Source organism: Taudactylus pleione, unplaced genomic scaffold, assembly GCF_031769625.1.
Source record: "Taudactylus pleione unplaced genomic scaffold, aTauple2 ptg000085l, whole genome shotgun sequence".
NCBI classification, from domain to species: Eukaryota; Metazoa; Chordata; class Amphibia; order Anura; family Myobatrachidae; genus Taudactylus; species Taudactylus pleione.
The window spans coordinates 11589512-11733690 of NW_028284487.1; the positions used below are offsets into that span (position 1 = coordinate 11589512).

Sequence of the window (144179 nt, forward strand, 5' to 3'; positions counted from 1 at the left end):
ATGTGTTCGATCCCCATACGGGCCATGTGCTTTTTCTTGTTGTCCTACAAGAAATGCCAAGAAGGGATTTTATCCAGCGGCAAAGTGAATGAAGTGTGGGATGAATGCATTGGCTACAGTTAGCAGCCCTTGAAACTTGCTAGAGAACATCATAGACACATACAAAACAGAGAATTTTTACATCCATGTTAGGAATAAACAAAAATGTCATCCTTTGGCTGATGCAGCATTTCTCTATATGGCATACATAGAAAACTTTTTCTCAAATATAGCAATATGGCAAATCTAAGAAATGCTAAGGCTAATTAATCAATCAGGACATTTATTTGGTGATTGAATCTACTATGGGGGACTAAGTTTTAAGAAGAGAAGAAGAACAGACCTTTACTCTCATTAGTGCACACTGAAGAAGAAAATTCTTAAAACCAGAATATCTTAAAACCATAGCACAAGTGATGGATCACTGCATTCTTATTGCAACTTTTCCTATTTCCAAATGTTTGACAAACATCTCTCCAGTTGAAAACTGATTTGAAACAGCTTCAAAATAAGTTTGGAGTAAAAAAACCACTGAAGATGATGGGATTTATACAAAGTTTAAATATAGATAAGCTATCCTAAAATTCAACTTTAAGCAAATTGAACAAAGTTAGGTCCCACCAAGATTTGAAATCAGATTACTGGATTCAAAGTCCAAAGTGCTCACCATTACACCATGGAACCCATTATTAGAGAGTCTTCCTCTACTCAATATTGCTGATCTTTGAAATACTGAATGTTCTCCTGTTTTAGGTACATTTGGCATTTTTGTGTTTGCTGATGTTTTTATGTTTGGCCGGTTAGCTCAGTTGGTTAGAGCGTTGTGCTAATAACGCCAAGTTCATGTGTTCAATCCCCATACGGGCCATGTGCTTTTGCTTGTTGTCCTACAAGAAATGCCAAGAAGGGATTTTATCCAGCGGCAAAGTGCATGAAGTGTGGGATGAATGCATTGGCTACAGTTAGCAGCCCTTGAAACTTGCTAGAGAACATCATAGACACATACAAAACAGAGAATTTTTAAATCCATGTTAGGAATAAACAAAAATGTCATCCTTTGGCTGATGCAGCATTTCTCTATATGGCATACATAGAAAACTTTTTCTCAAATATAGCAATATGGCAAATCTAAGAAATGCTAAGGCAAATTAATCAATCAGGACATTTATTTGGTGATTGAATCTACTATGGGGGACTGAGTTTTAAGACGAGAAGAAGAACAGACCTTTACTCTCATTAGTGCACACTGAAGAAGAAAATTCTTAAAACCAGAATATCTTAAAACCATAGCACAAGTGATGGATCACTGCATTCTTATTGCAACTTTTCCTATTTCCAAATGTTTGACAAACATCTCTCCAGTTGAAAACTGATTTGAAACAGTTTCAAAATTAGTTTGGAGTAAAGAAACCACTGAAGATGATGGGATTTATACAAAGTTTAAATATAGATAAGCTATCCTAAAATTCAACTTTAAGGAAATTGAACAAAGTTAGGTCCCACCAAGATTTGAAATCAGATTACTGGATTCAAAGTCCAAAGTGCTCACCATTACACCATGGAACCCATTATTAGAGAGTCTTCCTCTACTCAATATTGCTGATCTTTGAAATACTGAATGTTCTCCTGTTTTAGGTACATTTGGCATTTTTGTGTTTGCTGATGTTTTTATGTTTGGCCGGTTAGCTCAGTTGGTTAGAGCATTGTGCTAATAACGCCAAGGTCATGTGTTCGATCCCCATACGGGCAATGTGCTTTTTCTTGTTGTCCTACAAGAAATGCCAAGAAGGGATTTTATCCAGCGGCAAAGTGCATGAAGTGTGTGATGAATGCATTGGCTACAGTTAGCAGCCCTTGAAACTTGCAAGAGAACATCATAGACACATACAAAACAGAGAATTTTTAAATCCATGTTAGGGATAAACAAAAATGTCATCCTTTGGCTGATGCAGCATTTCTCTATATGGCATACATAGAAAACTTATTCTCAAATATAGCAATATGGCAAATCTAAGAAATGCTAAGGCTAATTAATCAATCAGGACATTTATTTGGTGATTGAATCTACTATGGGGGACTAAGTTTTAAGAAGAGAAGATGAACAGACCTTTACTCTCATTAGTGCACACTGAAGAAGAAAATTCTTAAAACCAGAATATCTTAAAACCATAGCACAAGTGATGGATCACTGCATTCTTATTGCAACTTTTCCTATTTCCAAATGTTTGACAAACATCTCTCCAGTTGAAAACAGATTTGAAACAGCTTCAAAATTAGTTTGGAGTAAAAAAACCACTGAAGATGATGGGATTTATACAAAGTTTAAATATAGATAAGCTATCCTAAAATTCAACTTTAAGCAAATTGAACAAAGTTAGGTCCCACCAAGATTTGAAATCAGATTACTGGATTCAAAGTCCAAAGTGCTCACCATTACACCATGGAACCCATTATTAGAGAGTCTTCCTCTACTCAATATTGCTGATCTTTGAAATACTGAATGTTCTCCTGTTTTAGGTACATTTGGCATTTATGAGTTTGCTGATGTTTTTATGTTTGGCCGGTTAGCTCAGTTGGTTAGAGCGTGGTGCTAATTATGCCAAGGTCATGGTTCGATCCCCATACGGGCCATGTGCTTTTTCTTGTTGTCCTACAAGAAATGCCAAGAAGGGATTTTATCCAGCGGCAAAGTGCATGAAGTGTGGGATGAATGCATTGGCTACAGTTAGCAGCCCTTGAAACTTGCTAGAGAACATCATAGACACATACAAAACAGAGAATTTTTAAATCCATGTTAGGAATAAACAAAAATGTCATCCTTTGGCTGATGCAGCATTTCTCTATATGGCATACATAGAAAACTTTTTCTCAAATATAGCAATATGGCAAATCTAAGAAATGCTAAGGCTAATTAATCAATCAGGACTTTAATTGGTGATTGAATCTACTATGGGGGACTAAGTTTTAAGAAGAGAAGATGAACAGACCTTTACTCTCATTAGTGCACACTGAAGAAGAAAATTCTTAAAACCAGAATATCTTAAAACCATAGCACAAGTGATGGATCACTGCATTCTTATTGCAACTTTTCCTATTTCCAAATGTTTGACAAACATCTCTCCAGTTGAAAACAGATTTGAAACAGCTTCAAAATTAGTTTGGAGTAAAAAAACCACTGAAGATGATGGGATTTATACAAAGTTTAAATATAGATAAGCTATCCTAAAATTCAACTTTAAGCAAATTGAACAAAGTTAGGTCCCACCAAGATTTGAAATCAGATTACTGGATTCAAAGTCCAAAGTGCTCACCATTACACCATGGAACCCATTATTAGAGAGTCTTCCTCTACTCAATATTGCTGATCTTTGAAATACTGAATGTTCTCCTGTTTTAGGTACATTTGGCATTTATGAGTTTGCTGATGTTTTTATGTTTGGCCGGTTAGCTCAGTTGGTTAGAGCGTGGTGCTAATTATGCCAAGGTCATGGTTCGATCCCCATACGGGCCATGTGCTTTTTCTTGTTGTCCTACAAGAAATGCCAAGAAGGGATTTTATCCAGCGGCAAAGTGCATGAAGTGTGGGATGAATGCATTGGCTACAGTTAGCAGCCCTTGAAACTTGCTAGAGAACATCATAGACACATACAAAACAGAGAATTTTTAAATCCATGTTAGGAATAAACAAAAATGTCATCCTTTGGCTGATGCAGCATTTCTCTATATGGCATACATAGAAAACTTTTTCTCAAATATAGCAATATGGCAAATCTAAGAAATGCTAAGGCTAATTAATCAATCAGGACATTTAATTGGTGATTGAATCTACTATGGGGGACTAAGTTTTAAGAAGAGAAGAAGAACAGACCTTTACTCTCATTAGTGCACACTGAAGAAGAAAATTCTTAAAACCAGAATATCTTAAAACCATAGCACAAGTGATGGATCACTGCATTCTTATTGCAACTTTTCCTATTTCCAAATGTTTGACAAACATCTCTCCAGTTGAAAACAGATTTGAAACAGCTTCAAAATTAGTTTGGAGTAAAAAAACCACTGAAGATGATGGGATTTATACAAAGTTTAAACATAGATAAGCTATCCTAAAATTCAACTTTAAGGAAATTGAACAAAGTTAGGTCCCACCAAGATTTGAAATCAGATTACTGGATTCAAAGTCCAAAGTGCTCACCATTACACCATGGAACCCATTATTAGAGAGTCTTCCTCTACTCAATATTGCTGATCTTTGAAATACTGAATGTTCTCCTGTTTTAGGTACATTTGGCATTTTTGTGTTTGCTGATGTTTTTATGTTTGGCCGGTTAGCTCAGTTGGTTAGAGCATGGTGCTAATAACGCCAATGTCATGTGTTTGATCCCCATACGGGCCATGTGCTTTTTCTTGTTGTCCTACAAGAAATGCCAAGAAGGGATTTTATCCAGCGGCAAAGTGCATGAAGTGTGGGATGAATGCATTGGCTACAGTTAGCAGCCCTTGAAACTTGCTAGAGAACATCATAGACACATACAAAACAGAGAATTTTTAAATCCATGTTAGGAATAAACAAAAATGTCATCCTTTGGCTGATGCAGCATTTCTCTATATGGCATACATAGAAAACTTTTTCTCAAATATAGCAATATGGCAAATCTAAGAAATGCTAAGGCTAATTAATCAATCAGGACATTTAATTGGTGATTGAATCTACTATGGGGGACTAAGTTTTAAGAAGAGAAGAAGAACAGACCTTTACTCTCATTAGTGCACACTGAAGAAGAAAATTCTTAAAACCAGAATATCTTAAAACCATAGCACAAGTGATGGATCACTGCATTCTTATTGCAACTTTTCCTATTTCCAAATGTTTGACAAACATCTCTCCAGTTGAAAACTGATTTGAAACAGTTTCAAAATTAGTTTGGAGTAAAGAAACCACTGAAGATGATGGGATTTATACAAAGTTTAAATATAGATAAGCTATCCTAAAATTCAACTTTAAGGAAATTGAACAAAGTTAGGTCCCACCAAGATTTGAAATCAGATTACTGGATTCAAAGTCCAAAGTGCTCACCATTACACCATGGAACCCATTATTAGAGAGTCTTCCTCTACTCAATATTGCTGATCTTTGAAATACTGAATGTTCTCCTGTTTTAGGTACATTTGGCATTTTTGTGTTTGCTGATGTTTTTATGTTTGGCCGGTTAGCTCAGTTGGTTAGAGCATGGTGCTAATAACGCCAATGTCATGTGTTTGATCCCCATACGGGCCATGTGCTTTTTCTTGTTGTCCTACAAGAAATGCCAAGAAGGGATTTTATCCAGCGGCAAAGTGCATGAAGTGTGGGATGAATGCATTGGCTACAGTTAGCAGCCCTTGAAACTTGCTAGAGAACATCATAGACACATACAAAACAGAGAATTTTTAAATCCATGTTAGGAATAAACAAAAATGTCATCCTTTGGCTGATGCAGCATTTCTCTATATGGCATACATAGAAAACTTTTTCTCAAATATAGCAATATGGCAAATCTAAGAAATGCTAAGGCTAATTAATCAATCAGGACATTTAATTGGTGATTGAATCTACTATGGGGGACTAAGTTTTAAGAAGAGAAGAAGAACAGACCTTTACTCTCATTAGTGCACACTGAAGAAGAAAATTCTTAAAACCAGAATATCTTAAAACCATAGCACAAGTGATGGATCACTGCATTCTTATTGCAACTTTTCCTATTTCCAAATGTTTGACAAACATCTCTCCAGTTGAAAACTGATTTGAAACAGTTTCAAAATTAGTTTGGAGTAAAGAAACCACTGAAGATGATGGGATTTATACAAAGTTTAAATATAGATAAGCTATCCTAAAATTCAACTTTAAGGAAATTGAACAAAGTTAGGTCCCACCAAGATTTGAAATCAGATTACTGGATTCAAAGTCCAAAGTGCTCACCATTACACCATGGAACCCATTATTAGAGAGTCTTCCTCTACTCAATATTGCTGATCTTTGAAATACTGAATGTTCTCCTGTTTTAGGTACATTTGGCATTTTTGTGTTTGCTGATGCTTTTATGTTTGGCCGGTTAGCTCAGTTGGTTAGAGCGTGGTGCTAATAACGCCAAGGTCATGTGTTCGATCCCCATACGGGCCATGTGCTGTTTCTTGTTGTCCTACAAGAAATGCCAAGAAGAGATTTTATCCAGCGGCAAAGTGCATGAAGTGTGGGATGAATGCATTGGCTACAGTTAGCAGCCCTTGAAACTTGCTAGAGAACATCATAGACACATACAAAACAGAGAATTTTTAAATCGATGTTAGGAATAAACAAAAATGTCATCCTTTGGCTGATGCAGCATTTCTCTATATGGCATACATAGAAAACTTTTTCTCAAATATAGCAATATGGCATTTAAGAAATGCTATGGCAAATTAATCAATCAGGACATTTATTTGGTGATTGAATCTACTATGGGGGACTAAGTTTTAAGAAGAGAAGAAGAACAGACCTTTACTCTCATTAGTGCACACTGAAGAAGAAAATTCTTAAAACCAGAATATCTTAAAACCATAGCACAAGTGATGGATCACTGCATTCTTATTGCAACTTTTCCTATTTCCAAATGTTTGACAAACATCTCTCCAGTTGAAAACTGATTTGAAACAGCTTCAAAATTAGTTTGGAGTAAAAAAACCACTGAAGATGATGGGATTTATACAAAGTTTAAACATAGATAAGCTATCCTAAAATTCAACTTTAAGGAAATTGAACAAAGTTAGGTCCCACCAAGATTTGAAATCAGATTACTGGATTCAAAGTCCAAAGTGCTCACCATTACACCATGGAACCCATTATTAGAGAGTCTTCCTCTACTCAATATTGCTGATCTTTGAAATACTGAATGTTCTCCTGTTTTAGGTACATTTGGCATTTATGAGTTTGCTGATGTTTTTATGTTTGGCCGGTTAGCTCAGTTGGTTAGAGCGTTGTGCTAATAACGCCAAGGTCATGTGTTCGATCCCCATACGGGCCGTGTGCTTTTTCTTGTTGTCCTACAAGAAATGCCAAGAAGGGATTATATCCAGCGGCAAAGTGCATGAAGTGTGGGATGAATGCATTGGCTACAGTTAGCAGCCCTTGAAACTTGCTAGAGAACATCATAGACACATACAAAACAGAGAATTTTTTAATCCATGTTAGGAATAAACAAAAATGTCATCCTTTGGCTGATGCAGCATTTCTCTATATGGCATACATAGAAAACTTTTTCTCAAATATAGCAATATGGCAAATCTAAGAAATGCTATGGCAAATTAATCAATCAGGACATTTATTTGGTGATTGAATCTACTATGGGGGACTAAGTTTTAAGAAGAGAAGAAGAACAGACCTTTACTCTCATTAGTGCACACTGAAGAAGAAAATTCTTAAAACCAGAATATCTTAAAACCATAGCACAAGTGATGGATCACTGCATTCTTATTGCAACTTTTCCTATTTCCAAATGTTTGACAAACATCTCTCCAGTTGAAAACAGATTTGAAACAGCTTCAAAATTAGTTTGGAGTAAAAAAACCACTGAAGATGATGGGATTTATACAAAGTTTAAACATAGATAAGCTATCCTAAAATTCAACTTTAAGGAAATTGAACAAAGTTAGGTCCCACCAAGATTTGAAATCAGATTACTGGATTCAAAGTCCAAAGTGCTCACCATTACACCATGGAACCCATTATTAGAGAGTCTTCCTCTACTCAATATTGCTGATCTTTGAAATACTGAATGTTCTCCTGTTTTAGGTACATTTGGCATTTTTGTGTTTGCTGATGTTTTTATGTTTGGCCGGTTAGCTCAGTTGGTTAGAGCATGGTGCTAATAACGCCAATGTCATGTGTTTGATCCCCATACGGGCCATGTGCTTTTTCTTGTTGTCCTACAAGAAATGCCAAGAAGGGATTTTATCCAGCGGCAAAGTGCATGAAGTGTGGGATGAATGCATTGGCTACAGTTAGCAGCCCTTGAAACTTGCTAGAGAACATCATAGACACATACAAAACAGAGAATTTTTAAATCCATGTTAGGAATAAACAAAAATGTCATCCTTTGGCTGATGCAGCATTTCTCTATATGGCATACATAGAAAACTTTTTCTCAAATATAGCAATATGGCAAATCTAAGAAATGCTAAGGCTAATTAATCAATCAGGACATTTAATTGGTGATTGAATCTACTATGGGGGACTAAGTTTTAAGAAGAGAAGAAGAACAGACCTTTACTCTCATTAGTGCACACTGAAGAAGAAAATTCTTAAAACCAGAATATCTTAAAACCATAGCACAAGTGATGGATCACTGCATTCTTATTGCAACTTTTCCTATTTCCAAATGTTTGACAAACATCTCTCCAGTTGAAAACTGATTTGAAACAGTTTCAAAATTAGTTTGGAGTAAAGAAACCACTGAAGATGATGGGATTTATACAAAGTTTAAATATAGATAAGCTATCCTAAAATTCAACTTTAAGGAAATTGAACAAAGTTAGGTCCCACCAAGATTTGAAATCAGATTACTGGATTCAAAGTCCAAAGTGCTCACCATTACACCATGGAACCCATTATTAGAGAGTCTTCCTCTACTCAATATTGCTGATCTTTGAAATACTGAATGTTCTCCTGTTTTAGGTACATTTGGCATTTTTGTGTTTGCTGATGTTTTTATGTTTGGCCGGTTAGCTCAGTTGGTTAGAGCATGGTGCTAATAACGCCAATGTCATGTGTTTGATCCCCATACGGGCCATGTGCTTTTTCTTGTTGTCCTACAAGAAATGCCAAGAAGGGATTTTATCCAGCGGCAAAGTGCATGAAGTGTGGGATGAATGCATTGGCTACAGTTAGCAGCCCTTGAAACTTGCTAGAGAACATCATAGACACATACAAAACAGAGAATTTTTAAATCCATGTTAGGAATAAACAAAAATGTCATCCTTTGGCTGATGCAGCATTTCTCTATATGGCATACATAGAAAACTTTTTCTCAAATATAGCAATATGGCAAATCTAAGAAATGCTAAGGCTAATTAATCAATCAGGACATTTAATTGGTGATTGAATCTACTATGGGGGACTAAGTTTTAAGAAGAGAAGAAGAACAGACCTTTACTCTCATTAGTGCACACTGAAGAAGAAAATTCTTAAAACCAGAATATCTTAAAACCATAGCACAAGTGATGGATCACTGCATTCTTATTGCAACTTTTCCTATTTCCAAATGTTTGACAAACATCTCTCCAGTTGAAAACTGATTTGAAACAGTTTCAAAATTAGTTTGGAGTAAAGAAACCACTGAAGATGATGGGATTTATACAAAGTTTAAATATAGATAAGCTATCCTAAAATTCAACTTTAAGGAAATTGAACAAAGTTAGGTCCCACCAAGATTTGAAATCAGATTACTGGATTCAAAGTCCAAAGTGCTCACCATTACACCATGGAACCCATTATTAGAGAGTCTTCCTCTACTCAATATTGCTGATCTTTGAAATACTGAATGTTCTCCTGTTTTAGGTACATTTGGCATTTTTGTGTTTGCTGATGCTTTTATGTTTGGCCGGTTAGCTCAGTTGGTTAGAGCGTGGTGCTAATAACGCCAAGGTCATGTGTTCGATCCCCATACGGGCCATGTGCTGTTTCTTGTTGTCCTACAAGAAATGCCAAGAAGAGATTTTATCCAGCGGCAAAGTGCATGAAGTGTGGGATGAATGCATTGGCTACAGTTAGCAGCCCTTGAAACTTGCTAGAGAACATCATAGACACATACAAAACAGAGAATTTTTAAATCGATGTTAGGAATAAACAAAAATGTCATCCTTTGGCTGATGCAGCATTTCTCTATATGGCATACATAGAAAACTTTTTCTCAAATATAGCAATATGGCATTTAAGAAATGCTATGGCAAATTAATCAATCAGGACATTTATTTGGTGATTGAATCTACTATGGGGGACTAAGTTTTAAGAAGAGAAGAAGAACAGACCTTTACTCTCATTAGTGCACACTGAAGAAGAAAATTCTTAAAACCAGAATATCTTAAAACCATAGCACAAGTGATGGATCACTGCATTCTTATTGCAACTTTTCCTATTTCCAAATGTTTGACAAACATCTCTCCAGTTGAAAACTGATTTGAAACAGCTTCAAAATTAGTTTGGAGTAAAAAAACCACTGAAGATGATGGGATTTATACAAAGTTTAAACATAGATAAGCTATCCTAAAATTCAACTTTAAGGAAATTGAACAAAGTTAGGTCCCACCAAGATTTGAAATCAGATTACTGGATTCAAAGTCCAAAGTGCTCACCATTACACCATGGAACCCATTATTAGAGAGTCTTCCTCTACTCAATATTGCTGATCTTTGAAATACTGAATGTTCTCCTGTTTTAGGTACATTTGGCATTTATGAGTTTGCTGATGTTTTTATGTTTGGCCGGTTAGCTCAGTTGGTTAGAGCGTTGTGCTAATAACGCCAAGGTCATGTGTTCGATCCCCATACGGGCCGTGTGCTTTTTCTTGTTGTCCTACAAGAAATGCCAAGAAGGGATTATATCCAGCGGCAAAGTGCATGAAGTGTGGGATGAATGCATTGGCTACAGTTAGCAGCCCTTGAAACTTGCTAGAGAACATCATAGACACATACAAAACAGAGAATTTTTTAATCCATGTTAGGAATAAACAAAAATGTCATCCTTTGGCTGATGCAGCATTTCTCTATATGGCATACATAGAAAACTTTTTCTCAAATATAGCAATATGGCAAATCTAAGAAATGCTATGGCAAATTAATCAATCAGGACATTTATTTGGTGATTGAATCTACTATGGGGGACTAAGTTTTAAGAAGAGAAGAAGAACAGACATTTTCTCTCATTAGTGCACACTGAAGAAGAAAATTCTTAAAACCAGAATATCTTAAAACCATAGCACAAGTGATGGATCACTGCATTCTTATTGCAACTTTTCCTATTTCCAAATGTTTGACAAACATCTCTCCAGTTGAAAACTGATTTGAAACAGTTTCAAAATTAGTTTGGAGTAAAGAAACCACTGAAGATGATGGGATTTATACAAAGTTTAAATATAGATAAGCTATCCTAAAATTCAACTTTAAGGAAATTGAACAAAGTTAGGTCCCACCAAGATTTGAAATCAGATTACTGGATTCAAAGTCTAAAGTGCTCACCATTACACCATGGAACCCATTATTAGAGAGTCTTCCTCTACTCAATATTGCTGATCTTTGAAATACTGAATGTTCTCCTGTTTTAGGTACATTTGGCATTTTTGTGTTTGCTGATGTTTTTATGTTTGGCCGGTTAGCTCAGTTGGTTAGAGCGTTGTGCTAATAATGCCAAGGTCATGTGTTCGATCCCCATACGGGCCATGTGCTTTTTCTTGTTGTCCTACAAGAAATGCCAAGAAGGGATTTTATCCAGCGGCAAAGTGCATGAAGTGTGGGATGAATGCATTGGCTACAGTTAGCAGCCCTTGAAACTTGCTAGAGAACATCATAGACACATACAAAACAGAGAATTTTTAAATCCATGTTAGGAATAAACAAAAATGTCATCCTTTGGCTGATGCAGCATTTCTCTATATGGCATACATAGAAAACTTTTTCTCAAATATAGCAATATGGCAAATCTAAGAAATGCTAAGGCTAATTAATCAATCAGGACATTTATTTGGTGATTGAATCTACTATGGGGGACTAAGTTTTAAGAAGAGAAGAAAAACAGACATTTACTCTCATTAGTGCACACTGAAGAAGAAAATTCTTAAAACCAGAATATCTTAAAACCATAGCACAAGTGATGGATCACTGCATTCTTATTGCAACTTTTCCTATTTCCAAATGTTTGACAAACATCTCTCCAGTTGAAAACAGATTTGAAACAGCTTCAAAATTAGTTTGGAGTAAAAGAACCACTGAAGATGATGGGATTTATACAAAGTTTAAACATAGATAAGCTATCCTAAAATTCAACTTTAAGGAAATTGAACAAAGTTAGGTCCCACCAAGATTTGAAATCAGATTACTGGATTCAAAGTCCAAAGTGCTCACCATTACACCATGGAACCCATTATTAGAGAGTCTTCCTCTACTCAATATTGCTGATCTTTGAAATACTGAATGTTCTCCTGTTTTAGGTACATTTGGCATTTTTGTGTTTGCTGATGTTTTTATGTTTGGCCGGTTAGCTCAGTTGGTTAGAGCATGGTGCTAATAACGCCAATGTCATGTGTTTGATCCCCATACGGGCCATGTGCTTTTTCTTGTTGTCCTACAAGAAGGGATTTTATCCAGCGGCAAAGTGCATGAAGTGTGGGATGAATGCATTGGCTACAGTTAGCAGCCCTTGAAACTTGCTAGAGAACATCATAGACACATACAAAACAGATAATTTTTAAATCCATGTTAGGAATAAACAAAAATGTCATCCTTTGGCTGATGCAGCATTTCTCTATATGGCATACATAGAAAACTTTTTCTCAAATATAGCAATATGGCAAATCTAAGAAATGCTAAGGCTAATTAATCAATCAGGACATTTAATTGGTGATTGAATCTACTATGGGGGACTAAGTTTTAAGAAGAGAAGAAGAACAGACCTTTACTCTCATTAGTGCACACTGAAGAAGAAAATTCTTAAAACCAGAATATCTTAAAACCATAGCACAAGTGATGGATCACTGCATTCTTATTGCAACTTTTCCTATTTCCAAATGTTTGACAAACATCTCTCCAGTTGAAAACTGATTTGAAACAGTTTCAAAATTAGTTTGGAGTAAAGAAACCACTGAAGATGATGGGATTTATACAAAGTTTAAATATAGATAAGCTATCCTAAAATTCAACTTTAAGGAAATTGAACAAAGTTAGGTCCCACCAAGATTTGAAATCAGATTACTGGATTCAAAGTCCAAAGTGCTCACCATTACACCATGGAACCCATTATTAGAGAGTCTTCCTCTACTCAATATTGCTGATCTTTGAAATACTGAATGTTCTCCTGTTTTAGGTACATTTGGCATTTTTGTGTTTGCTGATGCTTTCATGTTTGGCCGGTTAGCTCAGTTGTTTAGAGTGTGGTGCTAATAACGCCAAGGTCATGTGATCGATCCCCATACGGGCCATGTGCTTTTTCTTGTTGTCCTACAAGAAAATTCTTAAAACCAGAATATCTTAAAACCATAGCACAAGTGATGGATCACTGCATTCTTATTGCAACTTTTCCTATTTCCAAATGTTTGACAAACATCTCTCCAGTTGAAAACTGATTTGAAACAGCTTCAAAATTAGTTTGGAGTAAAAAAACCACTGAAGATGATGGGATTTATACAAAGTTTAAATATAGATAAGCTATCCTAAAATTCAACTTTAAGGAAATTGAACAAAGTTAGGTCCCACCAAGATTTGAAATCAGATTACTGGATTCAAAGTCCAAAGTGCTCACCATTACACCATGGAACCCATTATTAGAGAGTCTTCCTCTACTCAATATTGCTGATCTTTGAAATACTGAATGTTCTCCTGTTTTAGGTACATTTGGCATTTTTGTGTTTGCTGATGTTTTTATGTTTGGCCGGTTAGCTCAGTTGGTTAGAGCATGGTGCTAATAACGCCAATGTCATGTGTTTGATCCCCATACGGGCCATGTGCTTTTTCTTGTTGTCCTACAAGAAATGCCAAGAAGGGATTTTATCCAGCGGCAAAGTGCATGAAGTGTGGGATGAATGCATTGGCTACAGTTAGCAGCCCTTGAAACTTGCTAGAGAACATCATAGACACATACAAAACAGAGAATTTTTAAATCCATGTTAGGAATAAACAAAAATGTCATCCTTTGGCTGATGCAGCATTTCTCTATATGGCATACATAGAAAACTTTTTCTCAAATATAGCAATATGGCAAATCTAAGAAATGCTAAGGCTAATTAATCAATCAGGACATTTAATTGGTGATTGAATCTACTATGGGGGACTAAGTTTTAAGAAGAGAAGAAGAACAGACCTTTACTCTCATTAGTGCACACTGAAGAAGAAAATTCTTAAAACCAGAATATCTTAAAACCATAGCACAAGTGATGGATCACTGCATTCTTATTGCAACTTTTCCTATTTCCAAATGTTTGACAAACATCTCTCCAGTTGAAAACTGATTTGAAACAGTTTCAAAATTAGTTTGGAGTAAAGAAACCACTGAAGATGATGGGATTTATACAAAGTTTAAATATAGATAAGCTATCCTAAAATTCAACTTTAAGGAAATTGAACAAAGTTAGGTCCCACCAAGATTTGAAATCAGATTACTGGATTCAAAGTCCAAAGTGCTCACCATTACACCATGGAACCCATTATTAGAGAGTCTTCCTCTACTCAATATTGCTGATCTTTGAAATACTGAATGTTCTCCTGTTTTAGGTACATTTGGCATTTTTTGTGTTTGCTGATGTTTTTATGTTTGGCCGGTTAGCTCAGATGGTTAGAGCATTGTGCTAATAACGCCAAGGTCATGTGATCGATCCCCATACGGGCCATGTGCTTTTTCTTGTTGTCCTACAAGAAATGCCAAGAAGGGATTTTATCCAGCGGCAAAGTGCATGAAGTGTGGGATGAATGCATTGGCTACAGTTAGCAGCCCTTGAAACTTGCTAGAGAACATCATAGACACATACAAAACAGAGAATTTTTAAATCCATGTTAGGAATAAACAAAAATGTCATCCTTTGGCTGATGCAGCATTTCTCTATATGGCATACATAGAAAACTTTTTCTCAAATATAGCAATATGGCAAATCTAAGAAATGCTAAGGCTAATTAATCAATCAGGACATTTATTTGGTGATTGAATCTACTATGGGGGACTAAGTTTTAAGAAGAGAAGAAGAACAGACATTTACTCTCATTAGTGCACACTGAAGAAGAAAATTCTTAAAACCAGAATATCTTAAAACCATAGCACAAGTGATGGATCACTGCATTCTTATTGCAACTTTTCCTATTTCCAAATGTTTGACAAACATCTCTCCAGTTGAAAACTGATTTGAAACAGCTTCAAAATTAGTTTGGAGTAAAAAAACCACTGAAGATGATGGGATTTATACAAAGTTTAAACATAGATAAGCTATCCTAAAATTCAACTTTAAGCAAATTGAACAAAGTTAGGTCCCACCAAGATTTGAAATCAGATTACTGGATTCAAAGTCCAAAGTGCTCACCATTACACCATGGAACCCATTATTAGAGAGTCTTCCTCTACTCAATATTGCTGATCTTTGAAATACTGAATGTTCTCCTGTTTTAGGTACATTTGGCATTTTTGTGTTTGCTGATGCTTTCATGTTTGGCCGGTTAGCTCAGTTGTTTAGAGTGTGGTGCTAATAACGCCAAGGTCATGTGTTCGATCCCCATACGGGCCGTGTGCTTTTTCTTGTTGTCCTACAAGAAATGCCAAGAAGGGATTTTATCCAGCGGCAAAGTGCATGAAGTGTGGGATGAATGCATTGGCTACAGTTAGCAGCCCTTGAAACTTGCAAGAGAACATCATAGACACATACAAAACAGAGAATTTTTTAATCCATGTTAGGAATAAACAAAAATGTCATCCTTTGGCTGATGCAGCATTTCTCTATATGGCATACATAGAAAACTTTTTCTCAAATATAGCAATATGGCAAATCTAAGAAATGCTAAGGCTAATTAATCAATCAGGACATTTAATTGGTGATTGAATCTACTATGGGGGACTAAGTTTTAAGAAGAGAAGAAGAACAGACCTTTACTCTCATTAGTGCACACTGAAGAAGAAAATTCTTAAAACCAGAATATCTTAAAACCATAGCACAAGTGATGGATCACTGCATTCTTATTGCAACTTTTCCTATTTCCAAATGTTTGACAAACATCTCTCCAGTTGAAAACTGATTTGAAACAGCTTCAAAATTAGTTTGGAGTAAAAAAACCACTGAAGATGATGGGATTTATACAAAGTTTAAATATAGATAAGCTATCCTAAAATTCAACTTTAAGGAAATTGAACAAAGTTAGGTCCCACCAAGATTTGAAATCAGATTACTGGATTCAAAGTCCAAAGTGCTCACCATTACACCATGGAACCCATTATTAGAGAGTCTTCCTCTACTCAATATTGCTGATCTTTGAAATACTGAATGTTCTCCTGTTTTAGGTACATTTGGCATTTTTGTGTTTGCTGATGCTTTTATGTTTGGCCGGTTAGCTCAGTTGGTTAGAGCATGGTGCTAATAACGCCAATGTCATGTGTTTGATCCCCATACGGGCCATGTGCTTTTTCTTGTTGTCCTACAAGAAGGGATTTTATCCAGCGGCAAAGTGCATGAAGTGTGGGATGAATGCATTGGCTACAGTTAGCAGCCCTTGAAACTTGCTAGAGAACATCATAGACACATACAAAACAGAGAATTTTTAAATCCATGTTAGGAATAAACAAAAATGTCATCCTTTGGCTGATGCAGCATTTCTCTATATGGCATACATAGAAAACTTTTTCTCAAATATAGCAATATGGCAAATCAAAGAAATGCTAAGGCAAATTAATCAATCAGGACATTTATTTGGTGATTGAATCTACTATGGGGGACTAAGTTTTAAGACGAGAAGAAGAACAGACCTTTACTCTCATTAGTGCACACTGAAGAAGAAAATTCTTAAAACCAGAATATCTTAAAACCATAGCACAAGTGATGGATCACTGCATTCTTATTGCAACTTTTCCTATTTCCAAATGTTTGACAAACATCTCTCCAGTTGAAAACTGATTTGAAACAGTTTCAAAATTAGTTTGGAGTAAAGAAACCACTGAAGATGATGGGATTTATACAAAGTTTAAATATAGATAAGCTATCCTAAAATTCAACTTTAAGCAAATTGAACAAAGTTAGGTCCCACCAAGATTTGAAATCAGATTACTGGATTCAAAGTCCAAAGTGCTCACCATTACACCATGGAACCCATTATTAGAGAGTCTTCCTCTACTCAATATTGCTGATCTTTGAAATACTGAATGTTCTCCTGTTTTAGGTACATTTGGCATTTTTGTGTTTGCTGATGCTTTCATGTTTGGCCGGTTAGCTCAGTTGTTTAGAGTGTGGTGCTAATAACGCCAAGGTCATGTGATCGATCCCCATACGGGCCATGTGCTTTTTCTTGTTGTCCTACAAGAAATGCCAAGAAGGGATTTTATCCAGCGGCAAAGTGCATGAAGTGTGGGATGAATGCATTGGCTTCAGTTAGCAGCCCTTGAAACTTGCTAGAGAACATCATAGACACATACAAAACAGAGAATTTTTAAATCCATGTTAGGAATAAACAAAAATGTCATCCTTTGGCTGATGCAGCATTTCTCTATATGGCATACATAGAAAACTTTTTCTCAAATATAGCAATATGGCAAATCTAAGAAATGCTAAGGCTAATTAATCAATCAGGACATTTATTTGGTGATTGAATCTACTATGGGGGACTAAGTTTTAAGAAGAGAAGAAGAACAGACATTTACTCTCATTAGTGCACACTGAAGAAGAAAATTCTTAAAACCAGAATATCTTAAAACCATAGCACAAGTGATGGATCACTGCATTCTTATTGCAACTTTTCCTATTTCCAAATGTTTGACAAACATCTCTCCAGTTGAAAACTGATTTGAAACAGCTTCAAAATTAGTTTGGAGTAAAAAAACCACTGAAGATGATGGGATTTATACAAAGTTTAAACATAGATAAGCTATCCTAAAATTCAACTTTAAGGAAATTGAACAAAGTTAGGTCCCACCAAGATTTGAAATCAGATTACTGGATTCAAAGTCCAAAGTGCTCACCATTACACCATGGAACCCATTATTAGAGAGTCTTCCTCTACTCAATATTGCTGATCTTTGAAATACTGAATGTTCTCCTGTTTTAGGTACATTTGGCATTTATGAGTTTGCTGATGTTTTTATGTTTGGCCGGTTAGCTCAGTTGGTTAGAGCGTTGTGCTAATAACGCCAAGGTCATGTGTTCGATCTCCATACGGGCCGTGTGCTTTTTCTTGTTGTCCTACAAGAAATGCCAAGAAGGGATTTTATCCAGCGGCAAAGTGCATGAAGTGTGGGATGAATGCATTGGCTACAGTTAGCAGCCCTTGAAACTTGCAAGAGAACATCATAGACACATACAAAACAGAGAATTTTTTAATCCATGTTAGGAATAAACAAAAATGTCATCCTTTGGCTGATGCAGCATTTCTCTATATGGCATACATAGAAAACTTTTTCTCAAATATAGCAATATGGCAAATCTAAGAAATGCTATGGCAAATTAATCAATCAGGACATTTATTTGGTGATTGAATCTACTATGGGGGACTAAGTTTTAAGAAGAGAAGAAGAACAGACCTTTACTCTCATTAGTGCACACTGAAGAAGAAAATTCTTAAAACCAGAATATCTTAAAACCATAGCACAAGTGATGGATCACTGCATTCTTATTGCAACTTTTCCTATTTCCAAATGTTTGACAAACATCTCTCCAGTTGAAAACTGATTTGAAACAGCTTCAAAATTAGTTTGGAGTAAAAAAACCACTGAAGATGATGGGATTTATACAAAGTTTAAATATAGATAAGCTATCCTAAAATTCAACTTTAAGGAAATTGAACAAAGTTAGGTCCCACCAAGATTTGAAATCAGATTACTGGATTCAAAGTCCAAAGTGCTCACCATTACACCATGGAACCCATTATTAGAGAGTCTTCCTCTACTCAATATTGCTGATCTTTGAAATACTGAATGTTCTCCTGTTTTAGGTACATTTGGCATTTTTGTGTTTGCTGATGCTTTTATGTTTGGCCGGTTAGCTCAGTTGGTTAGAGCGTTGTGCTAATAACGCCAAGGTCATGTGTTCGATCCCCATACGGGCCATGTGCTGTTTCTTGTTGTCCTACAAGAAATGCCAAGAAGAGATTTTATCCAGCGGCAAAGTGCATGAAGTGTGGGATGAATGCATTGGCTACAGTTAGCAGCCCTTGAAACTTGCTAGAGAACATCATAGACACATACAAAACAGAGAATTTTTAAATCGATGTTAGGAATAAACAAAAATGTCATCCTTTGGCTGATGCAGCATTTCTCTATATGGCATACATAGAAACTTTTTCTCAAATATAGCAATATGGCAAATCTAAGAAATGCTATGGCAAATTAATCAATCAGGACATTTATTTGGTGATTGAATCTACTATGGGGGACTAAGTTTTAAGAAGAGAAGAAGAACAGACCTTTACTCTCATTAGTGCACACTGAAGAAGAAAATTCTTAAAACCAGAATATCTTAAAACCATAGCACAAGTGATGGATCACTGCATTCTTATTGCAACTTTTCCTATTTCCAAATGTTTGACAAACATCTCTCCAGTTGAAAACTGATTTGAAACAGCTTCAAAATTAGTTTGGAGTAAAAAAACCACTGAAGATGATGGGATTTATACAAAGTTTAAATATAGATAAGCTATCCTAAAATTCAACTTTAAGGAAATTGAACAAAGTTAGGTCCCACCAAGATTTGAAATCAGATTACTGGATTCAAAGTCCAAAGTGCTCACCATTACACCATGGAACCCATTATTAGAGAGTCTTCCTCTACTCAATATTGCTGATCTTTGAAATACTGAATGTTCTCCTGTTTTAGGTACATTTGGCATTTTTGTGTTTGCTGATGCTTTTATGTTTGGCCGGTTAGCTCAGTTGGTTAGAGCGTGGTGCTAATAACGCCAAGGTCATGTGTTCGATCCCCATACAGGCCATGTGATTTTTATTGTTGTCCTACAAGAAATGCCAAGAAGGGATTTTATCCAGCGGCAAAGTGCATGAAGTGTGGGATGAATGCATTGGCTACAGTTAGCAGCCCTTGAAACTTGCTAGAGAACATCATAGACACATACAAAACAGAGAATTTTTACATCCATGTTAGGAATAAACAAAAATGTCATCCTTTGGCTGATGCAGCATTTCTCTATATGGCATACATAGAAAACTTTTTCTCAAATATAGCAATATGGCAAATCTAAGAAAAGCTAAGGCAAATTAATCAATCAGGACATTTATTTGGTTATTGAATCTACTATGGGGGACAAAGTTTTAAGACGAGAAGAAGAACAGACCTTTACTCTCATTAGTGCACACTGAAGAAGAAAATTCTTAAAACCAGAATATCTTAAAACCATAGCACAAGTGATGGATCACTGCATTCTTATTGCAACTTTTCCTATTTCCAAATGTTTGACAAACATCTCTCCAGTTGAAAACTGATTTGAAACAGTTTCAAAATTAGTTTGGAGTAAAGAAACCACTGAAGATGATGGGATTTATACAAAGTTTAAATATAGATAAGCTATCCTAAAATTCAACTTTAAGCAAATTGAACAAAGTTAGGTCCCACCAAGATTTGAAATCAGATTACTGGATTCAAAGTCCAAAGTGCTCACCATTACACCATGGAACCCATTATTAGAGAGTCTTCCTCTACTCAATATTGCTGATCTTTGAAATACTGAATGTTCTCCTGTTTTAGGTACATTTGGCATTTTTGTGTTTGCTGATGCTTTTATGTTTGGCCGGTTAGCTCAGTTGGTTAGAGTGTGGTGCTAATAACGCCAAGGTCATGTGTTCGATCCCCATACGGGTCATGTGCTTTTTCTTGTTGTCCTACAAGAAATGCCAAGAAGGGATTTTATCCAGCGGCAAAGTGCATGAAGTGTGGGATGAATGCATTGGCTACAGTTAGCAGCCCTTGAAACTTGCTAGAGAACATCATAGACACATACAAAACAGAGAATTTTTAAATCCATGTTAGGAATAAACAAAAATGTCATCCTTTGGCTGATGCAGCATTTCTCTATATGGCATACATAGAAAACTTTTTCTCAAATATAGCAATATGGCAAATCTAAGAAATGCTAAGGCTAATTAATCAATCAGGACATTTAATTGGTGATTGAATCTACTATGGGGGACTAAGTTTTAAGAAGAGAAGAAGAACAGACCTTTACTCTCATTAGTGCACACTGAAGAAGAAAATTCTTAAAACCAGAATATCTTAAAACCATAGCACAAGTGATGGATCACTGCATTCTTATTGCAACTTTTCCTATTTCCAAATGTTTGACAAACATCTCTCCAGTTGAAAACTGATTTGAAACAGCTTCAAAATTAGTTTGGAGTAAAAAAACCACTGAAGATGATGGGATTTATACAAAGTTTAAATATAGATAAGCTATCCTAAAATTCAACTTTAAGCAAATTGAACAAAGTTAGGTCCCACCAAGATTTGAAATCAGATTACTGGATTCAAAGTCCAAAGTGCTCACCATCACACCATGGAACCCATTATTAGAGAGTCTTCCTCTACTCAATATTGCTGATCTTTGAAATACTGAATGTTCTCCTGTTTTAGGTACATTTGGCATTTTTGTGTTTGCTGATACTTTTATGTTTGGCCGGTTAGCTCAGTTGGTTAGAGTGTGGTGCTAATAACGCCAAGGTCATGTGTTCGATCCCCATACGGGCCCTGTGCTTTTTCTTGTTGTCCTACAAGAAATGCCAAGAAGGGATTTTATCCAGCGGCAAAGTGCATGAAGTGTGGGATGAATGCATTGGCTACAGTTAGCAGCCCTTGAAACTTGCTAGAGAACATCATAGACACATACAAAACAGAGAATTTTTACATCCATGTTAGGAATAAACAAAAATGTCATCCTTTGGCTGATGCAGCATTTCTCTATATGGCATACATAGAAAACTTTTTCTCAAATATAGCAATATGGCAAATCTAAGAAATGCTAAGGCTAATTAATCAATCAGGACATTTATTTGGTGATTGAATCTACTATGGGGGACTAAGTTTTAAGAAGAGAAGAAGAACAGACCTTTACTCTCATTAGTGCACACTGAAGAAGAAAATTCTTAAAACCAGAATATCTTAAAACCATAGCACAAGTGATGGATCACTGCATTCTTATTGCAACTTTTCCTATTTCCAAATGTTTGACAAACATCTCTCCAGTTGAAAACTGATTTGAAACAGCTTCAAAATTAGTTTGGAGTAAAAAAACCACTGAAGATGATGGGATTTATACAAAGTTTAAATATAGATAAGCTATCCTAAAATTCAACTTTAAGGAAATTGAACAAAGTTAGGTCCCACCAAGATTTGAAATCAGATTACTGGATTCAAAGTCCAAAGTGCTCACCATTACACCATGGAACCCATTATTAGAGAGTCTTCCTCTACTCAATATTGCTGATCTTTGAAATACTGAATGTTCTCCTGTTTTAGGTACATTTGGCATTTATGAGTTTGCCGATGTTTTTATGTTTGGCCGGTTAGCTCATTTGCTAAGAGCGTTGTGCTAATAACGCCAAGGTCATGTGTTCGATCCCCATACGGGCCATGTGCTTTTTCTTGTTGTCCTACAAGAAATGCCAAGAAGGGATTTTATCCAGCGGCAAAGTGCATGAAGTGTGGGATGAATGCATTGGCTACAGTTAGCAGCCCTTGAAACTTGCTAGAGAACATCATAGACACATACAAAACAGAGAATTTTTACATCCATGTTAGGAATAAACAAAAATGTCATCCTTTGGCTGATGCAGCATTTCTCTATATGGCATACATAGAAAACTTTTTCTCAAATATAGCAATATGGCAAATCTAAGAAATGCTAAGGCTAATTAATCAATCAGGACATTTATTTGGTGATTGAATCTACTATGGGGGACTAAGTTTTAAGAAGAGAAGAAGAACAGACCTTTACTCTCATTAGTGCACACTGAAGAAGAAAATTCTTAAAACCAGAATATCTTAAAACCATAGCACAAGTGATGGATCACTGCATTCTTATTGCAACTTTTCCTATTTCCAAATGTTTGACAAACATCTCTCCAGTTGAAAACTGATTTGAAACAGCTTCAAAATTAGTTTGGAGTAAAAAAACCACTGAAGATGATGGGATTTATACAAAGTTTAAATATAGATAAGCTATCCTAAAATTCAACTTTAAGGAAATTGAACAAAGTTAGGTCCCACCAAGATTTCAAATCAGATTACTGGATTCAAAGTCCAAAGTGCTCACCATTACACCATGGAACCCATTATTAGAGAATCTTCCTCTACTCAATATTGCTGATCTTTGAAATACTGAATGTTCTCCTGTTTTAGGTACATTTGGCATTTTTGTGTTTGCTGATGCTTTTATGTTTGGCCGGTTAGCTCAGTTGGTTAGAGCATGGTGCTAATAACGCCAAGGTCATGTGTTCGATCCCCATACGGGCCGTGTGCTTTTTCTTGTTGTCCTACAAGAAATGCCAAGAAGGGATTTTATCCAGCGGCAAAGTGCATGAAGTGTGGGATGAATGCATTGGCTACAGTTAGCAGCCCTTGAAACTTGCTAGAGAACATCATAGACACATACAAAACAGAGAATTTTTAAATCCATGTTAGGAATAAACAAAAATGTCATCCTTTGGCTGATGCAGCATTTCTCTATATGGCATACATAGAAAACTTTTTCTCAAATATAGCAATATGGCAAATCTAAGAAATGCTAAGGCTAATTAATCAATCAGGACATTTAATTGGTGATTGAATCTACTATGGGGGACTAAGTTTTAAGAAGAGAAGAAGAACAGACCTTTACTCTCATTAGTGCACACTGAAGAAGAAAATTCTTAAAACCAGAATATCTTAAAACCATAGCACAAGTGATGGATCACTGCATTCTTATTGCAACTTTTCCTATTTCCAAATGTTTGACAAACATCTCTCCAGTTGAAAACTGATTTGAAACAGCTTCAAAATTAGTTTGGAGTAAAAAAACCACTGAAGATGATGGGATTTATACAAAGTTTAAATATAGATAAGCTATCCTAAAATTCAACTTTAAGGGAATTGAACAAAGTTAGGTCCCACCAAGATTTGAAATCAGATTACTGGATTCAAAGTCCAAAGTGCTCACCATTACACCATGGAACCCATTATTAGAGAGTCTTCCTCTACTCAATATTGCTGATCTTTGAAATACTGAATGTTCTCCTGTTTTAGGTACATTTGGCATTTTTGTGTTTGCTGATGCTTTTATGTTTGGCCGGTTAGCTCAGTTGATTAGAGCGTGGTGCTAATAATGCCAAGGTCATGTGTTCGATCCCCATACGGGCCATGTGATTTTTATTGTTGTCCTACAAGAAATGCCAAGAAGGGATTTTATCCAGCGGCAAAGTGCATGAAGTGTGGGATGAATGCATTGGCTACAGTTAGCAGCCCTTGAATCTTGCTAGAGAACATCATAGACACATACAAAACAGAGAATTTTTAAATCCATGTTAGGAATAAACAAAAATGTCATCCTTTGGCTGATGCAGCATTTCTCTATATGGCATACATAGAAAACTTATTCTCAAATATAGCAATATGGCAAATCTAAGAAATGCTAAGGCAAATTAATCAATCAGGACATTTATTTGGTGATTGATTCTACTATGGGGGACTAAGTTTTAAGACAAGAAGAAGAACAGACCTTTACTCTCATTAGTGCACACTGAAGAAGAAAATTCTTAAAACCAGAATATCTTAAAACCATAGCACAAGTGATGGATCACTGCATTCTTATTGCAACTTTTCCTATTTCCAAATGTTTGACAAACATCTCTCCAGTTGAAAACTGATTTGAAACAGCTTCAAAATTAGTTTGGAGTAAAAAAACCACTGAAGATGATGGGATTTATACAAAGTTTAAATATAGATAAGCTATCCTAAAATTCAACTTTAAGGAAATTGAACAAAGTTAGGTCCCACCAAGATTTGAAATCAGATTACTGGATTCAAAGTCCAAAGTGCTCACCATTACACCATGGAACCCATTATTAGAGAGTCTTCCTCTACTCAATATTGCTGATCTTTGAAATACTGAATGTTCTCCTGTTTTAGGTACATTTGGCATTTTTGTGTTTGCTGATGCTTTTATGTTTGGCCGGTTAGCTCAGTTGGTTAGAGTGTGGTGCTAATAATGCCAAGGTCATGTGTTCGATCCCCATACGGGCCATGTGCTTTTTCTTGTTGTCCTACAAGAAATGCCAGGAAGGGATTTTATCCAGCGGCAAAGTGCATGAAGTGTGGGATGAATGCATTGGCTACAGTTAGCAGCCCTTTAAACTTGCTAGAGAACATCATAGACACATACAAAACAGAGAATTTTTTAATCCATGTTAGGAATAAACAAAAATGTCATCCTTTGGCTGATGCAGCATTTCTCTATATGGCATACATAGAAAACTTTTTCTCAAATATAGCAATATGGCAAATCTAAGAAATGCTAAGGCTAATTAATCAATCAGGACATTTATTTGGTGATTGAATCTACTATGGGGGACAAAGTTTTAAGAAGAGAAGAAGAACAGACCTTTACTCTCATTAGTGCACACTGAAGAAGAAAATTCTTAAAACCAGAATATCTTAAAACCATAGCACAAGTGATGGATCACTGCATTCTTATTGCAACTTTTCCTATTTCCAAATGTTTGACAAACATCTCTCCAGTTGAAAACTGATTTGAAACAGCTTCAAAATTAGTTTGGAGTAAAAAAACCACTGAAGATGATGGGATTTATACAAAGTTTAAATATAGATAAGCTATCCTAAAATTCAACTTTAAGGAAATTGAACAAAGTTAGGTCCCACCAAGATTTGAAATCCGATTACTGGATTCAAAGTCCAAAGTGCTCACCATTACGCCATGGAACCCATTATTAGTGAGTCTTCCTCTACTCAATATTGCTGATCTTTGAAATACTGAATGTTCTCCTGTTTTAGGTACATTTGTCATTTTTGTGTTTGCTGATGCTTTTATGTTTGGCCGGTTAGCTCAGTTGGTTAGAGCGTGGTGCTAATAACGCCAAGGTCATGTGTTCGATCCCCATACGGGCCATGTGCTTTTTCTTGTTGTCCTACAAGAAATGCCAAGAAGGGATTTTATCCAGCGGCAAAGTGCATGAAGTGTGGGATGAATGCATTGGCTACAGTTAGCAGCCCTTGAAACTTGCAAGAGAACATCATAGACACATACAAAACAGAGAATTTTTAAATCCATGTTAGGAATAAACAAAAATGTCATCCTTTGGCTGATGCAGCATTTCTCTATATGGCATACATAGAAAACTTTTTCTCAAGAATAGCAATATGGCAAATCTAAGAAATGCTAAGGCTAATTAATCAATCAGGACATTTATTTGGTGATTGAATCTACTATGGGGGACTAAGTTTTAAGACGAGAAGAAGAACAGACCTTTACTCTCATTAGTGCACACTGAAGAAGAAAATTCTTAAAACCAGAATATCTTAAAACCATAGCACAAGTGATGGATCACTGCATTCTTATTGCAACTTTTCCTATTTCCAAATGTTTGACAAACATCTCTCCAGTTGAAAACTGATTTGAAACAGTTTCAAAATTAGTTTGGAGTAAAGAAACCACTGAAGATGAAGGGATTTATACAAAGTTTAAATATAGATAAGCTATCCTAAAATTCAACTTTAAGGAAATTGAACAAAGTTAGGTCTCACCAAGATTTCAAATCAGATTACTGGATTCAAAGTCCAAAGTGCTCACCATTACACCATGGAACCCATTATTAGAGAATCTTCCTCTACTCAATATTGCTGATCTTTGAAATACTGAATGTTCTCCTGTTTTAGGTACATTTGGCATTTTTGTGTTTGCTGATGCTTTTATGTTTGGCCGGTTAGCTCAGTTGGTTAGAGCGTGGTGCTAATAACACCAAGGTCATGTGTTCGATCCCCATACGGGCCATGTGATTTTTATTGTTGTCCTACAAGAAATGCCAAGAAGGGATTTTATCCAGCGGCAAAGTGCATGAAGTGTGAGATGAATGCATTGGCTACAGTTAGCAGCCCTTGAAACTTGCAAGAGAACATCATAGACACATACAAAACAGAGAATTTTTAAATCCATGTTAGGAATAAACAAAAATGTCATCCTTTGGCTGATGCAGCATTTCTCTATATGGCATACATAGAAAACTTTTTCTCAAATATAGCAATATGGCAAATCTAAGAAATGCTAAGGCAAATTAATCAATCAGGACATTTATTTGGTGATTGAATCTACTATGGGGGACTAAGTTTTAAGAAGAGAAGAAGAACAGACCTTTACTCTCATTAGTGCACACTGAAGAAGAAAATTCTTAAAACCAGAATATCTTAAAACCATAGCACAAGTGATGGATCACTGCATTCTTATTGCAACTTTTCCTATTTCCAAATGTTTGACAAACATCTCTCCAGTTGAAAACTGATTTGAAACAGCTTCAAAATTAGTTTGGAGTAAAAAAACCACTGAAGATGATGGGATTTATACAAAGTTTAAATATAGATAAGCTATCCTAAAATTCAACTTTAAGCAAATTGAACAAAGTTAGGTCCCACCAAGATTTGAAATCAGATTACTGGATTCAAAGTCCAAAGTGCTCACCATCACACCATGGAACCCATTATTAGAGAGTCTTCCTCTACTCAATATTGCTGATCTTTGAAATACTGAATGTTCTCCTGTTTTAGGTACATTTGGCATTTTTGTGTTTGCTGATACTTTTATGTTTGGCCGGTTAGCTCAGTTGGTTAGAGTGTGGTGCTAATAACGCCAAGGTCATGTGTTCGATCCCCATATGGGCCATGTGCTTTTTCTTGTTGTCCTACAAGAAATGCCAAGAAGGGATTTTATCCAGCGGCAAAGTGCATGAAGTGTGGGATGAATGCATTGGCTACAGTTAGCAGCCCTTGAAACTTGCTAGAGAACATCATAGACACATACAAAACAGAGAATTTTTAAATCGATGTTAGGAATAAACAAAAATGTCATCCTTTGGCTGATGCAGCATTTCTCTATATGGCATACATAGAAAACTTTTTCTCAAATATAGCAATATGGCAAATCTAAGAAATGCTATGGCAAATTAATCAATCAGGACATTTATTTGGTGATTGAATCTACTATGGGGGACTAAGTTTTAAGAAGAGAAGAAGAACAGACCTTTACTCTCATTAGTGCACACTGAAGAAGAAAATTCTTAAAACCAGAATATCTTAAAACCATAGCACAAGTGATGGATCACTGCATTCTTATTGCAACTTTTCCTATTTCCAAATGTTTGACAAACATCTCTCCAGTTGAAAACTGATTTGAAACAGCTTCAAAATTAGTTTGGAGTAAAAAAACCACTGAAGATGATGGGATTTATACAAAGTTTAAATATAGATAAGCTATCCTAAAATTCAACTTTAAGGAAATTGAACAAAGTTAGGTCCCACCAAGATTTGAAATCAGATTACTGGATTCAAAGTCCAAAGTGCTCACCATTACACCATGGAACCCATTATTAGAGAGTCTTCCTCTACTCAATATTGCTGATCTTTGAAATACTGAATGTTCTCCTGTTTTAGGTACATTTGGCATTTATGAGTTTGCTGATGTTTTTATGTTTGGCCGGTTAGCTCATTTGCTAAGAGCGTTGTGCTAATAACGCCAAGGTCATGTGTTCGATCCCCATACGGGCCATGTGCTTTTTCTTGTTGTCCTACAAGAAATGCCAAGAAGGGATTTTATCCAGCGGCAAAGTGCATGAAGTGTGGGATGAATGCATTGGCTACAGTTAGCAGCCCTTGAAACTTGCTAGAGAACATCATAGACACATACAAAACAGAGAATTTTTACATCCATGTTAGGAATAAACAAAAATGTCATCCTTTGGCTGATGCAGCATTTCTCTATATGGCATACATAGAAAACTTTTTCTCAAATATAGCAATATGGCAAATCTAAGAAATGCTAAGGCTAATTAATCAATCAGGACATTTATTTGGTGATTGAATCTACTATGGGGGACTAAGTTTTAAGAAGAGAAGAAGAACAGACCTTTACTCTCATTAGTGCACACTGAAGAAGAAAATTCTTAAAACCAGAATATCTTAAAACCATAGCACAAGTGATGGATCACTGCATTCTTATTGCAACTTTTCCTATTTCCAAATGTTTGACAAACATCTCTCCAGTTGAAAACTGATTTGAAACAGCTTCAAAATTAGTTTGGAGTAAAAAAACCACTGAAGATGATGGGATTTATACAAAGTTTAAATATAGATAAGCTATCCTAAAATTCAACTTTAAGGAAATTGAACAAAGTTAGGTCCCACCAAGATTTGAAATCAGATTACTGGATTCAAAGTCCAAAGTGCTCACCATTACACCATGGAACCCATTATTAGAGAGTCTTCCTCTACTCAATATTGCTGATCTTTGAAATACTGAATGTTCTCCTGTTTTAGGTACATTTGGCATTTATGAGTTTGCTGATGTTTTTATGTTTGGCCGGTTAGCTCATTTGCTAAGAGCGTTGTGCTAATAACGCCAAGGTCATGTGTTCGATCCCCATACGGGCCATGTGCTTTTTCTTGTTGTCCTACAAGAAATGCCAAGAAGGGATTTTATCCAGCGGCAAAGTGCATGAAGTGTGGGATGAATGCATTGGCTACAGTTAGCAGCCCTTGAAACTTGCTAGAGAACATCATAGACACATACAAAACAGAGAATTTTTACATCCATGTTAGGAATAAACAAAAATGTCATCCTTTGGCTGATGCAGCATTTCTCTATATGGCATACATAGAAAACTTTTTCTCAAATATAGCAATATGGCAAATCTAAGAAATGCTAAGGCTAATTAATCAATCAGGACATTTATTTGGTGATTGAATCTACTATGGGGGACTAAGTTTTAAGAAGAGAAGAAGAACAGACCTTTACTCTCATTAGTGCACACTGAAGAAGAAAATTCTTAAAACCAGAATATCTTAAAACCATAGCACAAGTGATGGATCACTGCATTCTTATTGCAACTTTTCCTATTTCCAAATGTTTGACAAACATCTCTCCAGTTGAAAACTGATTTGAAACAGCTTCAAAATTAGTTTGGAGTAAAAAAACCACTGAAGATGATGGGATTTATACAAAGTTTAAATATAGATAAGCTATCCTAAAATTCAACTTTAAGCAAATTGAACAAAGTTAGGTCCCACCAAGATTTCAAATCAGATTACTGGATTCAAAGTCCAAAGTGCTCACCATTACACCATGGAACCCATTATTAGAGAATCAACCTCTACTCAATATTGCTGATCTTTGAAATACTGAATGTTCTCCTGTTTTAGGTACATTTGGCATTTTTGTGTTTGCTGATGCTTTTATGTTTGGCCGGTTAGCTCAGTTGGTTAGAGCGTGGTGCTAATAACGCCAAGGTCATGTGTTCGATCCCCATACGGGCCGTGTGCTTTTTCTTGTTGTCCTACAAGAAATGCCAAGAAGGGATTTTATCCAGCGGCAAAGTGCATGAAGTGTGGGATGAATGCATTGGCTACAGTTAGCAGCCCTTGAAACTTGCTAGAGAACATCATAGACACATACAAAACAGAGAATTTTTAAATCCATGTTAGGAATAAACAAAAATGTCATCCTTTGGCTGATGCAGCATTTCTCTATATGGCATACATAGAAAACTTTTTCTCAAATATAGCAATATGGCAAATCTAAGAAATGCTAAGGCTAATTAATCAATCAGGACATTTAATTGGTGATTGAATCTACTATGGGGGACTAAGTTTTAAGAAGAGAAGAAGAACAGACCTTTACTCTCATTAGTGCACACTGAAGAAGAAAATTCTTAAAACCAGAATATCTTAAAACCATAGCACAAGTGATGGATCACTGCATTCTTATTGCAACTTTTCCTATTTCCAAATGTTTGACAAACATCTCTCCAGTTGAAAACTGATTTGAAACAGCTTCAAAATTAGTTTGGAGTAAAAAAACCACTGAAGATGATGGGATTTATACAAAGTTTAAATATAGATAAACTATCCTAAAATTCAACTTTAAGGGAATTGAACAAAGTTAGGTCCCACCAAGATTTGAAATCAGATTACTGGATTCAAAGTCCAAAGTGCTCACCATTACACCATGGAACCCATTATTAGAGAGTCTTCCTCTACTCAATATTGCTGATCTTTGAAATACTGAATGTTCTCCTGTTTTAGGTACATTTGGCATTTTTGTGTTTGCTGATGCTTTTATGTTTGGCCGGTTAGCTCAGTTGATTAGAGCGTGGTGCTAATAATGCCAAGGTCATGTGTTCGATCCCCATACGGGCCATGTGATTTTTATTGTTGTCCTACAAGAAATGCCAAGAAGGGATTTTATCCAGCGGCAAAGTGCATGAAGTGTGGGATGAATGCATTGGCTACAGTTAGCAGCCCTTGAATCTTGCTAGAGAACATCATAGACACATACAAAACAGAGAATTTTTAAATCCATGTTAGGAATAAACAAAAATGTCATCCTTTGGCTGATGCAGCATTTCTCTATATGGCATACATAGAAAACTTATTCTCAAATATAGCAATATGGCAAATCTAAGAAATGCTAAGGCAAATTAATCAATCAGGACATTTATTTGGTGATTGATTCTACTATGGGGGACTAAGTTTTAAGACAAGAAGAAGAACAGACCTTTACTCTCATTAGTGCACACTGAAGAAGAAAATTCTTAAAACCAGAATATCTTAAAACCATAGCACAAGTGATGGATCACTGCATTCTTATTGCAACTTTTCCTATTTCCAAATGTTTGACAAACATCTCTCCAGTTGAAAACTGATTTGAAACAGCTTCAAAATTAGTTTGGAGTAAAAAAACCACTGAAGATGATGGGATTTATACAAAGTTTAAATATAGATAAGCTATCCTAAAATTCAACTTTAAGGAAATTGAACAAAGTTAGGTCCCACCAAGATTTGAAATCAGATTACTGGATTCAAAGTCCAAAGTGCTCACCATTACACCATGGAACCCATTATTAGAGAGTCTTCCTCTACTCAATATTGCTGATCTTTGAAATACTGAATGTTCTCCTGTTTTAGGTACATTTGGCATTTTTGTGTTTGCTGATGCTTTTATGTTTGGCCGGTTAGCTCAGTTGGTTAGAGTGTGGTGCTAATAATGCCAAGGTCATGTGTTCGATCCCCATACGGGCCATGTGCTTTTTCTTGTTGTCCTACAAGAAATGCCAGGAAGGGATTTTATCCAGCGGCAAAGTGCATGAAGTGTGGTATGAATGCATTGGCTACAGTTAGCAGCCCTTTAAACTTGCTAGAGAACATCATAGACACATACAAAACAGAGAATTTTTTAATCCATGTTAGGAATAAACAAAAATGTCATCCTTTGGCTGATGCAGCATTTCTCTATATGGCATACATAGAAAACTTTTTCTCAAATATAGCAATATGGCAAATCTAAGAAATGCTAAGGCTAATTAATCAATCAGGACATTTATTTGGTGATTGAATCTACTATGGGGGACAAAGTTTTAAGAAGAGAAGAAGAACAGACCTTTACTCTCATTAGTGCACACTGAAGAAGAAAATTCTTAAAACCAGAATATCTTAAAACCATAGCACAAGTGATGGATCACTGCATTCTTATTGCAACTTTTCCTATTTCCAAATGTTTGACAAACATCTCTCCAGTTGAAAACTGATTTGAAACAGCTTCAAAATTAGTTTGGAGTAAAAAAACCACTGAAGATGATGGGATTTATACAAAGTTTAAATATAGATAAGCTATCCTAAAATTCAACTTTAAGGAAATTGAACAAAGTTAGGTCCCACCAAGATTTGAAATCCGATTACTGGATTCAAAGTCCAAAGTGCTCACCATTACGCCATGGAACCCATTATTAGAGAGTCTTCCTCTACTCAATATTGCTGATCTTTGAAATACTGAATGTTCTCCTGTTTTAGGTACATTTGTCATTTTTGTGTTTGCTGATGCTTTTATGTTTGGCCGGTTAGCTCAGTTGGTTAGAGCGTGGTGCTAATAACGCCAAGGTCATGTGTTCGATCCCCATACGGGCCATGTGCTTTTTCTTGTTGTCCTACAAGAAATGCCAAGAAGGGATTTTATCCAGCGGCAAAGTGCATGAAGTGTGGGATGAATGCATTGGCTACAGTTAGCAGCCCTTGAAACTTGCAAGAGAACATCATAGACACATACAAAACAGAGAATTTTTAAATCCATGTTAGGAATAAACAAAAATGTCATCCTTTGGCTGATGCAGCATTTCTCTATATGGCATACATAGAAAACTTTTTCTCAAGAATAGCAATATGGCAAATCTAAGAAATGCTAAGGCTAATTAATCAATCAGGACATTTATTTGGTGATTGAATCTACTATGGGGGACTAAGTTTTAAGACGAGAAGAAGAACAGACCTTTACTCTCATTAGTGCACACTGAAGAAGAAAATTCTTAAAACCAGAATATCTTAAAACCATAGCACAAGTGATGGATCACTGCATTCTTATTGCAACTTTTCCTATTTCCAAATGTTTGACAAACATCTCTCCAGTTGAAAACTGATTTGAAACAGTTTCAAAATTAGTTTGGAGTAAAGAAACCACTGAAGATGAAGGGATTTATACAAAGTTTAAATATAGATAAGCTATCCTAAAATTCAACTTTAAGGAAATTGAACAAAGTTAGGTCCCACCAAGATTTCAAATCAGATTACTGGATTCAAAGTCCAAAGTGCTCACCATTACACCATGGAACCCATTATTAGAGAATCTTCCTCTACTCAATATTGCTGATCTTTGAAATACTGAATGTTCTCCTGTTTTAGGTACATTTGGCATTTTTGTGTTTGCTGATGCTTTTATGTTTGGCCGGTTAGCTCAGTTGGTTAGAGCGTGGTGCTAATAACACCAAGGTCATGTGTTCGATCCCCATACGGGCCATGTGATTTTTCTTGTTGTCCTACAAGAAATGCCAAGAAGGGATTTTATCCAGCGGCAAAGTGCATGAAGTGTGAGATGAATGCATTGGCTACAGTTAGCAGCCCTTGAAACTTGCAAGAGAACATCATAGACACATACAAAACAGAGAATTTTTAAATCCATGTTAGGAATAAACAAAAATGTCATCCTTTGGCTGATGCAGCATTTCTCTATATGGCATACATAGAAAACTTTTTCTCAAATATAGCAATATGGCAAATCTAAGAAATGCTAAGGCAAATTAATCAATCAGGACATTTATTTGGTGATTGAATCTACTATGGGGGACTAAGTTTTAAGAAGAGAAGAAGAACAGACCTTTACTCTCATTAGTGCACACTGAAGAAGAAAATTCTTAAAACCAGAATATCTTAAAACCATAGCACAAGTGATGGATCACTGCATTCTTATTGCAACTTTTCCTATTTCCAAATGTTTGACAAACATCTCTCCAGTTGAAAACTGATTTGAAACAGCTTCAAAATTAGTTTGGAGTAAAAAAACCACTGAAGATGATGGGATTTATACAAAGTTTAAATATAGATAAGCTATCCTAAAATTCAACTTTAAGGAAATTGAACAAAGTTAGGTCCCACCAAGATTTGACATCAGATTACTGGATTCAAAGTCCAAAGTGCTCACCATTACACCATGGAACCCATTATTAGAGAATCTTCCTCTACTCAATATTGCTGATCTTTGAAATACTGAATGTTCTCCTGTTTTAGGTACATTTGGCATTTTTGTGTTTGCTGAAGCTTTTATGTTTGGCCGGTTAGCTCAGTTGGTTAGAGCGTGGTGCTAATAACACCAAGGTCATGTGTTCGATCCCCATACGGGCCATGTGCTTTTTCTTGTTGTCCTACAAGAAATGCCAAGAAGGGATTTTATCCAGCGGCAAAGTGCATGAAGTGTGGGATGAATGCATTGGCTACAGTTAGCAGCCCTTGAAACTTGCAAGAGAACATCATAGACACATACAAAACAGAGAATTTTTAAATCCATGTTAGGAATAAACAAAAATGTCATCCTTTGGCTGATGCAGCATTTCTCTATATGGCATACATAGAAAACTTTTTCTCAAGAATAGCAATATGGCAAATCTAAGAAATGCTAAGGCTAATTAATCAATCAGGACATTTATTTGGTGATTGAATCTACTATGGGGGACTAAATTTTAAGACGAGAAGAAGAACAGACCTTTACTCTCATTAGTGCACACTGAAGAAGAAAATTCTTAAAACCAGAATATCTTAAAACCATAGCACAAGTGATGGATCACTGCATTCTTATTGCAACTTTTCCTATTTCCAAATGTTTGACAAACATCTCTCCAGTTGAAAACTGATTTGAAACAGTTTCAAAATTAGTTTGGAGTAAAGAAACCACTGAAGATGAAGGGATTTATACAAAGTTTAAATATAGATAAGCTATCCTAAAATTCAACTTTAAGGAAATTGAACAAAGTTAGGTCCCACCAAGATTTCAAATCAGATTACTGGATTCAAAGTCCAAAGTGCTCACCATTACACCATGGAACCCATTATTAGAGAATCTTCCTCTACTCAATATTGCTGATCTTTGAAATACTGAATGTTCTCCTGTTTTAGGTACATTTGGCATTTTTGTGTTTGCTGATGCTTTTATGTTTGGCCGGTTAGCTCAGTTGGTTAGAGCGTGGTGCTAATAACACCAAGGTCATGTGTTCGATCCCCATACGGGCCATGTGATTTTTATTGTTGTCCTACAAGAAATGCCAAGAAGGGATTTTATCCAGCGGCAAAGTGCATGAAGTGTGAGATGAATGCATTGGCTACAGTTAGCAGCCCTTGAAACTTGCAAGAGAACATCATAGACACATACAAAACAGAGAATTTTTAAATCCATGTTAGGAATAAACAAAAATGTCATCCTTTGGCTGATGCAGCATTTCTCTATATGGCATACATAGAAAACTTTTTCTCAAATATAGCAATATGGCAAATCTAAGAAATGCTAAGGCAAATTAATCAATCAGGACATTTATTTGGTGATTGAATCTACTATGGGGGACTAAGTTTTAAGAAGAGAAGAAGAACAGACCTTTACTCTCATTAGTGCACACTGAAGAAGAAAATTCTTAAAACCAGAATATCTTAAAACCATAGCACAAGTGATGGATCACTGCATTCTTATTGCAACTTTTCCTATTTCCAAATGTTTGACAAACATCTCTCCAGTTGAAAACTGATTTGAAACAGCTTCAAAATTAGTTTGGAGTAAAAAAACCACTGAAGATGATGGGATTTATACAAAGTTTAAATATAGATAAGCTATCCTAAAATTCAACTTTAAGGAAATTGAACAAAGTTAGGTCCCACCAAGATTTGACATCAGATTACTGGATTCAAAGTCCAAAGTGCTCACCATTACACCATGGAACCCATTATTAGAGAATCTTCCTCTACTCAATATTGCTGATCTTTGAAATACTGAATGTTCTCCTGTTTTAGGTACATTTGGCATTTTTGTGTTTGCTGATGCTTTTATGTTTGGCCGGTTAGCTCAGTTGGTTAGAGCGTGGTGCTAATAACACCAAGGTCATGTGTTCGATCCCCATACGGGCCATGTGATTTTTATTTTTGTCCTACAAGAAATGCCAAGAAGGGATTTTATCCAGCGGCAAAGTGCATGAAGTGTGGGATGAATGCATTGGCTACAGTTAGCAGCCCTTGAAACTTGCAAGAGAACATCATAGACACATACAAAACAGAGAATTTTTAAATCCGTTAGGAATAAACAAAAATGTCATCCTTTGGCTGATGCAGCATTTCTCTAAATGGCATACATAGAAAACTTTTTCTCAAATATAGCAATATGGCAAATCTAAGAAATGCTAAGGCAAATTAATCAATCAGGACATTTATTTGGTGATTGAATCTACTATGGGGGACTAAGTTTTAAGACTAGAAGAAGAACAGACCTTCACTCTCATTAGTGCACACTGAAGAAGAAAATTCTTAAAACCAGAATATCTTAAAACCATAGCACAAGTGATGGATCACTGCATTCTTATTGCAACTTTTCCTATTTCCAAATGTTTGACAAACATCTCTCCAGTTGAAAACTGATTTGAAACAGTTTCAAAATTAGTTTGGAGTGAAGAAACCACTGAAGATGATGGGATTTATACAAAGTTTAAATATAGATAAGCTATCCTAAAATTCAACTTTAAGGAAATTGAACAAAGTTAGGTCCCACCAAGATTTGAAATCAGATTACTGGATTCAAAGTCCAAAGTGCTCACCATTACACCATGGAACCCATTATTAGAGAGTCTTCCTCGACTCAATATTGCTGATCTTTGAAATACTGAATGTTCTCCTGTTTTAGGTACATTTGGCATTTTTGTGTTTGCTGATGCTTTTATGTTTGGCTGGTTAGCTCAGTTGGTTAGAGCGTGGTGCTAATAACACCAAGGTCATGTGTTCGATCCCCATACGGGCCATGTGCTTTTTCTTGTTGTCCTACAAGAAATGCCAAGAAGGGATTTTATCCAGCGGCAAAGTGCATGAAGTGTGGGATGAATGCATTGGCTACAGTTAGCAGCCCTTGAAACTTGCAAGAGAACATCATAGACACATACAAAACAGAGAATTGTTAAATCCATGTTAGGAATAAACAAAAATGTCATCCTTTGGCTGATGCAGCATTTCTCTATATGGCATACATAGAAAACTTTTTCTCAAATATAGCAATATGGCAAATCTAAGAAATGCTAAGGCAAATTAATCAATCAGGACATTTATTTGGTGATTGAATCTACTATGGGGGACTAAGTTTTAAGACGAGAAGAAGAACAGACCTTTACTCTCATTAGTGCACACTGAAGAAGAAAATTCTTAAAACCAGAATATCTTAAAACCATAGCACAAGTGATGGATCACTGCATTCTTATTGCAACTTTTCCTAATTCCAAATGTTTGACAAACATCTCTCCAGTTGAAAACTGATTTGAAACAGCTTCAAAATTAGTTTGGAGTAAAAAAACCACTGAAGATGATGGGATTTATACAAAGTTTAAATATAGATAAGCTATCCTAAAATTCAACTTTAAGGAAATTGAACAAAGTTAGGTCTCACCAAGATTTGAAATCAGAATACTGGATTCAAAGTCCAAAGTGCTCACCATTACACCATGGAACCCATTATTAGAGAGTCTTCCTCTACTCAATATTGCTGATCTTTGAAATACTGAATGTTCTCCTGTTTTAGGTACATTTGTCATTTTTGTGTTTGCTGATGCTTTTATGTTTGGCCGGTTAGCTCAGTTGGTTAGAGCGTGGTGCTAATAACGCCAAGGTCATGTGTTCGATCCCCATACGGGCCATGTGCTTTTTCTTGTTGTCCTACAAGAAATGCCAAGAAGGGATTTTATCCAGCGGCAAAGTGCATGAAGTGTGGGATGAATGCATTGGCTACAGTTAGCAGCCCTTGAAACTTGCAAGAGAACATCATAGACACATACAAAACAGAGAATTTTTAAATCCATGTTAGGAATAAACAAAAATGTCATCCTTTGGCTGATGCAGCATTTCTCTATATGGCATACATAGAAAACTTTTTCTCAAATATAGCAATATGGCAAATCTAAGAAATGCTAAGGCAAATTAATCAATCAGGACATTTATTTGGTGATTGAATCTACTATGGGGGACTAAGTTTTAAGACGAGAAGAAGAACAGACCTTTACTCTCATTAGTGCACACTGAAGAAGAAAATTCTTAAAACCAGAATATCTTAAAACCATAGCACAAGTGATGGATCACTGCATTCTTATTGCAACTTTTCCTAATTCCAAATGTTTGACAAACATCTCTCCAGTTGAAAACTGATTTGAAACAGCTTCAAAATTAGTTTGGAGTAAAAAAACCACTGAAGATGATGGGATTTATACAAAGTTTAAATATAGATAAGCTATCCTAAAATTCAACTTTAAGGAAATTGAACAAAGTTAGGTCTCACCAAGATTTGAAATCAGAATACTGGATTCAAAGTCCAAAGTGCTCACCATAACACCATGGAACCCATTATTAGAGAGTCTTCCTCTACTCAATATTGCTGATCTTTGAAATACTGAATGTTCTCCTGTTTTAGGTACATTTGTCATTTTTGTGTTTGCTGATGCTTTTATGTTTGGCCGGTTAGCTCAGTTGGTTAGAGCGTGGTGCTAATAACGCCAAGGTCATGTGTTCGATCCCCATACGGGCCATGTGCTTTTTCTTGTTGTCCTACAAGAAATGCCAAGAAGGGATTTTATCCAGCGGCAAAGTGCATGAAGTGTGGGATGAATGCATTGGCTACAGTTAGCAGCCCTTGAAACTTGCAAGAGAACATCATAGACACATACAAAACAGAGAATTTTTAAATCCATGTTAGGAATAAACAAAAATGTCATCCTTTGGCTGATGCAGCATTTCTCTATATGGCATACATAGAAAACTTTTTCTCAAGAATAGCAATATGGCAAATCTAAGAAATGCTAAGGCTAATTAATCAATCAGGACATTTATTTGGTGATTGAATCTACTATGGGGGACTAAGTTTTAAGACGAGAAGAAGAACAGACCTTTACTCTCATTAGTGCACACTGAAGAAGAAAATTCTTAAAACCAGAATATCTTAAAACCATAGCACAAGTGATGGATCACTGCATTCTTATTGCAACTTTTCCTATTTCCAAATGTTTGACAAACATCTCTCCAGTTGAAAACTGATTTGAAACAGTTTCAAAATTAGTTTGGAGTAAAGAAACCACTGAAGATGAAGGGATTTATACAAAGTTTAAATATAGATAAGCTATCCTAAAATTCAACTTTAAGGAAATTGAACAAAGTTAGGTCCCACCAAGATTTCAAATCAGATTACTGGATTCAAAGTCCAAAGTGCTCACCATTACACCATGGAACCCATTATTAGAGAATCTTCCTCTACTCAATATTGCTGATCTTTGAAATACTGAATGTTCTCCTGTTTTAGGTACATTTGGCATTTTTGTGTTTGCTGATGCTTTTATGTTTGGCCGGTTAGCTCAGTTGGTTAGAGCGTGGTGCTAATAACACCAAGGTCATGTGTTCGATCCCCATACGGGCCATGTGATTTTTCTTGTTGTCCTACAAGAAATGCCAAGAAGGGATTTTATCCAGCGGCAAAGTGCATGAAGTGTGAGATGAATGCATTGGCTACAGTTAGCAGCCCTTGAAACTTGCAAGAGAACATCATAGACACATACAAAACAGAGAATTTTTAAATCCATGTTAGGAATAAACAAAAATGTCATCCTTTGGCTGATGCAGCATTTCTCTATATGGCATACATAGAAAACTTTTTCTCAAATATAGCAATATGGCAAATCTAAGAAATGCTAAGGCAAATTAATCAATCAGGACATTTATTTGGTGATTGAATCTACTATGGGGGACTAAGTTTTAAGAAGAGAAGAAGAACAGACCTTTACTCTCATTAGTGCACACTGAAGAAGAAAATTCTTAAAACCAGAATATCTTAAAACCATAGCACAAGTGATGGATCACTGCATTCTTATTGCAACTTTTCCTATTTCCAAATGTTTGACAAACATCTCTCCAGTTGAAAACTGATTTGAAACAGCTTCAAAATTAGTTTGGAGTAAAAAAACCACTGAAGATGATGGGATTTATACAAAGTTTAAATATAGATAAGCTATCCTAAAATTCAACTTTAAGGAAATTGAACAAAGTTAGGTCCCACCAAGATTTGACATCAGATTACTGGATTCAAAGTCCAAAGTGCTCACCATTACACCATGGAACCCATTATTAGAGAATCTTCCTCTACTCAATATTGCTGATCTTTGAAATACTGAATGTTCTCCTGTTTTAGGTACATTTGGCATTTTTGTGTTTGCTGAAGCTTTTATGTTTGGCCGGTTAGCTCAGTTGGTTAGAGCGTGGTGCTAATAACACCAAGGTCATGTGTTCGATCCCCATACGGGCCATGTGCTTTTTCTTGTTGTCCTACAAGAAATGCCAAGAAGGGATTTTATCCAGCGGCAAAGTGCATGAAGTGTGGGATGAATGCATTGGCTACAGTTAGCAGCCCTTGAAACTTGCAAGAGAACATCATAGACACATACAAAACAGAGAATTTTTAAATCCATGTTAGGAATAAACAAAAATGTCATCCTTTGGCTGATGCAGCATTTCTCTATATGGCATACATAGAAAACTTTTTCTCAAGAATAGCAATATGGCAAATCTAAGAAATGCTAAGGCTAATTAATCAATCAGGACATTTATTTGGTGATTGAATCTACTATGGGGGACTAAATTTTAAGACGAGAAGAAGAACAGACCTTTACTCTCATTAGTGCACACTGAAGAAGAAAATTCTTAAAACCAGAATATCTTAAAACCATAGCACAAGTGATGGATCACTGCATTCTTATTGCAACTTTTCCTATTTCCAAATGTTTGACAAACATCTCTCCAGTTGAAAACTGATTTGAAACAGTTTCAAAATTAGTTTGGAGTAAAGAAACCACTGAAGATGAAGGGATTTATACAAAGTTTAAATATAGATAAGCTATCCTAAAATTCAACTTTAAGGAAATTGAACAAAGTTAGGTCCCACCAAGATTTCAAATCAGATTACTGGATTCAAAGTCCAAAGTGCTCACCATTACACCATGGAACCCATTATTAGAGAATCTTCCTCTACTCAATATTGCTGATCTTTGAAATACTGAATGTTCTCCTGTTTTAGGTACATTTGGCATTTTTGTGTTTGCTGATGCTTTTATGTTTGGCCGGTTAGCTCAGTTGGTTAGAGCGTGGTGCTAATAACACCAAGGTCATGTGTTCGATCCCCATACGGGCCATGTGATTTTTATTGTTGTCCTACAAGAAATGCCAAGAAGGGATTTTATCCAGCGGCAAAGTGCATGAAGTGTGAGATGAATGCATTGGCTACAGTTAGCAGCCCTTGAAACTTGCAAGAGAACATCATAGACACATACAAAACAGAGAATTTTTAAATCCATGTTAGGAATAAACAAAAATGTCATCCTTTGGCTGATGCAGCATTTCTCTATATGGCATACATAGAAAACTTTTTCTCAAATATAGCAATATGGCAAATCTAAGAAATGCTAAGGCAAATTAATCAATCAGGACATTTATTTGGTGATTGAATCTACTATGGGGGACTAAGTTTTAAGAAGAGAAGAAGAACAGACCTTTACTCTCATTAGTGCACACTGAAGAAGAAAATTCTTAAAACCAGAATATCTTAAAACCATAGCACAAGTGATGGATCACTGCATTCTTATTGCAACTTTTCCTATTTCCAAATGTTTGACAAACATCTCTCCAGTTGAAAACTGATTTGAAACAGCTTCAAAATTAGTTTGGAGTAAAAAAACCACTGAAGATGATGGGATTTATACAAAGTTTAAATATAGATAAGCTATCCTAAAATTCAACTTTAAGGAAATTGAACAAAGTTAGGTCCCACCAAGATTTGACATCAGATTACTGGATTCAAAGTCCAAAGTGCTCACCATTACACCATGGAACCCATTATTAGAGAATCTTCCTCTACTCAATATTGCTGATCTTTGAAATACTGAATGTTCTCCTGTTTTAGGTACATTTGGCATTTTTGTGTTTGCTGATGCTTTTATGTTTGGCCGGTTAGCTCAGTTGGTTAGAGCGTGGTGCTAATAACACCAAGGTCATGTGTTCGATCCCCATACGGGCCATGTGATTTTTATTTTTGTCCTACAAGAAATGCCAAGAAGGGATTTTATCCAGCGGCAAAGTGCATGAAGTGTGGGATGAATGCATTGGCTACAGTTAGCAGCCCTTGAAACTTGCAAGAGAACATCATAGACACATACAAAACAGAGAATTTTTAAATCCGTTAGGAATAAACAAAAATGTCATCCTTTGGCTGATGCAGCATTTCTCTAAATGGCATACATAGAAAACTTTTTCTCAAATATAGCAATATGGCAAATCTAAGAAATGCTAAGGCAAATTAATCAATCAGGACATTTATTTGGTGATTGAATCTACTATGGGGGACTAAGTTTTAAGACTAGAAGAAGAACAGACCTTCACTCTCATTAGTGCACACTGAAGAAGAAAATTCTTAAAACCAGAATATCTTAAAACCATAGCACAAGTGATGGATCACTGCATTCTTATTGCAACTTTTCCTATTTCCAAATGTTTGACAAACATCTCTCCAGTTGAAAACTGATTTGAAACAGTTTCAAAATTAGTTTGGAGTGAAGAAACCACTGAAGATGATGGGATTTATACAAAGTTTAAATATAGATAAGCTATCCTAAAATTCAACTTTAAGGAAATTGAACAAAGTTAGGTCCCACCAAGATTTGAAATCAGATTACTGGATTCAAAGTCCAAAGTGCTCACCATTACACCATGGAACCCATTATTAGAGAGTCTTCCTCGACTCAATATTGCTGATCTTTGAAATACTGAATGTTCTCCTGTTTTAGGTACATTTGGCATTTTTGTGTTTGCTGATGCTTTTATGTTTGGCTGGTTAGCTCAGTTGGTTAGAGCGTGGTGCTAATAACACCAAGGTCATGTGTTCGATCCCCATACGGGCCATGTGCTTTTTCTTGTTGTCCTACAAGAAATGCCAAGAAGGGATTTTATCCAGCGGCAAAGTGCATGAAGTGTGGGATGAATGCATTGGCTACAGTTAGCAGCCCTTGAAACTTGCAAGAGAACATCATAGACACATACAAAACAGAGAATTGTTAAATCCATGTTAGGAATAAACAAAAATGTCATCCTTTGGCTGATGCAGCATTTCTCTATATGGCATACATAGAAAACTTTTTCTCAAATATAGCAATATGGCAAATCTAAGAAATGCTAAGGCAAATTAATCAATCAGGACATTTATTTGGTGATTGAATCTACTATGGGGGACTAAGTTTTAAGACGAGAAGAAGAACAGACCTTTACTCTCATTAGTGCACACTGAAGAAGAAAATTCTTAAAACCAGAATATCTTAAAACCATAGCACAAGTGATGGATCACTGCATTCTTATTGCAACTTTTCCTAATTCCAAATGTTTGACAAACATCTCTCCAGTTGAAAACTGATTTGAAACAGCTTCAAAATTAGTTTGGAGTAAAAAAACCACTGAAGATGATGGGATTTATACAAAGTTTAAATATAGATAAGCTATCCTAAAATTCAACTTTAAGGAAATTGAACAAAGTTAGGTCTCACCAAGATTTGAAATCAGAATACTGGATTCAAAGTCCAAAGTGCTCACCATTACACCATGGAACCCATTATTAGAGAGTCTTCCTCTACTCAATATTGCTGATCTTTGAAATACTGAATGTTCTCCTGTTTTAGGTACATTTGTCATTTTTGTGTTTGCTGATGCTTTTATGTTTGGCCGGTTAGCTCAGTTGGTTAGAGCGTGGTGCTAATAACGCCAAGGTCATGTGTTCGATCCCCATACGGGCCATGTGCTTTTTCTTGTTGTCCTACAAGAAATGCCAAGAAGGGATTTTATCCAGCGGCAAAGTGCATGAAGTGTGGGATGAATGCATTGGCTACAGTTAGCAGCCCTTGAAACTTGCAAGAGAACATCATAGACACATACAAAACAGAGAATTTTTAAATCCATGTTAGGAATAAACAAAAATGTCATCCTTTGGCTGATGCAGCATTTCTCTATATGGCATACATAGAAAACTTTTTCTCAAATATAGCAATATGGCAAATCTAAGAAATGCTAAGGCAAATTAATCAATCAGGACATTTATTTGGTGATTGAATCTACTATGGGGGACTAAGTTTTAAGACGAGAAGAAGAACAGACCTTTACTCTCATTAGTGCACACTGAAGAAGAAAATTCTTAAAACCAGAATATCTTAAAACCATAGCACAAGTGATGGATCACTGCATTCTTATTGCAACTTTTCCTAATTCCAAATGTTTGACAAACATCTCTCCAGTTGAAAACTGATTTGAAACAGCTTCAAAATTAGTTTGGAGTAAAAAAACCACTGAAGATGATGGGATTTATACAAAGTTTAAATATAGATAAGCTATCCTAAAATTCAACTTTAAGGAAATTGAACAAAGTTAGGTCTCACCAAGATTTGAAATCAGAATACTGGATTCAAAGTCCAAAGTGCTCACCATTACACCATGGAACCCATTATTAGAGAGTCTTCCTCTACTCAATATTGCTGATCTTTGAAATACTGAATGTTCTCCTGTTTTAGGTACATTTGTCATTTTTGTGTTTGCTGATGCTTTTATGTTTGGCCGGTTAGCTCAGTTGGTTAGAGCGTGGTGCTAATAACGCCAAGGTCATGTGTTCGATCCCCATACGGGCCATGTGCTTTTTCTTGTTGTCCTACAAGAAATGCCAAGAAGGGATTTTATCCAGCGGCAAAGTGCATGAAGTGTGGGATGAATGCATTGGCTACAGTTAGCAGCCCTTGAAACTTGCAAGAGAACATCATAGACACATACAAAACAGAGAATTTTTAAATCCATGTTAGGAATAAACAAAAATGTCATCCTTTGGCTGATGCAGCATTTCTCTATATGGCATACATAGAAAACTTTTTCTCAAGAATAGCAATATGGCAAATCTAAGAAATGCTAAGGCTAATTAATCAATCAGGACATTTATTTGGTGATTGAATCTACTATGGGGGACTAAGTTTTAAGACGAGAAGAAGAACAGACCTTTACTCTCATTAGTGCACACTGAAGAAGAAAATTCTTAAAACCAGAATATCTTAAAACCATAGCACAAGTGATGGATCACTGCATTCTTATTGCAACTTTTCCTATTTCCAAATGTTTGACAAACATCTCTCCAGTTGAAAACTGATTTGAAACAGTTTCAAAATTAGTTTGGAGTAAAGAAACCACTGAAGATGAAGGGATTTATACAAAGTTTAAATATAGATAAGCTATCCTAAAATTCAACTTTAAGGAAATTGAACAAAGTTAGGTCTCACCAAGATTTCAAATCAGATTACTGGATTCAAAGTCCAAAGTGCTCACCATTACACCATGGAACCCATTATTAGAGAATCTTCCTCTACTCAATATTGCTGATCTTTGAAATACTGAATGTTCTCCTGTTTTAGGTACATTTGGCATTTTTGTGTTTGCTGATGCTTTTATGTTTGGCCGGTTAGCTCAGTTGGTTAGAGCGTGGTGCTAATAACACCAAGGTCATGTGTTCGATCCCCATACGGGCCATGTGATTTTTATTGTTGTCCTACAAGAAATGCCAAGAAGGGATTTTATCCAGCGGCAAAGTGCATGAAGTGTGAGATGAATGCATTGGCTACAGTTAGCAGCCCTTGAAACTTGCAAGAGAACATCATAGACACATACAAAACAGAGAATTTTTAAATCCATGTTAGGAATAAACAAAAATGTCATCCTTTGGCTGATGCAGCATTTCTCTATATGGCATACATAGAAAACTTTTTCTCAAATATAGCAATATGGCAAATCTAAGAAATGCTAAGGCAAATTAATCAATCAGGACATTTATTTGGTGATTGAATCTACTATGGGGGACTAAGTTTTAAGAAGAGAAGAAGAACAGACCTTTACTCTCATTAGTGCACACTGAAGAAGAAAATTCTTAAAACCAGAATATCTTAAAACCATAGCACAAGTGATGGATCACTGCATTCTTATTGCAACTTTTCCTATTTCCAAATGTTTGACAAACATCTCTCCAGTTGAAAACTGATTTGAAACAGCTTCAAAATTAGTTTGGAGTAAAAAAACCACTGAAGATGATGGGATTTATACAAAGTTTAAATATAGATAAGCTATCCTAAAATTCAACTTTAAGCAAATTGAACAAAGTTAGGTCCCACCAAGATTTGAAATCAGATTACTGGATTCAAAGTCCAAAGTGCTCACCATCACACCATGGAACCCATTATTAGAGAGTCTTCCTCTACTCAATATTGCTGATCTTTGAAATACTGAATGTTCTCCTGTTTTAGGTACATTTGGCATTTTTGTGTTTGCTGATACTTTTATGTTTGGCCGGTTAGCTCAGTTGGTTAGAGTGTGGTGCTAATAACGCCAAGGTCATGTGTTCGATCCCCATACGGGCCATGTGCTTTTTCTTGTTGTCCTACAAGAAATGCCAAGAAGGGATTTTATCCAGCGGCAAAGTGCATGAAGTGTGGGATGAATGCATTGGCTACAGTTAGCAGCCCTTGAAACTTGCTAGAGAACATCATAGACACATACAAAACAGAGAATTTTTAAATCGATGTTAGGAATAAACAAAAATGTCATCCTTTGGCTGATGCAGCATTTCTCTATATGGCATACATAGAAAACTTTTTCTCAAATATAGCAATATGGCAAATCTAAGAAATGCTATGGCAAATTAATCAATCAGGACATTTATTTGGTGATTGAATCTACTATGGGGGACTAAGTTTTAAGAAGAGAAGAAGAACAGACCTTTACTCTCATTAGTGCACACTGAAGAAGAAAATTCTTAAAACCAGAATATCTTAAAACCATAGCACAAGTGATGGATCACTGCATTCTTATTGCAACTTTTCCTATTTCCAAATGTTTGACAAACATCTCTCCAGTTGAAAACTGATTTGAAACAGCTTCAAAATTAGTTTGGAGTAAAAAAACCACTGAAGATGATGGGATTTATACAAAGTTTAAATATAGATAAGCTATCCTAAAATTCAACTTTAAGGAAATTGAACAAAGTTAGGTCCCACCAAGATTTGAAATCAGATTACTGGATTCAAAGTCCAAAGTGCTCACCATTACACCATGGAACCCATTATTAGAGAGTCTTCCTCTACTCAATATTGCTGATCTTTGAAATACTGAATGTTCTCCTGTTTTAGGTACATTTGGCATTTATGAGTTTGCTGATGTTTTTATGTTTGGCCGGTTAGCTCATTTGCTAAGAGCGTTGTGCTAATAACGCCAAGGTCATGTGTTCGATCCCCATACGGGCCATGTGCTTTTTCTTGTTGTCCTACAAGAAATGCCAAGAAGGGATTTTATCCAGCGGCAAAGTGCATGAAGTGTGGGATGAATGCATTGGCTACAGTTAGCAGCCCTTGAAACTTGCTAGAGAACATCATAGACACATACAAAACAGAGAATTTTTACATCCATGTTAGGAATAAACAAAAATGTCATCCTTTGGCTGATGCAGCATTTCTCTATATGGCATACATAGAAAACTTTTTCTCAAATATAGCAATATGGCAAATCTAAGAAATGCTAAGGCTAATTAATCAATCAGGACATTTATTTGGTGATTGAATCTACTATGGGGGACTAAGTTTTAAGAAGAGAAGAAGAACAGACCTTTACTCTCATTAGTGCACACTGAAGAAGAAAATTCTTAAAACCAGAATATCTTAAAACCATAGCACAAGTGATGGATCACTGCATTCTTATTGCAACTTTTCCTATTTCCAAATGTTTGACAAACATCTCTCCAGTTGAAAACTGATTTGAAACAGCTTCAAAATTAGTTTGGAGTAAAAAAACCACTGAAGATGATGGGATTTATACAAAGTTTAAATATAGATAAGCTATCCTAAAATTCAACTTTAAGGAAATTGAACAAAGTTAGGTCCCACCAAGATTTGAAATCAGATTACTGGATTCAAAGTCCAAAGTGCTCACCATTACACCATGGAACCCATTATTAGAGAGTCTTCCTCTACTCAATATTGCTGATCTTTGAAATACTGAATGTTCTCCTGTTTTAAGTACATTTGGCATTTATGAGTTTGCTGATGTTTTTATGTTTGGCCGGTTAGCTCATTTGCTAAGAGCGTTGTGCTAATAACGCCAAGGTCATGTGTTCGATCCCCATACGGGCCATGTGCTTTTTCTTGTTGTCCTACAAGAAATGCCAAGAAGGGATTTTATCCAGCGGCAAAGTGCATGAAGTGTGGGATGAATGCATTGGCTACAGTTAGCAGCCCTTGAAACTTGCTAGAGAACATCATAGACACATACAAAACAGAGAATTTTTACATCCATGTTAGGAATAAACAAAAATGTCATCCTTTGGCTGATGCAGCATTTCTCTATATGGCATACATAGAAAACTTTTTCTCAAATATAGCAATATGGCAAATCTAAGAAATGCTAAGGCTAATTAATCAATCAGGACATTTATTTGGTGATTGAATCTACTATGGGGGACTAAGTTTTAAGAAGAGAAGAAGAACAGACCTTTACTCTCATTAGTGCACACTGAAGAAGAAAATTCTTAAAACCAGAATATCTTAAAACCATAGCACAAGTGATGGATCACTGCATTCTTATTGCAACTTTTCCTATTTCCAAATGTTTGACAAACATCTCTCCAGTTGAAAACTGATTTGAAACAGCTTCAAAATTAGTTTGGAGTAAAAAAACCACTGAAGATGATGGGATTTATACAAAGTTTAAATATAGATAAGCTATCCTAAAATTCAACTTTAAGCAAATTGAACAAAGTTAGGTCCCACCAAGATTTCAAATCAGATTACTGGATTCAAAGTCCAAAGTGCTCACCATTACACCATGGAACCCATTATTAGAGAATCTTCCTCTACTCAATATTGCTGATCTTTGAAATACTGAATGTTCTCCTGTTTTAGGTACATTTGGCATTTTTGTGTTTGCTGATGCTTTTATGTTTGGCCGGTTAGCTCAGTTGGTTAGAGCGTGGTGCTAATAACGCCAAGGTCATGTGTTCGATCCCCATACGGGCTGTGTGCTTTTTCTTGTTGTCCTACAAGAAATGCCAAGAAGGGATTTTATCCAGCGGCAAAGTGCATGAAGTGTGGGATGAATGCATTGGCTACAGTTAGCAGCCCTTGAAACTTGCTAGAGAACATCATAGACACATACAAAACAGAGAATTTTTAAATCCATGTTAGGAATAAACAAAAATGTCATCCTTTGGCTGATGCAGCATTTCTCTATATGGCATACATAGAAAACTTTTTCTCAAATATAGCAATATGGCAAATCTAAGAAATGCTAAGGCTAATTAATCAATCAGGACATTTAATTGGTGATTGAATCTACTATGGGGGACTAAGTTTTAAGAAGAGAAGAAGAACAGACCTTTACTCTCATTAGTGCACACTGAAGAAGAAAATTCTTAAAACCAGAATATCTTAAAACCATAGCACAAGTGATGGATCACTGCATTCTTATTGCAACTTTTCCTATTTCCAAATGTTTGACAAACATCTCTCCAGTTGAAAACTGATTTGAAACAGCTTCAAAATTAGTTTGGAGTAAAAAAACCACTGAAGATGATGGGATTTATACAAAGTTTAAATATAGATAAACTATCCTAAAATTCAACTTTAAGGGAATTGAACAAAGTTAGGTCCCACCAAGATTTGGAATCAGATTACTGGATTCAAAGTCCGAAGTGCTCACCATTACACCATGGAACCCATTATTAGAGAGTCTTCCTCTACTCAATATTGCTGATCTTTGAAATACTGAATGTTCTCCTGTTTTAGGTACATTTGGCATTTTTGTGTTTGCTGATGCTTTTATGTTTGGCCGGTTAGCTCAGTTGATTAGAGCGTGGTGCTAATAATGCCAAGGTCATGTGTTCGATCCCCATACGGGCCATGTGATTTTTATTGTTGTCCTACAAGAAATGCCAAGAAGGGATTTTATCCAGCGGCAAAGTGCATGAAGTGTGGGATGAATGCATTGGCTACAGTTAGCAGCCCTTGAATCTTGCTAGAGAACATCATAGACACATACAAAACAGAGAATTTTTAAATCCATGTTAGGAATAAACAAAAATGTCATCCTTTGGCTGATGCAGCATTTCTCTATATGGCATACATAGAAAACTTATTCTCAAATATAGCAATATGGCAAATCTAAGAAATGCTAAGGCAAATTAATCAATCAGGACATTTATTTGGTGATTGATTCTACTATGGGGGACTAAGTTTTAAGACAAGAAGAAGAACAGACCTTTACTCTCATTAGTGCACACTGAAGAAGAAAATTCTTAAAACCAGAATATCTTAAAACCATAGCACAAGTGATGGATCACTGCATTCTTATTGCAACTTTTCCTATTTCCAAATGTTTGACAAACATCTCTCCAGTTGAAAACTGATTTGAAACAGCTTCAAAATTAGTTTGGAGTAAAAAAACCACTGAAGATGATGGGATTTATACAAAGTTTAAATATAGATAAGCTATCCTAAAATTCAACTTTAAGGAAATTGAACAAAGTTAGGTCCCACCAAGATTTGAAATCAGATTACTGGATTCAAAGTCCAAAGTGCTCACCATTACACCATGGAACCCATTATTAGAGAGTCTTCCTCTACTCAATATTGCTGATCTTTGAAATACTGAATGTTCTCCTGTTTTAGGTACATTTGGCATTTTTGTGTTTGCTGATGCTTTTATGTTTGGCCGGTTAGCTCAGTTGGTTAGAGTGTGGTGCTAATAATGCCAAGGTCATGTGTTCGATCCCCATACGGGCCATGTGCTTTTTCTTGTTGTCCTACAAGAAATGCCAGGAAGGGATTTTATCCAGCGGCAAAGTGCATGAAGTGTGGTATGAATGCATTGGCTACAGTTAGCAGCCCTTTAAACTTGCTAGAGAACATCATAGACACATACAAAACAGAGAATTTTTTAATCCATGTTAGGAATAAACAAAAATGTCATCCTTTGGCTGATGCAGCATTTCTCTATATGGCATACATAGAAAACTTTTTCTCAAATATAGCAATATGGCAAATCTAAGAAATGCTAAGGCTAATTAATCAATCAGGACATTTATTTGGTGATTGAATCTACTATGGGGGACAAAGTTTTAAGAAGAGAAGAAGAACAGACCTTTACTCTCATTAGTGCACACTGAAGAAGAAAATTCTTAAAACCAGAATATCTTAAAACCATAGCACAAGTGATGGATCACTGCATTCTTATTGCAACTTTTCCTATTTCCAAATGTTTGACAAACATCTCTCCAGTTGAAAACTGATTTGAAACAGCTTCAAAATTAGTTTGGAGTAAAAAAACCACTGAAGATGATGGGATTTATACAAAGTTTAAATATAGATAAGCTATCCTAAAATTCAACTTTAAGGAAATTGAACAAAGTTAGGTCCCACCAAGATTTGAAATCCGATTACTGGATTCAAAGTCCAAAGTGCTCACCATTACGCCATGGAACCCATTATTAGAGAGTCTTCCTCTACTCAATATTGCTGATCTTTGAAATACTGAATGTTCTCCTGTTTTAGGTACATTTGTCATTTTTGTGTTTGCTGATGCTTTTATGTTTGGCCGGTTAGCTCAGTTGGTTAGAGCGTGGTGCTAATAACGCCAAGGTCATGTGTTCGATCCCCATACGGGCCATGTGCTTTTTCTTGTTGTCCTACAAGAAATGCCAAGAAGGGATTTTATCCAGCGGCAAAGTGCATGAAGTGTGGGATGAATGCATTGGCTACAGTTAGCAGCCCTTGAAACTTGCAAGAGAACATCATAGACACATACAAAACAGAGAATTTTTAAATCCATGTTAGGAATAAACAAAAATGTCATCCTTTGGCTGATGCAGCATTTCTCTATATGGCATACATAGAAAACTTTTTCTCAAGAATAGCAATATGGCAAATCTAAGAAATGCTAAGGCTAATTAATCAATCAGGACATTTATTTGGTGATTGAATCTACTATGGGGGACTAAGTTTTAAGACGAGAAGAAGAACAGACCTTTACTCTCATTAGTGCACACTGAAGAAGAAAATTCTTAAAACCAGAATATCTTAAAACCATAGCACAAGTGATGGATCACTGCATTCTTATTGCAACTTTTCCTATTTCCAAATGTTTGACAAACATCTCTCCAGTTGAAAACTGATTTGAAACAGTTTCAAAATTAGTTTGGAGTAAAGAAACCACTGAAGATGAAGGGATTTATACAAAGTTTAAATATAGATAAGCTATCCTAAAATTCAACTTTAAGGAAATTGAACAAAGTTAGGTCCCACCAAGATTTCAAATCAGATTACTGGATTCAAAGTCCAAAGTGCTCACCATTACACCATGGAACCCATTATTAGAGAATCTTCCTCTACTCAATATTGCTGATCTTTGAAATACTGAATGTTCTCCTGTTTTAGGTACATTTGGCATTTTTGTGTTTGCTGATGCTTTTATGTTTGGCCGGTTAGCTCAGTTGGTTAGAGCGTGGTGCTAATAACACCAAGGTCATGTGTTCGATCCCCATACGGGCCATGTGATTTTTCTTGTTGTCCTACAAGAAATGCCAAGAAGGGATTTTATCCAGCGGCAAAGTGCATGAAGTGTGAGATGAATGCATTGGCTACAGTTAGCAGCCCTTGAAACTTGCAAGAGAACATCATAGACACATACAAAACAGAGAATTTTTAAATCCATGTTAGGAATAAACAAAAATGTCATCCTTTGGCTGATGCAGCATTTCTCTATATGGCATACATAGAAAACTTTTTCTCAAATATAGCAATATGGCAAATCTAAGAAATGCTAAGGCAAATTAATCAATCAGGACATTTATTTGGTGATTGAATCTACTATGGGGGACTAAGTTTTAAGAAGAGAAGAAGAACAGACCTTTACTCTCATTAGTGCACACTGAAGAAGAAAATTCTTAAAACCAGAATATCTTAAAACCATAGCACAAGTGATGGATCACTGCATTCTTATTGCAACTTTTCCTATTTCCAAATGTTTGACAAACATCTCTCCAGTTGAAAACTGATTTGAAACAGCTTCAAAATTAGTTTGGAGTAAAAAAACCACTGAAGATGATGGGATTTATACAAAGTTTAAATATAGATAAGCTATCCTAAAATTCAACTTTAAGGAAATTGAACAAAGTTAGGTCCCACCAAGATTTGACATCAGATTACTGGATTCAAAGTCCAAAGTGCTCACCATTACACCATGGAACCCATTATTAGAGAATCTTCCTCTACTCAATATTGCTGATCTTTGAAATACTGAATGTTCTCCTGTTTTAGGTACATTTGGCATTTTTGTGTTTGCTGAAGCTTTTATGTTTGGCCGGTTAGCTCAGTTGGTTAGAGCGTGGTGCTAATAACACCAAGGTCATGTGTTCGATCCCCATACGGGCCATGTGCTTTTTCTTGTTGTCCTACAAGAAATGCCAAGAAGGGATTTTATCCAGCGGCAAAGTGCATGAAGTGTGGGATGAATGCATTGGCTACAGTTAGCAGCCCTTGAAACTTGCAAGAGAACATCATAGACACATACAAAACAGAGAATTTTTAAATCCATGTTAGGAATAAACAAAAATGTCATCCTTTGGCTGATGCAGCATTTCTCTATATGGCATACATAGAAAACTTTTTCTCAAGAATAGCAATATGGCAAATCTAAGAAATGCTAAGGCTAATTAATCAATCAGGACATTTATTTGGTGATTGAATCTACTATGGGGGACTAAGTTTTAAGACGAGAAGAAGAACAGACCTTTACTCTCATTAGTGCACACTGAAGAAGAAAATTCTTAAAACCAGAATATCTTAAAACCATAGCACAAGTGATGGATCACTGCATTCTTATTGCAACTTTTCCTATTTCCAAATGTTTGACAAACATCTCTCCAGTTGAAAACTGATTTGAAACAGTTTCAAAATTAGTTTGGAGTAAAGAAACCACTGAAGATGAAGGGATTTATACAAAGTTTAAATATAGATAAGCTATCCTAAAATTCAACTTTAAGGAAATTGAACAAAGTTAGGTCCCACCAAGATTTCAAATCAGATTACTGGATTCAAAGTCCAAAGTGCTCACCATTACACCATGGAACCCATTATTAGAGAATCTTCCTCTACTCAATATTGCTGATCTTTGAAATACTGAATGTTCTCCTGTTTTAGGTACATTTGGCATTTTTGTGTTTGCTGATGCTTTTATGTTTGGCCGGTTAGCTCAGTTGGTTAGAGCGTGGTGCTAATAACACCAAGGTCATGTGTTCGATCCCCATACGGGCCATGTGATTTTTATTGTTGTCCTACAAGAAATGCCAAGAAGGGATTTTATCCAGCGGCAAAGTGCATGAAGTGTGAGATGAATGCATTGGCTACAGTTAGCAGCCCTTGAAACTTGCAAGAGAACATCATAGACACATACAAAACAGAGAATTTTTAAATCCATGTTAGGAATAAACAAAAATGTCATCCTTTGGCTGATGCAGCATTTCTCTATATGGCATACATAGAAAACTTTTTCTCAAATATAGCAATATGGCAAATCTAAGAAATGCTAAGGCAAATTAATCAATCAGGACATTTATTTGGTGATTGAATCTACTATGGGGGACTAAGTTTTAAGAAGAGAAGAAGAACAGACCTTTACTCTCATTAGTGCACACTGAAGAAGAAAATTCTTAAAACCAGAATATCTTAAAACCATAGCACAAGTGATGGATCACTGCATTCTTATTGCAACTTTTCCTATTTCCAAATGTTTGACAAACATCTCTCCAGTTGAAAACTGATTTGAAACAGCTTCAAAATTAGTTTGGAGTAAAAAAACCACTGAAGATGATGGGATTTATACAAAGTTTAAATATAGATAAGCTATCCTAAAATTCAACTTTAAGGAAATTGAACAAAGTTAGGTCCCACCAAGATTTGACATCAGATTACTGGATTCAAAGTCCAAAGTGCTCACCATTACACCATGGAACCCATTATTAGAGAATCTTCCTCTACTCAATATTGCTGATCTTTGAAATACTGAATGTTCTCCTGTTTTAGGTACATTTGCCATTTTTGTGTTTGCTGATGCTTTTATGTTTGGCCGGTTAGCTCAGTTGGTTAGAGCGTGGTGCTAATAACACCAAGGTCATGTGTTCGATCCCCATACGGGCCATGTGATTTTTATTGTTGTCCTACAAGAAATGCCAAGAAGGGATTTTATCCAGCGGCAAAGTGCATGAAGTGTGGGATGAATGCATTGGCTACAGTTAGCAGCCCTTGAAACTTGCAAGAGAACATCATAGACACATACAAAACAGAGAATTTTTAAATCCGTTAGGAATAAACAAAAATGTCATCCTTTGGCTGATGCAGCATTTCTCTAAATGGCATACATAGAAAACTTTTTCTCAAATATAGCAATATGGCAAATCTAAGAAATGCTAAGGCAAATTAATCAATCAGGACATTTATTTGGTGATTGAATCTACTATGGGGGACTAAGTTTTAAGACTAGAAGAAGAACAGACCTTTACTCTCATTAGTGCACACTGAAGAAGAAAATTCTTAAAACCAGAATATCTTAAAACCATAGCACAAGTGATGGATCACTGCATTCTTATTGCAACTTTTCCTATTTCCAAATGTTTGACAAACATCTCTCCAGTTGAAAACTGATTTGAAACAGTTTCAAAATTAGTTTGGAGTGAAGAAACCACTGAAGATGATGGGATTTATACAAAGTTTAAATATAGATAAGCTATCCTAAAATTCAACTTTAAGGAAATTGAACAAAGTTAGGTCCCACCAAGATTTGAAATCAGATTACTGGATTCAAAGTCCAAAGTGCTCACCATTACACCATGGAACCCATTATTAGAGAGTCTTCCTCGACTCAATATTGCTGATCTTTGAAATACTGAATGTTCTCCTGTTTTAGGTACATTTGGCATTTTTGTGTTTGCTGATGCTTTTATGTTTGGCTGGTTAGCTCAGTTGGTTAGAGCGTGGTGCTAATAACACCAAGGTCATGTGTTCGATCCCCATACGGGCCATGTGCTTTTTCTTGTTGTCCTACAAGAAATGCCAAGAAGGGATTTTATCCAGCGGCAAAGTGCATGAAGTGTGGGATGAATGCATTGGCTACAGTTAGCAGCCCTTGAAACTTGCAAGAGAACATCATAGACACATACAAAACAGAGAATTGTTAAATCCATGTTAGGAATAAACAAAAATGTCATCCTTTGGCTGATGCAGCATTTCTCTATATGGCATACATAGAAAACTTTTTCTCAAATATAGCAATATGGCAAATCTAAGAAATGCTAAGGCAAATTAATCAATCAGGACATTTATTTGGTGATTGAATCTACTATGGGGGACTAAGTTTTAAGACGAGAAGAAGAACAGACCTTTACTCTCATTAGTGCACACTGAAGAAGAAAATTCTTAAAACCAGAATATCTTAAAACCATAGCACAAGTGATGGATCACTGCATTCTTATTGCAACTTTTCCTAATTCCAAATGTTTGACAAACATCTCTCCAGTTGAAAACTGATTTGAAACAGCTTCAAAATTAGTTTGGAGTAAAAAAACCACTGAAGATGATGGGATTTATACAAGGTTTAAATATAGATAAGCTATCCTAAAATTCAACTTTAAGGAAATTGAACAAAGTTAGGTCTCACCAAGATTTGAAATCAGAATACTGGATTCAAAGTCCAAAGTGCTCACCATTACACCATGGAACCCATTATTAGAGAGTCTTCCTCTACTCAATATTGCTGATCTTTGAAATACTGAATGTTCTCCTGTTTTAGGTACATTTGGCATTTTTGTGTTTGCTGATGCTTTTATGTTTGGCCGGTTAGCTCAGTTGGTTAGAGTGTGGTGCTAATAATGCCAAGGTCATGTGTTCGATCCCCATACGGGCCATGTGCTTTTTCTTGTTGTCCTACAAGAAATGCCAGGAAGGGATTTTATCCAGCGGCAAAGTGCATGAAGTGTGGGATGAATGCATTGGCTACAGTTAGCAGCCCTTGAAACTTGCTAGAGAACATCATAGACACATACATAACAGAGAATTTTTAAATCCATGTTAGGAATAAACAAAAATGTCATCCTTTGGCTGATGCAGCATTTCTCTATATGGCATACATAGAAAACTTTTTCTCAAATATAGCAATATGGCAAATCTAAGAAATGCTATTAGTTTGGAGTGAAGAAACCACTGAAGATGATGGGATTTATACAAAGTTTAAATATAGATAAGCTATCCTAAAATTCAACTTTAAGGAAATTGAACAAAGTTAGGTCCCACCAAGATTTGAAATCAGATTACTGGATTCAAAGTCCAAAGTGCTCACCATTACACCATGGAACCCATTATTAGAGAATCTTCCTCTACTCAATATTGCTGATCTTTGAAATACCGGTTAGCTCAGTTGGTTAGAGCATGGTGCTAATAACGCCAAGGTCATGTGTTCGATCCCCATACGGGCCATGTGCTTTTTCTTGTTGTCCTACAAGAAATGCCAAGAAGCGATTTTATCCAGCGGCAAAGTGCATGAAGTGTGGGATGAATGCATTGGCTACAGTTAGCAGCCCTTGAAACTTGCTAGAGAACATCATAGACACATACAAAACAGAGAATTTTTAAATCCATGTTAGGAATAAACAAAAATGTCATCCTTTGGCTGATGCAGCATTTCTCTATATGGCATACATTGAAAACTTTTTCTCAAATATAGCAATATGGCAAATCTAAGAAATGCTAAGGCAAATTAATCAATCAGGACATTTATTTGGTGATTGAATCTACTATGGGGAACTAAGTTTTAAGAAGAGAAGAAGAACAGACCTTTACTCTCATTAGTGCACACTGAAGAAGAAAATTCTTAAAACCAGAATATCTTAAAACCATAGCACAAGTGATGGATCACTGCATTCTTATTGCAACTTTTCCTATTTCCAAATGTTTGACAAACATCTCTCCAGTTGAAAACTGATTTGAAACAGCTTCAAAATTAGTTTGGAGTAAAAAAACCACTGAAGATGATGGGATTTATACAAAGTTTAAATATAGATAAGCTATCCTAAAATTCAACTTTAAGGAAATTGAACAAAGTTAGGTCCCACCAAGATTTGAAATCAGATTACTGGATTCAAAGTCCAAAGTGCTCACCATTACACCATGGAACCCATTATTAGAGAGTCTTCCTCTACTCAATATTGCTGATCTTTGAAAAACTGAATGTTCTCCTGTTTTAGGTACATTTGGCATTTTTGTGTTTGCTGATGCTTTTATGTTTGGCCGGTTAGCTCAGTTGGTTAGAGCGTGGTGCTAATAACGCCAAGGTCATGTGTTTGATCCCCATACGGGCCATGTGCTTTTTCTTGTTGTCTTACAAGAAATGCCAAGAAGGGATTTTATCCAGCGGCAAAGTGCATGAAGTGTGGGATGAATGCATTGGCTACAGTTAGCAGCCCTTGAAACTTGCTAGAGAACATCATAGACACATACAAAACAGAGAATTTTTAAATCCATGTTAGGACTAAACAAAAATGTCATCCTTTGGCTGATGCAGCATTTCTCTATATGGCATACATAGAAAACTTTTTCTCAAATATAGCAATATGGCAAATCTAAGAAATGCTAAGGCAAATTAATCAATCAGGACATTTATTTGGTGATTGAATCTACTATGGGGGACTAAGTTTTAAGACGAGAAGAAGAACAGACCTTTACTCTCATTGGTGCACACTGAAGAAGAAAATTCTTAAAACCAGAATATCTTAAAACCATAGCACAAGTGATGGATCACTGCATTCTTATTGCAACTTTTCCTATTTCCAAATGTTTGACAAACATCTCTCCAGTTGAAAACTGATTTGAAACAGTTTCAAAATTAGTTTGGAGTAAAGAAACCACTGAAGATGATGGGATTTATACAAAGTTTAAATATAGATAAGCTATCCTAAAATTCAACTTTAAGGAAATTGAACAAAGTTAGGTCCCACCAAGATTTGAAATCAGATTACTGGATTCAAAGTCCAAAGTGCTCACCATTACACCATGGAACCCATTATTAGAGAGTCTTCCTCTACTCAATATTGCTGATCTTTGAAATACTGAATGTTCTCCTGTTTTAGGTACATTTGGCATTTTTGTGTTTGCTGATGCTTTTATGTTTGGCTGGTTAGCTCAGTTGGTTAGAGCGTGGTGCTAATAACACCAAGGTCATGTGTTCGATCCCCATACGGGCCATGTGCTTTTTCTTGTTGTCCTACAAGAAATGCCAAGAAGGGATTTTATCCAGCGGCAAAGTGCATGAAGTGTGGGATGAATGCATTGGCTACAGTTAGCAGCCCTTGAAACTTGCAAGAGAACATCATAGACACATACAAAACAGAGAATTGTTAAATCCATGTTAGGAATAAACAAAAATGTCATCCTTTGGCTGATGCAGCATTTCTCTATATGGCATACATAGAAAACTTTTTCTCAAATATAGCAATATGGCAAATCTAAGAAATGCTAAGGCAAATTAATCAATCAGGACATTTATTTGGTGATTGAATCAACTATGGGGGACTAAGTTTTAAGACGAGAAGAAGAACAGACCTTTACTCTCATTAGTGCACACTGAAGAAGAAAATTCTTAAAACCAGAATATCTTAAAACCATAGCACAAGTGATGGATCACTGCATTCTTATTGCAACTTTTCCTAATTCCAAATGTTTGACAAACATCTCTCCAGTTGAAAACTGATTTGAAACAGCTTCAAAATTAGTTTGGCGTAAAAAAACCACTGAAGATGATGGGATTTATACAAAGTTTAAATATAGATAAGCTATCCTAAAATTCAACTTTAAGGAAATTGAACAAAGTTAGGTCTCACCAAGATTTGAAATCAGAATACTGGATTCAAAGTCCAAAGTGCTCACCATTACACCATGGAACCCATTATTAGAGAGTCTTCCTCTACTCAATATTGCTGATCTTTGAAATACTGAATGTTCTCCTGTTTTAGGTACATTTGGCATTTTTGTGTTTGCTGATGCTTTTATGTTTGGCCGGTTAGCTCAGTTGGTTAGAGTGTGGTGCTAATAATGCCAAGGTCATGTGTTCGATCCCCATACGGGCCATGTGCTTTTTCTTGTTGTCCTACAAGAAATGCCAGGAAGGGATTTTATCCAGCGGCAAAGTGCATGAAGTGTGGGATGAATGCATTGGCTACAGTTAGCAGCCCTTGAAACTTGCTAGAGAACATCATAGACACATACATAACAGAGAATTTTTAAATCCATGTTAGGAATAAACAAAAATGTCATCCTTTGGCTGATGCAGCATTTCTCTATATGGCATACATAGAAAACTTTTTCTCAAATATAGCAATATGGCAAATCTAAGAAATGCTATTAGTTTGGAGTGAAGAAACCACTGAAGATGATGGGATTTATACAAAGTTTAAATATAGATAAGCTATCCTAAAATTCAACTTTAAGGAAATTGAACAAAGTTAGGTCCCACCAAGATTTGAAATCAGATTACTGGATTCAAAGTCCAAAGTGCTCACCATTACACCATGGAACCCATTATTAGAGAATCTTCCTCTACTCAATATTGCTGATCTTTGAAATACCGGTTAGCTCAGTTGGTTAGAGCATGGTGCTAATAACGCCAAGGTCATGTGATCGATCCCCATACGGGCCATGTGCTTTTTCTTGTTGTCCTACAAGAAATGCCAAGAAGCGATTTTATCCAGCGGCAAAGTGCATGAAGTGTGGGATGAATGCATTGGCTACAGTTAGCAGCCCTTGAAACTTGCTAGAGAACATCATAGACACATACAAAACAGAGAATTTTTAAATCCATGTTAGGAATAAACAAAAATGTCATCCTTTGGCTGATGCAGCATTTCTCTATATGGCATACATTGAAAACTTTTTCTCAAATATAGCAATATGGCAAATCTAAGAAATGCTAAGGCAAATTAATCAATCAGGACATTTATTTGGTGATTGAATCTACTATGGGGAACTAAGTTTTAAGAAGAGAAGAAGAACAGACCTTTACTCTCATTAGTGCACACTGAAGAAGAAAATTCTTAAAACCAGAATATCTTAAAACCATAGCACAAGTGATGGATCACTGCATTCTTATTGCAACTTTTCCTATTTCCAAATGTTTGACAAACATCTCTCCAGTTGAAAACTGATTTGAAACAGCTTCAAAATTAGTTTGGAGTAAAAAAACCACAGAAGATGATGGGATTTATACAACGTTTAAATATAGATAAGCTATCCTAAAATTCAACTTTAAGGAAATTGAACAAAGTTAGGTCCCACCAAGATTTGAAATCAGATTACTGGATTCAAAGTCCAAAGTGCTCACCATTACACCATGGAACCCATTGTTAGAGAGTCTTCCTCTACTCAATATTGCTGATCTTTGAAAAACTGAATGTTCTCCTGTTTTAGGTACATTTGGCATTTTTGTGTTTGCTGATGCTTTTATGTTTGGCCGGTTAGCTCAGTTGGTTAGAGCGTGGTGCTAATAACGCCAAGGTCATGTGTTTGATCCCCATACGGGCCATGTGCTTTTTCTTGTTGTCTTACAAGAAATGCCAAGAAGGGATTTTATCCAGCGGCAAAGTGCATTAAGTGTGGGATGAATGCATTGGCTACAGTTAGCAGCCCTTGAAACTTGCTAGAGAACATCATAGACACATACAAAACAGAGAATTTTTAAATCCATGTTAGGAATAAACAAAAATGTCATCCTTTGGCTGATGCAGCATTTCGCTATATGGCATACATAGAAAACTTTTCTCAAATATAGCAATATGGCAAATCTAAGAAATGCTAAGGCTAATTAATCAATCAGGACATTTATTTGGTGATTGAATCTACTATGGGGGACTAAGTTTTAAGAAGAGAAGAAGAACAGACCTTTACTCTCATTAGTGCACACTGAAGAAGAAAATTCTTAAAACCAGATTATCTTAAAACCACAGCACAAGTGATGGATCACTGCATTCTTATTGCAACTTTTCCTATTTCCAAATGTTTGACAAACATCTCTCCAGTTGAAAACTGATTTGAAACAGCTTCAAAATTAGTTTGGAGTGAAGAAACCACTGAAGATGATGGGATTTATACAAAGTTTAAATATAGATAAGCTATCCTAAAATTCAACTTTAAGGAAATTGAACAAAGTTATGTCCCACCAAGATTTGAAATCAGATTACTGGATTCAAAGTCCAAAGTGCTCACCATTACACCATGGAACCCATTATTAGAGAGTCTTCCTCTACTCAATATTGCTGATCTTTGAAATACTGAATGTTCTCCTGTTTTAGGTACATTTGGCATTTTTGTGTTTGCTGATGCTTTTATGTTTGGCCGGTTAGCTCAGACGGTTAGAGCATGGTGCTAATAATGCCAAGGTCATGTGTTCGAACCCCATACAGGCCATGTGCTTTTTCTTGTTGTCCTATAAGAAATGCCAAGAAGAGATTTTATCCGGCGGCAAAGTGCATGAAGTGTGGGATGAATGCATTGGCTACAGTTAGCAGCCCTTGAAACTTGCTAGAGAACATCATAGACACATACAAAACAGAGAATTTTTAAATCGATGTTAGGAATAAACAAAAATGTCATCCTTTGGCTGATGCAGCATTTCTCTATATGGCATACATAGAAAACTTTTTCTCAAATATAGCAATATGGCAAATCTAAGAAATGCTATGGCAAATTAATCAATCAGGACATTTATTTGGTGATTGAATCTACTATGGGGGACTAAGTTTTAAGAAGAGAAGAAGAACAGACCTTTACTCTCATTAGTGCACACTGAAGAAGAAAATTCTTAAAACCAGAATATCTTAAAACCATAGCACAAGTGATGGATCACTGCATTCTTATTGCAACTTTTCCTATTTCCAAATGTTTGACAAACATCTCTCCAGTTGAAAACTGATTTGAAACAGTTTCAAAATTAGTGTGGCGTAAAGAAACCACTGAAGATGATGGGATTTATACAAAGTTTAAATATAGATAAGCTATCCTAAAATTCAACTTTAAGGAAATTGAACAAAGTTAGGTCCCACCAAGATTTGAAATCAGATTACTGGATTCAAAGTCCAAAGTGCTCACCATTACACCATGGAACCCATTATTAGAGAGTCTTCCTCTACTCAATATTGCTGATCTTTGAAATACTGAATGTTCTCCTGTTTTAGGTACATTTGGCATTTTTGTGTTTGCTGATGTTTTTATGTTTGGCCGGTTAGCTCAGTTGGTTAGAGCATGGTGCTAATAACGCCAATGTCATGTGTTTGATCCCCATACGGGCCATGTGCTTTTTCTTGTTGTCCTACAAGAAATGCCAAGAAGGGATTTTATCCAGCGGCAAAGTGCATGAAATGTGGGATGAATGCATTGGCTACAGTTAGCAGCCCTTGAAACTTGCTAGAGAACATCATAGACACATACAAAACAGAGAATTTTTAAATCGATGTTAGGAATAAACAAAAATGTCATCCTTTGGCTGATGCAGCATTTCTCTATATGGCATACATAGAAAACTTTTTCTCAAATATAGCAATATGGCAAATCTAAGAAATGCTATGGCAAATTAATCAATCAGGACATTTATTTGGTGATTGAATCTACTATGGGGGACTAAGTTTTAAGAAGAGAAGAAGAACAGACCTTTACTCTCATTAGTGCACACTGAAGAAGAAAATTCTTAAAACCAGAATATCTTAAAACCATAGCACAAGTGATGGATCACTGCATTCTTATTGCAACTTTTCCTATTTCCAAATGTTTGACAAACATCTCTCCAGTTGAAAACTGATTTGAAACAGTTTCAAAATTAGTTTGGCGTAAAGAAACCACTGAAGATGATGGGATTTATACAAAGTTTAAATATAGATAAGCTATCCTAAAATTCAACTTTAAGGAAATTGAACAAAGTTAGGTCCCACCAAGATTTGAAATCAGATTACTGGATTCAAAGTCCAAAGTGCTCACCATTACACCATGGAACCCATTATTAGAGAGTCTTCCTCTACTCAATATTGCTGATCTTTGAAATACTGAATGTTCTCCTGTTTTAGGTACATTTGGCATTTTTGTGTTTGCTGATGTTTTTATGTTTGGCCGGTTAGCTCAGACGGTTAGAGCATGGTGCTAATAACGCCAAGGTCATGTGTTCGAACCCCATACAGGCCATGTGCTTTTTCTTGTTGTCCTATAAGAAATGCCAAGAAGAGATTTTATCCGGCGGCAAAGTGCATGAAGTGTGGGATGAATGCATTGGCTACAGTTAGCAGCCCTTGAAACTTGCTAGAGAACATCATAGACACATACAAAACAGAGAATTTTTAAATCGATGTTAGGAATAAACAAAAATGTCATCCTTTGGCTGATGCAGCATTTCTCTATATGGCATACATAGAAAACTTTTTCTCAAATATAGCAATATGGCAAATCTAAGAAATGCTATGGCAAATTAATCAATCAGGACATTTATTTGGTGATTGAATCTACTATGGGGGACTAAGTTTTAAGAAGAGAAGAAGAACAGACCTTTACTCTCATTAGTGCACACTGAAGAAGAAAATTCTTAAAACCAGAATATCTTAAAACCATAGCACAAGTGATGGATCACTGCATTCTTATTGCAACTTTTCCTATTTCCAAATGTTTGACAAACATCTCTCCAGTTGAAAACTGATTTGAAACAGTTTCAAAATTAGTTTGGCGTAAAGAAACCACTGAAGATGATGGGATTTATACAAAGTTTAAATATAGATAAGCTATCCTAAAATTCAACTTTAAGGAAATTGAACAAAGTTAGGTCCCACCAAGATTTGAAATCAGATTACTGGATTCAAAGTCCAAAGTGCTCACCATTACACCATGGAACCCATTATTAGAGAGTCTTCCTCTACTCAATATTGCTGATTTTTGAAATACTGAATGTTCTCCTGTTTTAGGTACATTTGGCATTTTTGTGTTTGGCTACAGTTAGCAGCCCTTGAAACTTGCTAGAGAACATCATAGACACATACAAAACAGAGAATTTTTAAATCGATGTTAGGAATAAACAAAAATGTCATCCTTTGGCTGATGCAGCATTTCTCTATATGGCATACATAGAAAACTTTTTCTCAAATATAGCAATATGGCAAATCTAAGAAATGCTATGGCAAATTAATCAATCAGGACATTTATTTGGTGATTGAATCTACTATGGGGGACTAAGTTTTAAGAAGAGAAGAAGAACAGACCTTTACTCTCATTAGTGCACACTGAAGAAGAAAATTCTTAAAACCAGAATATCTTAAAACCATAGCACAAGTGATGGATCACTGCATTCTTATTGCAACTTTTCCTATTTCCAAATGTTTGACAAACATCTTTCCAGTTGAAAACTGATTTGAAACAGCTTCAAAATTAGTTTGGAGTAAAAAAACCACTGAAGATGATGGGATTTATACAAAGTTTAAATATAGATAAGCTATCCTAAAATTCAACTTTAAGGAAATTGAACAAAGTTAGGTCCCACCAAGATTTGAAATCAGATTACTGGATTCAAAGTCCAAAGTGCTCACCATTACACCATGGAACCCATTATTAGAGAGTCTTCCTCTACTCAATATTGCTGATCTTTGAAATACTGAATGTTCTCCTGTTTTAGGTACATTTGGCATTTTTGTGTTTGCTGATGCTTTTATGTTTGGCCGGGTAGCTCAGTTGGTTAGAGCGTGGTGCTAATAACGCCAAGGTCACGTGTTCGATCCCCATATGGGCCATGTGCTGTTTCTTGTTGTTCTACAAGAAATGCCAAGAAGAGATTTTATCCGGCGGCAAAGTGCATGAAGTGTGGGATGAATGCATTGGCTACAGTTAGCAGCCCTTGAAACTTGCTAGAGAACATCATAGACACATACAAAACAGAGAATTTTTAAATCGATGTTAGGAATAAACAAAAATGTCATCCTTTGGCTGATGCAGCATTTCTCTATATGGCATACATAGAAAACTTTTTCTCAAATATAGCAATATGGCAAATCTAAGAAATGCTATGGCAAATTAATCAATCAGGACATTTGTTTGGTGATTGAATCTACTATGGGGGACTAAGTTTTAAGAAGAGAAGAAGAACAGACCTTTACTCTCATTAGTGCACACTGAAGAAGAAAATTCTTAAAACCAGAATATCTTAAAACCATAGCACAAGTGATGGATCACTGCATTCTTATTGCAACTTTTCCTATTTCCAAATGTTTGACAAACATCTCTCCAGTTGAAAACTGATTTGAAACAGTTTCAAAATTAGTTTGGCGTAAAGAAACCACTGAAGATGATGGGATTTATACAAAGTTTAAATATAGATAAGCTATCCTAAAATTCAACTTTAAGGAAATTGAACAAAGTTAGGTCCCACCAAGATTTGAAATCAGATTACTGGATTCAAAGTCCAAAGTGCTCACCATTACACCATGGAACCCATTATTAGAGAGTCTTCCTCTACTCAATATTGCTGATCTTTGAAATACTGAATGTTCTCCTGTTTTAGGTACATTTGGCATTTTTGTGTTTGCTGATGTTTTTATGTTTGGCCGGTTAGCTCAGTTGGTTAGAGCGTGGTGCTAATATCGCCAAGGTCATGTGTTCGATCCCCATACGGGCCATGTGCTGTTTCTTGTTGTCCTACAAGAAATGCCAAGAAGAGATTTTATCCGGCGGCAAAGTGCATGAAGTGTGGGATGAATGCATTGGCTACAGTTAGCAGCCCTTGAAACTTGCTAGAGAACATCATAGACACATACAAAACAGAGAATTTTTAAATCGATGTTAGGAATAAACAAAAATGTCATCCTTTGGCTGATGCAGCATTTCTCTATATGGCATACATAGAAAACTTTTTCTCAAATATAGCAATATGGCAAATCTAAGAAATGCTATGGCAAATTAATCAATCAGGACATTTATTTGGTGATTGAATCTACTATGGGGGACTAAGTTTTAAGAAGAGAAGAAGAACAGACCTTTACTCTCATTAGTGCACACTGAAGAAGAAAATTCTTAAAACCAGAATATCTTAAAACCATAGCACAAGTGATGGATCACTGCATTCTTATTGCAACTTTTCCTATTTCCAAATGTTTGACAAACATCTTTCCAGTTGAAAACTGATTTGAAACAGCTTCAAAATTAGTTTGGAGTAAAAAAACCACTGAAGATGATGGGATTTATACAAAGTTTAAATATAGATAAGCTATCCTAAAATTCAACTTTAAGGAAATTGAACAAAGTTAGGTCCCACCAAGATTTGAAATCAGATTACTGGATTCAAAGTCCAAAGTGCTCACCATTACACCATGGAACCCATTATTAGAGAGTCTTCCTCTACTCAATATTGCTGATCTTTGAAATACTGAATGTTCTCCTGTTTTAGGTACATTTGGCATTTTTGTGTTTGCTGATGCTTTTATGTTTGGCCGGGTAGCTCAGTTGGTTAGAGTGTGGTGCTAATAACGCCAAGGTCACGTGTTCGATCCCCATACGGGCCATGTGCTGTTTCTTGTTGTTCTACAAGAAATGCCAAGAAGAGATTTTATCCAGCGGCAAAGTGCATGAAGTGTGGGATGAATGCATTGGCTACAGTTAGCAGCCCTTGAAACTTGCTAGGGAACATCATAGACACATACAAAACAGAGAATTTTTAAATCGATGTTAGGAATAAACAAAAATGTCATCCTTTGGCTGATGCAGCATTTCTCTATATGGCATACATAGAAAACTTTTTCTCAAATATAGCAATATGGCAAATCTAAGAAATGCTATGGCAAATTAATCAATCAGGACATTTATTTGGTGATTGAATCTACTATGGGGGACTAAGTTTTAAGAAGAGAAGAAGAACAGACCTTTACTCTCATTAGTGCACACTGAAGAAGAAAATTCTTAAAACCAGAATATCTTAAAACCATAGCACAAGTGATGGATCACTGCATTCTTATTGCAACTTTTCCTATTTCCAAATGTTTGACAAACATCTCTCCAGTTGAAAACTGATTTGAAACAGCTTCAAAATTAGTTTGGAGTAAAAAAACCACTGAAGATGATGGGATTTATACAAAGTTTAAATATAGATAAGCTATCCTAAAATTCAACTTTAAGGAAATTGAACAAAGTTAGGTCCCACCAAGATTTGAAATCAGATTACTGGATTCAAAGTCCAAAGTGCTCACCATTACACCATGGAACCCATTATTAGAGAGTCTTCCTCTACTCAATATTGCTGATCTTTGAAATACTGAATGTTCTCCTGTTTTAGGTACATTTGGCATTTTTGTGTTTGCTGATGTTTTTATGTTTGGCCGGTTAGCTCAGTTGGTTAGAGCATGGTGCTAATAACGCCAAGGTCATGTGTTTGATCCCCATACGGGCCATGTGCTTTTTCTTGTTGTCCTACAAGAAATGCCAAGAAGGGATTTTATCCTGCGGCAAAGTGCATGAAGTGTGGGATGAATGCATTGGCTACAGTTAGCAGCCCTTGAAACTTGCTAGAGAACATCATAGACACATACAAAACAGAGAATTTATAAATCCATGTTAGGAATAAACAAAAATGTCATCCTTTGGCTGATGCAGCATTTCTCTATATGGCATACATAGAAAACTTTTTCTCAAATATAGCAATATGGCAAATCTAAGAAATGCTAAGGCTAATTACTGGATTCAAAGTCCAAAGTGCTCACCATTACACCATGGAACCCATTATTAGAGAGTCTTCCTCTACTCAATATTGCTGATCTTTGAAATACTGAATGTTCTCCTGTTTTAGGTACATTTGGCATTTTTGTGTTTGCTGATGTTTTTATGTTTGGCCGGTTAGCTCAGTTGGTTAGAGCGTTGTGCTAATAACGCCAAGGTCATGTGTTCGATCCCCATACGGGCCATGTGCTGTTTCTTGTTGTCCTACAAGAAATGCCAAGAAGAGATTTTATCCGGCGGCAAAGTGCATGAAGTGTGGGATGAATGCATTGGCTACAGTTAGCAGCCCTTGAAACTTGCTAGAGAACATCATAGACACATACAAAACAGAGAATTTTTAAATCGATGTTAGGAATAAACAAAAATGTCATCCTTTGGCTGATGCAGCATTTCTCTATATGGCATACATAGAAAACTTTTTCTCAAATATAGCAATATGGCAAATCTAAGAAATGCTATGGCAAATTAATCAATCAGGACATTTATTTGGTGATTGAATCTACTATGGGGGACTAAGTTTTAAGAAGAGAAGAAGAACAGACCTTTACTCTCATTAGTGCACACTGAAGAAGAAAATTCTTAAAACCAGAATATCTTAAAACCATAGCACAAGTGATGGATCACTGCATTCTTATTGCAACTTTTCCTATTTCCAAATGTTTGACAAACATCTCTCCAGTTGAAAACTGATTTGAAACAGCTTCAAAATTAGTTTGGAGTAAAAAAACCACTGAAGATGATGGGATTTATACAAAGTTTAAATATAGATAAGCTATCCTAAAATTCAACTTTAAGGAAATTGAACAAAGTTAGGTCCCACCAAGATTTGAAATCAGATTACTGGATTCAAAGTCCAAAGTGCTCACCATTACACCATGGAACCCATTATTAGAGAGTCTTCCTCTACTCAATATTGCTGATCTTTGAAATACTGAATGTTCTCCTGTTTTAGGTACATTTTGCATTTTTGTGTTTGCTGATGCTTTTATGTTTGGCCGGTTAGCTCAGTTGGTTAGAGCGTGGTGCTAATAACGCCAAGGTCACGTGTTCGATCCCCATACGGGCCATGTGCTGTTTCTTGTTGTTCTACAAGAAATGCCAAGAAGAGATTTTATCCGGCGGCAAAGTGCATGAAGTGTGGGATGAATGCATTGGCTACAGTTAGCAGCCCTTGAAACTTGCTAGAGAACATCATAGACACATACAAAACAGAGAATTTTTAAATCGATGTTAGGAATAAACAAAAATGTCATCCTTTGGCTGATGCAGCATTTCTCTATATGGCATACATAGAAAACTTTTTCTCAAATATAGCAATATGGCAAATCTAAGAAATGCTATGGCAAATTAATCAATCAGGACATTTATTTGGTGATTGAATCTACTATGGGGGACTAAGTTTTAAGAAGAGAAGAAGAACAGACCTTTACTCTCATTAGTGCACACTGAAGAAGAAAATTCTTAAAACCAGAATATCTTAAAACCATAGCACAAGTGATGGATCACTGCATTCTTATTGCAACTTTTCCTATTTCCAAATGTTTGACAAACATCTCTCCAGTTGAAAACTGATTTGAAACAGTTTCAAAATTAGTTTGGCGTAAAGAAACCACTGAAGATGATGGGATTTATACAAAGTTTAAATATAGATAAGCTATCCTAAAATTCAACTTTAAGGAAATTGAACAAAGTTAGGTCCCACCAAGATTTGAAATCAGATTACTGGATTCAAAGTCCAAAGTGCTCACCATTACACCATGGAACCCATTATTAGAGAGTCTTCCTCTACTCAATATTGCTGATCTTTGAAATACTGAATGTTCTCCTGTTTTAGGTACATTTGGCATTTTTGTGTTTGCTGATGTTTTTATGTTTGGCCGGTTAGCTCAGACGGTTAGAGCATGGTGCTAATAACGCCAAGGTCATGTGTTCGAACCCCATACAGGCCATGTGCTTTTTCTTGTTGTCCTATAAGAAATGCCAAGAAGAGATTTTATCCGGCGGCAAAGTGCATGAAGTGTGGGATGAATGCATTGGCTACAGTTAGCAGCCCTTGAAACTTGCTAGAGAACATCATAGACACATACAAAACAGAGAATTTTTAAATCGATGTTAGGAATAAACAAAAATGTCATCCTTTGGCTGATGCAGCATTTCTCTATATGGCATACATAGAAAACTTTTTCTCAAATATAGCAATATGGCAAATCTAAGAAATGCTATGGCAAATTAATCAATCAGGACATTTATTTGGTGATTGAATCTACTATGGGGGACTAAGTTTTAAGAAGAGAAGAAGAACAGACCTTTACTCTCATTAGTGCACACTGAAGAAGAAAATTCTTAAAACCAGAATATCTTAAAACCATAGCACAAGTGATGGATCACTGCATTCTTATTGCAACTTTTCCTATTTCCAAATGTTTGACAAACATCTTTCCAGTTGAAAACTGATTTGAAACAGCTTCAAAATTAGTTTGGAGTAAAAAAACCACTGAAGATGATGGGATTTATACAAAGTTTAAATATAGATAAGCTATCCTAAAATTCAACTTTAAGGAAATTGAACAAAGTTAGGTCCCACCAAGATTTGAAATCAGATTACTGGATTCAAAGTCCAAAGTGCTCACCATTACACCATGGAACCCATTATTAGAGAGTCTTCCTCTACTCAATATTGCTGATCTTTGAAATACTGAATGTTCTCCTGTTTTAGGTACATTTGGCATTTTTGTGTTTGCTGATGCTTTTATGTTTGGCCGGGTAGCTCAGTTGGTTAGAGCGTGGTGCTAATAACGCCAAGGTCACGTGTTCGATCCCCATATGGGCCATGTGCTGTTTCTTGTTGTTCTACAAGAAATGCCAAGAAGAGATTTTATCCGGCGGCAAAGTGCATGAAGTGTGGGATGAATGCATTGGCTACAGTTAGCAGCCCTTGAAACTTGCTAGAGAACATCATAGACACATACAAAACAGAGAATTTTTAAATCGATGTTAGGAATAAACAAAAATGTCATCCTTTGGCTGATGCAGCATTTCTCTATATGGCATACATAGAAAACTTTTTCTCAAATATAGCAATATGGCAAATCTAAGAAATGCTATGGCAAATTAATCAATCAGGACATTTGTTTGGTGATTGAATCTACTATGGGGGACTAAGTTTTAAGAAGAGAAGAAGAACAGACCTTTACTCTCATTAGTGCACACTGAAGAAGAAAATTCTTAAAACCAGAATATCTTAAAACCATAGCACAAGTGATGGATCACTGCATTCTTATTGCAACTTTTCCTATTTCCAAATGTTTGACAAACATCTCTCCAGTTGAAAACTGATTTGAAACAGTTTCAAAATTAGTTTGGCGTAAAGAAACCACTGAAGATGATGGGATTTATACAAAGTTTAAATATAGATAAGCTATCCTAAAATTCAACTTTAAGGAAATTGAACAAAGTTAGGTCCCACCAAGATTTGAAATCAGATTACTGGATTCAAAGTCCAAAGTGCTCACCATTACACCATGGAACCCATTATTAGAGAGTCTTCCTCTACTCAATATTGCTGATCTTTGAAATACTGAATGTTCTCCTGTTTTAGGTACATTTGGCATTTTTGTGTTTGCTGATGTTTTTATGTTTGGCCGGTTAGCTCAGTTGGTTAGAGCATGGTGCTAATATCGCCAAGGTCATGTGTTCGATCCCCATACGGGCCATGTGCTGTTTCTTGTTGTCCTACAAGAAATGCCAAGAAGAGATTTTATCCGGCGGCAAAGTGCATGAAGTGTGGGATGAATGCATTGGCTACAGTTAGCAGCCCTTGAAACTTGCTAGAGAACATCATAGACACATACAAAACAGAGAATTTTTAAATCGATGTTAGGAATAAACAAAAATGTCATCCTTTGGCTGATGCAGCATTTCTCTATATGGCATACATAGAAAACTTTTTCTCAAATATAGCAATATGGCAAATCTAAGAAATGCTATGGCAAATTAATCAATCAGGACATTTATTTGGTGATTGAATCTACTATGGGGGACTAAGTTTTAAGAAGAGAAGAAGAACAGACCTTTACTCTCATTAGTGCACACTGAAGAAGAAAATTCTTAAAACCAGAATATCTTAAAACCATAGCACAAGTGATGGATCACTGCATTCTTATTGCAACTTTTCCTATTTCCAAATGTTTGACAAACATCTTTCCAGTTGAAAACTGATTTGAAACAGCTTCAAAATTAGTTTGGAGTAAAAAAACCACTGAAGATGATGGGATTTATACAAAGTTTAAATATAGATAAGCTATCCTAAAATTCAACTTTAAGGAAATTGAACAAAGTTAGGTCCCACCAAGATTTGAAATCAGATTACTGGATTCAAAGTCCAAAGTGCTCACCATTACACCATGGAACCCATTATTAGAGAGTCTTCCTCTACTCAATATTGCTGATCTTTGAAATACTGAATGTTCTCCTGTTTTAGGTACATTTGGCATTTTTGTGTTTGCTGATGCTTTTATGTTTGGCCGGGTAGCTCAGTTGGTTAGAGTGTGGTGCTAATAACGCCAAGGTCACGTGTTCGATCCCCATACGGGCCATGTGCTGTTTCTTGTTGTTCTACAAGAAATGCCAAGAAGAGATTTTATACAGCGGCAAAGTGCATGAAGTGTGGGATGAATGCATTGGCTACAGTTAGCAGCCCTTGAAACTTGCTAGGGAACATCATAGACACATACAAAACAGAGAATTTTTAAATCGATGTTAGGAATAAACAAAAATGTCATCCTTTGGCTGATGCAGCATTTCTCTATATGGCATACATAGAAAACTTTTTCTCAAATATAGCAATATGGCAAATCTAAGAAATGCTATGGCAAATTAATCAATCAGGACATTTATTTGGTGATTGAATCTACTATGGGGGACTAAGTTTTAAGAAGAGAAGAAGAACAGACCTTTACTCTCATTAGTGCACACTGAAGAAGAAAATTCTTAAAACCAGAATATCTTAAAACCATAGCACAAGTGATGGATCACTGCATTCTTATTGCAACTTTTCCTATTTCCAAATGTTTGACAAACATCTCTCCAGTTGAAAACTGATTTGAAACAGCTTCAAAATTAGTTTGGAGTAAAAAAACCACTGAAGATGATGGGATTTATACAAAGTTTAAATATAGATAAGCTATCCTAAAATTCAACTTTAAGGAAATTGAACAAAGTTAGGTCCCACCAAGATTTGAAATCAGATTACTGGATTCAAAGTCCAAAGTGCTCACCATTACACCATGGAACCCATTATTAGAGAGTCTTCCTCTACTCAATATTGCTGATCTTTGAAATACTGAATGTTCTCCTGTTTTAGGTACATTTGGCATTTTTGTGTTTGCTGATGTTTTTATGTTTGGCCGGTTAGCTCAGTTGGTTAGAGCATGGTGCTAATAACGCCAAGGTCATGTGTTTGATCCCCATACGGGCCATGTGCTTTTTCTTGTTGTCCTACAAGAAATGCCAAGAAGGGATTTTATCCTGCGGCAAAGTGCATGAAGTGTGGGATGAATGCATTGGCTACAGTTAGCAGCCCTTGAAACTTGCTAGAGAACATCATAGACACATACAAAACAGAGAATTTATAAATCCATGTTAGGAATAAACAAAAATGTCATCCTTTGGCTGATGCAGCATTTCTCTATATGGCATACATAGAAAACTTTTTCTCAAATATAGCAATATGGCAAATCTAAGAAATGCTAAGGCTAATTACTGGATTCAAAGTCCAAAGTGCTCACCATTACACCATGGAACCCATTATTAGAGAGTCTTCCTCGACTCAATATTGCTGATCTTTGAAATACTGAATGTTCTCCTGTTTTAGGTACATTTGGCATTTTTGTGTTTGCTGATGCTTTTATGTTTGGCTGGTTAGCTCAGTTGGTTAGAGCGTGGTGCTAATAACGCCAAGGTCATGTGTTCGATCCCCATACGGGCCATGTGCTGTTTCTTGTTGTCCTACAAGAAATGCCAAGAAGAGATTTTATCCGGCGGCAAAGTGCATGAAGTGTGGGATGAATGCATTGGCTACAGTTAGCAGCCCTTGAAACTTGCTAGAGAACATCATAGACACATACAAAACAGAGAATTTTTAAATCGATGTTAGGAATAAACAAAAATGTCATCCTTTGGCTGATGCAGCATTTCTCTATATGGCATACATAGAAAACTTTTTCTCAAATATAGCAATATGGCAAATCTAAGAAATGCTATGGCAAATTAATCAATCAGGACATTTATTTGGTGATTGAATCTACTATGGGGGACTAAGTTTTAAGAAGAGAAGAAGAACAGACCTTTACTCTCATTAGTGCACACTGAAGAAGAAAATTCTTAAAACCAGAATATCTTAAAACCATAGCACAAGTGATGGATCACTGCATTCTTATTGCAACTTTTCCTATTTCCAAATGTTTGACAAACATCTCTCCAGTTGAAAACTGATTTGAAACAGCTTCAAAATTAGTTTGGAGTAAAAAAACCACTGAAGATGATGGGATTTATACAAAGTTTAAATATAGATAAGCTATCCTAAAATTCAACTTTAAGGAAATTGAACAAAGTTAGGTCCCACCAAGATTTGAAATCAGATTACTGGATTCAAAGTCCAAAGTGCTCACCATTACACCATGGAACCCATTATTAGAGAGTCTTCCTCTACTCAATATTGCTGATCTTTGAAATACTGAATGTTCTCCTGTTTTAGGTACATTTTGCATTTTTGTGTTTGCTGATGCTTTTATGTTTGGCCGGTTAGCTCAGTTGGTTAGAGCGTGGTGCTAATAACGCCAAGGTCACGTGTTCGATCCCCATACGGGCCATGTGCTGTTTCTTGTTGTTCTACAAGAAATGCCAAGAAGAGATTTTATCCGGCGGCAAAGTGCATGAAGTGTGGGATGAATGCATTGGCTACAGTTAGCAGCCCTTGAAACTTGCTAGAGAACATCATAGACACATACAAAACAGAGAATTTTTAAATCGATGTTAGGAATAAACAAAAATGTCATCCTTTGGCTGATGCAGCATTTCTCTATATGGCATACATAGAAAACTTTTTCTCAAATATAGCAATATGGCAAATCTAAGAAATGCTATGGCAAATTAATCAATCAGGACATTTATTTGGTGATTGAATCTACTATGGGGGACTAAGTTTTAAGAAGAGAAGAAGAACAGACCTTTACTCTCATTAGTGCACACTGAAGAAGAAAATTCTTAAAACCAGAATATCTTAAAACCATAGCACAAGTGATGGATCACTGCATTCTTATTGCAACTTTTCCTATTTCCAAATGTTTGACAAACATCTCTCCAGTTGAAAACTGATTTGAAACAGTTTCAAAATTAGTTTGGCGTAAAGAAACCACTGAAGATGATGGGATTTATACAAAGTTTAAATATAGATAAGCTATCCTAAAATTCAACTTTAAGGAAATTGAACAAAGTTAGGTCCCACCAAGATTTGAAATCAGATTACTGGATTCAAAGTCCAAAGTGCTCACCATTACACCATGGAACCCATTATTAGAGAGTCTTCCTCTACTCAATATTGCTGATCTTTGAAATACTGAATGTTCTCCTGTTTTAGGTACATTTGGCATTTTTGTGTTTGGCTACAGTTAGCAGCCCTTGAAACTTGCTAGAGAACATCATAGACACATACAAAACAGAGAATTTTTAAATCGATGTTAGGAATAAACAAAAATGTCATCCTTTGGCTGATGCAGCATTTCTCTATATGGCATACATAGAAAACTTTTTCTCAAATATAGCAATATGGCAAATCTAAGAAATGCTATGGCAAATTAATCAATCAGGACATTTATTTGGTGATTGAATCTACTATGGGGGACTAAGTTTTAAGAAGAGAAGAAGAACAGACCTTTACTCTCATTAGTGCACACTGAAGAAGAAAATTCTTAAAACCAGAATATCTTAAAACCATAGCACAAGTGATGGATCACTGCATTCTTATTGCAACTTTTCCTATTTCCAAATGTTTGACAAACATCTTTCCAGTTGAAAACTGATTTGAAACAGCTTCAAAATTAGTTTGGAGTAAAAAAACCACTGAAGATGATGGGATTTATACAAAGTTTAAATATAGATAAGATATCCTAAAATTCAACTTTAAGGAAATTGAACAAAGTTAGGTCCCACCAAGATTTGAAATCAGATTACTGGATTCAAAGTCCAAAGTGCTCACCATTACACCATGGAACCCATTATTAGAGAGTCTTCCTCTACTCAATATTGCTGATCTTTGAAATACTGAATGTTCTCCTGTTTTAGGTACATTTGGCATTTTTGTGTTTGCTGATGCTTTTATGTTTGGCCGGGTAGCTCAGTTGGTTAGAGCGTGGTGCTAATAACGCCAAGGTCACGTGTTCGATCCCCATATGGGCCATGTGCTGTTTCTTGTTGTTCTACAAGAAATGCCAAGAAGAGATTTTATCCGGCGGCAAAGTGCATGAAGTGTGGGATGAATGCATTGGCTACAGTTAGCAGCCCTTGAAACTTGCTAGAGAACATCATAGACACATACAAAACAGAGAATTTTTAAATCGATGTTAGGAATAAACAAAAATGTCATCCTTTGGCTGATGCAGCATTTCTCTATATGGCATACATAGAAAACTTTTTCTCAAATATAGCAATATGGCAAATCTAAGAAATGCTATGGCAAATTAATCAATCAGGACATTTGTTTGGTGATTGAATCTACTATGGGGGACTAAGTTTTAAGAAGAGAAGAAGAACAGACCTTTACTCTCATTAGTGCACCCTGAAGAAAAAAATTCTTAAAACCAGAATATCTTAAAACCATAGCACAAGTGATGGATCACTGCATTCTTATTGCAACTTTTCCTATTTCCAAATGTTTGACAAACATCTCTCCAGTTGAAAACTGATTTGAAACAGTTTCAAAATTAGTTTGGCGTAAAGAAACCACTGAAGATGATGGGATTTATACAAAGTTTAAATATAGATAAGCTATCCTAAAATTCAACTTTAAGGAAATTGAACAAAGTTAGGTCCCACCAAGATTTGAAATCAGATTACTGGATTCAAAGTCCAAAGTGCTCACCATTACACCATGGAACCCATTATTAGAGAGTCTTCCTCTACTCAATATTGCTGATCTTTGAAATACTGAATGTTCTCCTGTTTTAGGTACATTTGGCATTTTTGTGTTTGCTGATGTTTTTATGTTTGGCCGGTTAGCTCAGTTGGTTAGAGCATGGTGCTAATATCGCCAAGGTCATGTGTTCGATCCCCATACGGGCCATGTGCTGTTTCTTGTTGTCCTACAAGAAATGCCAAGAAGAGATTTTATCCGGCGGCAAAGTGCATGAAGTATGGGATGAATGCATTGGCTACAGTTAGCAGCCCTTGAAACTTGCTAGAGAACATCATAGACACATACAAAACAGAGAATTTTTAAATCGATGTTAGGAATAAACAAAAATGTCATCCTTTGGCTGATGCAGCATTTCTCTATATGGCATACATAGAAAACTTTTTCTCAAATATAGCAATATGGCAAATCTAAGAAATGCTATGGCAAATTAATCAATCAGGACATTTATTTGGTGATTGAATCTACTATGGGGGACTAAGTTTTAAGAAGAGAAGAAGAACAGACCTTTACTCTCATTAGTGCACACTGAAGAAGAAAATTCTTAAAACCAGAATATCTTAAAACCATAGCACAAGTGATGGATCACTGCATTCTTATTGCAACTTTTCCTATTTCCAAATGTTTTACAAACATCTCTCCAGTTGAAAACTGATTTGAAACAGCTTCAAAATTAGTTTGGAGTAAAAAAACCACTGAAGATGATGGGATTTATACAAAGTTTAAATATAGATAAGCTATCCTAAAATTCAACTTTAAGGAAATTGAACAAAGTTAGGTCCCACCAAGATTTGAAATCAGATTACTGGATTCAAAGTCCAAAGTGCTCACCATTACACCATGGAACCCATTATTAGAGAGTCTTCCTCTACTCAATATTGCTGATCTTTGAAATACTGAATGTTCTCCTGTTTTAGGTACATTTGGCATTTTTGTGTTTGCTGATGCTTTTATGTTTGGCCGGTTAGCTCAGTTGGTTAGAGCGTGGTGCTAATAATGCCAAGGTCACGTGTTCGATCCCCATACGGGCCATGTGCTGTTTCTTGTTGTTCTACAAGAAATGCCAAGAAGAGATTTTATCCGGCGGCAAAGTGCATGAAGTGTGGGATGAATGCATTGGCTTCAGTTAGCAGCCCTTGAAACTTGCTAGAGAACATCATAGACACATACAAAACAGAGAATTTTTAAATCGATGTTAGGAATAAACAAAAATGTCATCCTTTGGCTGATGCAGCATTTCTCTATATGGCATACATAGAAAACTTTTTCTCAAATATAGCAATATGGCAAATCTAAGAAATGCTATGGCAAATTAATCAATCAGGACATTTATTTGGTGATTGAATCTACTATGGGGGACTAAGTTTTAAGAAGAGAAGAAGAACAGACCTTTACTCTCATTAGTGCACACTGAAGAAGAAAATTCTTAAAACCAGAATATCTTAAAACCATAGCACAAGTGATGGATCACTGCATTCTTATTGCAACTTTTCCTATTTCCAAATGTTTGACAAACATCTCTCCAGTTGAAAACTGATTTGAAACAGTTTCAAAATTAGTTTGGCGTAAAGAAACCACTGAAGATGATGGGATTTATACAAAGTTTAAATATAGATAAGCTATCCTAAAATTCAACTTTAAGGAAATTGAACAAAGTTAGGTCCCACCAAGATTTGAAATCAGATTACTGGATTCAAAGTCCAAAGTGCTCACCATTACACCATGGAACCCATTATTAGAGAGTCTTCCTCTACTCAATATTGCTGATCTTTGAAATACTGAATGTTCTCCTGTTTTAGGTACATTTGGCATTTTTGTGTTTGCTGATGCTTTTATGTTTGGCCGGTTAGCTCAGTTGGTTAGAGCGTGGTGCTAATAATGCCAAGGTCACGTGTTCGATCCCCATACGGGCCATGTGCTGTTTCTTGTTGTTCTACAAGAAATGCCAAGAAGAGATTTTATCCGGCGGCAAAGTGCATGAAGTGTGGGATGAATGCATTGGCTTCAGTTAGCAGCCCTTGAAACTTGCTAGAGAACATCATAGACACATACAAAACAGAGAATTTTTAAATCGATGTTAGGAATAAACAAAAATGTCATCCTTTGGCTGATGCAGCATTTCTCTATATGGCATACATAGAAAACTTTTTCTCAAATATAGCAATATGGCAAATCTAAGAAATGCTAAGGCTAATTACTGGATTCAAAGTCCAAAGTGCTCACCATTACACCATGGAACCCATTATTAGAGAGTCTTCCTCTACTCAATATTGCTGATCTTTGAAATACTGAATGTTCTCCTGTTTTAGGTACATTTGGCATTTTTGTGTTTGCTGATGTTTTTATGTTTGGCCGGTTAGCTCAGTTGGTTAGAGCATGGTGCTAATAACGCCAAGGTCATGTGTTCGATCCCCATAAGGGCCATGTGCTTTTTCTTGTTGTCCTACAAGAAATGCCAAGAAGGGATTTTATCCAGCGGCAAAGTGCATGAAGTGTGGGATGAATGCATTGGCTACAGTTAGCAGCCCTTGAAACTTGCTAGAGAACATCATAGACACATACAAAACAGAGAATTTTTAAATCCATGTTAGGAATAAACAAAATTGTCATCATTTGGCTGATGCAGCATTTCTCTGTATGGCATACATAGAAAACTTTTTCTCAAATATAGCAATATGGCAAATCTAAGAAATGCTAAGGCTAATTAATCAATCAGGACATTTATTTGGTGATTGAATCTACTATGGGGGACTAAGTTTTAAGAAGAGAAGAAGAACAGACCTTTACTCTCATTAGTGCACACTGAAGAAGAAAATTCTTAAAACCAGAATATCTTAAAACCATAGCACAAGTGATGGATCACTGCATTCTTATTGCAACTTTTCCTATTTCCAAATGTTTGACAAACATCTCTCCAGTTGAAAACTGATTTGAAACAGCTTCAAAATTAGTTTGGAGTAAAAAAAACACTGAAGATGATGGGATTTATACAAAGTTTAAATATAGATAAGCTATCCTAAAATTCAACTTTAAGGAAATTGAACAAAGTTAGGTCCCACCAAGATTTGAAATCAGATTACTGGATTCAAAGTCCAAAGTGCTCACCATTACACCATGGAACCCATTATTAGAGAGTCTTCCTCTACTCAATATTGCTGATCTTTGAAATACTGAATGTTCTCCTGTTTTAGGTACATTTGGCATTTTTGTGTTTGCTGATGTTTTTATGTTTGGCCGGTTAGCTCAGTTGGTTAGAGCATGGTGCTAATAACGCCAAGGTCATGTGTTTGATCCCCATACGGGCCATGTGCTTCTTCTTGTTGTCCTACAAGAAATGCCAAGAAGGGATTTTATCCAGCGGCAAAGTGCATGAAGTGTGGGATGAATGCATTGGCTACAGTTAGCAGCCCTTGAAACTTGCTAGAGAACATCATAGACACATACAAAACAGAGAATTTTTAAATCCATGTTAGGAATAAACAAAAATGTCATCCTTTGGCTGATGCAGCATTTCTCTATATGGCATACATAGAAAACTTTTTCTCAAATATAGCAATATGGCAAATCTAAGAAATGCTAAGGCTAATTAATCAATCAGGACATTTATTTGGTGATTGAATCTACTATGGGGGACTAAGTTTTAAGAAGAGAAGAAGAACAGACCTTTACTCTCATTAGTGCACACTGAAGAAGAAAATTCTTAAAACCAGAATATCTTAAAACCATAGCACAAGTGATGGATCACTGCATTCTTATTGCAACTTTTCCTATTTCCAAATGTTTGACAAACATCTCTCCAGTTGAAAACTGATTTGAAACAGCTTCAAAATTAGTTTGGAGTAAAAAAACCACTGAAGATGATGGGATTTATACAAAGTTTAAATATAGATAAGCTATCCTAAAATTCAACTTTAAGGAAATTGAACAAAGTTAGGTCCCACCAAGATTTGAAATCAGATTACTGGATTCAAAGTCCAAAGTGCTCACCATTACACCATGGAACCCATTATTAGAGAGTCTTCCTCTACTCAATATTGCTGATCTTTGAAATACTGAATGTTCTCCTGTTTTAGGTACATTTGGCATTTTTGTGTTTGCTGATGCTTTTATGTTTGGCTGGTTAGCTCAGTTGGTTAGAGCGTGGTGCTAATAAATCCAAGGTCATGTGTTCGATTCCCATACGGGCCATGTGATTTTTATTGTTGTCCTACAAGAAATGCCAAGAAGGGATTTTATACAGCGGCAACGTGCATGAAGTGTGGGATGAATGCATTGGCTACAGTTAGCAGCCCTTGAAACTTGCTAGAGAACATCATAGACACATACAAAACAGAGAATTTTTAAATCCATGTTAGGAATAAACAAAAATGTCATCCTTTGGCTGATGCAGCATTTCTCTATATGGCATACATAGAAAACTTTTTCTCAAATATAGCAATATGGCAAATCTAAGAAATGCTATGGCAAATTAATCAATCAGGACATTTATTTGGTGATTGAATCTACTATGGGGGACTAAGTTTTAAGACGAGAAGAAGAACAGACCTTTACTCTCATTAGTGCACACTGAAGAAGAAAATTCTTAAAACCAGAATATCTTAAAACAATAGCACAAGTGATGGATCACTGCATTCTTATTGCAACTTTTCCTATTTCCAAATGTTTGACAAACATCTCTCCAGTTGAAAACTGATTTGAAACAGCTTCAAAATTAGTTTGGAGTAAAAAAACCACTGAAGATGATGGGATTTATACAAAGTTTAAATATAGATAAGCTATCCTAAAATTCAACTTTAAGGAAATTGAACAAAGTTAGGTCCCACCAAGATTTGAAATCAGATTATTGCATTCAAAGTCCAAAGTGCTCACCATTACACCATGGAACCCATTATTAGAGAGTCTTCCTCTACTCAATATTGCTGATCTTTGAAATACTGAATGTTCTCCTGTTTTAGGTACATTTGGCATTTTTGTGTTTGCTGATGTTTTTATGTTTGGCCGGTTAGCTCAGTTGGTTAGAGCATGGTGCTAATAACGCCAAGGTCATGTGTTTGATCCCCATACGGGCCATGTGCTTTTTCTTGTTGTCCTACAAGAAATGCCAAGAAGGGATTTTATCCTGCGGCAAAGTGCATGAAGTGTGGGATGAATGCATTGGCTACAGTTAGCAGCCCTTGAAACTTGCTAGAGAACATCATAGACACATACAAAACAGAGAATTTTTAAATCCATGTTAGGAATAAACAAAAATGTTATCCTTTGGCTGATGCAGCATTTCTCTATATGGCATACATAGAAAACTTTTTCTCAAATATAGCAATATGGCAAATCTAAGAAATGCTAAGGCTAATTAATCAATCAGGACATTTATTTGGTGATTGAATCTACTATGGGGGACTAAGTTTTAAGAAGAGAAGAAGAACAGACCTTTACTCTCATTAGTGCACACTGAAGAAGAAAATTCTTAAAACCAGAATATCTTAAAACCATAGCACAAGTGATGGATCACTGCATTCTTATTGCAACTTTTCCTATTTCCAAATGTTTGACAAACATCTCTCCAGTTGAAAACTGATTTGAAACAGCTTCAAAATTAGTTTGGAGTAAAAAAAACACTGAAGATGATGGGATTTATACAAAGTTTAAATATAGATAAGCTATCCTAAAATTCAACTTTAAGGAAATTGAACAAAGTTAGGTCCCACCAAGATTTGAAATCAGATTACTGGATTCAAAGTCCAAAGTGCTCACCATTACACCATGGAACCCATTATTAGAGAGTCTTCCTCTACTCAATATTGCTGATCTTTGAAATACTGAATGTTCTCCTGTTTTAGGTACATTTGGCATTTTTGTGTTTGCTGATGCTTTTATGTTTGGCCGGTTAGCTCAGTTGGTTAGAGCGTGGTGCTAATAACGCCAAGGTCATGTGTTCGATTCCCATACGGGCCATGTGATTTTTATTGTTGTCCTACAAGAAATGCCAAGAAGGGATTTTATACAGCGGCAACGTGCATGAAGTGTGGGATGAATGCATTGGCTACAGTTAGCAGCCCTTGAAACTTGCTAGAGAACATCATAGATACATACAAAACAGAGAATTTTTAAATCCATGTTAGGAATAAACAAAAATGTCATCCTTTGGCTGATGCAGCATTTCTCTATATGGCATACATAGAAAACTTTTTCTCAAATATAGCAATATGGCAAATCTAAGAAATGCTATGGCAAATTAATCAATCAGGACATTTATTTGGTGATTGAATCTACTATGGGGGACTAAGTTTTAAGACGAGAAGAAGAACAGACCTTTACTCTCATTAGTGCACACTGAAGAAGAAAATTCTTAAAACCAGAATATCTTAAAACAATAGCACAAGTGATGGATCACTGCATTCTTATTGCAACTTTTCCTATTTCCAAATGTTTGACAAACATCTCTCCAGTTGAAAACTGATTTGAAACAGCTTCAAAATTAGTTTGGAGTAAAAAAACCACTGAAGATGATGGGATTTATACAAAGTTTAAATATAGATAAGCTATCCTAAAATTCAACTTTAAGGAAATTGAACAAAGTTAGGTCCCACCAAGATTTGAAATCAGATTATTGCATTCAAAGTCCAAAGTGCTCACCATTACACCATGGAACCCATTATTAGAGAGTCTTCCTCTACTCAATATTGCTGATCTTTGAAATACTGAATGTTCTCCTGTTTTAGGTACATTTGGCATTTTTGTGTTTGCTAATACTTTTATGTTTGGCCGGTTAGCTCAGTTGGTTAGAGTGTGGTGCTAATAACGCCAAGGTCATGTGTTCGATCCCCATACGGGCCATGTGCTTTTTCTTGTTGTCCTACAAGAAATGCCAAGAAGGGATTTTATCCAGCGGCAAAGTGCATGAAGTGTGGGATGAATGCATTGGCTACAGTTAGCAGCCCTTGAAACTTGCTAGAGAACATCATAGACACATACAAAACAGAGAATTTTTAAATCCATGTTAGGAATAAACAAAAATGTTATCCTTTGGCTGATGCAGCATTTCTCTATATGGCATACATAGAAAACTTTTTCTCAAATATAGCAATATGGCAAATCTAAGAAATGCTAAGGCTAATTAATCAATCAGGACATTTATTTGGTGATTGAATCTACTATGGGGGACTAAGTTTTAAGAAGAGAAGAAGAACAGACCTTTACTCTCATTAGTGCACACTGAAGAAGAAAATTCTTAAAACCAGAATATCTTAAAACCATAGCACAAGTGATGGATCACTGCATTCTTATTGCAACTTTTCCTATTTCCAAATGTTTGACAAACATCTCTCCAGTTGAAAACTGATTTGAAACAGCTTCAAAATTAGTTTGGAGTAAAAAAAACACTGAAGATGATGGGATTTATACAAAGTTTAAATATAGATAAGCTATCCTAAAATTCAACTTTAAGGAAATTGAACAAAGTTAGGTCCCACCAAGATTTGAAATCAGATTACTGGATTCAAAGTCCAAAGTGCTCACCATTACACCATGGAACCCATTATTAGAGAGTCTTCCTCTACTCAATATTGCTGATCTTTGAAATACTGAATGTTCTCCTGTTTTAGGTACATTTGGCATTTTTGTGTTTGCTGATGCTTTTATGTTTGGCCGGTTAGCTCAGTTGGTTAGAGCGTGGTGCTAATAACGCCAAGGTCATGTGTTCGATTCCCATACGGGCCATGTGATTTTTATTGTTGTCCTACAAGAAATGCCAAGAAGGGATTTTATACAGCGGCAACGTGCATGAAGTGTGGGATGAATGCATTGGCTACAGTTAGCAGCCCTTGAAACTTGCTAGAGAACATCATAGACACATACAAAACAGAGAATTTTTAAATCCATGTTAGGAATAAACAAAAATGTCATCCTTTGGCTGATGCAGCATTTCTCTATATGGCATACATAGAAAACTTTTTCTCAAATATAGCAATATGGCAAATCTAAGAAATGCTATGGCAAATTAATCAATCAGGACATTTATTTGGTGATTGAATCTACTATGGGGGACTAAGTTTTAAGACGAGAAGAAGAACAGACCTTTACTCTCATTAGTGCACACTGAAGAAGAAAATTCTTAAAACCAGAATATCTTAAAACAATAGCACAAGTGATGGATCACTGCATTCTTATTGCAACTTTTCCTATTTCCAAATGTTTGACAAACATCTCTCCAGTTGAAAACTGATTTGAAACAGCTTCAAAATTAGTTTGGAGTAAAAAAACCACTGAAGATGATGGGATTTATACAAAGTTTAAATATAGATAAGCTATCCTAAAATTCAACTTTAAGGAAATTGAACAAAGTTAGGTCCCACCAAGATTTGAAATCAGATTATTGCATTCAAAGTCCAAAGTGCTCACCATTACACCATGGAACCTATTATTAGAGAGTCTTCCTCTACTCAATATTGCTGATCTTTGAAATACTGAATGTTCTCCTGTTTTAGGTACATTTGGCATTTTTGTGTTTGCTGATGCTTTTATGTTTGGCCGGTTAGCTCAGTTGGTTAGAGCGTGGTGCTAATAACGCCAAGGTCATGTGTTCGATTCCCATACGGGCCATGTGATTTTTATTGTTGTCCTACAAGAAATGCCAAGAAGGGATTTTATACAGCGGCAACGTGCATGAAGTGTGGGATGAATGCATTGGCTACAGTTAGCAGCCCTTGAAACTTGCTAGAGAACATCATAGATACATACAAAACAGAGAATTTTTAAATCCATGTTAGGAATAAACAAAAATGTCATCCTTTGGCTGATGCAGCATTTCTCTATATGGCATACATAGAAAACTTTTTCTCAAATATAGCAATATGGCAAATCTAAGAAATGCTATGGCAAATTAATCAATCAGGACATTTATTTGGTGATTGAATCTACTATGGGGGACTAAGTTTTAAGACGAGAAGAAGAACAGACCTTTACTCTCATTAGTGCACACTGAAGAAGAAAATTCTTAAAACCAGAATATCTTAAAACAATAGCACAAGTGATGGATCACTGCATTCTTATTGCAACTTTTCCTATTTCCAAATGTTTGACAAACATCTCTCCAGTTGAAAACTGATTTGAAACAGCTTCAAAATTAGTTTGGAGTAAAAAAAGCACTGAAGATGATGGGATTTATACAAAGTTTAAATATAGATAAGCTATCCTAAAATTCAACTTTAAGGAAATTGAACAAAGTTAGGTCCCACCAAGATTTGAAATTAGATTACTGGATTCAAAGTCCAAAGTGCTCACCATTACACCATGGAACCCATTATTAGAGAGTCTTCCTCTACTCAATATTGCTGATCTTTGAAATACTGAATGTTCTCCTGTTTTAGGTACATTTGGCATTTTTGTGTTTGCTGATGCTTTTATGTTTGGCCGGTTAGCTCAGTTGGTTAGAGCGTGGTGCTAATAACGCCAAGGTCATGTGTTCGATTCCCATACGGCCCATGTGATTTTTATTGTTGTCCTACAAGAAATGCCAAGAAGGGATTTTATACAGCGGCAACGTGCATGAAGTGTGGGATGAATGCATTGGCTACAGTTAGCAGCCCTTGAAACTTGCTAGAGAACATCATAGACACATACAAAACAGAGAATTTTTAAATCCATGTTAGGAATAAACAAAAATGTCATCCTTTGGCTGATGCAGCATTTCTCTATATGGCATACATAGAAAACTTTTTCTCAAATATAGCAATATGGCAAATCTAAGAAATGCTATGGCAAATTAATCAATCAGGACATTTATTTGGTGATTGAATCTACTATGGGGGACTAAGTTTTAAGACGAGAAGAAGAACAGACCTTTACTCTCATTAGTGCACACTGAAGAAGAAAATTCTTAAAACCAGAATATCTTAAAACAATAGCACAAGTGATGGATCACTGCATTCTTATTGCAACTTTTCCTATTTCCAAATGTTTGACAAACATCTCTCCAGTTGAAAACTGATTTGAAACAGCTTCAAAATTAGTTTGGAGTAAAAAAACCACTGAAGATGATGGGATTTATACAAAGTTTAAATATAGATAAGCTATCCTAAAATTCAACTTTAAGGAAATTGAACAAAGTTAGGTCCCACCAAGATTTGAAATCAGATTATTGCATTCAAAGTCCAAAGTGCTCACCATTACACCATGGAACCCATTATTAGAGAGTCTTCCTCTACTCAATATTGCTGATCTTTGAAATACTGAATGTTCTCCTGTTTTAGGTACATTTGGCATTTTTGTGTTTGCTGATGTTTTTATGTTTGGCCGGTTAGCTCAGTTGGTTAGAGCATGGTGCTAATAACGCCAAGGTCATGTGTTTGATCCCCATACGGGCCATGTGCTTTTTCTTGTTGTCCTACAAGAAATGCCAAGAAGGGATTTTATACAGCGGCAACGTGCATGAAGTGTGGGATGAATGCATTGGCTACAGTTAGCAGCCCTTGAAACTTGCTAGAGAACATCATAGACACATACAAAACAGAGAATTTTTAAATCCATGTTAGGAATAAACAAAAATGTTATCCTTTGGCTGATGCAGCATTTCTCTATATGGCATACATAGAAAACTTTTTCTCAAATATAGCAATATGGCAAATCTAAGAAATGCTAAGGCTAATTAATCAATCAGGACATTTATTTGGTGATTGAATCTACTATGGGGGACTAAGTTTTAAGAAGAGAAGAAGAACAGACCTTTACTCTCATTAGTGCACACTGAAGAAGAAAATTCTTAAAACCAGAATATCTTAAAACCATAGCACAAGTGATGGATCACTGCATTCTTATTGCAACTTTTCCTATTTCCAAATGTTTGACAAACATCTCTCCAGTTGAAAACTGATTTGAAACAGCTTCAAAATTAGTTTGGAGTAAAAAAAACACTGAAGATGATGGGATTTATACAAAGTTTAAATATAGATAAGCTATCCTAAAATTCAACTTTAAGGAAATTGAACAAAGTTAGGTCCCACCAAGATTTGAAATCAGATTACTGGATTCAAAGTCCAAAGTGCTCACCATTACACCATGGAACCCATTATTAGAGAGTCTTCCTCTACTCAATATTGCTGATCTTTGAAATACTGAATGTTCTCCTGTTTTAGGTACATTTGGCATTTTTGTGTTTGCTGATGCTTTTATGTTTGGCCGGTTAGCTCAGTTGGTTAGAGCGTGGTGCTAATAACGCCAAGGTCATGTGTTCGATTCCCATACGGGCCATGTGATTTTTATTGTTGTCCTACAAGAAATGCCAAGAAGGGATTTTATACAGCGGCAACGTGCATGAAGTGTGGGATGAATGCATTGGCTACAGTTAGCAGCCCTTGAAACTTGCTAGAGAACATCATAGACACATACAAAACAGAGAATTTTTAAATCCATGTTAGGAATAAACAAAAATGTCATCCTTTGGCTGATGCAGCATTTCTCTATATGGCATACATAGAAAACTTTTTCTCAAATATAGCAATATGGCAAATCTAAGAAATGCTATGGCAAATTAATCAATCAGGACATTTATTTGGTGATTGAATCTACTATGGGGGACTAAGTTTTAAGACGAGAAGAAGAACAGACCTTTACTCTCATTAGTGCACACTGAAGAAGAAAATTCTTAAAACCAGAATATCTTAAAACAATAGCACAAGTGATGGATCACTGCATTCTTATTGCAACTTTTCCTATTTCCAAATGTTTGACAAACATCTCTCCAGTTGAAAACTGATTTGAAACAGCTTCAAAATTAGTTTGGAGTAAAAAAACCACTGAAGATGATGGGATTTATACAAAGTTTAAATATAGATAAGCTATCCTAAAATTCAACTTTAAGGAAATTGAACAAAGTTAGGTCCCACCAAGATTTGAAATCAGATTATTGCATTCAAAGTCCAAAGTGCTCACCATTACACCATGGAACCCATTATTAGAGAGTCTTCCTCTACTCAATATTGCTGATCTTTGAAATACTGAATGTTCTCCTGTTTTAGGTACATTTGGCATTTTTGTGTTTGCTGATACTTTTATGTTTGGCCGGTTAGCTCAGTTGGTTAGAGCGTGGTGCTAATAACGCCAAGGTCATGTGTTCGATTCCCATACGGGCCATGTGATTTTTATTGTTGTCCTACAAGAAATGCCAAGAAGGGATTTTATACAGCGGCAACGTGCATGAAGTGTGGGATGAATGCATTGGCTACAGTTAGCAGCCCTTGAAACTTGCTAGAGAACATCATAGACACATACAAAACAGAGAATTTTTAAATCCATGTTAGGAATAAACAAAAATGTCATCCTTTGGCTGATGCAGCATTTCTCTATATGGCATACATAGAAAACTTTTTCTCAAATATAGCAATATGGCAAATCTAAGAAATGCTATGGCAAATTAATCAATCAGGACATTTATTTGGTGATTGAATCTACTATGGGGGACTAAGTTTTAAGACGAGAAGAAGAACAGACCTTTACTCTCATTAGTGCACACTGAAGAAGAAAATTCTTAAAACCAGAATATCTTAAAACAATAGCACAAGTGATGGATCACTGCATTCTTATTGCAACTTTTCCTATTTCCAAATGTTTGACAAACATCTCTCCAGTTGAAAACTGATTTGAAACAGCTTCAAAATTAGTTTGGAGTAAAAAAACCACTGAAGATGATGGGATTTATACAAAGTTTAAATATAGATAAGCTATCCTAAAATTCAACTTTAAGGAAATTGAACAAAGTTAGGTCCCACCAAGATTTGAAATCAGATTATTGCATTCAAAGTCCAAAGTGCTCACCATTACACCATGGAACCCATTATTAGAGAGTCTTCCTCTACTCAATATTGCTGATCTTTGAAATACTGAATGTTCTCCTGTTTTAGGTACATTTGGCATTTTTGTGTTTGCTGATGTTTTTATGTTTGGCCGGTTAGCTCAGTTGGTTAGAGCATGGTGCTAATAACGCCAAGGTCATGTGTTTGATCCCCATACGGGCCATGTGCTTTTTCTTGTTGTCCTACAAGAAATGCCAAGAAGGGATTTTATACAGCGGCAACGTGCATGAAGTGTGGGATGAATGCATTGGCTACAGTTAGCAGCCCTTGAAACTTGCTAGAGAACATCATAGACACATACAAAACAGAGAATTTTTAAATCCATGTTAGGAATAAACAAAAATGTTATCCTTTGGCTGATGCAGCATTTCTCTATATGGCATACATAGAAAACTTTTTCTCAAATATAGCAATATGGCAAATCTAAGAAATGCTAAGGCTAATTAATCAATCAGGACATTTATTTGGTGATTGAATCTACTATGGGGGACTAAGTTTTAAGAAGAGAAGAAGAACAGACCTTTACTCTCATTAGTGCACACTGAAGAAGAAAATTCTTAAAACCAGAATATCTTAAAACCATAGCACAAGTGATGGATCACTGCATTCTTATTGCAACTTTTCCTATTTCCAAATGTTTGACAAACATCTCTCCAGTTGAAAACTGATTTGAAACAGCTTCAAAATTAGTTTGGAGTAAAAAAAACACTGAAGATGATGGGATTTATACAAAGTTTAAATATAGATAAGCTATCCTAAAATTCAACTTTAAGGAAATTGAACAAAGTTAGGTCCCACCAAGATTTGAAATCAGATTACTGGATTCAAAGTCCAAAGTGCTCACCATTACACCATGGAACCCATTATTAGAGAGTCTACCTCTACTCAATATTGCTGATCTTTGAAATACTGAATGTTCTCCTGTTTTAGGTACATTTGGCATTTTTGTGTTTGCTGATGCTTTTATGTTTGGCCGGTTAGCTCAGTTGGTTAGAGCGTGGTGCTAATAACGCCAAAGTCATGTGTTCGATTCCCATACGGGCCATGTGATTTTTATTGTTGTCCTACAAGAAATGCCAAGAAGGGATTTTATACAGCGGCAACGTGCATGAAGTGTGGGATGAATGCATTGGCTACAGTTAGCAGCCCTTGAAACTTGCTAGAGAACATCATAGACACATACAAAACAGAGAATTTTTAAATCCATGTTAGGAATAAACAAAAATGTCATCCTTTGGCTGATGCAGCATTTCTCTATATGGCATACATAGAAAACTTTTTCTCAAATATAGCAATATGGCAAATCTAAGAAATGCTATGGCAAATTAATCAATCAGGACATTTATTTGGTGATTGAATCTACTATGGGGGACTAAGTTTTAAGACGAGAAGAAGAACAGACCTTTACTCTCATTAGTGCACACTGAAGAAGAAAATTCTTAAAACCAGAATATCTTAAAACAATAGCACAAGTGATGGATCACTGCATTCTTATTGCAACTTTTCCTATTTCCAAATGTTTGACAAACATCTCTCCAGTTGAAAACTTATTTGAAACAGCTTCAAAATTAGTTTGGAGTAAAAAAACCACTGAAGATGATGGGATTTATACAAAGTTTAAATATAGATAAGCTATCCTAAATTTCAACTTTAAGGAAATTGAACAAAGTTAGGTCCCACCAAGATTTGAAATCAGATTATTGCATTCAAAGTCCAAAGTGCTCACCATTACACCATGGAACCCATTATTAGAGAGTCTTCCTCTACTCAATATTGCTGATCTTTGAAATACTGAATGTTCTCCTGTTTTAGGTACATTTGGCATTTTTGTGTTTGCTGATGTTTTTATGTTTGGCCGGTTAGCTCAGTTGGTTAGAGCATGGTGCTAATAATGCCAAGGTCATGTGTTTGATCCCCATACGGGCCATGTGCTTTTTCTTGTTGTCCTACAAGAAATGCCAAGAAGGGATTTTATCCTGCGGCAAAGTGCATGAAGTGTGGGATGAATGCATTGGCTACAGTTAGCAGCCCTTGAAACTTGCTAGAGAACATCATAGACACATACAAAACAGAGAATTTATAAATCCATGTTAGGAATAAACAAAAATGTCATCCTTTGGCTGATGCAGCATTTCTCTATATGGCATACATAGAAAACTTTTTCTCAAATATAGCAATATGGCAAATCTAAGAAATGCTAAGGCTAATTACTGGATTCAAAGTCCAAAGTGCTCACCATTACACCATGGAACCCATTATTAGAGAGTCTTCCTCTACTCAATATTGCTGATCTTTGAAATACTGAATGTTCTCCTGTTTTAGGTACATTTGGCATTTTTGTGTTTGCTGATGTTTTTATGTTTGGCCGGTTAGCTCAGTTGGTTAGAGCGTGGTGCTAATAACGCCAAGGTCATGTGTTCGATCCCCATACGGGCCATGTGCTTTTTCTTGTTGTCCTACAAGAAATGCCAAGAAGGGATTTTATCCAGCGGCAAAGTGCATGAAGTGTGTGATGAATGCATTGGCTACAGTTAGCAGCCCTTGAAACTTGCTAGAGAACATCATAGACACATACAAAACAGAGAATTTTTAAATCCATGTTAGGAATAAACAAAAATGTCATCCTTTGGCTGATGCAGCATTTCTCTATATGGCATACATAGAAAACTTTTTCTCAAATATAGCAATATGGCAAATCTAAGAAATGCTAAGGCTAATTACTGGATTCAAAGTCCAAAGTGCTCACCATTACACCATGGAACCCATTATTAGAGAGTCTTCCTCTACTCAATATTGCTGATCTTTGAAATACTGAATGTTCTCCTGTTTTAGGTACATTTGGCATTTTTGTGTTTGCTGATGTTTTTATGTTTGGCCGGTTAGCTCAGTTGGTTAGAGCGTTGTGTTAATAACGCCAAGGTCATGTGTTCGATCCCCATACGGGTCATGTGCTTTTTCTTGTTGTCCTACAAGAAATGCCAAGAAGGGATTTTATCCAGCGGCAAAGTGCATGAAGTGTGGGATGAATGCATTGGCTACAGTTAGCAGCCCTTGAAACTTGCTAGAGAACATCATAGACACATACAAAACAGAGAATTTTTAAATCCATGTTAGGAATAAACAAAATTGTCATCCTTTGGCTGATGCAGCATTTCTCTGTATGGCATACATAGAAAACTTTTTCTCAAATATAGCAATATGGCAAATCTAAGAAATGCTAAGGCTAATTAATCAATCAGGACATTTATTTGGTGATTGAATCTACTATGGGGGACTAAGTTTTAAGAAGAGAAGAAGAACAGACCTTTACTCTCATTAGTGCACACTGAAGAAGAAAATTCTTAAAACCAGAATATCTTAAAACCATAGCACAAGTGATGGATCACTGCATTCTTATTGCAACTTTTCCTATTTCCAAATGTTTGACAAACATCTCTCCAGTTGAAAACTGATTTGAAACAGCTTCAAAATTAGTTTGGAGTAAAACAAACACTGAAGATGATGGGATTTATACAAAGTTTAAATATAGATAAGCTATCCTAAAATTCAACTTTAAGGAAATTGAACAAAGTTAGGTCCCACCAAGATTTGAAATCAGATTACTGGATTCAAAGTCCAAAGTGCTCACCATTACACCATGGAACCCATTATTAGAGAGTCTTCCTCTACTCAATATTGCTGATCTTTGAAATACTGAATGTTCTCCTGTTTTAGGTACATTTGGCATTTTTGTGTTTGCTGATGTTTTTATGTTTGGCCGGTTAGCTCAGTTGGTTAGAGCATGGTGCTAATAACGCCAAGGTCATGTGTTTGATCCCCATACGGGCCATGTGCTTCTTCTTGTTGTCCTACAAGAAATGCCAAGAAGGGATTTTATCCAGCGGCAAAGTGCATGAAGTGTGGGATGAATGCATTGGCTACAGTTAGCAGCCCTTGAAACTTGCTAGAGAACATCATAGACACATACAAAACAGAGAATTTTTAAATCCATGTTAGGAATAAACAAAAATGTCATCCTTTGGCTGATGCAGCATTTCTCTATATGGCATACATAGAAAACTTTTTCTCAAATATAGCAATATGGCAAATCTAAGAAATGCTAAGGCTAATTAATCAATCAGGACATTTATTTGGTGATTGAATCTACTATGGGGGACTAAGTTTTAAGAAGAGAAGAAGAACAGACCTTTACTCTCATTAGTGCACACTGAAGAAGAAAATTCTTAAAACCAGAATATCTTAAAACAATAGCACAAGTGATGGATCACTGCATTCTTATTGCAACTTTTCCTATTTCCAAATGTTTGACAAACATCTCTCCAGTTGAAAACTGATTTGAAACAGCTTCAAAATTAGTTTGGAGTAAAAAAAACACTGAAGATGATGGGATTTATACAAAGTTTAAATATAGATAAGCTATCCTAAAATTCAACTTTAAGGAAATTGAACAAAGTTAGGTCCCACCAAGATTTGAAATCAGATTACTGGATTCAAAGTCCAAAGTGCTCACCATTACACCATGGAACCCATTATTAGAGAGTCTTCCTCTACTCAATATTGCTGATCTTTGAAATACTGAATGTTCTCCAGTTTTAGGTACATTTTTACATTTTTGTGTTTGCTGATGTTTTTATGTTTGGCCGGTTAGCTCAGTTGGTTAGAGCATGGTGCTAATAACGCCAAGGTCATGTGTTTGATCCCCATACGGGCCATGTGCTTCTTCTTGTTGTCCTACAAGAAATGCCAAGAAGGGATTTTATCCAGCGGCAAAGTGCATGAAGTGTGGGATGAATGCATTGGCTACAGTTAGCAGCCCTTGAAACTTGCTAGAGAACATCATAGACACATACAAAACAGAGAATTTTTAAATCCATGTTAGGAATAAACAAAAATGTCATCCTTTGGCTGATGCAGCATTTCTCTATATGGCATACATAGAAAACTTTTTCTCAAATATAGCAATATGGCAAATCTAAGAAATGCTAAGGCTAATTAATCAATCAGGACATTTATTTGGTGATTGAATTTACTATGGGGGACTAAGTTTTAAGAAGAGAAGAAGAACAGACCTTTACTCTCATTAGTGCACACTGAAGAAGAAAATTCTTAAAACCAGAATATCTTAAAACAATAGCACAAGTGATGGATCACTGCATTCTTATTGCAACTTTTCCTATTTCCAAATGTTTGACAAACATCTCTCCAGTTGAAAACTGATTTGAAACAGCTTCAAAATTAGTTTGGAGTAAAAAAACCACTGAAGATGATGGGATTTATACAAAGTTTAAATATAGATAAGCTATCCTAAAATTCAACTTTAAGGAAATTGAACAAAGTTAGGTCCCACCAAGATTTGAAATCAGATTATTGCATTCAAAGTCCAAAGTGCTCACCATTACACCATGGAACCCATTATTAGAGAGTCTTCCTCTACTCAATATTGCTGATCTTTGAAATACTGAATGTTCTCCTGTTTTAGGTACATTTGGCATTTTTGTGTTTGCTGATGTTTTTATGTTTGGCCGGTTAGCTCAGTTGGTTAGAGCATGGTGCTAATAACGCCAAGGTCATGTGTTCGATTCCCATACGGGCCATGTGATTTTTATTGTTGTCCTACAAGAAATGCCAAGAAGGGATTTTATACAGCGGCAACGTGCATGAAGTGTGGGATGAATGCATTGGCTACAGTTAGCAGCCCTTGAAACTTGCTAGAGAACATCATAGATACATACAAAACAGAGAATTTTTAAATCCATGTTAGGAATAAACAAAAATGTCATCCTTTGGCTGATGCAGCATTTCTCTATATGGCATACATAGAAAACTTTTTCTCAAATATAGCAATATGGCAAATCTAAGAAATGCTATGGCAAATTAATCAATCAGGACATTTATTTGGTGATTGAATCTACTATGGGGGACTAAGTTTTAAGACGAGAAGAAGAACAGACCTTTACTCTCATTAGTGCACACTGAAGAAGAAAATTCTTAAAACCAGAATATCTTAAAACAATAGCACAAGTGATGGATCACTGCATTCTTATTGCAACTTTTCCTATTTCCAAATGTTTGACAAACATCTCTCCAGTTGAAAACTGATTTGAAACAGCTTCAAAATTAGTTTGGAGTAAAAAAACCACTGAAGATGATGGGATTTATACAAAGTTTAAATATAGATAAGCTATCCTAAAATTCAACTTTAAGCAAATTGAACAAAGTTAGGTCCCACCAAGATTTGAAATCAGATTATTGCATTCAAAGTCCAAAGTGCTCACCATTACACCATGGAACCCATTATTAGAGAGTCTTCCTCTACTCAATATTGCTGATCTTTGAAATACTGAATGTTCTCCTGTTTTAGGTACATTTGGCATTTTTGTGTTTGCTGATACTTTTATGTTTGGCCGGTTAGCTCAGTTGGTTAGAGTGTGGTGCTAATAACGCCAAGGTCATGTGTTCGATCCCCATACGGGCCATGTGCTTTTTCTTGTTGTCCTACAAGAAATGCCAAGAAGGGATTTTATCCAGCGGCAAAGTGCATGAAGTGTGGGATGAATGCATTGGCTACAGTTAGCAGCCCTTGAAACTTGCTAGAGAACATCATAGACACATACAAAACAGAGAATTTTTAAATCCATGTTAGGAATAAACAAAAATGTTATCCTTTGGCTGATGCAGCATTTCTCTATATGGCATACATAGAAAACTTTTTCTCAAATATAGCAATATGGCAAATCTAAGAAATGCTAAGGCTAATTACTGGATTCAAAGTCCAAAGTGCTCACCATTACACCATGGAACCCATTATTAGAGAGTCTTCCTCTACTCAATATTGCTGATCTTTGAAATACTGAATGTTCTCCTGTTTTAGGTACATTTGGCATTTTTGTGTTTGCTGATGTTTTTATGTTTGGCCGGTTAGCTCAGTTGGTTAGAGCGTGGTGCTAATAACGCCAAGGTCATGTGTTCGATCCCCATACAGGCCATATGCTTTTTCTTGTTGTCCTACAAGAAATGCCAAGAAGGGATTTTATACAGCGGCAACGTGCATGAAGTGTGGGATGAATGCATTGGCTACAGTTAGCAGCCCTTGAAACTTGCTAGAGAACATCATAGACACATACAAAACAGAGAATTTTTTAATCCATGTTAGGAATAAACAAAAATGTCATCCTTTGGCTGATGCAGCATTTCTCTATATGGCATACATAGAAAACTTTTTCTCAAATATAGCAATATGGCAAATCTAAGAAATGCTAAGGCAAATTAATCAATCAGGACATTTATTTGGTGATTGAATCTACTATGGGGGACTAAGTTTTAAGACGAGAAGAAGAACAGACCTTTACTCTCATTAGTGCACACTGAAGAAGAAAATTCTTAAAACCAGAATATCTTAAAACAATAGCACAAGTGATGGATCACTGCATTCTTATTGCAACTTTTCCTATTTCCAAATGTTTGACAAACATCTCTCCAGTTGAAAACTGATTTGAAACAGCTTCAAAATTAGTTTGGAGTAAAAAAACCACTGAAGATGATGGGATTTATACAAAGTTTAAATATAGATAAGCTATCCTAAAATTCAACTTTAAGGAAATTGAACAAAGTTAGGTCCCACCAAGATTTGAAATCAGATTATTGCATTCAAAGTCCAAAGTGCTCACCATTACACCATGGAACCCATTATTAGAGAGTCTTCCTCTACTCAATATTGCTGATCTTTGAAATACTGAATGTTCTCCTGTTTTAGGTACATTTGGCATTTTTGTGTTTGCTGATGTTTTTATGTTTGGCCGGTTAGCTCAGTTGGTTAGAGCATGGTGCTAATAACGCCAAGGTCATGTGTTTGATCCCCATACGGGCCATGTGCTTTTTCTTGTTGTCCTACAAGAAATGCCAAGAAGGGATTTTATCCTGCGGCAAAGTGCATGAAGTGTGGGATGAATGCATTGGCTACAGTTAGCAGCCCTTGAAACTTGCTAGAGAACATCATAGACACATACAAAACAGAGAATTTTTAAATCCATGTTAGGAATAAACAAAAATGTCATCCTTTGGCTGATGCAGCATTTCTCTATATGGCATACATAGAAAACTTTTTCTCAAATATAGCAATATGGCAAATCTAAGAAATGCTAAGGCTAATTACTGGATTCAAAGTCCAAAGTGCTCACCATTACACCATGGAACCCATTATTAGAGAGTCTTCCTCTACTCAATATTGCTGATCTTTGAAATACTGAATGTTCTCCTGTTTTAGGTACATTTGGCATTTTTGTGTTTGCTGATGTTTTTATGTTTGGCCGGTTAGCTCAGTTGGTTAGAGCGTTGTGCTAATAACGCCAAGGTCATGTGTTCGATCCCCATACGGGCCATGTGCTTTTTCTTGTTGTCCTACAAGAAATGCCAAGAAGGGATTTTATCCAGCGGCAAAGTGCATGAAGTGTGGGATGAATGCATTGGCTACAGTTAGCAGCCCTTGAAACTTGCTAGAGAACATCATAGACACATACAAAACAGAGAATTTTTAAATCCATGTTAGGAATAAACAAAAATGTCATCCTTTGGCTGATGCAGCATTTCTCTATATGGCATACATAGAAAACTTTTTCTCAAATATAGCAATATGGCAAATCTAAGAAATGCTATGGCAAATTAATCAATCAGGACATTTATTTGGTGATTGAATCTACTATGGGGGACTAAGTTTTAAGACGAGAAGAAGAACAGACCTTTACTCTCATTAGTGCACACTGAAGAAGAAAATTCTTAAAACCAGAATATCTTAAAACAATAGCACAAGTGATGGATCACTGCATTCTTATTGCAACTTTTCCTATTTCCAAATGTTTGACAAACATCTCTCCAGTTGAAAACTGATTTGAAACAGCTTCAAAATTAGTTTGGAGTAAAAAAACCACTGAAGATGATGGGATTTATACAAAGTTTAAATATAGATAAGCTATCCTAAAATTCAACTTTAAGGAAATTGAACAAAGTTAGGTCCCACCAAGATTTGAAATCAGATTATTGCATTCAAAGTCCAAAGTGCTCACCATTACACCATGGAACCCATTATTAGAGAGTCTTCCTCTACTCAATATTGCTGATCTTTGAAATACTGAATGTTCTCCTGTTTTAGGTACATTTGGCATTTTTGTGTTTGCTGATGTTTTTATGTTTGGCCGGTTAGCTCAGTTGGTTAGAGCGTTGTGCTAATAACGCCAAGGTCATGTGTTCGATCCCCATACGGGCCATGTGCTTTTTCTTGTTGTCCTACAAGAAATGCCAAGAAGGGATTTTATCCAGCGGCAAAGTGCATGAAGTGTGGGATGAATGCATTGGCTACAGTTAGCAGCCCTTGAAACTTGCTAGAGAACATCATAGACACATACAAAACAGAGAATTTTTAAATCCATGTTAGGAATAAACAAAATTGTCATCCTTTGGCTGATGCAGCATTTCTCTGTATGGCATACATAGAAAACTTTTTCTCAAATATAGCAATATGGCAAATCTAAGAAATGCTAAGGCTAATTAATCAATCAGGACATTTATTTGGTGATTGAATCTACTATGGGGGACTAAGTTTTAAGAAGAGAAGAAGAACAGACCTTTACTCTCATTAGTGCACACTGAAGAAGAAAATTCTTAAAACCAGAATATCTTAAAACTATAGCACAAGTGATGGATCACTGCATTCTTATTGCAACTTTTCCTATTTCCAAATGTTTGACAAACATCTCTCCAGTTGAAAACTGATTTGAAACAGCTTCAAAATTAGTTTGGAGTAAAAAAACCACTGAAGATGATGGGATTTATACAAAGTTTAAATATAGATAAGCTATCCTAAAATTCAACTTTAAGCAAATTGAACAAAGTTAGGTCCCACCAAGATTTGAAATCAGATTACTGGATTCAAAGTCCAAAGTGCTCACCATTACACCATGGAACCCATTATTAGAGAGTCTTCCTCTACTCAATATTGCTGATCTTTGAAATACTGAATGTTCTCCTGTTTTAGGTACATTTGGCATTTTTGTGTTTGCTGATGCTTTTATGTTTGGCCGGTTAGCTCAGTTGGTTAGAGCGTGGTGCTAATAACGCCAAGGTCATGTGTTCGATTCCCATACGGGCCATGTGATTTTTATTGTTGTCCTACAAGAAATGCCAAGAAGGGATTTTATACAGCGGCAACGTGCATGAAGTGTGGGATGAATGCATTGGCTACAGTTAGCAGCCCTTGAAACTTGCTAGAGAACATCATAGACACATACAAAACAGAGAATTTTTTAATCCATGTTAGGAATAAACAAAAATGTCATCCTTTGGCTGATGCAGCATTTCTCTATATGGCATACATAGAAAACTTTTTCTCAAATATAGCAATATGGCAAATCTAAGAAATGCTAAGGCAAATTAATCAATCAGGACATTTATTTGGTGATTGAATCTACTATGGGGGACTAAGTTTTAAGAAGAGAAGAAGAACAGACCTTTACTCTCATTAGTGCACACTGAAGAAGAAAATTCTTAAAACCAGAATATCTTAAAACCATAGCACAAGTGATGGATCACTGCATTCTTATTGCAACTTTTCCTATTTCCAAATGTTTGACAAACATCTCTCCAGTTGAAAACTGATTTGAAACAGCTTCAAAATTAGTTTGGAGTAAAAAAACCACTGAAGATGATGGGATTTATACAAAGTTTAAATATAGATAAGCTATCCTAAAATTCAACTTTAAGGAAATTGAACAAAGTTAGGTCCCACCAAGATTTGAAATCAGATTACTGGATTCAAAGTCCAAAGTGCTCACCATTACACCATGGAACCCATTATTAGAGAGTCTTCCTCTACTCAATATTGCTGATCTTTGAAATACTGAATGTTCTCTTGTTTTAGGTACATTTGGCATTTTTGTGTTTGCTGATGCTTTTATGTTTGGCCGGTTAGCTCAGTTGGTTAGAGCGTGGTGCTAATAACGCCAAGGTCATGTGTTCGATTCCCATACGGGCCATGTGATTTTTATTGTTGTCCTACAAGAAATGCCAAGAAGGGATTTTATACAGCGGCAACGTGCATGAAGTGTGGGATGAATGCATTGGCTACAGTTAGCAGCCCTTGAAACTTGCTAGAGAACATCATAGACACATACAAAACAGAGAATTTTTTAATCCATGTTAGGAATAAACAAAAATGTCATCCTTTGGCTGATGCAGCATTTCTCTATATGGCATACATAGAAAACTTTTTCTCAAATATAGCAATATGGCAAATCTAAGAAATGCTAAGGCAAATTAATCAATCAGGACATTTATTTGGTGATTGAATCTACTATGGGGGACTAAGTTTTAAGAAGAGAAGAAGAACAGACCTTTACTCTCATTAGTGCACACTGAAGAAGAAAATTCTTAAAACCAGAATATCTTAAAACCATAGCACAAGTGATGGATCACTGCATTCTTATTGCAACTTTTCCTATTTCCAAATGTTTGACAAACATCTCTCCAGTTGAAAACTGATTTGAAACAGCTTCAAAATTAGTTTGGAGTAAAAAAACCACTGAAGATGATGGGATTTATACAAAGTTTAAATATAGATAAGCTATCCTAAAATTCAACTTTAAGGAAATTGAACAAAGTTAGGTCCCACCAAGATTTGAAATCAGATTACTGGATTCAAAGTCCAAAGTGCTCACCATTACACCATGGAACCCATTATTAGAGAGTCTTCCTCTACTCAATATTGCTGATCTTTGAAATACTGAATGTTCTCTTGTTTTAGGTACATTTGGCATTTTTGTGTTTGCTGATGCTTTTATGTTTGGCCGGTTAGCTCAGTTGGTTAGAGCGTGGTGCTAATAACGCCAAGGTCATGTGTTCGATTCCCATATGGGCCATGTGATTTTTATTGTTGTCCTACAAGAAATGCCAAGAAGGGATTTTATACAGCGGCAACGTGCATGAAGTGTGGGATGAATGCATTGGCTACAGTTAGCAGCCCTTGAAACTTGCTAGAGAACATCATAGACACATACAAAACAGAGAATTTTTAAATCCATGTTAGGAATAAACAAAAATGTCATCCTTTGGCTGATGCAGCATTTCTCTATATGGCATACATAGAAAACTTTTTCTCAAATATAGCAATATGGCAAATCTAAGAAATGCTAAGGCTAATTACTGGATTCAAAGTCCAAAGTGCTCACCATTACACCATGGAACCCATTATTAGAGAGTCTTCCTCTACTCAATATTGCTGATCTTTGAAATACTGAATGTTCTCCTTTTTTAGGTACATTTGGCATTTTTGTGTTTGCTGATGTTTTTATGTTTGGCCGGTTAGCTCAGTTGGTTAGAGCGTTGTGCTAATAACGCCAAGGTCATGTGTTCGATCCCCATACGGGCCATGTGCTTTTTCTTGTTGTCCTACAAGAAATGCCAAGAAGGGATTTTATCCAGCGGCAAAGTGCATGAAGTGTGGGATGAATGCATTGGCTACAGTTAGCAGCCCTTGAAACTTGCTAGAGAACATCATAGACACATACAAAACAGAGAATTTTTTAATCCATGTTAGGAATAAACAAAAATGTCATCCTTTGGCTGATGCAGCATTTCTCTATATGGCATACATAGAAAACTTTTTCTCAAATATAGCAATATGGCAAATCTAAGAAATGCTAAGGCAAATTAATCAATCAGGACATTTATTTGGTGATTGAATCTACTATGGGGGACTAAGTTTTAAGACGAGAAGAAGAACAGACCTTTACTCTCATTAGTGCACACTGAAGAAGAAAATTCTTAAAACCAGAATATCTTAAAACAATAGCACAAGTGATGGATCACTGCATTCTTATTGCAACTTTTCCTATTTCCAAATGTTTGACAAACATCTCTCCAGTTGAAAACTGATTTGAAACAGCTTCAAAATTAGTTTGGAGTAAAAAAACCACTGAAGATGATGGGATTTATACAAAGTTTAAATATAGATAAGCTATCCTAAAATTCAACTTTAAGGAAATTGAACAAAGTTAGGTCCCACCAAGATTTGAAATCAGATTATTGCATTCAAAGTCCAAAGTGCTCACCATTACACCATGGAACCCATTATTAGAGAGTCTTCCTCTACTCAATATTGCTGATCTTTGAAATACTGAATGTTCTCCTGTTTTAGGTACATTTGGCATTTTTGTGTTTGCTGATGTTTTTATGTTTGGCCGGTTAGCTCAGTTGGTTAGAGCATGGTGCTAATAACGCCAAGGTCATGTGTTTGATCCCCATACGGGCCATGTGCTTTTTCTTGTTGTCCTACAAGAAATGCCAAGAAGGGATTTTATCCTGCGGCAAAGTGCATGAAGTGTGGGATGAATGCATTGGCTACAGTTAGCAGCCCTTGAAACTTGCTAGAGAACATCATAGACACATACAAAACAGAGAATTTTTAAATCCATGTTAGGAATAAACAAAAATGTCATCCTTTGGCTGATGCAGCATTTCTCTATATGGCATACATAGAAAACTTTTTCTCAAATATAGCAATATGGCAAATCTAAGAAATGCTAAGGCTAATTACTGGATTCAAAGTCCAAAGTGCTCACCATTACACCATGGAACCCATTATTAGAGAGTCTTCCTCTACTCAATATTGCTGATCTTTGAAATACTGAATGTTCTCCTGTTTTAGGTACATTTGGCATTTTTGTGTTTGCTGATGTTTTTATGTTTGGCCGGTTAGCTCAGTTGGTTAGAGCGTGGTGCTAATAACGCCAAGGTCATGTGTTCGATCCCCATACGGGCCATGTGCTTTTTCTTGTTGTCCTACAAGAAATGCCAAGAAGGGATTTTATCCAGCGGCAAAGTGCATGAAGTGTGTGATGAATGCATTGGCTACAGTTAGCAGCCCTTGAAACTTGCTAGAGAACATCATAGACACATACAAAACATAGAATTTTTAAATCCATGTTAGGAATAAACAAAAATGTCATCCTTTGGCTGATGCAGCATTTCTCTATATGGCATACATAGAAAACTTTTTCTCAAATATAGCAATATGGCAAATCTAAGAAATGCTAAGGCTAATTAATCAATCAGGACATTTATTTGGTGATTGAATCTACTATGGGGGACTAAGTTTTAAGAAGAGAAGAAGAACAGACCTTTACTCTCATTAGTGCACACTGAAGAAGAAAATTCTTAAAACCAGAATATCTTAAAACCATAGCACAAGTGATGGATCACTGCATTCTTATTGCAACTTTTCCTATTTCCAAATGTTTGACAAACATCTCTCCAGTTGAAAACTGATTTGAAACAGCTTCAAAATTAGTTTGGAGTAAAAAAACCACTGAAGATGATGGGATTTATACAAAGTTTAAATATAGATAAGCTATCCTAAAATTCAACTTTAAGGAAATTGAACAAAGTTAGGTCCCACCAAGATTTGAAATCAGATTACTGGATTCAAAGTCCAAAGTGCTCACCATTACACCATGGAACCCATTATTAGAGAGTCTTCCTCTTCTCAATATTGCTGATCTTTGAAATACTGAATGTTCTCCTGTTTTAGGTACATTTGGCATTTTTGTGTTTGCTGATGTTTTTATGTTTGGCCGGTTAGCTCAGTTGGTTAGAGCGTGGTGCTAATAACGCCAAGGTCATGTGTTCGATCCCCATACGGGCCATGTGCTTTTTCTTGTTGTCCTACAAGAAATGCCAAGAAGGGATTTTATCCAGCGGCAAAGTGCATGAAGTGTGTGATGAATGCATTGGCTACAGTTAGCAGCCCTTGAAACTTGCTAGAGAACATCATAGACACATACAAAACATAGAATTTTTAAATCCATGTTAGGAATAAACAAAAATGTCATCCTTTGGCTGATGCAGCATTTCTCTATATGGCATACATAGAAAACTTTTTCTCAAATATAGCAATATGGCAAATCTAAGAAATGCTAAGGCTAATTAATCAATCAGGACATTTATTTGGTGATTGAATCTACTATGGGGGACTAAGTTTTAAGAAGAGAAGAAGAACAGACCTTTACTCTCATTAGTGCACACTGAAGAAGAAAATTCTTAAAACCAGAATATCTTAAAACCATAGCACAAGTGATGGATCACTGCATTCTTATTGCAACTTTTCCTATTTCCAAATGTTTGACAAACATCTCTCCAGTTGAAAACTGATTTGAAACAGCTTCAAAATTAGTTTGGAGTAAAAAAACCACTGAAGATGATGGGATTTATACAAAGTTTAAATATAGATAAGCTATCCTTAATATCAACTTTAAGGAAATTGAACAAAGTTAGGTCCCACCAAGATTTGAAATCAGATTACTGGATTCAAAGTCCAAAGTGCTCACCATTACACCATGGAACCCATTATTAGAGAGTCTTCCTCTACTCAATATTGCTGATCTTTGAAATACTGAATGTTCTCCTGTTTTAGGTACATTTGGCATTTTTGTGTTTGCTGATGTTTTTATGTTTGGCCGGTTAGCTCAGTTGGTTAGAGCGTTGTGTTAATAACGCCAAGGTCATGTGTTCGATCCCCATACGGGCCATGTGCTTTTTCTTGTTGTCCTACAAGAAATGCCAAGAAGGGATTTTATCCAGCGGCAAAGTGCATGAAGTGTGGGATGAATGCATTGGCTACAGTTAGCAGCCCTTGAAACTTGCTAGAGAACATCATAGACACATACAAAACAGAGAATTTTTAAATCCATGTTAGGAATAAACAAAATTGTCATCATTTGGCTGATGCAGCATTTCTCTGTATGGCATACATAGAAAACTTTTTCTCAAATATAGCAATATGGCAAATCTAAGAAATGCTAAGGCTAATTAATCAATCAGGACATTTATTTGGTGATTGAATCTACTATGGGGGACTAAGTTTTAAGAAGAGAAGAAGAACAGACCTTTACTCTCATTAGTGCACACTGAAGAAGAAAATTCTTAAAATCACTGCATTCTTATTGCAACTTTTCCTATTTCCAAATGTTTGACAAACATCTCTCCAGTTGAAAACTGATTTGAAACAGCTTCAAAATTAGTTTGGAGTAAAAAAACCACTGAAGATGATGGGATTTATACAAAAAAGTTAGGTCCCACCAAGATTTGAAATCAGATTACTGGATTCAAAGTCCAAAGTGCTCACCATTACACCATGGAACCCATTATTAGAGAGTCTTCCTCTACTCAATATTGCTGATCTTTGAAATACTGAATGTTCTCCTGTTTTAGGTACATTTGGCATTTTTGTGTTTGCTGATGCTTTTATGTTTAGCCGGTTAGCTCAGTTGGTTAGAGCGTGGTGCTAATAACGCCAAGGTCATGTGTTCGATTCCCATACGGATCATGTGATTTTTATTGTTGTCCTACAAGAAATGCCAAGAAGGGATTTTATACAGCGGCAACGTGCATGAAGTGTGGAATGAATGCATTGGCTACAGTTAGCAGCCCTTGAAACTTGCTAGAGAACATCATAGACACATACAAAACAGAGAATTTTTTAATCCATGTTAGGAATAAACAAAAATGTCATCCTTTGGCTGATGCAGCATTTCTCTATATGGCATACATAGAAAACTTTTTCTCAAATATAGCAATATGGCAAATCTAAGAAATGCTAAGGCAAATTAATCAATCAGGACATTTATTTGGTGATTGAATCTACTATGGGGGACTAAGTTTTAAGAAGAGAAGAAGAACAGACCTTTACTCTCATTAGTGCACACTGAAGAAGAAAATTCTTAAAACCAGAATATCTTAAAACCATAGCACAAGTGATGGATCACTGCATTCTTATTGCAACTTTTCCTATTTCCAAATGTTTGACAAACATCTCTCCAGTTGAAAACTGATTTGAAACAGCTTCAAAATTAGTTTGGAGTAAAAAAAACACTGAAGATGATGGGATTTATACAAAGTTTAAATATAGATAAGCTATCCTAAAATTCAACTTTTAGGAAATTGAACAAAGTTAGGTCCCACCAAGATTTGAAATCAGATTACTGCATTCAAAGTCCAAAGTGCTCACCATTACACCATGGAACCCATTATTAGAGAGTCTTCCTCTACTCAATATTGCTGATCTTTGAAATACTGAATGTTCTCCTGTTTTAGGTACATTTGGCATTTTTGTGTTTGCTGATGCTTTTATGTTTGGCCGGTTAGCTCAGTTGGTTAGAGCGTGGTGCTAATAACGCCGAGGTCATGTGTTCGATTCCCATACGGGCCATGTGATTTTTATTGTTGTCCTACAAGAAATGCCAAGAAGGGATTTTATACAGCGGCAACGTGCATGAAGTGTGGGATGAATGCATTGGCTACAGTTAGCAGCCCTTGAAACTTGCTAGAGAACATCATAGACACATACAAAACAGAGAATTTTTAAATCCATGTTAGGAAAAAACAAAAATGTCATCCTTTGGCTGATGCAGCATTTCTCTATATGGCATACATAGAAAACTTTTTCTCAAATATTGCAATATGGCAAATCTAAGAAATGCTAAGGCTAATTACTGGATTCAAAGTCCAAAGTGCTCACCATTACACCATGGAACCCATTATTAGAGAGTCTTCCTCTACTCAATATTGCTGATCTTTGAAATACTGAATGTTCTCCTGTTTTAGGTACATTTGGCATTTTTGTGTTTGCTGATGTTTTTATGTTTGGCCGGTTAGCTCAGTTGGTTAGAGCGTTGTGTTAATAACGCCAAGGTCATGTGTTCGATCCCCATACGGGCCATGTGCTTTTTCTTGTTGTCCTACAAGAAATGCCAAGAAGGGATTTTATCCAGCGGCAAAGTGCATGAAGTGTGTAATGAATGCATTGGCTACAGTTAGCAGCCCTTGAAACTTGCTAGAGAACATCATAGACACATACAAAACAGAGAATTTTTAAATCCATGTTAGGAATAAACAAAATTGTCATCCTTTGGCTGATGCAGCATTTCTCTGTATGGCATACATAGAAAACTTTTTCTCAAATATAGCAATATGGCAAATCTAAGAAATGCTAAGGCTAATTAATCAATCAGGACATTTATTTGGTGATTGAATCTACTATGGGGGACTAAGTTTTAAGAAGAGAAGAAGAACAGACCTTTACTCTCATTAGTGCACACTGAAGAAGAAAATTCTTAAAACCAGAATATCTTAAAACCATAGCACAAGTGATGGATCACTGCATTCTTATTGCAACTTTTCCTATTTCCAAATGTTTGACAAACATCTCTCCAGTTGAAAACTGATTTGAAACAGCTTCAAAATTAGTTTGGAGTAAAAAAACCACTGAAGATGATGGGATTTATACAAAGTTTAAATATAGATAAGCTATCCTAAAATTCAACTTTAAGGAAATTGAACAAAGTTAGGTCCCACCAAGATTTGAAATCAGATTACTGGATTCAAAGTCCAAAGTGCTCACCATTACACCATGGAACCCATTATTAGAGAGTCTTCCTCTACTCAATATTGCTGATCTTTGAAATACTGAATGTTCTCCTGTTTTAGGTACATTTGGCATTTTTGTGTTTGCTGATGTTTTTATGTTTGGCCGGTTAGCTCAGTTGGTTAGAGCATGGTGCTAATAACGCCAAGGTCATGTGTTTGATCCCCATACGGGCCATGTGCTTCTTCTTGTTGTCCTACAAGAAATGCCAAGAAGGGATTTTATCCAGCGGCAAAGTGCATGAAGTGTGGGATGAATGCATTGGCTACAGTTAGCAGCCCTTGAAACTTGCTAGAGAACATCATAGACACATACAAAACAGAGAATTTTTAAATCCATGTTAGGAATAAACAAAAATGTCATCCTTTGGCTGATGCAGCATTTCTCTATATGGCATACATAGAAAACTTTTTCTCAAATATAGCAATATGGCAAATCTAAGAAATGCTAAGGCTAATTAATCAATCAGGACATTTATTTGGTGATTGAATCTACTATGGGGGACTAAGTTTTAAGAAGAGAAGAAGAACAGACCTTTACTCTCATTAGTGCACACTGAAGAAGAAAATTCTTAAAACCAGAATATCTTAAAACCATAGCACAAGTGATGGATCACTGCATTCTTATTGCAACTTTTCCTATTTCCAAATGTTTGACAAACATCTCTCCAGTTGAAAACAGATTTGAAACAGCTTCAAAATTAGTTTAGAGTAAAAAAACCACTGAGGATGATGGGATTTATACAAAGTTTAAATATAGATAAGCTATCCTAAAATTCAACTTTAAGGAAATTGAACAAAGTTAGGTCCCACCAAGATTTGAAATCAGATTACTGGATTCAAAGTCCAAAGTGCTCACCATTACACCATGGAACCCATTATTAGAGAGTCTTCCTCTACTCAATATTGCTGATCTTTGAAATACTGAATGTTCTCCTGTTTTAGGTACATTTGGCATTTTTGTGTTTGCTGATGCTTTTATGTTTGGCCGGTTAGCTCAGTTGGTTAGAGCGTGGTGCTAATAACGCCAAGGTCATGTGTTCGATCCCCATACGGGCAATGTGATTTTTCTTGTTGTCCTACAAGAAATGCCAAGAAGGGATTTTATCCAGCGGCAAAGTGCATGAAGTGTGGGATGAATGCATTGGCTACAGTTAGCAGCCCTTGAAACTTGCTAGGGAACATCATAGACACATACAAAACAGAGAATTTTTAAATCCATGTTAGGAATAAACAAAATTGTCATCCTTTGGCTGATGCAGCATTTCTCTGTATGGCATACATAGAAAACTTTTTCTCAAATATAGCAATATGGCAAATCTAAGAAATGCTAAGGCTAATTAATCAATCAGGACATTTATTTGGTGATTGAATCTACTATGGGGGACTAAGTTTTAAGAAGAGAAGAAGAACAGACCTTTACTCTCATTAGTGCACACTGAAGAAGAAAATTGTTAAAACCAGAATATCTTAAAACCATAGCACAAGTGATGGATCACTGCATTCTTATTGCAACTTTTCCTATTTCCAAATGTTTGACAAACATCTCTCCAGTTGAAAACTGATTTGAAACAGCTTCAAAATTAGTTTGGAGTAAAAAAACCACTGAAGATGATGGGATTTATACAAAGTTTAAATATAGATAAGCTGTCCTAAAATTCAACTTTAAGCAAATTGAACAAAGTTAGGTCCCACCAAGATTTGAAATCAGATTACTGGATTCAAAGTCCAAAGTGCTCACCATTACACCATGGAACCCATTATTAGAGAGTCTTCCTCTACTCAATATTGCTGATCTTTGAAATACTGAATGTTCTCCTGTTTTAGGTACATTTGGCATTTTTGTGTTTGCTGATGTTTTTATGTTTCAGTTGGTTAGAGCGTGGTGCTAATAACGCCAAGGTCATGTGTTTGATCCCCATACGGGCCATGTGCTTCTTCTTGTTGTCCTACAAGAAATGCCAAGAAGGGATTTTATCCAGCGGCAAAGTGCATGAAGTGTGGGATGAATGCATTGGCAACAGTTAGCAGCCCTTGAAACTTGCTAGAGAACATCATAGACACATACAAAACAGAGAATTTTTAAATCCATGTTAGGAATAAACAAAAATGTCATCCTTTGGCTGATGCAGCATTTCTCTATATGGCATACATAGAAAACTTTTTCTCAAATATAGCAATATGGCAAATTAGTTTGGAGTAAAAAAACCACTGAAGATGATGGGATTTATACAAAGTTTAAATATAGATAAGCTATCCTAAAATTCAACTTTAAGCAAATTGAACAAAGTTAGGTCCCACCAAGATTTGAAATCAGATTACTGGATTCAAAGTCCAAAGTGCTCACCATTACACCATGGAACCCATTATTAGAGAGTCTTCCTCTACTCAATATTGCTGATCTTTGAAATACTGAATGTTCTCCTGTTTTAGGTACATTTGGCATTTTTGTGTTTGCTGATGTTTTTATGTTTCAGTTGGTTAGAGCATGGTGCTAATAACGCCAAGGTCATGTGTTTGATCCCCATACGGGCCATGTGCTTTTTCTTGTTGTCCTACAAGAAATGCCAAGAAGGGATTTTATCCTGCGGCAAAGTGCATGAAGTGTGGGATGAATGCATTGGCTACAGTTAGCAGCCCTTGAAACTTGCTAGAGAACATCATAGACACATACAAAACAGAGAATTTTTAAATCCATGTTAGGAATAAACAAAATTGTCATCCTTTGGCTGATGCAGCATTTCTCTGTATGGCATACATAGAAAACTTTTTCTCAAATATAGCAATATGGCAAATCTAAGAAATGCTAAGGCAAATTAATCAATCAGGACATTTATTTGGTGATTGAATCTACTATGGGGGACTAAGTTTTAAGAAGAGAAGAAGAACAGACCTTTACTCTCATTAGTGCACACTGAAGAAGAAAATTCTTAAAACCAGAATATCTTAAAACCATAGCACAAGTGATGGATCACTGCATTCTTATTGCAACTTTTCCTATTTCCAAATGTTTGACAAACATCTCTCCAGTTGAAAACTGATTTGAAACAGCTTCAAAATTAGTTTGGAGTAAAAAAACCACTGAAGATGATGGGATTTATACAAAGTTTAAATATAGATAAGCTATCCTAAAATTCAACTTTAAGCAAATTGAACAAAGTTAGGTCCCACCAAGATTTGAAATCAGATTATTGCATTCAAAGTCCAAAGTGCTCACCATTACACCATGGAACCCATTATTAGAGAGTCTTCCTCTACTCAATATTGCTGATCTTTGAAATACTGAATGTTCTCCTGTTTTAGGTACATTTGGCATTTTTGTGTTTGCTGATGTTTTTATGTTTCAGTTGGTTAGAGCATGGTGCTAATAACGCCAAGGTCATGTGTTTGATCCCCATACGGGCCATGTGCTTTTTCTTGTTGTCCTACAAGAAATGCCAAGAAGGGATTTTATCCTGCGGCAAAGTGCATGAAGTGTGGGATGAATGCATTGGCTACAGTTAGCAGCCCTTGAAACTTGCTAGAGAACATCATAGACACATACAAAACAGAGAATTTTTAAATCCATGTTAGGAATAAACAAAATTGTCATCCTTTGGCTGATGCAGCATTTCTCTGTATGGCATACATAGAAAACTTTTTCTCAAATATAGCAATATGGCAAATCTAAGAAATGCTAAGGCAAATTAATCAATCAGGACATTTATTTGGTGATTGAATCTACTATGGGGGACTAAGTTTTAAGAAGAGAAGAAGAACAGACCTTTACTCTCATTAGTGCACACTGAAGAAGAAAATTCTTAAAACCAGAATATCTTAAAACCATAGCACAAGTGATGGATCACTGCATTCTTATTGCAACTTTTCCTATTTCCAAATGTTTGACAAACATCTCTCCAGTTGAAAACTGATTTGAAACAGCTTCAAAATTAGTTTGGAGTAAAAAAACCACTGAAGATGATGGGATTTATACAAAGTTTAAATATAGATAAGCTATCCTAAAATTCAACTTTAAGCAAATTGAACAAAGTTAGGTCCCACCAAGATTTGAAATCAGATTACTGGATTCAAAGTCCAAAGTGCTCACCATTACACCATGGAACCCATTATTAGAGAGTCTTCCTCTACTCAATATTGCTGATCTTTGAAATACTGAATGTTCTCCTGTTTTAGGTACATTTGGCATTTTTGTGTTTGCTGATGTTTTTATGTTTGGCCGGTTAGCTCAGTTGGTTAGAGCATGGTGCTAATAACGCCAAGGTCATGTGTTTGATCCCCATACGGGCCATGTGCTTCTTCTTGTTGTCCTACAAGAAATGCCAAGAAGGGATTTTATCCAGCGGCAAAGTGCATGAAGTGTGGGATGAATGCATTGGCTACAGTTAGCAGCCCTTGAAACTTGCTAGAGAACATCATAGACACATACAAAACAGAGAATTTTTAAATCCATGTTAGGAATAAACAAAAATGTCATCCTTTGGCTGATGCAGCATTTCTCTATATGGCATACATAGAAAACTTTTTCTCAAATATAGCAATATGGCAAATCTAAGAAATGCTAAGGCTAATTAATCAATCAGGACATTTATTTGGTGATTGAATCTACTATGGGGGACTAAGTTTTAAGAAGAGAAGAAGAACAGACCTTTACTCTCATTAGTGCACACTGAAGAAGAAAATTCTTAAAACCAGAATATCTTAAAACCATAGCACAAGTGATGGATCACTGCATTCTTATTGCAACTTTTCCTATTTCCAAATGTTTGACAAACATCTCTCCAGTTGAAAACTGATTTGAAACAGCTTCAAAATTAGTTTGGAGTAAAAAAACCACTGAAGATGATGGGATTTATACAAAGTTTAAATATAGATAAGCTATCCTAAAATTCAACTTTAAGGAAATTGAACAAAGTTAGGTCCCACCAAGATTTGAAATCAGATTACTGGATTCAAAGTCCAAAGTGCTCACCATTACACCATGGAACCCATTATTAGAGAGTCTTCCTCTACTCAATATTGCTGATCTTTGAAATACTGAATGTTCTCCTGTTTTAGGTACATTTGGCATTTTTGTGTTTGCTGATGCTTTTATGTTTGGCAGGTTAGCTCAGTTGGTTAGAGCGTAGTGCTAATAACGCCAAGGTCATGTGTTCGATTCCCATACGGGCCATGTGATTTTTATTGTTGTACTACAAGAAATGCCAAGAAGGGATTTTATACAGCGGCAACGTGCATGAAGTGTGGGATGAATGCATTGGCTACAGTTAGCAGCCCTTGAAACTTGCTAGAGAACATCATAGACACATACAAAACAGAGAATTTTTTAATCCATGTTAGGAATAAACAAAAATGTCATCCTTTGGCTGATGCAGCATTTCTCTATATGGCATACATAGAAAACTTTTTCTCAAATATAGCAATATGGCAAATCTAAGAAATGCTATGGCAAATTAATCAATCAGGACATTTATTTGGTGATTGAATCTACTATGGGGGACTAAGTTTTAAGAAGAGAAGAAGAACAGACCTTTACTCTCATTAGTGCACACTGAAGAAGAAAATTCTTAAAACCAGAATATCTTAAAACCATAGCACAAGTGATGGATCACTGCATTCTTATTGCAACTTTTCCTATTTCCAAATGTTTGACAAACATCTCTCCAGTTGAAAACTGATTTGAAACAGCTTCAAAATTAGTTTGGAGTAAAAAAACCACTGAAGATGATGGGATTTATACAAAGTTTAAATATAGATAAGCTATCCTAAAATTCAACTTTAAGGAAATTGAACAAAGTTAGGTCCCACCAAGATTTGAAATCAGATTACTGGATTCAAAGTCCAAAGTGCTCACCATTACACCATGGAACCCATTATTAGAGAGTCTTCCTCTACTCAATATTGCTGATCTTTGAAATACTGAATGTTCTCCTGTTTTAGGTACATTTGGCATTTTTGTGTTTGCTGATGCTTTTATGTTTGGCCGGTTAGCTCAGTTGGTTAGAGCGTGGTGCTAATAACGCCAAGGTCATGTGTTCGATTCCCATACGGGCCATGTGATTTTTATTGTTGTCCTACAAGAAATGCCAAGAAGGGATTTTATACAGCGGCAACGTGCATGAAGTGTGGGATGAATGCATTGGCTACAGTTAGCAGCCCCTGAAACTTGCTAGAGAACATCATAGACACATACAAAACAGAGAATTTTTAAATCCATGTTAGGAATAAACAAAAATGTCATCCTTTGGCTGATGCAGCATTTCTCTATATGGCATACATAGAAAACTTTTTCTCAAATATAGCAATATGGCAAATCTAAGAAATGCTAAGGCTAATTACTGGATTCAAAGTCCAAAGTGCTCACCATTACACCATGGAACCCATTATTAGAGAGTCTTCCTCTACTCAATATTGCTGATCTTTGAAATACTGAATGTTCTCCTGTTTTAGGTACATTTGGCATTTTTGTGTTTGCTGATGTTTTTATGTTTGGCCGGTTAGCTCAGTTGGTTAGAGCGTTGTGTTAATAACGCCAAGGTCATGTGTTCGATCCCCATACGGGCCATGTGCTTTTTCTTGTTGTCCTACAAGAAATGCCAAGAAGGGATTTTATCCAGCGGCAAAGTGCATGAAGTGTGGGATGAATGCATTGGCTACAGTTAGCAGCCCTTGAAACTTGCTAGAGAACATCATAGACACATACAAAACAGAGAATTTTTAAATCCATGTTAGGAATAAACAAAATTGTCATCATTTGGCTGATGCAGCATTTCTCTGTATGGCATACATAGAAAACTTTTTCTCAAATATAGCAATATGGCAAATCTAAGAAATGCTAAGGCTAATTAATCAATCAGGACATTTATTTGGTGATTGAATCTACTATGGGGGACTAAGTTTTAAGAAGAGAAGTAGAACAGACCTTTACTCTCATTAGTGCACACTGAAGAAGAAAATTCTTAAAACCAGAATATCTTAAAACCATAGCACAAGTGATGGATCACTGCATTCTTATTGCAACTTTTCCTATTTCCAAATGTTTGACAAACATCTCTCCAGTTGAAAACTGATTTGAAACAGCTTCAAAATTAGTTTGGAGTAAAAAAACCACTGAAGATGATGGGATTTATACAAAGTTTAAATATAGATAAGCTATCCTAAAATTCAACTTTAAGGAAATTGAACAAAGTTAGGTCCCACCAAGATTTGAAATCAGATTACTGGATTCAAAGTCCAAAGTGCTCACCATTACACCATGGAACCCATTATTAGAGAGTCTTCCTCTACTCAATATTGCTGATCTTTGAAATACTGAATGTTCTCCTGTTTTAGGTACATTTGGCATTTTTGTGTTTGCTGATGTTTTTATGTTTGGCCGGTTAGCTCAGTTGGTTAGAGCGTGGTGCTAATAACGCCAAGGTCATGTGTTCGATCCCCATACGGGCCATGTGCTTTTTCTTGTTGTCCTACAAGAAATGCCAAGAAGGGATTTTATCCAGCGGCAAAGTGCATGAAGTGTGTGATGAATGCATTGGCTACAGTTAGCAGCCCTTGAAACTTGCTAGAGAACATCATAGACACATACAAAACATAGAATTTTTAAATCCATGTTAGGAATAAACAAAAATGTCATCCTTTGGCTGATGCAGGATTTCTCTATATGGCATACATAGAAAACTTTTTCTCAAATATAGCAATATGGCAAATCTAAGAAATGCTAAGGCTAATTAATCAATCAGGACATTTATTTGGTGATTGAATCTACTATGGGGGACTAAGTTTTAAGAAGAGAAGAAGAACAGACCTTTACTCTCATTAGTGCACACTGAAGAAGAAAATTCTTAAAACCAGAATATCTTAAAACCATAGCACAAGTGATGGATCACTGCATTCTTATTGCAACTTTTCCTATTTCCAAATGTTTGACAAACATCTCTCCAGTTGAAAACTGATTTGAAACAGCTTCAAAATTAGTTTGGAGTAAAAAAACCACTGAAGATGATGGGATTTATACAAAGTTTAAATATAGATAAGCTATCCTAAAATTCAACTTTAAGGAAATTGAACAAAGTTAGGTCCCACCAAGATTTGAAATCAGATTACTGGATTCAAAGTCCAAAGTGCTCACCATTACACCATGGAACCCATTATTAGAGAGTCTTCCTCTACTCAATATTGCTGATCTTTGAAATACTGAATGTTCTCCTGTTTTAGGTACATTTGGCATTTTTGTGTTTGCTGATGCTTTTATGTTTGGCCGGTTAGCTCAGTTGGTTAGAGCGTAGTGCTAATAACGCCAAGGTCATGTGTTCGATTCCCATACGGGCCATGTGATTTTTATTGTTGTACTACAAGAAATGCCAAGAAGGGATTTTATACAGCGGCAACGTGCATGAAGTGTGGGATGAATGCATTGGCTACAGTTAGCAGCCCTTGAAACTTGCTAGAGAACATCATAGACACATACAAAACAGAGAATTTTTAAATCCATGTTAGGAATAAACAAAAATGTCATCCTTTGGCTGATGCAGCATTTCTCTATATGGCATACATAGAAAACTTTTTCTCAAATATAGCAATATGGCAAATCTAAGAAATGCTAAGGCTAATTACTGGATTCAAAGTCCAAAGTGCTCACCATTACACCATGGAACCCATTATTAGAGAGTCTTCCTCTACTCAATATTGCTGATCTTTGAAATACTGAATGTTCTCTTGTTTTAGGTACATTTGGCATTTTTGTGTTTGCTGATGTTTTTATGTTAGGCCGGTTAGCTCAGTTGGTTAGAGCGTTGTGTTAATAACGCCAAGGTCATGTGTTCGATCCCCATACGGGCCATGTGCTTTTTCTTGTTGTCCTACAAGAAATGCCAAGAAGGGATTTTATCCAGCGGCAAAGTGCATGAAGTGTGGGATGAATGCATTGGCTACAGTTAGCAGCCCTTGAAACTTGCTAGAGAACATCATAGACACATACAAAACAGAGAATTTTTAAATCCATGTTAGGAATAAACAAAATTGTCATCATTTGGCTGATGCAGCATTTCTCTGTATGGCATACATAGAAAACTTTTTCTCAAATATAGCAATATGGCAAATCTAAGAAATGCTAAGGCTAATTAATCAATCAGGACATTTATTTGGTGATTGAATCTACTATGGGGGACTAAGTTTTAAGAAGAGAAGAAGAACAGACCTTTACTCTCATTAGTGCACACTGAAGAAGAAAATTCTTAAAACCAGAATATCTTAAAACCATAGCACAAGTGATGGATCACAGCATTCTTATTGCAACTTTTCCTATTTCCAAATGTTTGACAAACATCTCTCCAGTTGAAAACTGATTTGAAACAGCTTCAAAATTAGTTTGGAGTAAAAAAAACCACTGAAGATGATGGGATTTATACAAAGTTTAAATATAGATAAGCTATCCTAAAATTCAACTTTAAGGAAATTGAACAAAGTTAGGTCCCACCAAGATTTGAAATCAGATTACTGGATTCAAAGTCCAAAGTGCTCACCATTACACCATGGAACCCATTATTAGAGAGTCTTCCTCTACTCAATATTGCTGATCTTTGAAATACTGAATGTTCTCCTGTTTTAGGTACATTTGGCATTTTTGTGTTTGCTGATGTTTTTATGTTTGGCCGGTTAGCTCAGTTGGTTAGAGCATGGTGCTAATAACGCCAAGGTCATGTGTTCGATCCCCATATGGGCCATGTGCTTCTTCTTGTTGTCCTACAAGAAATGCCAAGAAGGGATTTTATCCAGCGGCAAAGTGCATGAAGTGTGGGATGAATGCATTGGCTACAGTTAGCAGCCCTTGAAACTTGCTAGAGAACATCATAGACACATACAAAACAGAGAATTTTTAAATCCATGTTAGGAATAAACAAAAATGTCATCCTTTGGCTGATGCAGCATTTCTCTATATGGCATACATAGAAAACGTTTTCTCAAATATAGCAATATGGCAAATCTAAGAAATGCTAAGGCTAATTAATCAATCAGGACATTTATTTGGTGATTGAATCTACTATGGGGGACTAAGTTTTAAGAAGAGAAGAAGAACAGACCTTTACTCTCATTAGTGCACACTGAAGAAGAAAATTCTTAAAACCAGAATATCTTAAAACCATAGCACAAGTGATGGATCACTGCATTCTTATTGCAACTTTTCCTATTTCCAAATGTTTGACAAACATCTCTCCAGTTGAAAACTGATTTGAAACAGCTTCAAAATTAGTTTGGAGTAAAAAAAACACTGAAGATGATGGGATTTATACAAAGTTTAAATATAGATAAGCTATCCTAAAATTCAACTTTAAGGAAATTGAACAAAGTTAGGTCCCACCAAGATTTGAAATCAGATTACTGGATTCAAAGTCCAAAGTGCTCACCATTACACCATGGAACCCATTATTAGAGAGTCTTCCTCTACTCAATATTGCTGATCTTTGAAATACTGAATGTTCTCCTGTTTTAGGTACATTTGGCATTTTTGTGTTTGCTGATGCTTTTATGTTTGGCCGGTTAGCTCAGTTGGTTAGAGCGTGGTGCTAATAACGCCAAGGTCATGTGTTTGATTCCCATACGGGCCATGTGATTTTTATTGTTGTCCTACAAGAAATGCCAATAAGGGATTTTATACAGCGGCAACGTGCATGAAGTGTGGGATGAATGCATTGGCTACAGTTAGCAGCCCTTGAAACTTGCTAGAGAACATCATAGACACATACAAAACAGAGAATTTTTAAATCCATGTTAGGAATAAACAAAAATGTCATCCTTTGGCTGATGCAGCATTTCTCTATATGGCATACATAGAAAACTTTTTCTCAAATATAGCAATATGGCAAATCTAAGAAATGCTATGGCAAATTAATCAATCAGGACATTTATTTGGTGATTGAATCTACTATGGGGGACTAAGTTTTAAGACGAGAAGAAGAACAGACCTTTACTCTCATTAGTGCACACTGAAGAAGAAAATTCTTAAAACCAGAATATCTTAAAACAATAGCACAAGTGATGGATCACTGCATTCTTATTGCAACTTTTCCTATTTCCAAATGTTTGACAAACATCTCTCCAGTTGAAAACTGATTTGAAACAGCTTCAAAATTAGTTTGGAGTAAAAAAACCACTGAAGATGATGGGATTTATACAAAGTTTAAATATAGATAAGCTATCCTAAAATTCAACTTTAAGGAAATTGAACAAAGTTAGGTCCCACCAAGATTTGAAATCAGATTATTGCATTCAAAGTCCAAAGTGCTCACCATTACACCATGGAACCCATTATTAGAGAGTCTTCCTCTACTCAATATTGCTGATCTTTGAAATACTGAATGTTCTCCTGTTTTAGGTACATTTGGCATTTTTGTGTTTGCTGATGTTTTTATGTTTGGCCGGTTAGCTCAGTTGGTTAGAGCATGGTGCTAATAACGCCAAGATCATGTGTTTGATCCCCATACGGGCCATGTGCTTTTTCTTGTTGTCCTACAAGAAATGCCAAGAAGGGATTTTATCCTGCGGCAAAGTGCATGAAGTGTGGGATGAATGCATTGGCTACAGTTAGCAGCCCTTGAAACTTCCTAGAGAACATCATAGACAAATACAAAACAGAGAATTTTTAAATCCATGTTAGGAATAAACAAAAATGTCATCCTTTGGCTGATGCAGCATTTCTCTATATGGCATACATAGAAAACTTTTTCTCAAATATAGCAATATGGCAAATCTAAGAAATGCTAAGGCTAATTAATCAATCAGGACATTTATTTGGTGATTGAATCTACTATGGGGGACTAAGTTTTAAGAAGAGAAGAAGAACAGACCTTTACTCTCATTAGTGCACACTGAAGAAGAAAATTCTTAAAACCAGAATATCTTAAAACCATAGCACAAGTGATGGATCACTGCATTCTTATTGCAACTTTTCCTATTTCCAAATGTTTGACAAACATCTCTCCAGTTGAAAACAGATTTGAAACAGCTTCAAAATTAGTTTAGAGTAAAAAAACCACTGAGGATGATGGGATTTATACAAAGTTTAAATATAGATAAGCTATCCTAAAATTCAACTTTAAGGAAATTGAACAAAGTTAGGTCCCACCAAGATTTGAAATCAGATTACTGGATTCAAAGTCCAAAGTGCTCACCATTACACCATGGAACCCATTATTAGAGAGTCTTCCTCTACTCAATATTGCTGATCTTTGAAATACTGAATGTTCTCCTGTTTTAGGTACATTTGGCATTTTTGTGTTTGCTGATGCTTTTATGTTTGGCCGGTTAGCTCAGTTGGTTAGAGCGTGGTGCTAATAACGCCAAGGTCATGTGTTCGATCCCCATACGGGCAATGTGATTTTTCTTGTTGTCCTACAAGAAATGCCAAGAAGGGATTTTATCCAGCGGCAAAGTGCATGAAGTGTGGGATGAATGCATTGGCTACAGTTAGCAGCCCTTGAAACTTGCTAGGGAACATCATAGACACATACAAAACAGAGAATTTTTAAATCCATGTTAGGAATAAACAAAATTGTCATCCTTTGGCTGATGCAGCATTTCTCTGTATGGCATACATAGAAAACTTTTTCTCAAATATAGCAATATGGCAAATCTAAGAAATGCTAAGGCTAATTAATCAATCAGGACATTTATTTGGTGATTGAATCTACTATGGGGGACTAAGTTTTAAGAAGAGAAGAAGAACAGACCTTTACTCTCATTAGTGCACACTGAAGAAGAAAATTGTTAAAACCAGAATATCTTAAAACCATAGCACAAGTGATGGATCACTGCATTCTTATTGCAACTTTTCCTATTTCCAAATGTTTGACAAACATCTCTCCAGTTGAAAACTGATTTGAAACAGCTTCAAAATTAGTTTGGAGTAAAAAAACCACTGAAGATGATGGGATTTATACAAAGTTTAAATATAGATAAGCTATCCTAAAATTCAACTTTAAGCAAATTGAACAAAGTTAGGTCCCACCAAGATTTGAAATCAGATTACTGGATTCAAAGTCCAAAGTGCTCACCATTACACCAATGGAACCCATTATTAGAGAGTCTTCCTCTACTCAATATTGCTGATCTTTGAAATACTGAATGTTCTCCTGTTTTAGGTACATTTGGCATTTTGTGTTTGCTGATGTTTTTATGTTTCAGTTGGTTAGAGCATGGTGCTAATAACGCCAAGGTCATGTGTTTGATCCCCATACGGGCCATGTGCTTCTTCTTGTTGTCCTACAAGAAATGCCAAGAAGGGATTTTATCCAGCGGCAAAGTGCATGAAGTGTGGGATGAATGCATTGGCAACAGTTAGCAGCCCTTGAAACTTGCTAGAGAACATCATAGACACATACAAAACAGAGAATTTTTAAATCCATGTTAGGAATAAACAAAAATGTCATCCTTTGGCTGATGCAGCATTTCTCTATATGGCATACATAGAAAACTTTTTCTCAAATATAGCAATATGGCAAATTAGTTTGGAGTAAAAAAACCACTGAAGATGATGGGATTTATACAAAGTTTAAATATAGATAAGCTATCCTAAAATTCAACTTTAAGCAAATTGAACAAAGTTAGGTCCCACCAAGATTTGAAATCAGATTACTGGATTCAAAGTCCAAAGTGCTCACCATTACACCATGGAACCCATTATTAGAGAGTCTTCCTCTACTCAATATTGCTGATCTTTGAAATACTGAATGTTCTCCTGTTTTAGGTACATTTGGCATTTTTGTGTTTGCTGATGTTTTTATGTTTCAGTTGGTTAGAGCATGGTGCTAATAACGCCAAGGTCATGTGTTTGATCCCCATACGGGCCATGTGCTTTTTCTTGTTGTCCTACAAGAAATGCCAAGAAGGGATTTTATCCTGCGGCAAAGTGCATGAAGTGTGGGATGAATGCATTGGCTACAGTTAGCAGCCCTTGAAACTTGCTAGAGAACATCATAGACACATACAAAACAGAGAATTTTTAAATCCATGTTAGGAATAAACAAAATTGTCATCCTTTGGCTGATGCAGCATTTCTCTGTATGGCATACATAGAAAACTTTTTCTCAAATATAGCAATATGGCAAATCTAAGAAATGCTAAGGCAAATTAATCAATCAGGACATTTATTTGGTGATTGAATCTACTATGGGGGACTAAGTTTTAAGAAGAGAAGAAGAACAGACCTTTACTCTCATTAGTGCACACTGAAGAAGAAAATTCTTAAAACCAGAATATCTTAAAACCATAGCACAAGTGATGGATCACTGCATTCTTATTGCAACTTTTCCTATTTCCAAATGTTTGACAAACATCTCTCCAGTTGAAAACTGATTTGAAACAGCTTCAAAATTAGTTTGGAGTAAAAAAACCACTGAAGATGATGGGATTTATACAAAGTTTAAATATAGATAAGCTATCCTAAAATTCAACTTTAAGCAAATTGAACAAAGTTAGGTCCCACCAAGATTTGAAATCAGATTATTGCATTCAAAGTCCAAAGTGCTCACCATTACACCATGGAACCCATTATTAGAGAGTCTTCCTCTACTCAATATTGCTGATCTTTGAAATACTGAATGTTCTCCTGTTTTAGGTACATTTGGCATTTTTGTGTTTGCTGATGTTTTTATGTTTCAGTTGGTTAGAGCATGGTGCTAATAACGCCAAGGTCATGTGTTTGATCCCCATACGGGCCATGTGCTTTTTCTTGTTGTCCTACAAGAAATGCCAAGAAGGGATTTTATCCTGCAGCAAAGTGCATGAAGTGTGGGATGAATGCATTGGCTACAGTTAGCAGCCCTTGAAACTTGCTAGAGAACATCATAGACACATACAAAACAGAGAATTTTTAAATCCATGTTAGGAATAAACAAAATTGTCATCCTTTGGCTGATGCAGCATTTCTCTGTATGGCATACATAGAAAACTTTTTCTCAAATATAGCAATATGGCAAATCTAAGAAATGCTAAGGCAAATTAATCAATCAGGACATTTATTTGGTGATTGAATCTACTATGGGGGACTAAGTTTTAAGAAGAGAAGAAGAACAGACCTTTACTCTCATTAGTGCACACTGAAGAAGAAAATTCTTAAAACCAGAATATCTTAAAACCATAGCACAAGTGATGGATCACTGCATTCTTATTGCAACTTTTCCTATTTCCAAATGTTTGACAAACATCTCTCCAGTTGAAAACTGATTTGAAACAGCTTCAAAATTAGTTTGGAGTAAAAAAACCACTGAAGATGATGGGATTTATACAAAGTTTAAATATAGATAAGCTATCCTAAAATTCAACTTTAAGCAAATTGAACAAAGTTAGGTCCCACCAAGATTTGAAATCAGATTACTGGATTCAAAGTCCAAAGTGCTCACCATTACACCATGGAACCCATTATTAGAGAGTCTTCCTCTACTCAATATTGCTGATCTTTGAAATACTGAATGTTCTCCTGTTTTAGGTACATTTGGCATTTTTGTGTTTGCTGATGTTTTTATGTTTGGCCGGTTAGCTCAGTTGGTTAGAGCATGGTGCTAATAACGCCAAGGTCATGTGTTTGATCCCCATACGGGCCATGTGCTTCTTCTTGTTGTCCTACAAGAAATGCCAAGAAGGGATTTTATCCAGCGGCAAAGTGCATGAAGTGTGGGATGAATGCATTGGCTACAGTTAGCAGCCCTTGAAACTTGCTAGAGAACATCATAGACACATACAAAACAGAGAATTTTTAAATCCATGTTAGGAATAAACAAAAATGTCATCCTTTGGCTGATGCAGCATTTCTCTATATGGCATACATAGAAAACTTTTTCTCAAATATAGCAATATGGCAAATCTAAGAAATGCTAAGGCTAATTAATCAATCAGGACATTTATTTGGTGATTGAATCTACTATGGGGGACTAAGTTTTAAGAAGAGAAGAAGAACAGACCTTTACTCTCATTAGTGCACACTGAAGAAGAAAATTCTTAAAACCAGAATATCTTAAAACCATAGCACAAGTGATGGATCACTGCATTCTTATTGCAACTTTTCCTATTTCCAAATGTTTGACAAACATCTCTCCAGTTGAAAACTGATTTGAAACAGCTTCAAAATTAGTTTGGAGTAAAAAAACCACTGAAGATGATGGGATTTATACAAAGTTTAAATATAGATAAGCTATCCTAAAATTCAACTTTAAGGAAATTGAACAAAGTTAGGTCCCACCAAGATTTGAAATCAGATTACTGGATTCAAAGTCCAAAGTGCTCACCATTACACCATGGAACCCATTATTAGAGAGTCTTCCTCTACTCAATATTGCTGATCTTTGAAATACTGAATGTTCTCCTGTTTTAGGTACATTTGGCATTTTTGTGTTTGCTGATGCTTTTATGTTTGGCAGGTTAGCTCAGTTGGTTAGAGCGTAGTGCTAATAACGCCAAGGTCATGTGTTCGATTCCCATACGGGCCATGTGATTTTTATTGTTGTACTACAAGAAATGCCAAGAAGGGATTTTATACAGCGGCAACGTGCATGAAGTGTGGGATGAATGCATTGGCTACAGTTAGCAGCCCTTGAAACTTGCTAGAGAACATCATAGACACATACAAAACAGAGAATTTTTTAATCCATGTTAGGAATAAACAAAAATGTCATCCTTTGGCTGATGCAGCATTTCTCTATATGGCATACATAGAAAACTTTTTCTCAAATATAGCAATATGGCAAATCTAAGAAATGCTATGGCAAATTAATCAATCAGGACATTTATTTGGTGATTGAATCTACTATGGGGGACTAAGTTTTAAGAAGAGAAGAAGAACAGACCTTTACTCTCATTAGTGCACACTGAAGAAGAAAATTCTTAAAACCAGAATATCTTAAAACCATAGCACAAGTGATGGATCACTGCATTCTTATTGCAACTTTTCCTATTTCCAAATGTTTGACAAACATCTCTCCAGTTGAAAACTGATTTGAAACAGCTTCAAAATTAGTTTGGAGTAAAAAAACCACTGAAGATGATGGGATTTATACAAAGTTTAAATATAGATAAGCTATCCTAAAATTCAACTTTAAGGAAATTGAACAAAGTTAGGTCCCACCAAGATTTGAAATCAGATTACTGGATTCAAAGTCCAAAGTGCTCACCATTACACCATGGAACCCATTATTAGAGAGTCTTCCTCTACTCAATATTGCTGATCTTTGAAATACTGAATGTTCTCCTGTTTTAGGTACATTTGGCATTTTTGTGTTTGCTGATGCTTTTATGTTTGGCCGGTTAGCTCAGTTGGTTAGAGCGTGGTGCTAATAACGCCAAGGTCATGTGTTCGATTCCCATACGGGCCATGTGATTTTTATTGTTGTCCTACAAGAAATGCCAAGAAGGGATTTTATACAGCGGCAACGTGCATGAAGTGTGGGATGAATGCATTGGCTACAGTTAGCAGCCCCTGAAACTTGCTAGAGAACATCATAGACACATACAAAACAGAGAATTTTTAAATCCATGTTAGGAATAAACAAAAATGTCATCCTTTGGCTGATGCAGCATTTCTCTATATGGCATACATAGAAAACTTTTTCTCAAATATAGCAATATGGCAAATCTAAGAAATGCTAAGGCTAATTACTGGATTCAAAGTCCAAAGTGCTCACCATTACACCATGGAACCCATTATTAGAGAGTCTTCCTCTACTCAATATTGCTGATCTTTGAAATACTGAATGTTCTCCTGTTTTAGGTACATTTGGCATTTTTGTGTTTGCTGATGTTTTTATGTTTGGCCGGTTAGCTCAGTTGGTTAGAGCGTTGTGTTAATAACGCCAAGGTCATGTGTTCGATCCCCATACGGGCCATGTGCTTTTTCTTGTTGTCCTACAAGAAATGCCAAGAAGGGATTTTATCCAGCGGCAAAGTGCATGAAGTGTGGGATGAATGCATTGGCTACAGTTAGCAGCCCTTGAAACTTGCTAGAGAACATCATAGACACATACAAAACAGAGAATTTTTAAATCCATGTTAGGAATAAACAAAATTGTCATCATTTGGCTGATGCAGCATTTCTCTGTATGGCATACATAGAAAACTTTTTCTCAAATATAGCAATATGGCAAATCTAAGAAATGCTAAGGCTAATTAATCAATCAGGACATTTATTTGGTGATTGAATCTACTATGGGGGACTAAGTTTTAAGAAGAGAAGTAGAACAGACCTTTACTCTCATTAGTGCACACTGAAGAAGAAAATTCTTAAAACCAGAATATCTTAAAACCATAGCACAAGTGATGGATCACTGCATTCTTATTGCAACTTTTCCTATTTCCAAATGTTTGACAAACATCTCTCCAGTTGAAAACTGATTTGAAACAGCTTCAAAATTAGTTTGGAGTAAAAAAACCACTGAAGATGATGGGATTTATACAAAGTTTAAATATAGATAAGCTATCCTAAAATTCAACTTTAAGGAAATTGAACAAAGTTAGGTCCCACCAAGATTTGAAATCAGATTACTGGATTCAAAGTCCAAAGTGCTCACCATTACACCATGGAACCCATTATTAGAGAGTCTTCCTCTACTCAATATTGCTGATCTTTGAAATACTGAATGTTCTCCTGTTTTAGGTACATTTGGCATTTTTGTGTTTGCTGATGTTTTTATGTTTGGCCGGTTAGCTCAGTTGGTTAGAGCGTGGTGCTAATAACGCCAAGGTCATGTGTTCGATCCCCATACGGGCCATGTGCTTTTTCTTGTTGTCCTACAAGAAATGCCAAGAAGGGATTTTATCCAGCGGCAAAGTGCATGAAGTGTGTGATGAATGCATTGGCTACAGTTAGCAGCCCTTGAAACTTGCTAGAGAACATCATAGACACATACAAAACATAGAATTTTTAAATCCATGTTAGGAATAAACAAAAATGTCATCCTTTGGCTGATGCAGGATTTCTCTATATGGCATACATAGAGAACTTTTTCTCAAATATAGCAATATGGCAAATCTAAGAAATGCTAAGGCTAATTAATCAATCAGGACATTTATTTGGTGATTGAATCTACTATGGGGGACTAAGTTTTAAGAAGAGAAGAAGAACAGACCTTTACTCTCATTAGTGCACACTGAAGAAGAAAATTCTTAAAACCAGAATATCTTAAAACCATAGCACAAGTGATGGATCACTGCATTCTTATTGCAACTTTTCCTATTTCCAAATGTTTGACAAACATCTCTCCAGTTGAAAACTGATTTGAAACAGCTTCAAAATTAGTTTGGAGTAAAAAAACCACTGAAGATGATGGGATTTATACAAAGTTTAAATATAGATAAGCTATCCTAAAATTCAACTTTAAGGAAATTGAACAAAGTTAGGTCCCACCAAGATTTGAAATCAGATTACTGGATTCAAAGTCCAAAGTGCTCACCATTACACCATGGAACCCATTATTAGAGAGTCTTCCTCTACTCAATATTGCTGATCTTTGAAATACTGAATGTTCTCCTGTTTTAGGTACATTTGGCATTTTTGTGTTTGCTGATGCTTTTATGTTTGGCCGGTTAGCTCAGTTGGTTAGAGCGTAGTGCTAATAACGCCAAGGTCATGTGTTCGATTCCCATACGGGCCATGTGATTTTTATTGTTGTACTACAAGAAATGCCAAGAAGGGATTTTATACAGCGGCAACGTGCATGAAGTGTGGGATGAATGCATTGGCTACAGTTAGCAGCCCTTGAAACTTGCTAGAGAACATCATAGACACATACAAAACAGAGAATTTTTAAATCCATGTTAGGAATAAACAAAAATGTCATCCTTTGGCTGATGCAGCATTTCTCTATATGGCATACATAGAAAACTTTTTCTCAAATATAGCAATATGGCAAATCTAAGAAATGCTAAGGCTAATTACTGGATTCAAAGTCCAAAGTGCTCACCATTACACCATGGAACCCATTATTAGAGAGTCTTCCTCTACTCAATATTGCTGATCTTTGAAATACTGAATGTTCTCCTGTTTTAGGTACATTTGGCATTTTTGTGTTTGCTGATGTTTTTATGTTAGGCCGGTTAGCTCAGTTGGTTAGAGCGTTGTGTTAATAACGCCAAGGTCATGTGTTCGATCCCCATACGGGCCATGTGCTTTTTCTTGTTGTCCTACAAGAAATGCCAAGAAGGGATTTTATCCAGCGGCAAAGTGCATGAAGTGTGGGATGAATGCATTGGCTACAGTTAGCAGCCCTTGAAACTTGCTAGAGAACATCATAGACACATACAAAACAGAGAATTTTTAAATCCATGTTAGGAATAAACAAAATTGTCATCATTTGGCTGATGCAGCATTTCTCTGTATGGCATACATAGAAAACTTTTTCTCAAATATAGCAATATGGCAAATCTAAGAAATGCTAAGGCTAATTAATCAATCAGGACATTTATTTGGTGATTGAATCTACTATGGGGGACTAAGTTTTAAGAAGAGAAGAAGAACAGACCTTTACTCTCATTAGTGCACACTGAAGAAGAAAATTCTTAAAACCAGAATATCTTAAAACCATAGCACAAGTGATGGATCACAGCATTCTTATTGCAACTTTTCCTATTTCCAAATGTTTGACAAACATCTCTCCAGTTGAAAACTGATTTGAAACAGCTTCAAAATTAGTTTGGAGTAAAAAAAACCACTGAAGATGATGGGATTTATACAAAGTTTAAATATAGATAAGCTATCCTAAAATTCAACTTTAAGGAAATTGAACAAAGTTAGGTCCCACCAAGATTTGAAATCAGATTACTGGATTCAAAGTCCAAAGTGCTCACCATTACACCATGGAACCCATTATTAGAGAGTCTTCCTCTACTCAATATTGCTGATCTTTGAAATACTGAATGTTCTCCTGTTTTAGGTACATTTGGCATTTTTGTGTTTGCTGATGTTTTTATGTTTGGCCGGTTAGCTCAGTTGGTTAGAGCATGGTGCTAATAACGCCAAGGTCATGTGTTCGATCCCCATATGGGCCATGTGCTTCTTCTTGTTGTCCTACAAGAAATGCCAAGAAGGGATTTTATCCAGCGGCAAAGTGCATGAAGTGTGGGATGAATGCATTGGCTACAGTTAGCAGCCCTTGAAACTTGCTAGAGAACATCATAGACACATACAAAACAGAGAATTTTTAAATCCATGTTAGGAATAAACAAAAATGTCATCCTTTGGCTGATGCAGCATTTCTCTATATGGCATACATAGAAAACGTTTTCTCAAATATAGCAATATGGCAAATCTAAGAAATGCTAAGGCTAATTAATCAATCAGGACATTTATTTGGTGATTGAATCTACTATGGGGGACTAAGTTTTAAGAAGAGAAGAAGAACAGACCTTTACTCTCATTAGTGCACACTGAAGAAGAAAATTCTTAAAACCAGAATATCTTAAAACCATAGCACAAGTGATGGATCACTGCATTCTTATTGCAACTTTTCCTATTTCCAAATGTTTGACAAACATCTCTCCAGTTGAAAACTGATTTGAAACAGCTTCAAAATTAGTTTGGAGTAAAAAAAACACTGAAGATGATGGGATTTATACAAAGTTTAAATATAGATAAGCTATCCTAAAATTCAACTTTAAGGAAATTGAACAAAGTTAGGTCCCACCAAGATTTGAAATCAGATTACTGGATTCAAAGTCCAAAGTGCTCACCATTACACCATGGAACCCATTATTAGAGAGTCTTCCTCTACTCAATATTGCTGATCTTTGAAATACTGAATGTTCTCCTGTTTTAGGTACATTTGGCATTTTTGTGTTTGCTGATGCTTTTATGTTTGGCCGGTTAGCTCAGTTGGTTAGAGCGTGGTGCTAATAACGCCAAGGTCATGTGTTTGATTCCCATACGGGCCATGTGATTTTTATTGTTGTCCTACAAGAAATGCCAAGAAGGGATTTTATACAGCGGCAACGTGCATGAAGTGTGGGATGAATGCATTGGCTACAGTTAGCAGCCCTTGAAACTTGCTAGAGAACATCATAGACACATACAAAACAGAGAATTTTTAAATCCATGTTAGGAATAAACAAAAATGTCATCCTTTGGCTGATGCAGCATTTCTCTATATGGCATACATAGAAAACTTTTTCTCAAATATAGCAATATGGCAAATCTAAGAAATGCTATGGCAAATTAATCAATCAGGACATTTATTTGGTGATTGAATCTACTATGGGGGACTAAGTTTTAAGACGAGAAGAAGAACAGACCTTTACTCTCATTAGTGCACACTGAAGAAGAAAATTCTTAAAACCAGAATATCTTAAAACAATAGCACAAGTGATGGATCACTGCATTCTTATTGCAACTTTTCCTATTTCCAAATGTTTGACAAACATCTCTCCAGTTGAAAACTGATTTGAAACAGCTTCAAAATTAGTTTGGAGTAAAAAAACCACTGAAGATGATGGGATTTATACAAAGTTTAAATATAGATAAGCTATCCTAAAATTCAACTTTAAGGAAATTGAACAAAGTTAGGTCCCACCAAGATTTGAAATCAGATTATTGCATTCAAAGTCCAAAGTGCTCACCATTACACCATGGAACCCATTATTAGAGAGTCTTCCTCTACTCAATATTGCTGATCTTTGAAATACTGAATGTTCTCCTGTTTTAGGTACATTTGGCATTTTTGTGTTTGCTGATGTTTTTATGTTTGGCCGGTTAGCTCAGTTGGTTAGAGCATGGTGCTAATAACGCCAAGATCATGTGTTTGATCCCCATACGGGCCATGTGCTTTTTCTTGTTGTCCTACAAGAAATGCCAAGAAGGGATTTTATCCTGCGGCAAAGTGCATGAAGTGTGGGATGAATGCATTGGCTACAGTTAGCAGCCCTTGAAACTTGCTAGAGAACATCATAGACAAATACAAAACAGAGAATTTTTAAATCCATGTTAGGAATAAACAAAAATGTCATCCTTTGGCTGATGCAGCATTTCTCTATATGGCATACATAGAAAACTTTTTCTCAAATATAGCAATATGGCAAATCTAAGAAATGCTAAGGCTAATTACTGGATTCAAAGTCCAAAGTGCTCACCATTACACCATGGAACCCATTATTAGAGAGTCTTCCTCTACTCAATATTGCTGATCTTTGAAATACTGAATGTTCTCCTGTTTTAGGTACATTTGGCATTTTTGTGTTTGCTGATGTTTTTATGTTTGGCCGGTTAGCTCAGTTGGTTAGAGCGTGGTGCTAATAACGCCAAGGTCATGTGTTCGATCCCCATACGGGCCATGTGCTTTTTCTTGTTGTCCTACAAGAAATGCCAAGAAGGGATTTTATCCAGCGGCAAAGTGCATGAAGTGTGTGATGAATGCATTGGCTACAGTTAGCAGCCCTTGAAACTTGCTAGAGAACATCATAGACACATACATAACAGAGAATTTTTAAATCCATGTTAGGAATAAACAAAAATGTCATCCTTTGGCTGATGCAGCATTTCTCTATATGGCATACATAGAAAACTTTTTCTCAAATATAGCAATATGGCAAATCTAAGAAATGCTAAGGCTAATTAATCAATCAGGACATTTATTTGGTGATTGAATCTACTATGGGGGACTAAGTTTTAAGAAGAGAAGAAGAACAGACCTTTACTCTCATTAGTGCACACTGAAGAAGAAAATTCTTAAAACCAGAATATCTTAAAACCATAGCACAAGTGATGGATCACTGCATTCTTATTGCAACTTTTCCTATTTCCAAATGTTTGACAAACATCTCTCCAGTTGAAAACTGATTTGAAACAGCTTCAAAATTAGTTTGGAGTAAAAAAACCACTGAAGATGATGGGATTTATACAAAGTTTAAATATAGATAAGCTATCCTAAAATTCAACTTTAAGCAAATTGAACAAAGTTAGGTCCCACCAAGATTTGAAATCAGATTACTGGATTCAAAGTCCAAAGTGCTCACCATTACACCATGGAACCCATTATTAGAGAGTCTTCCTCTACTCAATATTGCTGATCTTTGAAATACTGAATGTTCTCCTGTTTTAGGTACATTTGCCATTTTTGTGTTTGCTGATGCTTTTATGTTTGTCCGGTTAGCTCAGTTGGTTAGAGCGTGGTGCTAATAACACCAAGGTCATGTGTTCGATTCCCATACGGATCATGTGATTTTTATTGTTGTCCTACAAGAAATGCCAAGAAGGGATTTTATACAGCGGCAACGTGCATGAAGTGTGGAATGAATGCATTGGCTACAGTTAGCAGCCCTTGAAACTTGCTAGAGAACATCATAGACACATACAAAACAGAGAATTTTTTAATCCATGTTAGGAATAAACAAAAATGTCATCCTTTGGCTGATGCAGCATTTCTCTATATGGCATACATAGAAAACTTTTTCTCAAATATAGCAATATGGCAAATCTAAGAAATGCTAAGGCAAATTAATCAATCAGGACATTTATTTGGTGATTGAATCTACTATGGGGGACTAAGTTTTAAGAAGAGAAGAAGAACAGACCTTTACTCTCATTAGTGCACACTGAAGAAGAAAATTCTTAAAACCAGAATATCTTAAAACCATAGCACAAGTGATGGATCACTGCATTCTTATTGCAACTTTTCCTATTTCCAAATGTTTGACAAACATCTCTCCAGTTGAAAACTGATTTGAAACAGCTTCAAAATTAGTTTGGAGTAAAAAAAACACTGAAGATGATGGGATTTATACAAAGTTTAAATATAGATAAGCTATCCTAAAATTCAACTTTTAGGAAATTGAACAAAGTTAGGTCCCACCAAGATTTGAAATCAGATTACTGGATTCAAAGTCCAAAGTGCTCACCATTACACCATGGAACCCATTATTAGAGAGTCTTCCTCTACTCAATATTGCTGATCTTTGAAATACTGAATGTTCTCCTGTTTTAGGTACATTTGGCATTTTTGTGTTTGCTGATGCTTTTATGTTTGGCCGGTTAGCTCAGTTGGTTAGAGCGTGGTGCTAATAACGCCGAGGTCATGTGTTCGAATCCCATACGGGCCATGTGATTTTTATTGTTGTCCTACAAGAAATGCCAAGAAGGGATTTTATACAGCGGCAACGTGCATGAAGTGTGGGATGAATGCATTGGCTACAGTTAGCAGCCCTTGAAACTTGCTAGAGAACATCATAGACACATACAAAACAGAGAATTTTTAAATCCATGTTAGGAATAAACAAAAATGTCATCCTTTGGCTGATGCAGCATTTCTCTATATGGCATACATAGAAAACTTTTTCTCAAATATAGCAATATGGCAAATCTAAGAAATGCTAAGGCTAATTACTGGATTCAAAGTCCAAAGTGCTCACCATTACACCATGGAACCCATTATTAGAAAGTCTTCCTCTACTCAATATTGCTGATCTTTGAAATACTGAATGTTCTCCTGTTTTAGGTACATTTGGCATTTTTGTGTTTGCTGATGTTTTTATGTTTGGCCGGTTAGCTCAGTTGGTTAGAGCGTTGTGTTAATAACGCCAAGGTCATGTGTTCGATCCCCATACGGGCCATGTGCTTTTTCTTGTTGTCCTACAAGAAATGTCAAGAAGGGATTTTATCCAGCGGCAAAGTGCATGAAGTGTGGGATGAATGCATTGGCTACAGTTAGCAGCCCTTGAAACTTGCTAGAGAACATCATAGACACATACAAAACAGAGAATTTTTAAATCCATGTTAGGAATAAACAAAATTGTCATCCTTTGGCTGATGCAGCATTTCTCTGTATGGCATACATAGAAAACTTTTTCTCAAATATAGCAATATGGCAAATCTAAGAAATGCTAAGGCTAATTAATCAATCAGGACATTTATTTGGTGATTGAATCTACTATGGGGGACTAAGTTTTAAGAAGAGAAGAAGAACAGACCTTTACTCTCATTAGTGCACACTGAAGAAGAAAATTCTTAAAACCAGAATATCTTAAAACCATAGCACAAGTGATGGATCACTGCATTCTTATTGCAACTTTTCCTATTTCCAAATGTTTGACAAACATCTCTCCAGTTGAAAACTGATTTGAAACAGCTTCAAAATTAGTTTGGAGTAAAAAAAACACTGAAGATGATGGGATTTATACAAAGTTTAAATATAGATAAGCTATCCTAAAATTCAACTTTAAGGAAATTGAACAAAGTTAGGTCCCACCAAGATTTGAAATCAGATTACTGGATTCAAAGTCCAAAGTGCTCACCATTACACCATGGAACCCATTATTAGAGAGTCTTCCTCTACTCAATATTGCTGATCTTTGAAATACTGAATGTTCTCCTGTTTTAGGTACATTTGGCATTTTTGTGTTTGCTGATGTTTTTATGTTTGGCCGGTTAGCTCAGTTGGTTAGAGCATGGTGCTAATAACGCCAAGGTCATGTGTTTGATCCCCATACGGGCCATGTGCTTCTTCTTGTTGTCCTACAAGAAATGCCAAGAAGGGATTTTATCCAGCGGCAAAGTGCATGAAGTGTGGGATGAATGCATTGGCTACAGTTAGCAGCCCTTGAAACTTGCTAGAGAACATCATAGACACATACAAAACAGAGAATTTTTAAATCCATGTTAGGAATAAACAAAAATGTCATCCTTTGGCTGATGCAGCATTTCTCTATATGGCATACATAGAAAACTTTTTCTCAAATATAGCGATATGGCAAATCTAAGAAATGCTAAGGCTAATTAATCAATCAGGACATTTATTTGGTGATTGAATCTACTATGGGGGACTAAGTTTTAAGAAGAGAAAAAGAACAGACCTTTACTCTCATTAGTGCACACTGAAGAAGAAAATTGTTAAAACCAGAATATCTTAAAACCATAGCACAAGTGATGGATCACTGCATTCTTATTGCAACTTTTCCTATTTCCAAATGTTTGACAAACATCTCTCCAGTTGAAAACTGATTTGAAACAGCTTCAAAATTGGTTTGGAGTAAAAAAACCACTGAAGATGATGGGATTTATACAAAGTTTAAATATAGATAAGCTATCCTAAAATTCAACTTTAAGGAAATTGAACAAAGTTAGGTCCCACCAAGATTTGAAATCAGATTACTGGATTCAAAGTCCAAAGTGCTCACCATTACACCATGGAACCCATTATTAGAGAGTCTTCCTCTACTCAATATTGCTGATCTTTGAAATACTGAATGTTCTCCTGTTTTAGGTACATTTGGCATTTTTGTGTTTGCTGATGTTTTTATGTTTGGCCGGTTAGCTCAGTTGGTTAGAGCATGGTGCTAATAACGCCAAGGTCATGTGTTTGATCCCCATACGGGCCATGTGCTTCTTCTTGTTGTCCTACAAGAAATGCCAAGAAGGGATTTTATCCAGCGGCAAAGTGCATGAAGTGTGGGATGAATGCATTGGCTACAGTTAGCAGCCCTTGAAACTTGCTAGGGAACATCATAGACACATACAAAACAGAGAATTTTTAAATCCATGTTAGGAATAAACAAAATTGTCATCCTTTGGCTGATGCAGCATTTCTCTGTATGGCATACATAGAAAACTTTTTCTCAAATATAGCAATATGGCAAATCTAAGAATTGCTAAGGCTAATTAATCAATCAGGACATTTATTTGGTGATTGAATCTACTATGGGGGACTAAGTTTTAAGAAGAGAAGAAGAACAGACCTTTACTCTCATTAGTGCACACTGAAGAAGAAAATTGTTAAAACCAGAATATCTTAAAACCATAGCACAAGTGATGGATCACTGCATTCTTATTGCAACTTTTCCTATTTCCAAATGTTTGACAAACATCTCTCCAGTTGAAAACTGATTTGAAACAGCTTCAAAATTAGTTTGGAGTAAAAAAACCACTGAAGATGATGGGATTTATACAAAGTTTAAATATAGATAAGCTATCCTAAAATTCAACTTTAAGCAAATTGAACAAAGTTAGGTCCCACCAAGATTTGAAATCAGATTACTGGATTCAAAGTCCAAAGTGCTCACCATTACACCATGGAACCCATTATTAGAGAGTCTTCCTCTACTCAATATTGCTGATCTTTGAAATACTGAATGTTCTCCTGTTTTAGGTACATTTGGCATTTTTGTGTTTGCTGATGTTTTTATGTTTCAGTTGGTTAGAGCATGGTGCTAATAACGCCAAGGTCATGTGTTTGATCCCCATACGGGCCATGTGCTTCTTCTTGTTGTCCTACAAGAAATGCCAAGAAGGGATTTTATCCAGCGGCAAAGTGCATGAAGTGTGGGATGAATGCATTGGCAACAGTTAGCAGCCCTTGAAACTTGCTAGAGAACATCATAGACACATACAAAACAGAGAATTTTTAAATCCATGTTAGGAATAAACAAAAATGTCATCCTTTGGCTGATGCAGCATTTCTCTATATGGCATACATAGAAAACTTTTTCTCAAATATAGCAATATGGCAAATTAGTTTGGAGTAAAAAAACCACTGAAGATGATGGGATTTATACAAAGTTTAAATATAGATAAGCTATCCTAAAATTCAACTTTAAGCAAATTGAACAAAGTTAGGTCCCACCAAGATTTGAAATCAGATTACTGGATTCAAAGTCCAAAGTGCTCACCATTACACCATGGAACCCATTATTAGAGAGTCTTCCTCTACTCAATATTGCTGATCTTTGAAATACTGAATGTTCTCCTGTTTTAGGTACATTTGGCATTTTTGTGTTTGCTGATGTTTTTATGTTTCAGTTGGTTAGAGCATGGTGCTAATAACGCCAAGGTCATGTGTTTGATCCCCATACGGGCCATGTGCTTTTTCTTGTTGTCCTACAAGAAATGCCAAGAAGGGATTTTATCCTGCGGCAAAGTGCATGAAGTGTGGGATGAATGCATTGGCTACAGTTAGCAGCCCTTGAAACTTGCTAGAGAACATCATAGACACATACAAAACAGAGAATTTTTAAATCCATGTTAGGAATAAACAAAATTGTCATCCTTTGGCTGATGCAGCATTTCTCTGTATGGCATACATAGAAAACTTTTTCTCAAATATAGCAATATGGCAAATCTAAGAAATGCTAAGGCAAATTAATCAATCAGGACATTTATTTGGTGATTGAATCTACTATGGGGGACTAAGTTTTAAGAAGAGAAGAAGAACAGACCTTTACTCTCATTAGTGCACACTGAAGAAGAAAATTCTTAAAACCAGAATATCTTAAAACCATAGCACAAGTGATGGATCACTGCATTCTTATTGCAACTTTTCCTATTTCCAAATGTTTGACAAACATCTCTCCAGTTGAAAACTGATTTGAAACAGCTTCAAAATTAGTTTGGAGTAAAAAAACCACTGAAGATGATGGGATTTATACAAAGTTTAAATATAGATAAGCTATCCTAAAATTCAACTTTAAGCAAATTGAACAAAGTTAGGTCCCACCAAGATTTGAAATCAGATTATTGCATTCAAAGTCCAAAGTGCTCACCATTACACCATGGAACCCATTATTAGAGAGTCTTCCTCTACTCAATATTGCTGATCTTTGAAATACTGAATGTTCTCCTGTTTTAGGTACATTTGGCATTTTTGTGTTTGCTGATGTTTTTATGTTTCAGTTGGTTAGAGCATGGTGCTAATAACGCCAAGGTCATGTGTTTGATCCCCATACGGGCCATGTGCTTTTTCTTGTTGTCCTACAAGAAATGCCAAGAAGGGATTTTATCCTGCGGCAAAGTGCATGAAGTGTGGGATGAATGCATTGGCTACAGTTAGCAGCCCTTGAAACTTGCTAGAGAACATCATAGACACATACAAAACAGAGGATTTTTAAATCCATGTTAGGAATAAACAAAATTGTCATCCTTTGGCTGATGCAGCATTTCTCTGTATGGCATACATAGAAAACTTTTTCTCAAATATAGCAATATGGCAAATCTAAGAAATGCTAAGGCAAATTAATCAATCAGGACATTTATTTGGTGATTGAATCTACTATGGGGGACTAAGTTTTAAGAAGAGAAGAAGAACAGACCTTTACTCTCATTAGTGCACACTGAAGAAGAAAATTCTTAAAACCAGAATATCTTAAAACCATAGCACAAGTGATGGATCACTGCATTCTTATTGCAACTTTTCCTATTTCCAAATGTTTGACAAACATCTCTCCAGTTGAAAACTGATTTGAAACAGCTTCAAAATTAGTTTGGAGTAAAAAAACCACTGAAGATGATGGGATTTATACAAAGTTTAAATATAGATAAGCTATCCTAAAATTCAACTTTAAGCAAATTGAACAAAGTTAAGTCCCACCAAGATTTGAAATCAGATTACTGGATTCAAAGTCCAAAGTGCTCACCATTACACCATGGAACCCATTATTAGAGAGTCATCCTCTACTCAATATTGCTGATCTTTGAAATACTGAATGTTCTCCTGTTTTAGGTACATTTGGCATTTTTGTGTTTGCTGATGTTTTTATGTTTGGCCGGTTAGCTCAGTTGGTTAGAGCATGGTGCTAATAACGCCAAGGTCATGTGTTTGATCCCCATACGGGCCATGTGCTTCTTCTTGTTGTCCTACAAGAAATGCCAAGAAGGGATTTTATCCAGCGGCAAAGTGCATGAAGTGTGGGATGAATGCATTGGCTACAGTTAGCAGCCCTTGAAACTTGCTAGAGAACATCATAGACACATACAAAACAGAGAATTTTTAAATCCATGTTAGGAATAAACAAAAATGTCATCCTTTGGCTGATGCAGCATTTCTCTATATGGCATACATAGAAAACTTTTTCTCAAATATAGCAATATGGCAAATCTAAGAAATGCTAAGGCTAATTAATCAATCAGGACATTTATTTGGTGATTGAATCTACTATGGGGGACTAAGTTTTAAGAAGAGAAGAAGAACAGACCTTTACTCTCATTAGTGCACACTGAAGAAGAAAATTCTTAAAACCAGAATATCTTAAAACCATAGCACAAGTGATGGATCACTGCATTCTTATTGCAACTTTTCCTATTTCCAAATGTTTGACAAACATCTCTCCAGTTGAAAACTGATTTGAAACAGCTTCAAAATTAGTTTGGAGTAAAATAACCACTGAAGATGATGGGATTTATACAAAGTTTAAATATAGATAAGCTATCCTAAAATTCAACTTTAAGGAAATTGAACAAAGTTAGGTCCCACCAAGATTTGAAATCAGATTACTGGATTCAAAGTCCAAAGTGCTCACCATTACACCATGGAACCCATTATTAGAGAGTCTTCCTCTACTCAATATTGCTGATCTTTGAAATACTGAATGTTCTCCTGTTTTAGGTACATTTGGCATTTTTGTGTTTGCTGATGCTTTTATGTTTGGCCGGTTAGCTCAGTTGGTTAGAGTGTGGTGCTAATAACGCCAAGGTCATGTGTTCGATCCCCATACGGGCAATGTGATTTTTCTTGTTGTCCTACAAGAAATGCCAAGAAAGGATTTTATCCAGCGGCAAAGTGCATGAAGTGTGGGATGAATGCATTGGCTACAGTTAGCAGCCCTTGAAACTTGCTAGGGAACATCATAGACACATACAAAACAGAGAATTTTTAAATCCATTTAGGAATAAACAAAAATGTCATCCTTTGGCTGATGCAGCATTTCTCTATATGGCATACATAGAAAACTTTTTCTCAAATATAGCAATATGGCAAATCTAAGAAATGCTAAGGCTAATTAATCAATCAGGACATTTATTTGGTGATTGAATCTACTATGGGGGACTAAGTTTTAAGAAGAGAAGAAGAACAGACCTTTACTCTCATTAGTGCACACTGAAGAAGAAAATTCTTAAAACCAGAATATCTTAAAACCATAGCACAAGTGATGGATCACTGCATTCTTATTGCAACTTTTCCTATTTCCAAATGTTTGACAAACATCTCTCCAGTTGAAAACTGATTTGAAACAGCTTCAAAATTAGTTTGGAGTAAAAAAACCACTGAAGATGATGGGATTTATACAAAGTTTAAATATAGATAAGCTATCCTAAAATTCAACTTTAAGGAAATTGAACAAAGTTAGGTCCCACCAAGATTTGAAATCAGATTACTGGATTCAAAGTCCAAAGTGCTCACCATTACACCATGGAACCCATTATTAGAGAGTCTTCCTCTACTCAATATTGCTGATCTTTGAAATACTGAATGTTCTCCTGTTTTAGGTACATTTGGCATTTTTGTGTTTGCTGATGTTTTTATGTTTGGCCGGTTAGCTCAGTTGGTTAGAGCATGGTGCTAATAACGCCAAGGTCATGTGTTTGATCCCCATACGGGCCATGTGCTTCTTCTTGTTGTCCTACAAGAAATGCCAAGAAGGGATTTTATCCAGCGGCAAAGTGCATGAAGTGTGGGATGAATGCATTGGCTACAGTTAGCAGCCCTTGAAACTTGCTAGAGAACATCATAGACACATACAAAACAGAGAATTTTTAAATCCATGTTAGGAATAAACAAAAATGTCATCCTTTGGCTGATGCAGCATTTCTCTATATGGCATACATAGAAAACTTTTTCTCAAATATAGCAATATGGCAAATCTAAGAAATGCTAAGGCTAATTAATCAATCAGGACATTTATTTGGTGATTGAATCTACTATGGGGGACTAAGTTTTAAGAAGAGAAGAAGAACAGACCTTTACTCTCATTAGTGCACACTGAAGAAGAAAATTCTTAAAACCAGAATATCTTAAAACCATAGCACAAGTGATGGATCACTGCATTCTTATTGCAACTTTTCCTATTTCCAAATGTTTGACAAACATCTCTCCAGTTGAAAACTGATTTGAAACAGCTTCAAAATTAGTTTGGAGTAAAAAAACCACTGAGGATGATGGGATTTATACAAAGTTTAAATATAGATAAGCTATCCTAAAATTCAACTTTAAGGAAATTGAACAAAGTTAGGTCCCACCAAGATTTGAAATCAGATTACTGGATTCAAAGTCCAAAGTGCTCACCATTACACCATGGAACCCATTATTAGAGAGTCTTCCTCTACTCAATATTGCTGATCTTTGAAATACTGAATGTTCTCCTGTTTTAGGTACATTTGGCATTTTTGTGTTTGCTGATGCTTTTATGTTTGGCCGGTTAGCTCAGTTGGTTAGAGCGTGGTGCTAATAACGCCAAGGTCATGTGTTCGATCCCCATACGGGCAATGTGATTTTTCTTGTTGTCCTACAAGAAATGCCAAGAAGGGATTTTATCCAGCGGCAAAGTGCATGAAGTGTGGGATGAATGCATTGGCTACAGTTAGCAGCCCTTGAAACTTGCTAGGGAACATCATAGACACATACAAAACAGAGAATTTTTAAATCCATGTTAGGAATAAACAAAATTGTCATCCTTTGGCTGATGCAGCATTTCTCTGTATGGCATACATAGAAAACTTTTTCTCAAATATAGCAATATGGCAAATCTAAGAAATGCTAAGGCTAATTAATCAATCAGGACATTTATTTGGTGATTGAATCTACTATGGGGGACTAAGTTTTAAGAAGAGAAGAAAAACAGACCTTTACTCTCATTAGTGCACACTGAAGAAGAAAATTGTTAAAACCAGAATATCTTAAAACCATAGCACAAGTGATGGATCACTGCATTCTTATTGCAACTTTTCCTATTTCCAAATGTTTGACAAACATCTCTCCAGTTGAAAACTGATTTGAAACAGCTTCAAAATTAGTTTGGAGTAAAAAAACCACAGAAGATGATGGGATTTATACAAAGTTTAAATATAGATAAGCTATCCTAAAATTCAACTTTAAGCAAATTGAACAAAGTTAGGTCCCACCAAGATTTGAAATCAGATTACTGGATTCAAAGTCCAAAGTGCTCACCATTACACCATGGAACCCATTATTAGAGAGTCTTCCTCTACTCAATTTTGCTGATCTTTGAAATACTGAATGTTCTCCTGTTT

The 144179-nt window shown here is 35.9% G+C and overlaps 39 non-coding genes across 39 annotated transcripts; all 39 read left to right on the forward strand.

The window, feature by feature from the left end:
- The first annotated feature begins 6122 nt into the window (after positions 1 to 6122).
- TRNAI-AAU (transfer RNA isoleucine (anticodon AAU)) lies at positions 6123 to 6196 on the forward strand. The gene has a single exon. It is a non-coding gene; the product is annotated as a tRNA-Ile (tRNA).
- Positions 6197 to 9648: 3452 nt separating this feature from the next.
- Positions 9649 to 9722, forward strand: TRNAI-AAU (transfer RNA isoleucine (anticodon AAU)). Its single transcript has one exon. It is a non-coding gene; the product is annotated as a tRNA-Ile (tRNA).
- Positions 9723 to 19849: 10127 nt separating this feature from the next.
- TRNAI-AAU (transfer RNA isoleucine (anticodon AAU)) lies at positions 19850 to 19923 on the forward strand. Its single transcript has one exon. It is a non-coding gene; the product is annotated as a tRNA-Ile (tRNA).
- Positions 19924 to 23377: 3454 nt separating this feature from the next.
- On the forward strand, positions 23378 to 23451 carry TRNAI-AAU (transfer RNA isoleucine (anticodon AAU)). Its single transcript has one exon. It is a non-coding gene; the product is annotated as a tRNA-Ile (tRNA).
- A 2572-nt stretch (positions 23452 to 26023) lies between these two features.
- TRNAI-AAU (transfer RNA isoleucine (anticodon AAU)) lies at positions 26024 to 26097 on the forward strand. Its single transcript has one exon. It is a non-coding gene; the product is annotated as a tRNA-Ile (tRNA).
- Positions 26098 to 30433: 4336 nt separating this feature from the next.
- TRNAI-AAU (transfer RNA isoleucine (anticodon AAU)) lies at positions 30434 to 30507 on the forward strand. Its single transcript has one exon. It is a non-coding gene; the product is annotated as a tRNA-Ile (tRNA).
- A 2572-nt stretch (positions 30508 to 33079) lies between these two features.
- On the forward strand, positions 33080 to 33153 carry TRNAI-AAU (transfer RNA isoleucine (anticodon AAU)). Its single transcript has one exon. It is a non-coding gene; the product is annotated as a tRNA-Ile (tRNA).
- A 5216-nt stretch (positions 33154 to 38369) lies between these two features.
- On the forward strand, positions 38370 to 38443 carry TRNAI-AAU (transfer RNA isoleucine (anticodon AAU)). The gene has a single exon. It is a non-coding gene; the product is annotated as a tRNA-Ile (tRNA).
- An 808-nt stretch (positions 38444 to 39251) lies between these two features.
- Positions 39252 to 39325, forward strand: TRNAI-AAU (transfer RNA isoleucine (anticodon AAU)). Its single transcript has one exon. It is a non-coding gene; the product is annotated as a tRNA-Ile (tRNA).
- Positions 39326 to 44541: 5216 nt separating this feature from the next.
- On the forward strand, positions 44542 to 44615 carry TRNAI-AAU (transfer RNA isoleucine (anticodon AAU)). Its single transcript has one exon. It is a non-coding gene; the product is annotated as a tRNA-Ile (tRNA).
- Positions 44616 to 45423: 808 nt separating this feature from the next.
- On the forward strand, positions 45424 to 45497 carry TRNAI-AAU (transfer RNA isoleucine (anticodon AAU)). The gene has a single exon. It is a non-coding gene; the product is annotated as a tRNA-Ile (tRNA).
- Positions 45498 to 47187: 1690 nt separating this feature from the next.
- On the forward strand, positions 47188 to 47261 carry TRNAI-AAU (transfer RNA isoleucine (anticodon AAU)). The gene has a single exon. It is a non-coding gene; the product is annotated as a tRNA-Ile (tRNA).
- A 5218-nt stretch (positions 47262 to 52479) lies between these two features.
- TRNAI-AAU (transfer RNA isoleucine (anticodon AAU)) lies at positions 52480 to 52553 on the forward strand. Its single transcript has one exon. It is a non-coding gene; the product is annotated as a tRNA-Ile (tRNA).
- Positions 52554 to 67546: 14993 nt separating this feature from the next.
- On the forward strand, positions 67547 to 67620 carry TRNAI-AAU (transfer RNA isoleucine (anticodon AAU)). Its single transcript has one exon. It is a non-coding gene; the product is annotated as a tRNA-Ile (tRNA).
- Positions 67621 to 75622: 8002 nt separating this feature from the next.
- Positions 75623 to 75696, forward strand: TRNAI-AAU (transfer RNA isoleucine (anticodon AAU)). Its single transcript has one exon. It is a non-coding gene; the product is annotated as a tRNA-Ile (tRNA).
- A 9078-nt stretch (positions 75697 to 84774) lies between these two features.
- On the forward strand, positions 84775 to 84848 carry TRNAI-AAU (transfer RNA isoleucine (anticodon AAU)). Its single transcript has one exon. It is a non-coding gene; the product is annotated as a tRNA-Ile (tRNA).
- An 808-nt stretch (positions 84849 to 85656) lies between these two features.
- On the forward strand, positions 85657 to 85730 carry TRNAI-AAU (transfer RNA isoleucine (anticodon AAU)). The gene has a single exon. It is a non-coding gene; the product is annotated as a tRNA-Ile (tRNA).
- An 808-nt stretch (positions 85731 to 86538) lies between these two features.
- TRNAI-AAU (transfer RNA isoleucine (anticodon AAU)) lies at positions 86539 to 86612 on the forward strand. Its single transcript has one exon. It is a non-coding gene; the product is annotated as a tRNA-Ile (tRNA).
- An 808-nt stretch (positions 86613 to 87420) lies between these two features.
- On the forward strand, positions 87421 to 87494 carry TRNAI-AAU (transfer RNA isoleucine (anticodon AAU)). Its single transcript has one exon. It is a non-coding gene; the product is annotated as a tRNA-Ile (tRNA).
- Positions 87495 to 90066: 2572 nt separating this feature from the next.
- Positions 90067 to 90140, forward strand: TRNAI-AAU (transfer RNA isoleucine (anticodon AAU)). The gene has a single exon. It is a non-coding gene; the product is annotated as a tRNA-Ile (tRNA).
- An 808-nt stretch (positions 90141 to 90948) lies between these two features.
- TRNAI-AAU (transfer RNA isoleucine (anticodon AAU)) lies at positions 90949 to 91022 on the forward strand. Its single transcript has one exon. It is a non-coding gene; the product is annotated as a tRNA-Ile (tRNA).
- A 3082-nt stretch (positions 91023 to 94104) lies between these two features.
- Positions 94105 to 94178, forward strand: TRNAI-AAU (transfer RNA isoleucine (anticodon AAU)). Its single transcript has one exon. It is a non-coding gene; the product is annotated as a tRNA-Ile (tRNA).
- A 3083-nt stretch (positions 94179 to 97261) lies between these two features.
- TRNAI-AAU (transfer RNA isoleucine (anticodon AAU)) lies at positions 97262 to 97335 on the forward strand. The gene has a single exon. It is a non-coding gene; the product is annotated as a tRNA-Ile (tRNA).
- Positions 97336 to 98143: 808 nt separating this feature from the next.
- TRNAI-AAU (transfer RNA isoleucine (anticodon AAU)) lies at positions 98144 to 98217 on the forward strand. Its single transcript has one exon. It is a non-coding gene; the product is annotated as a tRNA-Ile (tRNA).
- A 436-nt stretch (positions 98218 to 98653) lies between these two features.
- On the forward strand, positions 98654 to 98727 carry TRNAI-AAU (transfer RNA isoleucine (anticodon AAU)). Its single transcript has one exon. It is a non-coding gene; the product is annotated as a tRNA-Ile (tRNA).
- A 3082-nt stretch (positions 98728 to 101809) lies between these two features.
- On the forward strand, positions 101810 to 101883 carry TRNAI-AAU (transfer RNA isoleucine (anticodon AAU)). Its single transcript has one exon. It is a non-coding gene; the product is annotated as a tRNA-Ile (tRNA).
- Positions 101884 to 102691: 808 nt separating this feature from the next.
- TRNAI-AAU (transfer RNA isoleucine (anticodon AAU)) lies at positions 102692 to 102765 on the forward strand. The gene has a single exon. It is a non-coding gene; the product is annotated as a tRNA-Ile (tRNA).
- Positions 102766 to 103573: 808 nt separating this feature from the next.
- On the forward strand, positions 103574 to 103647 carry TRNAI-AAU (transfer RNA isoleucine (anticodon AAU)). Its single transcript has one exon. It is a non-coding gene; the product is annotated as a tRNA-Ile (tRNA).
- Positions 103648 to 105475: 1828 nt separating this feature from the next.
- TRNAI-AAU (transfer RNA isoleucine (anticodon AAU)) lies at positions 105476 to 105549 on the forward strand. Its single transcript has one exon. It is a non-coding gene; the product is annotated as a tRNA-Ile (tRNA).
- An 808-nt stretch (positions 105550 to 106357) lies between these two features.
- TRNAI-AAU (transfer RNA isoleucine (anticodon AAU)) lies at positions 106358 to 106431 on the forward strand. Its single transcript has one exon. It is a non-coding gene; the product is annotated as a tRNA-Ile (tRNA).
- A 2487-nt stretch (positions 106432 to 108918) lies between these two features.
- On the forward strand, positions 108919 to 108992 carry TRNAI-AAU (transfer RNA isoleucine (anticodon AAU)). The gene has a single exon. It is a non-coding gene; the product is annotated as a tRNA-Ile (tRNA).
- Positions 108993 to 116184: 7192 nt separating this feature from the next.
- TRNAI-AAU (transfer RNA isoleucine (anticodon AAU)) lies at positions 116185 to 116258 on the forward strand. The gene has a single exon. It is a non-coding gene; the product is annotated as a tRNA-Ile (tRNA).
- Positions 116259 to 117576: 1318 nt separating this feature from the next.
- TRNAI-AAU (transfer RNA isoleucine (anticodon AAU)) lies at positions 117577 to 117650 on the forward strand. The gene has a single exon. It is a non-coding gene; the product is annotated as a tRNA-Ile (tRNA).
- Positions 117651 to 119851: 2201 nt separating this feature from the next.
- TRNAI-AAU (transfer RNA isoleucine (anticodon AAU)) lies at positions 119852 to 119925 on the forward strand. The gene has a single exon. It is a non-coding gene; the product is annotated as a tRNA-Ile (tRNA).
- Positions 119926 to 127489: 7564 nt separating this feature from the next.
- Positions 127490 to 127563, forward strand: TRNAI-AAU (transfer RNA isoleucine (anticodon AAU)). Its single transcript has one exon. It is a non-coding gene; the product is annotated as a tRNA-Ile (tRNA).
- A 1318-nt stretch (positions 127564 to 128881) lies between these two features.
- Positions 128882 to 128955, forward strand: TRNAI-AAU (transfer RNA isoleucine (anticodon AAU)). Its single transcript has one exon. It is a non-coding gene; the product is annotated as a tRNA-Ile (tRNA).
- A 2201-nt stretch (positions 128956 to 131156) lies between these two features.
- Positions 131157 to 131230, forward strand: TRNAI-AAU (transfer RNA isoleucine (anticodon AAU)). The gene has a single exon. It is a non-coding gene; the product is annotated as a tRNA-Ile (tRNA).
- Positions 131231 to 133430: 2200 nt separating this feature from the next.
- On the forward strand, positions 133431 to 133504 carry TRNAI-AAU (transfer RNA isoleucine (anticodon AAU)). The gene has a single exon. It is a non-coding gene; the product is annotated as a tRNA-Ile (tRNA).
- A 1690-nt stretch (positions 133505 to 135194) lies between these two features.
- Positions 135195 to 135268, forward strand: TRNAI-AAU (transfer RNA isoleucine (anticodon AAU)). Its single transcript has one exon. It is a non-coding gene; the product is annotated as a tRNA-Ile (tRNA).
- Positions 135269 to 144179: the final 8911 nt, after the last annotated feature.